A 143,561-nucleotide genomic window follows, 5' to 3' on the forward strand; every position below is an offset into this window, starting at 1 on the left:
TTTAGGAGTATGTAGTTGTATGTCTTTAGCAAAAGAATATGAAGACATGTGCAAGATATCTTGAGGGAAAGCTATGCAGTATTCAACCACCCTGGCTGTAAGAGTGGGGTCAGCATGGCTGGTAGCAGAGGCCTGTCCATCTATCAATTTTATTTTATTTTTTTCTTTTCTTCCTGAGAACACCACCACTCTATCGAAATCCTTAGATATTACTAGAAAGGTGTAACACGGGGAAAATGAGCTTGGATGAAACAAAGGCTTAATTCAGTGAAGTGTCATGAAAGAAGAGAAGTCAAAATTTTTCTGATGGAAAGAAGGGAACTTATCAAGACTGTCTCTTTAATTTCCCTACAATACTTGAAGCAGGCTTCTAGTATTTAATGAGCTGCAGAACACAATGGCAGCTATAATTTGGCTAATTAAAAATGACAGGCCAGGATTCTTCCTCAAAGACAGGAAAAACCCACTCATTTCTCTTAATTGTTGCTTGGCAAGTCTGGATTTTCTCATCAGCACAGCCTAGTGAAGTACTTCTCTGGCCAGATCAGTGCCTGGGCCCATTTCTGAGAACACATCTCGGCTGGGCGATGAAGTGTCACGCGGAGATCCGCAAGGTAGCTATGCACGGCTGACTTTGCCACCCAGAGCTGTGCGGTGGAACCCCCTCAGGTACCAAGTGGGATTAGATGTATTGGAAGGCAACAAGTCTCTGCCAATTAGTCCATTCTGTTAGTCCACACGGATGCATTTTTGTTGCTCTCATTACCTGGAGCTGCAGGATTAGAGCTAGCCCACGTACGCTTACGCTCCAGTAACACCATGTAGTTTCCTTTATGCTTTTGCTGGATGGTTTATTGTCACAGCTAGTAGAGCAACACCTCACCAGTTTAATCCCACCACCTTTCCCTAGCCTACCTTCCTTTGCTGCTTTCCCTACATGCAGACACATTCATTATCCATTTCTTCACATTCCCGTTAGCCACTCACTCAAACTTAAAACTAAGCTTAAAATTTGGTCAAAGCATCTTTCTTTTCTTGCTCCCTGTTTCAAGCTGTTATGTCAGGGATGGAGGGTTCTCATTTTGCTAAGTCCAAGTAGGGAGTTACTGGTATGAGTTGTGCATACTCTGCAGCTTGAACCAGGTACTTAACATCTCTCAGCACCTCAACTTGCTATCTGCAACATGAGATGAAAAAAAGCCTGCCTGGCTTAGATGCTCTGAGCTTTCCCATACTGCTTTTTGCAATTTGTTTTAAGATCTTATGACGGAAGGTTTCGTAGGGACATAATTATTTTTTTTCTGGGTGCTATTAGTGGATTAGCCGTGCATTTTTTGTAGCCACTTATGTTTACACCAGTCAATAATCAGTGTAAAAACCAGCAAACGTGAGTGGTGCCAACCAGTTTGTGCTCATATTGCACTGCTTAAAATGTGAGTGAAAATCAGTGATTAGGACTGAACAACTTTGTGATAGTATCCCATCCCTCTTTCCTGTGTATTTTTTCACTTTTCATCTCCATGGGTTATATCCATTACCTCCACCAATTTTTTCAACGAGTCTATGCTTTTCTCTGATGCATATCCATACCGCTTTATCCTGACTGCTTCTGCCAGCCTTCCTACATCTGTGAGCATTCCTGCTTTCAACCAATTGCTCTTGAGTCCCACTGGAGGACTACTGTGTCAGAGCTGCCTCTTCCCTGCCTGCTGGCAGATGAAAATGGTTATTCAGACAAGGATGCAATAAGTTCTACTGTGCTAGTCCAAAGGGAAAGGATGCCTTTTGGAATGGCAACGCGTTCATAACATCCAAATCAAGTAACTCTGCCTCTTGCAGCTCTTTAAGTACAGCAGGATAACTTACCCATACATTGGCACATACAAATGTGGTATATATCCATGGTCTTCCATTAATGTCTCTGAAAAGGGAGCAAAAATAAAAATATTTAAAATTCTCGGATCTTTCAGTATTATGGGTGGGCTGGGATTCAGGAAAGACTCTGGATTTGCTTAGATTTAAGCAAAGAACATTGAAAATAGAGATTGAATAGTTCAAAGTGTGTGTAATAGGGCATGAGGCCACTGCCAAATCATTTGCTAGTTTAAGTAAGCTCAAATGTGATATCTAATTACTATTATGTCTGTGATGTCTGCTTGGTGGTCTCTGCAAAAACCAAGTTTTGAACTTGAAGAGATTCCCAGTGTACAGCTACAATAGCTCTAAAGCAACTAACGCTGACCCAAGCCTGCAGATTTCACGCCTGTCTTAGAAAACTTCTTGGGTGTATTTCCATGGCAGTTTAAGCTGGTCTAAATCAGAGCTGGAACAAGCATAGATCCAGCCAGGCACTCGCTTTGTCCCAGCACAAGGTTTGTCTGATGGTGAGGCAGTTCAAAGAGCAAACCAGAAAATTAACAGATATAAAACTGAAATTACCAAGTTGAAAAAAACTTTAAAAACTTTTTGCTCACTCAGCTGCCTGAACCAGTTTGCAGTGGGATAAGGAAAATACCAGCAGCTGACACCATCGTCCTGCACCCTTACACAGTTGAGGAATGTGGATGGGTCAGACATTGGAGCAGTTCTCAGGCCCCTCTCCTGAGCACTAGAAATTTGTTGGCAGCCTTTCTGGTCCTGTGCTTTTTTCTTAACCTTGCTCTCCTTCACAGCCTTTCCAACTTGTCTCCCTCGGTGTGCCTGAAACCTGGCCATTTTGTACTTTTTTCAACTCCGTTCTCCATAATTGCCTCCTGAAAGTGCAACCTACTTTCCTGTTAGCTACTTTTCCCTCCGGTGAAGTCTGAGGTATGCAAGTTTGAAAGACTTTTCCCCTCCCTTGTGCAAAAGACAGCATGAGGCTAATAGGCAGCATTTTCCACCAAAAATATACATGCCCATTACACTTGCAGAATAAACAGTATCCAGAATTTGCTACTTCTATGGACTTCCCAGAAGGACAGGAGTTCTGATATGTAAAATGATGATCCAAAGGATGGGGCAGGGTCTATTTCTTTCATTTTATTTCTCATTTTATTATCTGTTCCTTAATGACATCTATGCTGGTCTTCTTTATAGGCTTCTTGTTATAGAAAGCCACAGCTATAAAAGCAAACAGTATACAAGACTTATACTATGGGTGTATATGCAAGCTCCATTTGAGATGATACTCCCCATGTTCTGAGTTAGTCTCATTTATGCAACAGCAATTTTGTACCCTTGTAGTCATGTAAATGGGCTTTAAAGAAGACATGACTATAATTTGTAGCTAGCCTCAGGACATGAATTCCCTCCCACTGTTTGGAAATGTGTTATCAAGCTGCATTAGGTTTCAAAACAATTTTTATGCAAGAGAAAAAAATTGTGTTGAAGCATTTATTGCAAGATTGAATGTTTTGTTTCTGTTTGTGTCCTGGTCAGCAGAAAGAAGGTAATGCTAGTTTTCAGAGACTATCAAGAATTTCATCACAACTAATGCATCCCTACAAACCATTTCAGCTTTGACAAAACAACATTTTTCAATGCAAATTCATTTAGTTGGATGTTCTCATTGGTTCCAATCACCTCACCTCCATTTTAAGCTCCTTTTTATATGGCTACAGTGCAGTAAAATGGTCAGGCAATGCGGGTTAGGAATAGTGAACTCCTAACATAATGTCCTGCTTCTGTTGCACCCCTTACAATACAATTTGACAGAGTATTTATTGTAAATAATATTGTTTATGAAAAACAATACTTTTCAGGTCTGACATCGTTCACTAATGCATACTGAATACAATGCAGGATAATTTTCAAAAGCTTTGCTTTTGTTTCCTTTTTTTTTTTTTTTTTTAAAGTCAAATGTTCTGACTGCTCTGATCATCTTTAAAAGGGCAGGTACTGCTTAGGGATAAATCAGTCTACTTGAGCACCTAAGAGCGTTGTCTCACATTATCTCATTGGCAAAGTTCCTGAAGCTGTATTTTTAATCTGCAATTAATTGCACACTGTGGAGCAATTCTGCCATGCTTCTCAGGCTAAAGCTTTGAGGTGGCCAAGGAGAGATGAGCCAGTGGGAAGCAAGCTATTAGCCCTTGCCTACCGGGTTTTATAGCCAACAAGTAAACCACTACTATTCTGATGACATTGCACAGCAGGTTAAGTGTGTATTCTTCAGATATGCTGTTAAGGTTTTCTTGACCTGCAGGCCTCTTTATGGCGAACAAATATTTTGGCATACGACAAAACAAGAGAACTGACAGTGCTAGAAGGTGTACTAAGTGTATATGTCTTTGCAGCTGCAATGGCAGATGGCGCTTGGTCAGGGTTTGGCTAACCAGAGGCAATGAGGTGCAGCTGTGTTTCTCACTTCTGTCGTTAAACGCCCTCCTTTGCTCAATGCTTTCACAGTGCTTTCATCCCCTCCCTGGGGAAATGTGCCTAAATATTAGGTCCATTTCACAGATGAGAGACAGGAAGAGAGACAGGAGAGGGTTAATCCACAGCCAACTCGCCCTTCCCTTCCTTCCCGTGCATGCTCCTCTGAGGCACCATCTTCACCTCCCCCTGCTCTGCCAGGCCTACGTATATTACTTTACCTCTTAGACATTTTATGGGGCTTCCAAATAACTGTTCCCACTCCTGAGCATCTTTCCAGCTTACATATCCTTCTCCCTCAAGCCCTGTTCTCCGTTAAAGATCCCTTCCTCTGGAAACTTTCTAATTTCCCTGTTCGTGTCCCCTCCAATTGCTGCCTCCAGCCATCAGTCCTGAAGATGGAATTGCCGAAGAGATTACACCCACTGGGAATAAATACCTAAATGCTGAGGCTTAGCCATGTTTGTTTCAATTTCTACACCTTGAAAAAAAGCACAGTGATTTCCCGTCAGTCCTCCAGAAGAGGGTTAAGATTAGGTAAACAATGTTTGAAAAGCACTTTGCAGATGGGGGAAAAAAGGCCAAGCATTTCCAGAGATCTAGTGAGAGGAAACCTTTTGTTAACTGCATGTCTCAAATCGGTTTCAACATTTTCCCCCCCCACTTCTTATAGTTGCAAGCTTATTTAAAAGGAAAAGAAGTGTTCACTTTTTTTGGCACTTGCAGTTTGAAATACATGTTTCTGTGACATTCCTTTGGCTTTTCCCGTGTTCATTTCTATGCTCTCTAAGTGCTTAAAAAACATGAGCTCCTAAGACAATAGAATTTTTAAATAGTCAGAGTCTGATGTCCATAGGAACTGAGGGAGCTGGGAACCCCTTGGATTCATTAGATACTGGATTTAAGCTACATATGCAAGCTAGATGTTTGCATTTCAAAGATTTTTTGTTTATATAAGTATTTAAATAGGGTGTTCAGGACTGAAGAAGGGTAATCCCCAGAGATCCTTTAAAATGGCAAAGGAAGAGAAAAAAAAAATCGGGCAAAATGTTGCAAGAGCGGAAGGGATGGCTCAAGCTGGAGGGACTTGCAACTGGTTTCTGACACTGACTAGTAACTAAACTGGTAAAAAGTTAAACTCTTGACATGATTTAAAATGCAGGCACAGCACATCCTTTCCCAAGGAGCAGGAGTGCCTTTTTAGGGACCCTGCAAAAGGCTGCAACAGTAATTCATTTGATTTAACTGATTTTGCTACTTTTTCTCTGGGAGGTGATAAAGCTGGTTGTCAAGATAGATAAGAATGCTGCATTGTGGACTGTGTGCTCACAATGTTTTCCAATTTAAGCCTTCTATCACCGGGGCTTTTTCATCATCTTCAGGCAAACTCAAAGTGTTACAGTTTGCTATTCTTTTAGTATCTCAAAGTACACCAGGCATATAGAAAGCAACATGTGTCCCTGACTAAAGGAGGATTTCCTAATTACTATTTTATTATGTATCTTATTACTTTCTAGATGCTTCAATCAATGCCTTGGCCACTGCACAAATACAGAGGAAGACTTTGTCATGGTAAAATGAGTTTATCACTAAAATGGATGATTCAGGTCTAGCATAGAAGAAAAGGGAGTTCTTGAATAGAGACCTGAGGGAAACATGGTAGTCCACACTGGTCCCATGCCAGCCAGCTCTGGAAGCATCTTCTCTGCCCATCTTGGTGGCACCCCAGGCTCCATCCACGTTGTCCTTGAGGCAGCCTGACTTCTACAGGTGATGTCTTCGCTTGCAGCAGGCAATATTAGGACCTCTTCAGAAAAGACACTGAGCAACCTTGTTTGGGCAACGTTGCAAAAGTGGAAAGTATGGCTCAAGGTGGAGGGACTTAGAGATTTGGCACGTGTCACAGCAAGAAAACATCATTTGGCTAAGAGCAGTTTTATTAACAGAATGACATTCAAAGGTCATCAAAAGGCATCTGAAGCTCATTGATATCCAATGGCAAGTATTTAAGGAGGAAGAGCAGTTGTGAATAAAATGGCACAGAGAGGAGAAAAAATGGGATTAAGCATTAGTCAGTAAATCTGGAGTTGCTTAATTGAGAAGAAGATGCTAAGAGGTTTTTTGACAGAAAAGTTTTTAAATGTATTAAATTAGAAACCAGCCTTTTACCGATGATTTTTCAGCCAGGCTTTTTAGTTCTTCAGAGCCTGAAATACTTTCCAGATTCCTGGGAAAGAAAGGGTATTCCTCTTTCAAATACTGATTGCTCTTTCCGTACATGCTAAAGAAAGCTAGGCATGGCTAACTATTATTTCAGGAGTTAGTAGATGATTGTGGATGGTAATTATATCTTGTTGAAAACATCCCTTGAGGTAGGGATGAAATGGAGGCAGGGTGAAATGGGGTAATTTGTGACCCTTCACTTGTCTTCAATTACTAAGGACAGCCTGTAACAGAGGACAAATAAAAAAAAGTATAATAAAATAAAAAAGGCTTTGGCTTCAGCCAGATGAAACATCTCTCTTTGCTAAACAAAGCACAAACATCATCACTTTTACATGCAAGTTCAAGCTAGGCATATGCTGGAGTGCCCTGGCTGAACTGGAGTGGGAATGAGGTGAGCACCCGCTGACATACAGAAGATGCTCTGTATCCTCCACTTAGAAATTACTCTTCTTCCTTATCGAAAAGGAAACACAGCTGCTCCTGAGACCGGGCACTACCACCAAAATAACCACAGCACCCAACCAGAGGAAGGCCTTTCATGGGAATTTACGATGCCCCAGGGGGTGAGGCTGGAGCCTGGCTGAGCTGAGGGCAGTGCTGCCCTCCCATGGGCTGCACCAGTAGCTCCAAGGATCCATACTGGTGTTCAGTGCCCGCAGATGCTTTAGCTATTTTCTGTACAACGGTCCCCTACCTCAGGTTTGCTCAGGGTTTGAGATTTTGACTTTAAACACCAAATTTGATGCCTTGGTCCTTTAAAAACCACTGAAGTGGGGCTATTAATTTCAGTAGGAAAAAGAGCTTATGTAGGTTTCTTTTTTTTTTTCTGTAGGAGGTATCCACTCAACTAATTCATTGAATTACTTCTTTTTTACAGAATAAATTTCGTGATGCTTTTTCTCATATATCCCAGTTTGTAAGCCATCCCACTTATATGCCATAAAATCCTAATAAATACATATCAGACTTAAAGAGCTTCCACAAATGTCATTATTTCAAGGCAACCTACTCATTCTTCAGAAGTGGAAAGCCAGAACTCCTCCAGTGTGAAACACCTACCCACCAACAGATTTCCAATTCCCTGTTTTATTCCTGAGAGGCTGCCAAATGGAGAACTTCTGTTTTACGAGCAGGGATTCACACCTGAACCAAACACTGGACATCCCCAAAGAGCAAATAGTGAAACTTTCAAGGATAGATAATTTGAACTATGGGCACCTCAATATAAATACATACATTGCAGGAGAAAGCATAACAAAAGTGAAGGTCACTTCTTTGGATTTATGTGGATTATCACATATATATTTATGGGTTTATATGGTTTTATGTATAGATATGGGTCCATATATTTATGGATTATCACAACCTACTTTAAAATACCTGAATGGCAGTGTGTAACACCTGCTCTGGTAAGCACTCCTGCATTGTTTTCAAGTTAATGCATGCAGTGGATGCAAACAAACAGCAAACCAAGGCGAGCTGAAGCTCAAGCATTTTTTGAACAGTGATGTCGTGTGCCCTGAGCCAAACAAGTTGTGTGGGGCAGAAGACAAAAAAGCAGTAGCAGCTGACCACCTCACACCCCCAGCAGCACTGAGCTGTGCAGCTGAGGTGTTCATTTTCCCACCAGACCCCACCTCGTCCACAGGCTCGTGACAGCAAGTCCCACCCCAATGGAAGATCTCTCCTTTTCTCCTTCAGCCCAGCTTGCTGGCAAGGACCTACAGGGTATTGGCCTTGACAAATTGGCTCTGGCAGCTGCAGCCACAGTTCCTCTTCTGAGGGCTTCGATGGGACACAAGCCACGCTTGCACAAGGGGGTTTCCCTGGCTGTAGGTGAGATGCTAAGCAAGGCTTGAGCTACAGAGAATGTCACGCTCTGAGCACTGTCAGCGACCACTTTGCACAGTGACAGCAAGAGCTGTGTGTCTAATTTGGGCAGCAGCAGATGGATCATTTAAGACAGAAAGAGACTGGCACTACCAGCAGAGCGAAGGGATAACGTGTTCCTTCTGCAGTACAAATCTCACAAGTGACTCATGACTCTTTTGCAGCTCGCACTGGCATCCTTGGGCCTCTGTGACTGTGACTGCACATTTTAAAGGTCAGGATGTAGTGTTTCTTCCCTGGTACATTTGAGTGCATACCGGTGAGAATTTTGCTCTGAAGAATGTCCAGTGCACACGATGGTTCCTTACGGTTTGATTGGCAGGTTGCTTTTCTCCTCCTCTTGGCCCAGGGATAAAGTTTATAAAATAACCTAGTCAATAAACCTCTCAGGAGAGCTTGATTCCTGGATGCTCGTTGCCTACCTAATTATCATGTACATGACTGGTATCAAGCAGGCCTGGTGCTTAGACTCTTGCGTGCCTCAGCCACACCCACATTCCTCCTGCCAGCCCTCAGTTCAGAACAGATTTTGATTAACTTTCATCAGATGTTTAAGGTGGCCTAAGCCTTTTCTTCTTTGTGTAGGTGTTTAAATTTCACCACCTTACACTTAAGGACGTACTTCATTGCTAACTAGAACAGAGACTGGTTTGGGCATGCACTTAAATGGTCTTGTCTAATGGTCTTACTTAAATAGGACTTGCCATGACAGCGAAGCCCTGGCGTTAGCTGAGCTGTGTGTGCAGATTGCCCACGTACAGGAGTTCATGTGCTGCTGCTCATTGTGAAAGCTCATGGTGATGGTTCACCTGTAACTCCCTGGCGTCAAGGCCATTTCACCACTGTCCATGCTGGAACATTAGAAAGCCCAGTGCTGCATGGTGTTGAAAATCCCGTTGCTTTCCTCCCCAAAACTGAATTGCCATCTAGATCGGGTAGTAGCTTTGTGTGTAAATTTCAGTTCTGGGTACAATGTACCCTGATACCTCACAATTTATACTGGCTTGAACTCCGCGTGATCAGAATCAGTGCAGGCTGTGCTCTGCGACAGGAAAATCCCACTGAGAATTTCTGTCACTGTAATAGTGTGGCCAGCAGGACCAGGGCAGTGATCGCCCCCCTGTACTCCGCGCTGGTGAGGCTGCACCTCGAATCTTGTGCTCAGTTTTGGCGCACTCACTTCAAGAGGGATGTAGAGGTGCTGGAGCATGTCCAGAGAAGGGCAGCAAAGCTGGAGAACGGTCTGGAGCACATGTCTTACGAGGAGCAGTTGAGGGAACTGGTGTCGTTTAGTCTGGAGGAGACTCAGGGGTGACCTTATTGATCTCTACAAATACCTGAAAGGAGACTGTGGGCGGTGGGGGTCGGTCTCTTCTCCCAAATAGCAAGCGATAGGACAAGAGGAAACCACCTCTAGTTGTGCCAGGGGAGGTTTAGATTGGATATTAGGGAAAATTTCTTCACCGAAAGGGTTGTCAAGCTCTGGGACAGGCTGCCCAGGAGGTGGTGAAATCACCATCCCTGGAGGTGTTTAAAAACTGTGTAGACGTGGTGCTTAGGGACGTGGTTTAGTGGTGGGCTTGGCAGTGATGGGTTAGTGGTTGGATTTGATGGTCTCATCAACCTAAATGATTCTATGATTCTATTCTGACTATATGAAACTGCTGGTCAGAAGAGCCAAAGGATAAGAATATCCCAGTGTGACTGTATCCTTAAGTCTCCTTAAATTCTATTGGTAATTTTTGTTTATTAGTTTATATGGAGAAAAGCAAACTGATACAGACTGCCCTGTGTACCCCAGGCTGGAACACCGTGCAGGTAAGAAACCTGCTCCATTTGCACAAAAGTTGAAATAGGCCCCGCTATCTTAGCAGCTTGGTAGTGTTTCTTTCATACATTTCTGAGATGCATCCAGGTGAAAATAGTAATAATTCACCTTTAACAGTTACGTAAAAGAAAGACTGTGGCTTCAGTTCAGCTTCCCTTCAACAGTGAGCTGAAATTTGCAACCATGTTTCATAACAGCACCTTTATGGGCAAGCTTGCCACAGAGGCCTGGGACAGGTGACCTTTGCAAATGAATAACCAACCACTTTGACTTTAGAAATAGTCTTTCATCATGAAGTTGATCCTGGGAACACACCCTCTGCCTGCATGGAACTTATTTTTCAGTAACTTAAAATCCAAAACCTTCTAATCTGTGCTTAAAATCGTTATGTGTATTTCTGCACAGCATGCTAACATAATTAGGACTATGGATCATCTTCTGCATTTTACTAGTGATATTGCATATAAAGTCCTAAAAATGCCTGTCTTCATTCCTTAAAAGCATATGGAAAAGAATGTTATTTCTTAAACATATCTTTAGTTTTCAAATATAAGCTTGTTCAACCTCTGCTGAAAAAGAGGCCAAAAGAAAGAATAAGACAGCTCAAATATTCAAACCCCATCAAACCAGTAACAATAATAATAATATTAATAATAAAAAAATAACAACCTATTGATTTGTCAGGTTTTATTTTTAGCAAACTTCAAGTTGTCATCTTCTCAAGACTTTTTCGTCTAGATGTCAGGGCCAAAAGGTAACCCTTCCTTCTGTTTCATAGAAGGTAAGATACTGAAAAAATACGCCATCATGAGATAAATGACAAATCATGAGTCGGCAAAATTGCTCCAGGGAGCTTATATTTTCTTCCAGGTTGTTTTTTTGTGTGACATTGCCTGAAGTGATTCCCTTACCTCTTGGGAGTTTGGCTGAGAGACCAGGCAATAGTCCGTATTACTGACAATAAATTAAAGACATTTGAAAACTTTGTATAAAGACACAGTTGATCTTCCTGTATTCTGGGAAAGGGGAGGAAGGGGAACAAAGGAGGAAAGGAAGCGCTTTTTTCCCTGTTTACACATCTTCTAACCTGTAGTATGGGAATCCATGCAAAGATCCACACCGTTTGTTAGAGCTTGTTGTAAAAGTGAAAACACTAATAGCAGAGATGGTAGCTGGGGAGCAGTATCAACATGAAAAAGAAAAAAAAATATGTCCTGATATATATGAATTATATATATACACTACTCTAAATAAAAAATATATACTACAGCTTTCCTATCTGATTTTTAAACGGGCCACAGATTAACCTCATTCACACCCTCACAAACCAGTTTTAGCAGATCCAGAGCAATGGTTACGGAACGAATAAACTGAGAATATGAAATTGGGTTTATATGTTGTCGAAATTAATGGAAACTCTTTGCCTCGGTCAGAAGTCAATATTGGAAAAAAGATGGGATAATTTAACAAACAAAAGAAATGTATGTGAATCGTGTTGAAGGTTATGTTGTTAGTTCCTCCTTTAGCTTCAGCATTCAGTCCAGTGTCCCAGCGCATGCTTTTTATTCTTCTTAATGGATTTCTCCCTTCTAAAAGCACTGCTGGAGAAGTTTTAGGCCTGCTGAACAAAACCCCCACAATGCCGATGACCTCTTTGTAAGAACTTGGTAAGGGAGGCTTTCTACTCAAAAGACACATTGTGGCTGCCTGTACGCAGTGCAGTGACACACAAAGTGCAGGAAACGGGTCTCCTCGGCTTGTGTGTGTCTCGGTGCTCTCCACAGCTCATTCATCCAAACTGTGATGGTCACAGCTAGGTGTAAAAGCTGAGCCAGCAGCCTGCGGCAGCCAGGTTCACAGGAGGATCTATCAATAAGGACAACATCTCTAGATCAGCAATGAAGCCTCTGTGCACTCAGAAGGCTCTGAGGCTTTGATAATTTGAACAGGGGTTATGCTATAGAGGTGAAAAAACAGCAGGTGGAGGAAGACTCAGACTGGTCCTATTACTGCAAATCCAGCTGTGGCAACGGCAACTCTCTTGGACAGGGCACCTTGCTCTGTGGGGCACATTTCTGGCCCTTGATGGGGGTGTGAGACTGGACCCCTGCTGCACTCTTATGAGTGCCACTTCCCAGAGCAGGGGTGCGGGGCTCCCAAACTGGCACTGCTGCCCTGCCTGCTCCCCTGCCTGCCCTGTGTTGCATCAGGATTCACCTGGCTTTTAACTCAAGGGATTACAGACACATTTTTCGCTCTAAGGCTCTGTACTGTGCTCACTCTTAAGTCAGTGTGACTGTGGGCCCAACAGTCATTAAAGATCTATGCAAGCTATATGTTTTTTTAGAGAAAAACAGATTAAAAAACCTCAAGGGCAGCTGCCCTGGGCAAGTAAAATTTTATAGTAGCCTCTCCTGTTGTGCGGGCTTGTCAGTGTTTGTAAGTTTCCCCACTGTGTCCTTCTTCCATTCACAGCCCTGAGTCTCACTTTCATTTCTCCTGGGCACTTTAGTTTCAGTTCTCTTTCCACATTGTCCTCTTGCTGCCAACTCCCTCAGCTACTGAAATCTTGGAATATCTTTCTCTTCTTTTTGTTTTCTTATCCTATTCCTTTTCCTTTTTTTTTTTTTTTTTTTAAATTTTCCTGACTTCATGTCTTTCACATATGTTTTTCACAAGTATCACAGTTTAAGCTATTAAGAAAGGGGAAATTAAGGGCTGAGTTAATCAGGTTCTTAAGCTTATTTGTGAAACTAAGTATTAGCTTGGGACCTACAACAAACAAGGATGGGCACAAGTAGTTTCTGGACCCATGGAATATACTTTCAACCATTACCCTTATACACGTGTCATTTATCTTACCTTTCTGGATTTATGGATGGAGCAGCGGACCTTCTCTTTCTGTCATCCCCCTCCTCCCCTTGCCCCAGAATTAAATTCCTTTTTCAGTCTCTGTGATGTTATCTGTTTGGAGCTGTGTCACATTTTATTTGAATCACATATTGTTAAAGTAGGAAACATTATTTCTAACATCAGATCATTGTAAATCTGATCCTGCAAATTCTATTCAGGCTAAATATCTTTATTCTAACTACTAAGCAGAAACCTCAAGCCTTGTTTCTGTTTCCATGATTCCAGCTTGGCACATCCCCTGAGATAGTCATGGTAATTTTTCTTTGAAAAAAAACCATAATGACAATATGACAAGAACTGCTGTAATTCTAGAATTACTACTTCATAATGACAATGTAAGACAATATTATCCTGAGGTATTATGATAGCTGCTTGGACTAATAGCTGTAGGGATCTGGAACAATTCACAGGTTCAGCCAGGCCAGCCAACAGCATACAATAAAAAAGGATAAAATGGGTTTATTAGTACCTGTTCTTCTCCCTCTTGGTGCTGGGACCAGCAAAGAACTGCTGGTGGTCCAGGATGAAAGCGTAAAACTTGACCCATTTCACACTCCTCACTATACTCCTGATTCCACACGTCCTGGAAGAAGCGGCTGACAACAGTGACAGCGCTGCTGTGATGCTAACGAATAAAGAGAGCTGTAGTGAGTCAGGTTCAAGCGCATTTCTGTTACTAGAAGAGGAACAAGTGGCAACTAGGAACGTATAAACCTAACACATTACCTGCAGGTTAGTCCTTTTAATTTTTTTAAATAAAATACATATGCTTGCTGCATATATATAAAAATGCAGGACATTGTTTATTCTAAAACCACCATTTGAGACTGCTTTGTAGCAAATCTAAGTGATGCGTGCAAGATTAAGTAAATGTCATGCAGATTATTATAGTTTAATAAGCAGGCTCTTTCTTTGTTAGCGTGATCAGCTTCTGGACAGACAGATAAGGGGGAGTTAGCATTGGCAATTTATACTTGGTTGTTGTAAGCAGTTCAAGGATGCTGCTTTGCATAACTATAATTAAAACACATTTTGTTCTTCAGTGTGTTGTCCCGCAAGCCATGGGCTCGACTCCGATTTCAAATATACTGTCTTTATGTACGTGTGGAAACCAAAGTAAGGAGCATTGCAACTTTCTGATTACTCAAGAGTACTGCTTAATCTTGTAATTGTAGGCTCTTCGTCGTCATGGATCACCACAGTTTGGAACAGAACAGGAGGAATGAGAATGAAGCAAGCCTGCTATTTCAGGCCACACTATCCCTAAGCTGTTCTGCCATACTTTTTTATGTAATACTCCCTGTATTTCCCTGCTGCAAAACAACCCGGTAGAAAGCCACATGATACTGTACAGCAGTAATTTAAAAATGGGACATCTTACAATGCCAATGGTTTCAACTGCTTTGGAAACGTAAAAGCCTGTAGCAGCCATGTTTCAGTGATGACCATTGTTCCATTGGCGTGGGTAAATCCGTGTGCCCCTGCACACCAGAGCCCAGCCTCCAGTCAGCACCTGGCCTTATGCGAGGAGAATCTTTCAGCTGCACAATAGGGAGGTTTGTTCCTCGACCGGCCTCAGGTGAGCTGTTGAGCTGCTCCCAATTGCGCGCGTCATTGCACTCGTTAGGCACACGCGAGGCCGAGCCAGGAGCCAGGCCGCGGGCACCGGCCCGCTGGGGGCGGGGGGCACGGCTCCGTGCCCGCGGCCACACCGCCCGGCACACCTACGCCTCAGGGCGCCGCGACGGGCCCGGCCCAGCCCCCGCGGTCCGGGGTCACGCACCGCCGCTCTCCGCTTACTAAGAACCGAGAATCGGCCCGGCCGAGGGAGCGAGGGCTGCCTCGCCTCCGGGACCCGGGGCACGGCGCCGGCCCAGCGCGGGCGACAGCGAGGCCGCGGCCCCGGGCCCGCCCTGCGGACGGAGCGGCGCCTGCGACGGAGGCATGCCGGAGCTGGCGCAGAGGGCACCGGCCCCGGGACCCCGGCTCGCCCGCCCCGGCTGAGGCGCGGCGGCTGCCGCATGCCCGGGCCCAGCGCGCGCAGTACCGCCCTGCCCAGGCCCCGGCGGCGGGCGCCGCGCACGCGGGCGAGCGCGCTGACGTCGGCGGCGCTGATAGGCGGAGCAGCGCGCCCCGGCCGCCCCCTCCCGGCCGCATCCCCCCGCCCTGCCCCCGCCGGCAGCTCGGGCTCACTCCGCGCCGGCCGGGGCCGCGAGCGCCAACGGCCGCCTCCGGCTCTGCGCGCGCGCGAGGGCCGCCGGGCGCGCGCACGGGCGCTGGGGAAAGGGGGGGGGAGGGGGAACCGCTGCAGGAGCCGCAGCCGCCGCGAGCGAGGCCCGCCCTTCCCCCACCCTCCCGCCCACTCCCCACGCGCGCACACGCCGGGACCGTTGCCCCTGCGCGCGCCTCTCCCGCGCCGGCGGGCCCGCGGCAGCATGAGCGGCTCCTCCTGACCGCCGGCCACGCCGCGCCGCGTCCCCCGCCGCCGGGCCGGGCCCCCTCCCGGAGCCGGGCCCTGTCGGATGCACGCGTCCCCCCCGCGCCGAGGATGCTGAAGATGAAGCTGCCCCTGAAGCAGACGAGCCACAAGGCGGCGGCGGCGGAAGAGGCGGCGGCGGCGGCGGCAGCCGCGGGGCTGGGGCTGAAGGAGCCCGGCGGCGCCCTGGACTGTCACCTCCAGCTGCAGCAGGTGCCCCGGGCGCCGGCCCGCGGGGGCGCCGCCGCGGGGAGGGGGTGCGGGCTGGAGAGGCCGAGCCAGCTGCACGGCTTGGGGCCGGGGCCTGGGCCTGGCCCGCCGCCCCCCCCCGCCGCGCTCCCCGCTCCGGGCGGCGGCGGGCCCGGCTCGGCGGCGGCCCGCACCGACAAGGAGACGGTGTACGAGTGGTTCGGGCTGGTGCTGGGCTCGGCGCAGCGGCTGGAGTTCATGGTGGGGCTGCTGGACCTGTGCAACCCGCTGGAGCTGCGGTTCCTGGGCTCCTGCCTGGAGGACCTGGCCCGCAAGGACTACCACTGCCTCCGCGACTCGGAGGCGAAGGCCAACGGGCTCAGCGACCCCGGGCAGCTCGGCGACTTCCGCGACCCGGCCGTGCGCTCCAAGCTCATCGTCTACCTGGCCCTGCTGGGCTCCGAGAACCGCGAGGCCGCCGGCCGCCTCCACCGCCTCCTACCCCAGGTGGACTCCATCCTGCAGAGCTGCCCGGCGCGGCGGCCCCCGGCGGGCGCTGCCGAGGAGGAGGGGGCCGAGGAGGAGGACGTGGTGGTGGTGATGGACGGAGCTGGAGAAAACGGGCAGGCCGGCTTCCCCGCCGCCCAGGGCCTGGGCTTCGGCGCGCAGGAAGAGCTGCTCCTGCTCTTCACCATGGCCTCGCTGCACCCGGCCTTTTCATTCCACCAGCGGGTCACCCTGCGGGAGCACCTGGAGAGGCTGCGGCGGGCCTTGTGCGGGGACCAGGAAGAGGAAGGCTTCGGTCGCCACCAAGCCCAGGTAACGCCGCGTCCTGGGCTCTTCCCGCTGCGCCATCTCATCAGGCGGTTTCCTCCTCCTTCCTTCACCCCCTCCCGACTTTCCAGGAGCTGAAGGCGGCCTCTTGCCTTTCCCCGAAGCCCCCCGTTGGGATGTGGCCCCTCCCGTCTCGCCTCCTTACTCGTCCTGCCGCCCCCCCCGCCCCCCGCGGCAGTGTAGGCCCCGGCCACCCCCACCAGCTGTGTGGAGTGTCTAGTACGAATTTCTTGTTGTGACATAACAGTGCCTGACTGTGACGTAGTAGAACTGGGGAGGCAGGGTTTCTTTTTCTAGCCTGCCATGCTTTCTGGAGCACTGTCTTTTGAACCCTGCCTTGCTGGAGCCCAGGGTGCCGTGCAATGCTGCAGCTTGACTGGCAGCCTCGCACGCTGTAGGCCACTGAAGAAGTTGTATGATGCAGGAGTACAACTGACAAGCTTGACTAAACTTGTAAAAAGAATAGTAATGCTAGATAGAAACCGTATGTTTTAAGAAGAGCGTTCTGTAGCGGCTTAAAACAGTAGAACGCGTTGAAATAGTTTTTATATGGAACCTGCACTCCTCCCTCCTCCCAAATGAGCCTTAAGCTTGGACTTGGCAAGGATCAGGCAGCAGTTAGGGGTGAGCGGCTCTAAGGCTGGTTCTCTGAAAAGCCATGTTCAGTAGGGTGGCTGATGAGGTTTGGGAAGGGGTGGTAATCATTCCACTAAAGCTGCAAATTAAAATGTCACAGCTGGAGCTTCTGTTCGGAGAAAAGCTGATTTTCTGGGTGGCTGTCAGGAAACAGCAAAGCACATCTTGAAGGCAGATGTGCCACTTGTTGCTAGAAGGTGGTTGTCACCAAGAATGAAGACTTTCAGTGAGTGGCACCGAAGCATTCTCTTGTGCAGCAGCTGTGTTTAAACTATGGTTCTCCCCCAGTGCCATTCATTGCTGCCCTCTTGGTGAGCATTGACTTTAAAATCTGCCCCATATTTATGCAACCAAGACATCATCTTGGAGCTCTGTGGTTTTTGGTCTATAGATGGCCTCTCATGTAAAGGGGAAGAAAGGGCTGGAAGACAGGTGTTTGTAATGCTGTTCAACTGAACGCATCAGGTTTTCATCGGATGCGTAACAGAAGAAGGTACAAAACAGTAAGGGTTGTTGTTTTTTTTTTGAATTTTGTTTCCAAGTTTACTTGCAGTGCTATCTAGTTCTGCCACTCCTAGAAAACCCTTTTACATTGACTGCCATAGGAAAAGAATAGCTCCTTTACCAAGCAGAGAAATGTTTGGCAGACAGGATATGTTCCTGAAGAGTACTCAGAGGAGACAGGGATGACTTTCTAAGCCTTCAAACACACAAAGTAAATGCTTGTATAATTTTTAAGGCCAAAGCGTATTTGGCAGGTGATAAACTAGTAGGTAGACATTATGGCACTGAAATCATAATGAATTCATAGCAGAAGTCCAAAAAGTGTTTATTTTGGCTCATTAACTTGCATCAAGTCTAGCTCTATCCCAAAATGAATCCTGGAAGTCTGTCTTTAGGGGAAGAGGATTGAGTTGCAGGAAGTTGTAAGACTGGACACTGTTCTTTCTGGATTTAAGGTGCTAGTAACTGGAAACATACGTCCTGCCTGAAACAGGCAGGTCAGTTGTAGCTGCTCAGTGTGTCCCACCAAATTCATTAGGAGATGAGGCTCTCGTGAACTACTGAAATTGAAGTCTGTTTTATGCAGCGTCCTGGCTTTAGTGTAAAAGCAGCTTTCCAAGCTGTGGTGGTTTTGTTTACTCAGGGAACACTGAGAGCCCCGAGTCAGCTTGGCTGAACACGCACATCACATATTCTCTAGTCCACACAGGGCTGAAACGGCATCCCTTCCGTAGGCTTTTTTTTCCTTTCTTAATGGTTAAATTGTAAATACAGCAGAGCCTCTTCTGGGAAATAATGGCTGACAGAGGGATTGGTGGGTTTCTGCTGAGTATTTTCCATTCGTGTTCACAGGGGACGGTGGGACCCTCACAGATAGGACACTGGAGGAAATGGGAGTTAGTGGCACAGTTGAAGACTTCCCTGACTAAATGCAGTGGTACTGTTAAATTAGACTTGATTTAAAAACCTGTCAGGTGTCCACAGTCTTTTCATTCGGCTTTAATCTCTGAAATTTGAGTGCCTTCAGGGCTTTGCATTTGTAAACTAATCAGTTCATAAAGACCTCTCTGAATTCGGCAGGCCCCGGGTCAGGAGGGCCGGGCTCCCCCTGTGACGATAACCTGCCCGGCGCCGTGCAGCTTTGCCTCCCGCCCTGGGGCTGCTGGCGGTGCCCGGCGCCCACCGGCCCTGCCTCCCGGTGGCACGGGAGGGGCCCGGCGCGGGCGGTTCCTGTCACGTTTGCAATGGCCACACCTGAAGAAGGGCTTGAACTTTCTCCTCCCCTGTTAAATAGAGACAGCCAGGTTCTGCGAGGGCAGAAGAACCGTTACCGGCGCAGGGACGCCCCAACCCGGAGAGCACCGTGCCGGCCCGGAGTCGGCCGGGGGGAGGGGGTGACCTCTCGGCTTTGTTTGCGGGGAGGACAGATCGATCATGGCGCCTCCCCGCCCCGTGAGGGCACGGCCGCTGTTCCCCTCCGCCCTCTCCCGCCGTGCCGGTGGGGGCGAAAGGGCCGGGCCCCGGCGAGCCGCCCTACCAGACCCTTCCCCGGGCAGGGATCCGGTGACTAATGGTCACAGCTGCTTCCCGCCCCCATTCAAGATGGCGGCGGCGGAGCCAGCGCTCTTGGTCACGTGCCCGCAGGGCGGTTTCCTCCCCGTCCCGCCGCGGGGGGGGGGGGGGCGACTTCTGTTGCGTAACGGGAACGGTCTCGCCCGTTCCGCACCGACGTAGCGGCGCGTGGGCTCAATCACGCGCCGGTCCCGCCGGTTGGAGGGACCCCGCGCTCCCGGCCGTCCAATGGGAGGGCGGTTTGCCGGCGCGTGCCGCCTGCCGCGGTGGGCCTGGAGCGCCCCCGGCCCTGCCCCGCCGGGCCCGCTCGGAGCCGCTCGGGCTTTGGGCCTCGGAGCGGGCCCTGCCCGGGGCGCGGGGAGCTCGGGGCCTTTGCGGGAAGGTTTTGCGCCGTGGTGTGCCCGCTGTATCGAGCAGATAAAGCACACGAGCAGCTCTGTGCCGAGCGGCCGCCGGCTCAGCTGTGGGCTGCCCTGCCGTGACCCCCGGGCTCTCTCAGCTCAGGCTGCTGAACAGGCTGGAGGGGGGTCATGTTGTTCGCATGACCCGTGAAATACGATGCACCTAGGGCAAGCGGCAGTGATGTGAAATCGGCCTGCAGAGGTGATGGAGTTTGGACCTGGAATTGAACCAGGTGGTTTATTTGTCAAGTTTAGATTGTGAATTCCGTATGGCAAGGGCTGCGTTACTGCATGTGGCACATCCAGCCTGGTGGCTTGGTTTGAGGTTTCAAGGAGCTGGAACATTTACCTATAATGAGCAGAAGAACTTGCGAGGTTCACCTACAAAGAATTTATGGGTGATTTACTAGAATATAAAGCAGTTTGCTTTTTCCCGTGATTAGGGTTATGTTTTCTAGCTAGGATCTGTGTGGTCTGGTAAGATTGAGCTCATGTTACAGTCGCTTCTTGACAAAGGATTAATAGGACTGCTGCTCATTTTGGTCTCCTATTTTAATGATCCTTGAAGAACCTGATGTTTCTTGGTGATACCTTTTAACAAACTGAGTTGGAAATGGCTGATGGAGTCAAAAGTTGTGAGAGATAGGACTGTTGGAGTGTGATGGACAGAGCTAGGATTGCCTTATAATTGCATAAACTTTGCTTCTTAAAGAAAGTGTTCTGAAATACTTTTTACTTAAGGTAGAAACACTTGATACTATTTGCAGACTTTTAAATGGAAGTAGTCTGTAATAGCACCTTTTGGAAAAAAGTCGTCAGTGCATTAAGCTGTGCAGAATGTGGACTTTGAATCTATAGTTGAAGTGTAAGAATAAATCGGCAGCCTTCACATCCATAGTCATAAAACAAGCATTGATGTGCAAAGAGTCTGGTGATATCACTGTATATATTGGTTTAAATAACAGAACACATAGCTTAATTCTTGCGTTGATTATATTTGTTTAGTAAGTGCATCAGTATCAAAGCTGTTTGGCATTATTGCTTATCTTGCTCCACCCCATCCAAAATCTGAGATCAGAATGCTGAAATACCGAAAGAGGCCTGAATATTTGCTAACATAATAAATGTGGCTTGCGTTAGACACTGGAACATTTGATCAGGCATACTTGTCAGTAATAGAACTAAGGTTCAGTTGAAATAAGCAATCTCCTGGAGATAATTGTTTGCTAAATAATATTATAATTAGCTGGCTAGAGGATTCTTTACAGCAAAAGTCTCTACTTACAAACAAAGGGAAAGTTTCTATTTACAGAGTGTTTTTCTTAGTAGGCTTCTATTTATAGGATGTTTTGTCTGCAAATTGGAAGAGTGCTTTTATAATTGATCTTCAGTCACTTGCAGCAGAACAAGGTAGTAGAACTTAATTTTGGAGTCTCATAGCTCTGTAAGAACGAAAATACAGGCAATCCCATTTTGAAGCTGCAGTGTATTCTTTTTATTTTTACAGAGTTGAGTCTATGGAAAAGTGTGCCATCAGAGTCTGGTTTAAATAAGAGACAGGAGGATTAGAAATGTAATTTTACTCTTGGCAAAGATCTTTCGAATGCTGGTACGCTCCAGGAAAATACGAATGTTTTGCAAGTGTTGCATACTGAGAGAAAAAGTATTCCAGCTCCCTCAGTGAACCAAACACCTTTGTCTCTGAACCAGAATTTCTCTGACTCCGAACAGAAGTTAAGGATTTCCAGAAACATTACTGGAAGTCTTCTGGAAGGGAAGTCATAACTAGATGAACGACAGTGCTTAAAATGAAAGACTTCTGTCTAAACGTGCATGCTAGTGCTCCAGGAAATTGCAGAGTAAAAACTTGCACTGCTTTTGGTTGTTTCAGTCATTTAGCTCTAAATAAGAGGTGTTAGACAAGTTTGTAGCCTTGCCTGGAGTCCCTTTATACCAGGGTTAATTAGCCTCTCACTGTTTTCTGTGCTGTTTTTTTCTCCAATGTATTAAATGAACACTAAGGGCATTGAAAATATACCCATGACTTCCTAATGCTTGCACTTAGATTACCGTTGTTAAGCTGTAGTCCGGTTTTCAGTGTTGCCAAGTGCTGACTTGTAAATAGCAGGATCTCACTGGGCTTGGAGTACCAAGGAGACTCAGCTCTTTCTAAAAAGCTGCAGAAAGGAACACAGACAGCAGCAGTAAGATGGCTGTATCTATGAAACCACTGAAGTTTGTAGGATTCTGTCTACTTAAATCTCTTGTCACTTCATTTATTTGCCAGTATCAATGTCTAGCCATAGCTGTCCTAGAAAACACTACAGCTAATTCTCCATTAACTATACTTAATATTGAATGTCTACTTTTCCTCCAAGACTTGGTAAATTTCTGCAGTATCCTCCAAGTCTAAGGGTTTATACTTGCAGAGACCAAAGCTTGCAGAGGACAAGCTCAGAGATCTGGCTGAAAACTGCATTCCTTCGTGAGCTTCTTGCCTTTCCTCAGCCTCTTAATCTTAATCTTGTCCTTTTTGGAAGAAGAAAGTAAAAATGCTTTTAATAGTGAAAGGAGATTTAATGTCTTGGGAAGTGTCTTAAGAGTGAGATAAGAACATGACAGAGAGATTTTCTGTTGTTCGGAACTGCTGCTCTACATGAAAGAATACTTTTAAACTGCTGCTTAGATCTCTTCAGTTCAAGAACTGGACAAAATGATGTATTACCCTCTGCCAGTAGTTAAAAGTAGTAATGAAGGCATCATCTTTACTCAGTACTAATTGTACTAGAGTTCACCACTCTTAAAGGACAATTGTTTTTTAAATCTTTCTGTCACGCTAGACTGTTGTGAGAATATTTCTTTTAATCAGTCTGAACATTCAAGTAATTTTCTTCTCATTCACTCGACAGACAATTGTAACAGCACTGACATTATATGAAGTTGTAGGAGGAGCAAAAATTGGCAGTGTGGGAACTTCCCAACTGGTGCATTGCTGGCTTTAGCTTCAAGTTCTCCCCTTTGTCATGGGCTAGCTAGGCTGGACTGAAACTCTGGTTTAAGTCCTGTTAAAAGCTCAGATGCAGATGAGACTCAGAGAAAGAATGTGCCGTGTTTCTAGCGAACAGGAGGTGCAGTGTTTCCTCAGCACTGTAAATCACTGCTGTAGCTGACCTATCTGGTACTTTGAGTGTAATCGCCAGAGGCCTTGATAGCTGAAGTTGTTAATGCTGTGTAAGAGGTTGGTATGCCCTTTGTCTCCAAATCGTCATGATTTCACAGTGCTACAAGTTAGTCAATATGTGATTGCTGAAACTGTCATATGTGTGCTTTTCCTCCCTGAATCAGCTGATGTTTTTTCAAAAAGTTTTTGTCTCCCTCATAGAGTTTTGTTGCTACCTCTTACAGGTGAGCTCTTAAAATAGTTTCACTGAACAAATATGCTTAAAGTACTCTTGGGCAACTGTGCATTCTCTCTATGCAGTCTGGCTTACTAGGTATGAGTTAATAGGGCAGTTGTGCATTATCCACTTAAACCGAATGTTCAGCCAGTTGGGCTTTTATTTTGCACATTATGGGATTTTATGTCTGGTCACAGAACCACAAAATGACTCGGATCAGCTGGGACCTCTAAAGGTCATCTTGTCTTCCACCTCCCACTGCTTAAGCAGGGCCACCTGTAGCTGGCTGCCCAGGACCATGTCCAGATGGCTTTTGAGTATCTCCAAGCATGGAGAATCCACAACCCCCCTGGGCCACCTGTGTCAGTGCTTGATCACCCTCACAGTAGAAAAAGTGTTTCCTGACATTCAGAGGGAGCACCCTGTGTTTCGGTTTGTGCCCATTGCCTCTGGGCCTGTCAGTGGGCGCAGCTGAGAAGAACCTGGCTCCATCCTCTTTGCACTCATCCTTCATATGTGTGTATATATGTTTTTATATCTATAAGTCTTTTCCTGCAAAACTACTTTCTAGCTGATTAGGCCCCAGCCTGTGTGGTGGTTGTAGTTGCTTCTCCCCAGGTGCAGGACTTTGTGCTTCCCCTTGTTGAGCTTCATGAGGTTCCCGTCAGCCCATTTCTCCAGCCTGTGGTTCTGTGCATTCTATAAGCATTATTGTTCTGGAGGTTGTTTCTGCATGTGAAAAGACAAGTTAACAAGGAAGCATTCAAGTAGTTTGCTGGCTGTGGCTGAAAGAGAGATCTTTTGTCTTAGATCTTTAGGCCCATTCTGTTCTTAGTCTTGTAGGACAGCTCTCTGTATCTCAAATTAATTGGACAGTGACATTGCAGAGTTCCAAGCTTGCAGAGTGAAGCGTTAACTTAGCAGCAGTGTCAACTGGGCAACTGTCTTCAGTCTTGATCTTGCATTTCACTAGCAGCTTGTCCAAAACAGTAGTGGATTTTTTGCATGGGACACGATCTGTTGATCAACAGTTGTCAACATTAAACAGATTTTGAAGCATTGCTGCACTGTATGTTTGCATTTGTGAATATTAAGTGCATGCATGGATTTCCATGTAAGTGTAAGATGACACGATGTTCTATCTCTATATCCAAGCAACAAGAAGAATTAGATGATGGGGTGTAGATACAGTTGCACAGTCTTGAGTCAGGCTTCTCGTTGCCACTTGTGACCAAGAGAGGGTTCGGTAGCACACAAGTATAGCACACACAGTTTCAGCTGATTGTTGCTCCTTAAGAGGGGATGTTTAGCCTTTGTGATAACGTAGCTACAGAGCTAGTATCCGTGTGTAGCAGTTGTGAAGCAATAAGGGTGGCAGCCTGTAAGGATTGTTTTAAGCAAATCGCAGCACCACATCTATTAATGATTATTTTGATAGTGCTCAAATTTCTTTAAGGTACAGATGCTGTAGTTGATAACTCGAGTTAGACCTTGATTCTTCCAAGATGCCTTCTTTCATCTGCTTTTGTTTGCCAGTTCCCACTTATACATGAATGAACTGTGCCAATTTACATCTGCACAGCCTGCAAGGCTAAGTAGTGCTGTCCCTAACAGCACATTTACTGAAGTCTTGCAGAAAAATAAGCTTTCATATTTGGGCATGTAGAACTAATCAAGCTGTCCAGCTGCTGTAAGCAGGTTTCCCTTGTTAGTGCTCATCATAGCTGATGCACGAATAGTTCTTTTATGAAAGTGCAGTGCAAACATCAGAAGACTTGTGTGCATCAGTCACTTGCTCATGATGATTAGTAGGCTATCCAGTAACAGATTTCATTACACGTTGCCAAACCAACACCAGCATGACATTTTTTGATTAGCCATCTATGTTAATAGGAGGCAGAGTTTGAACATCTCTCCTGTGTAGACTAGCTGAGATTTGCTTAGCTCACGTATGTTAGTTATACAAAGCAACATCCTGCTGAGCAGGATGGCTCTCCACTTCAGACATTTGGTGCTTATCTTTACAGACAAGTACCCCTAGACTTCAGGAGATTAGCACCCCTGGACTTCAGGAGAGCAGACTTTGGCCTCTTCAGGGATCAGAGTACCATGGTATAAAGCCCTGGAGGGAAGAGGGACCCAAGAAAGCTGCTTAGTATTCAAGGATCACCTCCTCCAAGCTCAGGAGCAATACATCCCAACAAAGAGGAAGTCAGGCAAAAATGCCAGCAGGCCTGCATGGATGAACAAGGAGCTCCTGGACAAATTCAAACACAGAAAGGAAGCCTGCAGAGAGTAGAAGCAAGGACAGATAGCCTGGGAGGAATGCAGAGAAATTGTCTGAGCAGCCAGGGACCAGGTTAGGAAAGCTAAAGGTGAAGCCCTGAGAATTAAATCTAGCCAGGAATGTCAAGGGCAGCAAGAAGAGCTTCCATAGATGTCAGTGGTAAAAAGACTAGGCAAAATGTGGGCCCTCTCCGGAAGGAAATGGGAGACCTGGTTGCCCAGGATGTGAAGAAGGCTGAGGTACTCAACAACAGTTTTGTCTCAGTCTTGACCAGGAAGTGCTCCAGCCATACTGCCCCAGTTGCAGAAGGCAAAGGCAGGGACTGGGAGAGTGAGAACTGCCCACTGTGGGAGATGATCAGGTCTAAGACTATCTAAGGAACCTGAAGGCGCACAAGTCCATGGGACCTGATGAAATGTCTCCGCAGGTGCCGAGGGGAGCTGGTGGATGAAGTAGCTAAGTCACTGTCCGTCATATTTGAGAAGTTGTGGCAGTCTGGTGAAGTTCCCGCTGCCTGGAAAAGGGGAAACAACCCCCATTTTTAAAAAGGGAAAAAAGGAAGAGCTGGGGAATTACAGGCCAGCCAGTCTCTTCTCTGTGCCTGGCAAGATCATGGAGCAGGTCCTTCTGGAGACTATGCTAAGGCAAATTGAAAATAAGGAGGTGATTGGTGACAGCCAACGTGGTATCACTAAGGGCAAGTTATGCCTGACAAATCTGGTGGCCTTCTATGACATGATTACGGTGTTGGTGGATAAGGGAAGAGCAACTGACATCATCTACCTGGACTTGTGCAAAGCATTTGACACAGTCCCAAACAACGTCTTTGTCTAAATTAGAGAGAGATGGATTTGACAGGTGGACTACTTGGTAGATAAGGAATTGGCTGGATGGTTGCACTCGGACTGTTGCAGTCAACTACTTGACGTCCAAGTGGAGACCAGTGACTAGTGGCTTTTCTCAGAGGTCAGTACTGGGATGGGTGCGTCTTTGTTGGCAACATGGACAGTGGGATTGAGTGTACCCTTAGCAGGTTTGCTGACGACAGTAAGCTCTCTGGTGTGGTTGACATGCTGGAGGGAAAGGATGCCATCCAAAGGGACCTTGACAGGCTTGAGAGGTAGGCCTTTGCGAACATCATGAAGTTCAACAAGGCCAAGTGCAAGGTCCTGCGCGTGGGTCAGGGCAATCCCAAGCACAAATACAGGCTGGGCAAAGAATGGATTGGGAGCAGCCCTGAGGAGAAGGACTTGGGGTGCTGGTGGATGAGAAGCTCAGCATGACCTGGCAGTGTGCATTTACAGCCCAGAAGGCCAACGGGATCCTGGGCTGCATGGAAAGAAGCATGGCCAGCAGGTCGAGGGAGGTGATTGTCCCTCTGTGCTCTGCTCTCCTGACCCCCACGTGGAGCACTGTGTGCAGCTCTGGGGCCCCCAGCGTAAGAGGGACATGGACCTTTTGGAGCAAGTGCAGAGGAGGGCCGTGAAGATGATCAGAGGGCTGGAGCACCTCTCCTCTGAAGTCAGGCTGAGAGAGTTGGGGTTGTTGAGGGTGGAGGAGAGAAGGCTCCGGGGAGACCTTGTAGCAGCCTTCTAGTACCTAAAGGGGGGGCCTGTAGGAAAGCTGGAGAGGGACTTTTTACAAGGGCTTGTTGTGATAGGACGAGGGGGAATGGCTTTAAACTGGAAGAGGGTAGATCTAAATTGGCTATTGGGAAGAAATTCTTTACTGTGAGGGTGGTGAGGCCCTGGAACAGGTTGCCCGGAGAAGTTGTGGATGCCCCATCCCTGGCAATGTTGAAGGCCAGGTTGGATGGGGCTTGGAGCAACCTGGTCTAGTGAAGGGTGTCCATGCCCATGTCAGAGGGTTTTGGAACTAGATGATTGTTAAGAAGATCCCTTCCAACCCAAACCATTCTATGATTCTGTGATACAGTCTGTGATACAGTCCCAGGAGACATCTCAAGCAATAGGTGGGTTTAATGTGGTTCTTGCTTTCAGCCATATGAGGAAAGATGTCTTGGATACAAAACTCTGGTCTAGATTGTGAGAGCAGACAAATTTTAGAGTGCTCTCTTAGCCTGATTCACTTTCAAGGAGAGATGTAGTTGATCCTCCAGCCTGTCACAAAGATTGATGCGATTATCTAATTACCTGGCAACTGGTTTGGGGCCACCCACATTTCTTGCTTCACTGTATTTTAGTCATCAGCAGCACTGCAAGCTGCGATAAATCTTTGTATGGGAAAGCCTTACAGTGGCAAAGGCTTATGCAAGAATTAACCTTACATTTGCATGTGTTGTGGAAATACATTTTATTCATTGACACGCAATGACTAGCACAGTTAGCACTATACAGCCTGACCATCAACAGGAACTCCTCGGCAGCCTACCCAGTTATAAAGGACTTGGGTCTGTAGTGTGACTGACACCAGGCAGCAACCCACAATGTCACATTTAACATTCGTTGCCCTTCCAGACTGCCTAGACTTTCCAGTCCCTTGTATGCTGGATTTGTCCGCTCTGACAATGCCACTTGTATTGTAGTTCCTTGTGAGTGTTTGTTGTAGGAATGTCACAGTAGCTAACACCAAATGTGAAGACTTGTGATGCAGCTTAAGATAGTGTGGTGGTTTGACCCTGGCTGAATGCCAGATGCCCACCAAAGCCACTCTTATCACCCAACCGGACAGAGGAGAAGAAATAAAATGTAAGGCTTGTGGGCCAAGATAAGGACAGGGAGATCACTCAGCAATTACCATCACAGGCAAAATAGACTCGACTTGGGGAAATTAGTTTAATCTATTTCCATTCAAATCAGAAAAAAACCCCTTCCCCCTGCCTCTGCCTTCTTCCCGGGCTTAACTTAATTCCCAGTTTCCTCTCCCCCTGAGTGGTGCAGGGGAACAGGGAATGGGTTTCAGTCAGTTTGTCAGACATTATTTCTGCCGCTTCTTCCTCCTTGCACTCTTTCCCTGCTCCAGAGTGGGATCCCTCCCATGGGAGATATTTCTTCATGAATTTCTCCAATGTGAGTCCTTCCCACAGGCCTCAGTCCTTCACAATCTGCTCTGGAGTGGGTCCCGTCCACAGGGTGCAGTCCTTCAGGAACAGATTGCTCCAGGGTGGGTCCCCAGCAGGTCACAAGTCCAGCCAGCAAACTGCTCCACCTGGGCTTCTCACGGATCACAGCCTCCTTTGGGCATCCACATGCTTTGGTGTGGGGCCCTCCCTGGGCTGCAGGTTGAGATCTGCTGCACCTCCACCGTTAATCTCCATGGGCTGCAGGGGACAGCCTGCCTCACCATGGTCTCCACCACAGGCTGCAGGGGAATCTGCTCCGCTGCCTGGAGCATCTCCTCCCCCTCCTTCCTCAGTGACCTTGGTGTCTGCAGAGTTGTCCTCCCATAGTCTCACTCCTCTCTTCTGCTGGTGCAGATTTTTTTTTTTCTTCCCCTTCTTAACATGCTGTCACAGAGGCACTACCACTGTCACTGATGGGCTCGGCCTTGGCCAGCAGCAGTTCTGTCTCGGGGCTGGCTGGCATTGGCTCTACTGGACATGGGGGAAGCTTCTGGCATCCTCTCACAGAAGCCGTCCCTGTAGCCCTGCCACTACCAAGACCTTGCCATGCAAACGACCCTTGCAGGCTGCAAGCTGTAAGGCAGAGCTATGACTGACTTGGATTACCCAACTGTCTACCTGCTGGGTCCCACAAGGTATTGTGAAACCTGCCGTTTACAAAATACATGCAGTATGTATTACTGGTTTAACTTTCTAGGTGAAGAATTTTTCAAGTGAATAAGTTATGGATTTTTTTTTTTGCAGTTATGATGATTTATAAAATCACTGATATCAGGACTTGTTTAAATACAGGCTTGAACCATGTTAATATTTTGCAATTTAGAGGGAGCCTTCAAATGTGGATGTAGTTTGCCTGGTACAGAATGCTGCCATGGATAGAAAAGTAATCATTCTACAGTAATACTCTGTAGAAATATTTGAACACTGTTATAAAGATAATGTGTATGCTACGTGAGAAGCACTTAGGAGGTGTAGCAGCAATATTTAATGGTTCTTTGACATGAACTGAGCAGACTACCTCTTTGAAGTAAATCTTATTTTCATACCTCTCTTCTAAAAACTGCTTACAATTTCTTTGACTTCTTAACTAGCAATTATTTATTAGAATAGATTGTAATTTATTTTTTCATTTATCAAAACAAGTAGCCTGACTTTGATTGCAAAAGGTCTGACTTTAAATTAAACTGGGTTTAGATCCATTTGTGATTTTCTTAAAGAAGTAATTGATTAGGTGGAAGTCTCAGCCTGTTCCTTAAAATGAATGAAGCACTGCCTTCAAGCTCTTAGGCTGATGATTTCAGAGGTGGAAAAGGACATCTTAGAAAAGTAAACCAAACTGAATGGTTTGAGAGCCTCTGTCAGAGTTAATCCAAATGTCTGTCATCTTCTACATGCAGTGTGGAAGATACCAAAGCTGCTTTTAGCAAAGCCTGTGGCTGTATTTTAAGGAAGACCTTACCTCTGCCAGAGAATTGACGCTGCACCTTGGTAGAAATCTTGGTTCAGTTGTTTGATTTCATGTCAGGAAGACATTCAGTCTCGTACCAAAATATGTGCTAAATTTATTAGCTCACATAGTTTGGACACAGCTAGTTAATCATAGTAGTTCTTTTTATGGACAGTCTTAAATGAATCACAGTGTAAACAGGGTAACTTTAATGCTCAAATGCCAATTTTGATTCAGTTTTCTGAATAGTGTGTCACAAGGAGTTAAGTGAAGTACTTGAGTTTGGTTATATCCAGAGTTGCTAAATGTCTGACAAAACAGTATCAATGGGAGTTTCGAGGCGATCTGAAAGCAGCTTTCTCCAGAGCATGCTTGTGGGTTGGGTTTTTTTTTATTATTAAACTAAACTTGGAAATTGCTAAAGCTGTTAAAACGTAATCTCATTGATACACAGCTCTTTCCCTTTCTTATTGCATGTCTGACATTGCGCTCATAATTTATTTGGTGTTTGAAGCATGAAATACAGTTTTGATCAGTGAAGTTTGCTGAGATTGTTTACTGGCTGACTAGGGACTGATGCGAGTTTTATCTTGAGGAAACAAAGCATGATTTGTATTTTAAATCTGATTGCTTTGAAACGTGAAATTACTGACACTCCATGTAGAACACAAACTGTACACTGATATAGATGAAACAGCTAAAATGTCATTCAGTTCCTCAGACCATCTGTAGTGCAGTCTAAAGGCACATGAATGTTCGCTTGCTAATTGTGTACTGCTGTTGATGTGACTGATGAAAGTCAGATTAACAGTATGCCCAGGGCAGGCTTGATGCATGTGTACTTACTGGGTCCTAAATGAGTTGGATGTATTGTTAGGAGTTGCCAGAGTTTGTGCTCACGCTACAGATGATGTGAAGCTGGTCTAGTAAGATGGAGCCAGCTTTGGTTGGTATATCTGTCAAATCTGAGGAAGTTCATTGAAGAATTCACAAACTGCGAGGGGATTGTGGTGTCTTTTGACATCTCTGTGCTTCCTCATTCTGGTCTGCCTGTTGTGACAGTCTTGGGGTCCTCTGTACCAAAGGAGTCTTGGCTGCTGGTTTGTCTCATCGTATTGCACAAGTCCTTCAGGAAAAAAAGAATCTCATATGTTTTGGCATTTATTTCCAGAATCTTATGCTTCCTGTATTTAAAAATAAGAGTACTGTCTGAAAATCTGTATTTTTCCTCTACCTGTCTTTTATGAAGGTTTTTCAGTGGACCAGTTCCACTCTCATCCTGAATGAGAGGAACAGACTTTGAACTATCAATATACATCTGCTCCCCAAAGTATCCACTTCTCCCAGGAATTTTATTTGTTTTGTATAAATACTAATAAGATAGGTATTTGTTTACCTTCTACTTATTATGCAGACCAGTTGCTAAATATTTGTGATGCATTGGATGTCCTCTATTTAACTTGCTTCTTTTGAAAGCTTTTCCAAGAAACCTACCCTCTGTTTTAGCTTCCAGTGCTTTGACAGTATTTGATTGATTTGTGGTGCTAAACAGAGAACCACCTCTCCCCCTCTGCAGGGCTGCTGCTATCATCAACATGTTATTTGCATGTTGATGGCATTTAGGTACTTGCTAAGCTCATATGTTATGCTGCTTGTTCCAGATAAATAGCCGTGCCTCACTTAAAATAGGTGAATCCAGAAACACTCTGTTGTGGTTTAACTCTATCTGGTAGCGAAGTACCACGCAGCCACTCACCCACACAGCCCTGTACCCCTCAGAGGGATGCAGAGGAGGATTGGAAAGGAGTACAAAACTTGAGGACTGAGATAAGAACAATTTCATAATTTAAATAAACAATAATAACAACAATTATAGTGAAAAGGAGGGAGAAGGGGAGGGGAGAGGAATGAAATCCAAAGGGAAGGGAGAAAAGAAAGAAACAAGTGATGCACAATACAGTTGCTCACCACCTGCTGACCGATGCCCAGCCAGTCCCTGGGCAGTGATCAGCAGGCTCAGCTAACTCTCTCCAGTTCATATACTGAGCATGACATCCTATGGTATGGAATACCCCTTTGGCCAGTTCGGGTCAGCTGTCCTGGCTATGTCCCCTCCCGGTTTATGGTGCCCCTCCAGCCCTCTCGCTGGCAGAGCCTGAGAAATTGAAAGTGCTTGACTTAGGATGGACATCACCCAGCAACAACTAAAACCATCAGTGTGTTATCAACGTTGTTCTTATGCCAAATCCAAAACCACAGCACTGTACTGGCTACTAAGAGGAAAATTAACTCTATCCCAGACTGAAACCAGGACACTTGCTAGAAAGTTCCAGTAATTCCTGGCTCTTTGTGGATATATCTTTTTAAGGCAACATGTAATTTCCTTGAAGCATGCAATTACACAGGTCAACAGGCCAAAACAGTTGCATCTAAAGTCATTGGACATTTAAAAACATTTCTGAATTTTAGCTTGCTTGGTCAGTTTGCATTTTAACAAGACCTGGTCATTGAAGAACATGTAGATTGATACATTAATGTTTTGTCTTAATTTGGGAAAAAATATATAGGCTTTTGTTACCCTAGAGAAACCACTTGAAGTCCATGCGCATCTAATGCTTTTCTCTAATTTATCATTGCTAGCCTAGTTTGTTCTTTCTTATGTTACCTGTCTTGTGTGATTTCCTGTTCTGTCCCATTATGTGTTAAAACAGTAGTAATTCTTGGCATATAACTTTGAAGTCTGCATGTAAATTGGGGAGATGAGCTTTCAGTCTGTGCTTTTGTCTATGGAAGAGAGGGTGTTGGTGGCTACTGGTTGTGTTCTGAATGTTTAGTTAGTAAGAGGTGCATGGGTTTAGTTATTAGGACCATATGTTCTGGTAGACTGTCTGAACAGTAGTTATTCATAATTACCTATGTAGAAGAGGTGGGAGGCTGAAGATACAGGGTATGGATATAATTGAGGAGAATATGTTTAGAGTATACTGAGTAGGTAATGTCACAGGTTAGTAATTGAAAGAGTTTACACTAACAGAAAATTAGCATTGAAATTGTGAGCTAATGATCTTGATTCATCCAGCTTGAGATATGCTAAAGGCACACGTGTCCCTCACCCTGTTCTGTTCTTAAAATAAGGTCAGTGAAACATGGGAGGTTATAGCTGGCTATAGTTCAGTTCAGGAAGAACTGAAATAGCCAATGACTTTTTGCCACTGTGAAGAACTTCAGGTTTTTCTCCTGTAGACTACTAAATAAGGAACTTTTTTTTTTCTTTTTTTTCTTTCTTTTTTTTTAATTTCTGCTGTTTAGGGCAAGCTTTTATAATATACATTCTATTAAGACGCTTCCTTTTTTCCCTTCTCAATTTAGAATGACTTTTCCCGTAGTGACTGCATGTCAAGTAATGAGGCCAGTTTGCTAGAACGAACCACAGCACCTCATGATGGACTACCAGTGGCTTCCCATAGACCTCAGCGAGAAGGTAGGTTGTCTGAGGTTTCTTCTGACGAACACTTTAAGTTTTTTTTTGAACACTAAACTCTGCCTGAAGTTGCAGAAATCTTACATCTGTCTTGCTCTTCATTTGAATGAGAAGCTGCAGTGATTGGTAAGTATAATAGCTTCTCTGCTGCCTACTTGGGTCTTTTCTTTATTATAACAATTTGTCATTCTTGTTAGTTGCTAAATACTAGTGACTGCATGCATGAAAATTGATTGCAAATGGAATTCCTCCTGGAAAAAAAAGGTGGGATTTTGAAGAAAACAAGGAAATTTAATGCGGTTGTATTAATGGTGTGTAGATTTGTTTTAAACAAAACTAATCATGAAGATACTGTGAAACAGTCAATAGCTTTTGCTGCTTGATTCAGTTGTATTTGATTAGTCCTAAAAACAAGGAAAAAATTAGGAGGTTTTATAGAAGTGGTCGTTTGGAGAAGTGAGAGGGTTTCCGTAGGAGTCAGTCGTCTTTTGGCTTTGTTGGGGAGAATGAGAACAAGGCTTCAGAGCGTAAAGAGAAGTCTTCTGTGCAATTGCCAGCACAGTTTCCTTTCTTTGAAGAAATGAACATTATTGAAAACAGATTTATTCCTACCCTTTTTTCTCCCAATAAGATTAGCAAATCACTTGTCTACTCAAAATTTGTCTACACTATCCTGCAGATAGTGAAGAGCTGGCAATCTGGGAAAACTATTGCTATTCCTTTTGTCCTCATAAATGTTCTTTTTGTCTCTACTGTGGAGATTTAATTACACTTTGAAGGCATGCAATTTGAGAGGTTTAATTCCTTGCAAAAAAACCACAGAGAAACAATATGGCAGATTATAGACAACAAACCTGTTTCAAATCCTTTTAGAGTTCAAAGTGTTCATATTCACAAATTAGAAACACAAAAGGGAGACTGTCTTTAGCAACGCTCTTGAATTAAGTAACAAGCACAGAAAAGTTGAATAATTGAATCTAGGGAAGAGCTTAAATATTTCTCAGCATTTGTATTATCATAGTTAGAAACTACAGTGAAGGATCAGAATAATTTTGTTGTATTTGCTGTATTGGTATGTGATAGAGAATCCCTGCTACAGGAATCTTCTTACTGGGTTAGAAATAGCACTGGTAATAGAACATGGGTTTTATTCTCAGCTGTAACAAATATGATTTTTAGGAATCTTGACTTATGCTTACAGTAGAAGCAGTGTCATGTGTGCATGCCTGACTTAATCATCCTGAATGCATGTGTTGTGTCCAAAATAGATGTAGAGATGTAACACACCTCCTTGGGTTGTATATTCAAACATTTCTTCTCGGTCTAGCCATTTAGAATGTTTAAAAAGTAATTGTGGAAACTGAATTTTAAAGTGATCTGTTGAAACTGTGGAACTGAAGCTATGCAGCAAGCAACAACACTGTAATTACCTAGTGTATCACTTACTACACTGAAGCATGCAACATTAACAAAAAGAAGTTAAGGGAGCTGAAGTTAGTACATTGTGTAATAAAATTTCTTTATACTTGAGGGCAAATATATTTAGCATTGAGAACATTCAATAGTTTAAAACAAACATAATCCCATTAGAAAAGAAGTTTGTCTGTGAATGTTAATAGTGTTAGTTTCTGTAATTATGTATGCTAAATATATGCATGTAGTGAAATGCAATTTAAACCACTATTCTCAGTTCCAGTCATGGGAATCAACTTTTTAATTATCTTGAGAGTATTAACTCAGCTGATGGTATAAATTTTAACATTGGCTGTTAAGAAACTTTACTGCACCAAAACTTATGCCATAGTACTTTTTCTAACAGTGTTTTTATCTATACCGGACCAGCAAAAATTAAGGACACTGAACATTTGGCTTTTCATGGTATATTGATAGATTTTATTGTCTGGTCCTTAGCTCGTCTCAGATTTCTTTGCTTTGTAATAATCCTTGTTAACTGGTAAAAATTAATTTATTTTAATTAATTGATTGTCTAGTGCTCCAACTCCCAGGTAAAGGGTCACAACCAGTGTACACCAACACACTTAGTGTCTGTCAGTCTTTCTACTAAGAAAGAACTGGAAGCAGTATCACTAGGTTTATATGCTGGTTTATTATTTCTTTAAGGAAATTGCCAATACTTTAATTGTCTAAGAGAACTGAAAGTTCTCTTAGAAATGGCATATGTGAGGGGGATGATACTTTAGTTGTAACTTTAACAAAATTCATTGAAGACTTTTAAGTTAGATGAAATGATAATGAGCTAATCTCCAACGTTGTGGTCAGGCCAGGGAAATACTTTTTAGAGAACAAGGATCCCCCTGCCCCCTGCAGTTTCTTACAGCAAAGTAGCATCTGAGAAAGAGGGGTTTAGTGAGTCAGTAAATGGCATACAGTGATTCTCAGAATGGCTAGGTAAATAGATACATTTTCAAACTGCAATTTTGGCATGGACAATAAGGTGTTTTTCTTTCAGCTGTACACATTGAGAAGATAACCCTGAAAGGAGTACCAAGAAAAAGGGCTGACAAACATTTGGAGTACACATTCAAAGTAAGCAAATAACCTCCAGAATATTAAAGCATTTGTCTTCATGATATCTGTGTATTGTAGATACATGCAGTTTGTTTCAAGTACCTGCTCAGAAGGCAGTTTTGAATTACATTAAGGTCTTCAGAGATATTCTTGGAATTATCCTACAATTCTTTTGGATTCTGTGTGCAGATCAAGTTTTTTATGTAATTGTGGGCATAAAGTGGGAAGTTGTAAAACACCAGCCATAGCTGGGTCTGTGACATCACTTCAGGAAACTTGGCTTTTGCTAGTTTGGGGAAAGCATTACAAAGAATTCTAAAACTAATTGATATTTGCTCAAATGGCATAGGAGTGCGGTTCTTGTGTCTACAGCCATATATATGGCGTGGATTCATATGGTTATCTTGGAACTCTTTCACCAACTTTTACCATTAAGAGGATGGCTCCTGTGGTATTTGACAAAACTGGGCATTTGTTTGTTTGGGGGTTTGTTTGTTAAGGTAAAACCAAACAGGCTAAAAATGTCAACAGTCTTGAAGGCCTACCTAGTATAGTTCTTATGTATTATAATAGCCAGAGGCAACATACAAAACAATTATGTGAGTGAATTTTAAACAGCTTCTTACTACTTCGGAAAAGAAGCTTTCATTATTGAGCTCTGGTATTAAAGGCTGTAGGTGTTAAATAACAGCTGCTAAGGCCATTGGTGGTGATGTTCTAATTGAATCACAGGAGTGATTTCCTTAGCAAGGACTGACTAACATTATGAGTCATTTGGCTAGTAGATGTAAGTCTGGTAGTATACCAGGTTTGAACGTAGAGTTAAATTTTATCTTTTTTTCCCCAAACAAAAGAAACTTTTAGATCAAACGTTATAATTGGCCATTTGATATGGGTCATGGGAGCTCTTTGAAGAGGCATTAAAAAAAATGGTATTTTGAGACATGGAAAATTGATGTGTTGATCCCAGAGTTCAATATCGTATATTTAAATGGATATGAATTACAGAGTTATTTATTTTCTGGTATTACTAGAAGTTTAAAATTAGAGTTAAATTGACATGTATACTATTTCTGTTTTTGAAGTAAAGTAGTGGCAACAGATACCTTGTTGTTGTTCATGTCTGAAGGTGAAATTTGCAAATTTCTGCACTCTTCTTATGCTGAGGACAGTAGTGTGCAATGTAGCCTTCGAAGTCTTCAAGGTTAACTTGCCCAAGTATTTCAACCTTGTCATAGATCTTTTGTCTGAGTAGTCTGTGAACCAAGTACTAGGAAAAATAAAAAAGTTTATACAGAATGTCCATATGGATTATTAATATTTAAAGTCACAAAACTATTTTGAAAATTCATCGTGTAGACAGATTTGACAGTGGTTTTGAATTTCTTTGTTAAAGGGGGAATGTGGAGATATTCTGGGAAGTATTTGAGTAAGCTTGAAACTCCTCCACCTCAGTTCTTTTAGGAAAGAGTTTCCTCATCTGTGCAGGTATATACTGTGATCCTCACTGCAGATCATTTTGTGCTTGCTCAGACACTGCTTTTTTTAAGGTTTAAACAGCAGTTACAGTCATGGCTTCCCAACTGAGAGCACTAAGAGTAGCTGGCATTTCTGGGGACTAAGCTGAAGGCAGTTGGTGTTTGATGTTATTCTGTCAGCCCTTGGGAGTAAATGAATGTTTATAATTACCATGTCCACTCCCATTACACAGAATCTTCCCATGCATGCAATGGGAACCTTAAGCTCAGAAGTGGTCTTGGAGCCAGGCAGCACTCATCTAACCAAGCTTACTTATTTTCTTCTCAAAATATGCATGTGAAGGTGCTGGTTTACTACTTGCATGTTGTGTCAGAAAAATAAACTACTGAAATTTTATACAAGCATATACCAAGATGCTGTCTGATTCTTCTTTAGTACTTGCAGTACTTTTTATGAATTGTGTTGTGCAACAGCAACTATATGACCATGTAAGATTCAAGCCTGAGGCAGATAATTTTTTTTATAGGTAATGTAAACAGATACTTCTCTTCTTTCTTTTGACTCCAAATAATGTCAGTGAATGCTCAGTCCAGTATATCTGACCTACATCGTTTTCTCTGGTACCTGGGGTTTGCAGTTAATGATGTCTGATGCAATTCCTGTAATTACAAAGCCTTCTGCTTGGCTTCTTTCTGAGTCAGGAAGCCAGTAACCTTCAGGAACTTCACTGCATTCACCTGAATTTCTTCATACTTCTTTTAGCCACAAGTAACATGAAGGTGGTCTTAAAATATACACTCAACATTAGTGTATGTCTTTGAAAAAGTACACCATTGTCTCTGTTTTGCCTGGTATTTAGTTGTCTGCAAGTGTTAACTCTTATACTGAGATGGTCAGATTCATGGAAATGTTAAGGTCAGCTAACTGGTGTGAAATCTGGAAAAAAGAATCCTTCCTCATTCTCTTTTCCTTTCTTACTAGGTAAACTGGTCCGATCTTTCAGTAACATGTGTAACAAAAACACACCAGGAGCTTCAGGAATTCCTGCTAAAAGTATGTATTGAAATAGAAGAGTAGTGTTTACACATCAGGTTTATAACGCCAAAAGTAGTCTAGGACAGTTGTGATATCTGGGATTTAATTACAGAAGCAAAAGCATGCTACCAGATTTGTGTACTTCACAATTGTATTAATCTTTTAAATCACGTATATTGTGATGGAGCAGCTTGACAGATGAAGAAGCTCAACAGAATATTTGGGGATTTTCCCAGGAGGAATCATTTTGTCTCATCTGAAATTGCTGTTATAATTTTAATTGAACTACCATAAAACTACCAGATGAGTTTTTAGTATTCCTCATAGAGTTAATGTAGGTACAAGCACTGATCATTTAGAATGACCTTAGAGTATCGTTTGTTGTTTTTAATTAATGAGGCAGAGCCATGAGCATAACAGTTCTCAATTTTACTGTTGTATTCTTCAGTAGAACAAAGGCAGGCATATTCACTATCACAAGGAGTTAAAATTGAGGAAAATCTAGCAACTACCTGTGCGTGTTTAAAAAAAGTGAATGTTCTCTAAGTTGTTCTTCCCTCTGCCCCAAGCAGGGAATGCATTTGTGTGCGTAGGCCACACATAGGCCCCATGAGTGTGATGACCTCGAATTGTGTGTTTCATTGCCAGTGTCTTAATATTTTGGGTTCCACCTATTCTGGGAAATTCTGTATTTAAACTCCTCACTGTTCAGGGGATTAATGAAAAAGCTGTTTTGAGCATAATTTGATGGCATCTGGTGTTCTTAACCACAGTGTTAATTGCAAGTGGAAAGCCAGTTACTGTACAAAGGTCTTGTTCACTCTTTCAATGCTCAGCATTATATGCTTTCCAGCATTGTAGAAATGAAGCAGTGAGTATTCACTGTTGCTTTAATCTAGTTGGAATATCTAGTCCCAAGAGTTCCCAGACCTTGGTTTGTGAGGATTTGAATTATGGATGGCATGTGTGGTTGCAGATGGGGTGTCCCACAACATAGGGTACGTGCATCTGCTCCTGAGGAGAACCTTAAAAGCAGGGCTGTCTTACAGGATCCCGTGCAGCTCTGGTATGAGTGACCAGCTGCATGCCTCCTGTTCTCCTGCCTGTAAAGCAAAGACAAACACCAGATTCTGAAGTGGACTCTCTAATACCTACTTGCTGCCAGCAAGAGGAGAAGCCAGGAAAACAGGATCCAAAATACAGAGCCGTCCAGTTTGACTGATGGCAGCTTTTCAGATGTGGAATGTTCCATGTCCTGGCTTGACTGCTCCAGCAAAGTCTAGATATATAGAAGATGGGAAGGACAGCCACAGGCTGTTCTGTCAAGAACGTGCACAGCTGAGTTTGTTTTGGTTCAGTAGCCTTAAGTAGAAAAGAGAGAATTGTTGAATCAAGCAGGATAAAACTTATGCAAAACACTGTAGAAGTAAGAATGCTGTTCAGTTCATATGCACTTGCAATTTAGCCAGTCTGCATGGCATTGTTAACTAGTACGCTCTATTTCCTAGCAACAGAAAGACAGGAAAGAAGGCTCGAAATATTTGTTAGGGTTGATAGGAGTAAGATAACTGTAAAAATTGTTTCAGAATAGAAGCATCAATGGGAAAAACTAAGGTAGTAAATGGAATAACTTTGATAATTCATATTTAAAGAGCACCTTCTCTTGGGTCATAAGCATAAAAAGTTCCTTGCGTGTAGGAAATTACCCCTAATAAGCTTGTAAGTAACAAGGCTGTCTCATTACCTGAAGTTAAGAACTTAAAAAAGTTCTGGTTGTTTCCAGAGACAAATCTAAATACAAAACACCACGACAGGAGGTTTGCTTATCACCATGCTTCTGCAGTAGCTTTTTGGTACCTTTTGGTTAATACTATTTCTTAAGTCAGAGTTCCTCAACACCGTATATAAAAGCCAAAAAGGTCAGTTAAGAGCAGCTGCCTTAAGCACTTCTTTCTGTTTTTTAGAACTAATACAGTTTAGGTGCTATAACACTGTACTAATCTGATACTAACAGCACCTGCCTGTCTGGATTCCAGAAGTTCCCTTTATGTATGTTACCAAGCAATTATCTACGTTAGATATAGTGTCTCTTTATTAGTAGCACTTCATTCAGTGAAAGGATTACTTAATGCTTTGCTGTTATGCTGCTAGCAGGATGAAATATCCAGCTGGCACTCTGGATTGTGTGTATTCCAGATATGCAAGAGGAAGATGCTGTTCTAGTGTAAATTACTTAGTGCCGTTGATTTTAACTGATGGCAGGTGTTAACCAGATTAGCAACACAGGAAAAAAAAAACAGTTTGCTATGGCAGTTTACCTTGAATTGCCCCAGAATTGAAAACTTTGTTGTTGTTTATTAATATAAATTAACAAATTTAATCAACTTTAATGTACTTTGGAAGGTTTAAATGTGAAAAATCTTTGTTCTAGGGAATATTTTTCATTTAAAATAGACATGTTCTTCAGTAGCAAGAATTTTGCCTTCTGAACTATGACATCAGAAGACCTCACTTCGTAATACTGGCACTGGAAGCAGTTACAATGACTTCCATAAGAGGTTTCAGTGTTGATGGCAGCTGGAGAGTGGCTTGCTGCTATTGATTAATCTCAGTATTGCCCACGGAAGTGTAGTGTATTATATAATTGAAACAGTCTCCTTTCTACCCGTTTCTTTAAAATAATTTAATGTAGCTAAGTTATGATAGTAAGTACAGTGCATTCAGTCCTCCCTGGTAATTTTCTAATGTTATTTTCCAACCTACTTTCTGTGTGTGAAAGATTTAAAGAAACAAATCAAAAGAGGCAGTAAATTACTATGGAAGGGAAGATGGTATTGGTAATTTCTGAATGTAGTTCTCTCAAATAGAGCTTTAAATTGTCTTAGACGTGGATTTGATGTCAGGATTTACAGCAAAGTGTTTCTCCAGCAAAACTAAATTATGATGATTTGTTGTACCTTTGGTCTGTAAATTACCTTACTCAAACTGGAACAATAGACTTTCTTGTTGATACCAAAAGGTATAAAGACTAATGGTGAACGAATACAGTCTTTAAAGTGTCAGCTACTCATTTTTCACATTAATCTTTTTCTCAGCTCCCGAAGGAACTGTCTTCTGAAGCATTTGACAAGACTATTTTAAGAGCACTAAATCAGGGTTTTCAGAAGAGGGAAGAACGAAGGCATGCTGATCTTGAGCCCATAATCAGGTAAATATTGTAGCAAATCCATCACCTGAAAAGTGATTTAAATCAAACTAGCTGGCTTTTAGGGACAGTGGAAATTCTGCTGCCTAAAAGCAATTTGTGAATGGGCAGGCAGTGAAAACAGATACTCTTGACACTTTTTTTCCTTTAAATTGAGACTTTTATTAAACTGTAATGAGTTACTTCTTCAGAAGTAATCTGAAAATATTTGTCCTGAGCAGCAGTATATAGCAATGATTGGCACTTCTGCAAGGGTCTTGCCTCCATTATACAAGATTACATTTAGAAATACTAGAAACAGTAACTCAGAGCACACATGCTCTAATTTTATGACAGGATAGAGTGAGATAACAAATTTGGAAAGAATAAACAGTGATAGTGAAACGTATATAAAATTAAATGTATCTCACACATTTGTAAGAAAATGGCCCTTACCTCATAACCTACTATTTAGTGATGAGAGTGCTTGCTGGTATGTGGGATGTGTTGGTTAAATTCTGTAACTCAGAACAGCAATATGAATTTGTATGTGCCTCTTTCTTCCCCCCCCCCCCCCCTACAGATTCCTTGTTACATTTGTTCTTTTCTGTCAGGGTTGTTCAACCTTGTTCAAAACAAATTATTCGTCAGATTAGGCAGTATCTCAAGTTAGGGTACTTGTTGAAGAATCAGGCACCACTTTTTGAGCTCCTGCTCAGAACGTACTATGGGTCCAAGCATATCAGGTCTTTGGGTTTTGTCTTAATAGCTTAGTTAAAGAAGATACAGAGCTGCTGGTGCCTCAGCCTTTTCCTTCCCAATTCCCTTTTCTTCTGATCTGTAATATTGTCTGTCTTTATTGGCTTGATTGTCAAGCCAAAACCTAAATCTGTGCAAACAATTTTGGCTAACAAACATTCTGGTTTCAAATTAACAAACTTGTTAAATAGAGGTTGACTGAAGAGAATGTACTACGGTAATACAGAAAGGTTGTGAAGCCTCACTGCACAATAATTAGAAACCCAAGAGACTGAGGATAACCTTTGAACATATCCAACCGTGTCATAGTATGGCTCTATAACTACAATTTGCAAGTTATGTTTTGATTATATTAGAGTGCTACATGAATAATCTCATGAAAATAGCATTACTGTGTACAAATTTAATTTTCTTAAGAGTGTTGGTTTAGCATAAATATATACTTATTTGGGGGTCCTAAGTATGTGCCCAGTTCCCAAAAATTGCTCTCCCTTGCCCCACCTCCAAAAAAATAGAGCTGGATAGTGTTTCCTGGCAAGCAATAACTGAAAACTTGTTCTGGCATGTAAAAGCCATTCATTCTTGACCTGTTTTCTTACCTGAAGCTAGTAGAATTTGTCACAGACCCCTTAAGAACAGACTTAGACCAGTGCAGAGCAATGTGGAGAATCCCACTCTTTGTGCTCTTAGAGATAATTATGAAACTCAAATGCTGACATTATAGGTGAATTAAACTTTGTATTTAACCAAGTAAGTGTGTTTGAGGAAGAGGTGCATTGTATCGGAAAACTAAATGTGTTCTCAAAAAAACCCCAACTTTTTATGAAGTCCAGTGCTTTTTGACTCAGTCCAAACTCTGATAAATTGTTGCAGGTGGCTAAAATGTTTGAATTGGGATGGCTTAAAAGCACATGTCTTTTACATTAAAAAAAATTCATCATACCAATTTCCTGTACAGGCTGTTACACTGGCACTGAACAGCAAAGCTCAGAGTTTGGACTTCTTAAGAACTGACCGCTTTGCTTTTGAATGTACTGTAGTAGATTTTTGTCTTCTTTCTATGGAATATTACTTACAGTTTTACGAATTCTCACTTAAATTTCAGGCAGCTATTTTCAAATACATCACAAGCTTTTCTGCAGAATCAGAGAGTATACAACTTCTTCCAATCAATTTCATCAGAATCTTTGCACACTCACAGTAAGAAATATTCTGTTTTATGTAACAGTCTATAAAAAGCTATTCTTTCTGTTGTGTCTAATTACAGTTTTGTAATTATGTATTCATGTTACATTGTATTCTACTGGTCATGTTTGAACTTCCTGCCAATGAATAGTTGCTTCAGCAGATATTCTGAGATGCAGATGCTTTTGACAGTGGGAATGGGCGATGTAGCATCAGCTTGTGTTTGGTTTTTTTCTTTCTTTACCTCTGCACCATCATACTATTAAAATAGGTAATTATGAATTGAGTAGGTGCAACAGTTTGGGACTTTTTCCTTTTAAAAAGATCTTAAACTTTTGAACAAGAAGCTTGAGCTGACCCAAAAAATCACATCTGTTTTTGATTTGGTTTCTTTTATAGATGAACCATTTGTCTCGATACTTAAACTAAGATTCATTTTGGATACATAGTACATAAATGATGGGATAGCCCTAATTTCACAACATACAGAATCTTGTTCAGAGCATTTGAATTGCAGAGATTCCTTGGTGGTCCTCTTACCTACTTGTGCATTAGAAATTGTTTGTGCGACCGAAGCTTAACTTCTCTCTATGGATGCCTTAGGATGTGATCTTCGTTTCTGTTGAATCTTTTCTTCTTTCAGTACATGTTATAGTTAAGGCACTGACTGTGAGGCCGCTGCCTTCAGAAGTTGCAGAAGATCTTTGTAAGGAGTTGAATAAGTTAAGAGTTTTCGAACAGACTACTCATAGGACCTTGGAAGAAAACAGAGTAATGATGGCTGACTTTAATTTGAGATGATATATGTGATCTGTGACAAATGTATTCTTTGCATGATGAGATAGGGCATTGTGATTAGGATAGAAGTTGTAGGTAATTTTGTGACTTTTTTTTTTTTTTTAAGTAACACTTGGGACATTCTTACATGGCAGTTTCATGAAAATGTTTAGTTAATGGTGTCCTGGATGGTTGTGAAACTGGCTGGAATTTACTGCTGTGAAAATTCTGACAACTCTGTTGTATTGAAAGGTTGCATGTGTCTGTATATTACATCTAGGTGGGAAAGACTTGCAAGTGCATTGTTGTACATGATGATAATTTGAAATGGTCTGAAAAAGAACCAGTGCCGGGTTCCATCACAACAGACTTGACTGGGTTAGTGCAGGGCAGAAATTACCTGCAGGGTAGGTAGATCAGAATGGTAAAATGGACAAATGTCAGTTCTGCAGGAAGTCTTACAGATTATAATGTGATCATAAATGGGAGATAACTTTAATAATAGTAAGTAAATAATTGGGTACATGAAAGTTCAACAGGATTTGTCAGATATGATAGATAGGATAAGGAGCTTGAATTGTTTGGCAGAGAGGAGGAAAGACTCCAATGGAAGATGACTTAAGTCTTCAAATACCAGAGGGTCATGATGTAAAGAGGGTGATCTGATGGACGAGATAAAAAGGACTGGGCTTAACTTACGAGGATGACTAGGACCAGGGGCAGGCAAGAATCTGGTGATTACCAGACAAGTCCAAAGCAGTGAGGCAGGTCTGAGGTCAAGGCAGAAAAACAAGTCAGTTGGTTAGGGTTAAGAACAACATCAACAAGGGACATGGTCAGTCACAAGCATAGCTGCAGTGCACCCGGGCGAGGGCCTGAGCTCTCAACCCAAAGGATGGGGACACCCTGGATGAGGCCACTGCCAGTTCTTTTCCCAGGAGTCTCACCCAAAATTACAGAATGGCACTGTATCGAATTGAATCTTGAGCACAGGCAGGTGAAGCCCTTGGGAGGACAGGGGAAGAGGTTGCAAAGCCCATTGGCGTGGTTCAGGACCCTGACACTGAGTTAGATATTAGACGTTTCGTGAAGACAGTGCAATAAATTTAAGCATAGTTGATTTTCTTTTGAGAAGGGGGACTGGGTGGCTTGTCCGGGGTAGCTCACAATCACATTTCCTATGATGCAGGGTAACAGAAGCTGTACTAAGACAGAAGTACTCACCCTGCTTATGGCCAAAGTCACCACAATTAAGTGGCTCATGATTTTTTGGGTTTTTTTATTGATGGCCTCTGTGTTTTTCTAGGTTTCCTGTTTGTGATTCCTGGAATCCTGCTAATACTTGCAATTGCAAGTTAGCCCATGGTGGTGTATTTCAAATGTGGTGATAGTGTTGGGGGAGGGGGAGGAAGTGTATCTTTAAGGAAAAAAATCTCATCGTAGTTCTCAAATCAGATGTGCAGAATTAATTGGCAGACAAAGCATTTGTGGCTTAAATTGGTCTTCAGTTGCTATTTAGATTTGGGGATAAAGGTAATATCTCTTCACAGAAATAGAAAAATACTCTTTCCAAAGAATATGGTTTTAGTAAAACTTGTGTGGAAATAAATTCTGTGTTCAGTGAAGGGTCTTTATACCTTAAATAATACTTGGGATCTCACACTGAATAATATATTCAGTGAGCATAATTATGCCACCATGGTTCCATTAAGGAGGAAATCAATGACACTTCTCCAGGTTGGAGTAGACTTCTGATTCCAGCAGACTGTATTACAGCATGGTCTCTGGGGATTTAGTATCTTCAAAACAGACAACATTCGGAAGGATCTTCCTATCAAAGTTTCAAGCTCCTAAGCAGCAGCTCTCATGCTTTTACCTGCACTAACTTGGAACTTTTTGAGAGGGAAAGAGTAGACTCATAGAGTTAGATTCATTTCCAAACTAAGTCTTTTTTCAGAGCAGGGCAGTGCTATTTTTGCAACAAAACTGTAAATATTATTGCCACTTCTTTTTACATCCTGTCTGGCATAAAGAAGCAAAAATTGTGCATGGAGACTATGTTAGATGCACTAGAAGACTTCAGCCCAAATTAGGTCTCTTTCAGCAGGTGAATGAATTGATAATGGGAGGAGTGTAACTTGTTGCAGAAGAATTCTAGTAACAGTTGTTGATCTCCTTGCGTTTCCTGCTGTAACACAAAAAGATTATTAAAAAAAAAATCTGAAAGGCAGGATAATAGGAGTATTTCTAATACTATCATCACAATCCAAACCTTTTAAAATGGCACCATAGCTTTAAAATTGTTTTGCACACTCCTTTCTTCAAAATAAAAGTATCTCCATAGAGCCTTTGCTCTTAGAGATGGCCTGCTTTGAAGGAGATGATGATCAAATTACTGCCACGTGCAAACCAGTAAGTTCAGTCTTCCATTTCCCCAGCTTCCAGTTTAGTGCAAGCATTCAGGAACTGTCTAGTTGTTCAAGATCTATAAAGTTACTACGTGAACTTTATTCTCTGCAGGTAACTTACAACCCTCTTTGAAGACGGTTAAGGCACCAGAACACTTCAAGGAGGACAGTTCAGAAGCTTCAAGTCAGGAGGAAGGTAGTTGTGTACTCAAAGGTGGTTCTTCTCTGAGAAATTTTACCACACTCAGTTCTGGAAATCATACAGTTGGCTGATTTCTGCATTGGTACAAAGTTGAGAGATGTGGATGAAATCTGCTATGTAAATGAAGATTTTTTGGTATACTTCCAGCAGTTTCCTTAGGAGGTTGCTATATAATTCAAGGAGTGGGAGTGTTTGTAGACAGCTCGGAGGCAGAAGTTCACAGCTGTGTTGAGCAACCAGGAAGATATATTCTACAGTTTACTTAAGCCAAGATTGTTTGTACCTTTTCATGTCTTTACATATTCTTCAGTTACCAGGGTTCAAAGTTGAGTACACTATTTCAAGAGTGGCAGACAGTTTTGCATTTAATGTGCCGAATTTGTCTAGCTTTTAGTTTTACACAGAAAGGATGTTCAGGTTTCCCTCTTATTCTTAACCTAGGCTGCTTTTGTACTCTGGACTGTTTGTAAGGACTGTTTGGGACTGTAGTGAGTATTGATTACAGTCTGAAAGCTGGTGTTTTCCAAATACCTCAAAAACAGTTCATATGAGGAAGCAGCGGCCTAGTGGCTGGTCAGTAATTTCATTCTGAAAGGAGTGGCAAGCTAGTTTTGCGTTCTTTTCAGTAGCGAGCAAGTATAAGGTAGGTGGAAAGGATGAGAAATGGGACTAATAGGTGAACATGGACCACTGAACACTTACACTGACACCACTGTTAACCCCGTTACACATCAATAACTAATAAGAAGCTTGCAGTTGATCTTATATGCAATCAGTTATCCACATATGCAGTTCAGACAGCTTTTCATTTTTTAAAAAAATCATTACTATATTCTTCTTTAGAGTTCAGAACACACAAGTAAATTTACAGTATATTTGGAAATTGCCCAAATAGCATTTTGTATACTGTCCTCAAAAAAAAAAAAAGGCATTCTGAATGCATTTGTATTATTTTAGTGAAATGCTATCAGAAGTTTAAAAATTGTGATTTTTTTTTAAGTTTGTTTTTTCAAATCATAATTTGGACTTATGTGTAGCATTGAGGAGTTCAGGCAAAAAGGTAGCTCCAGGAAGGCTACCTGTTCATCAACAGGTAGAATTAAGAAAAGTTGCTGCTGTTAAAATTTAATGGGTGCCTCAAAGAAGAGTTGGCTGTGTCTCTGAAGTTCTTGTTTCTTGTTTGAGGCAGTGTCTCTTTTTGTCATGTGTAATTTGTAAAGCTTTACTTGCGTAGTGAATTTTGAGGTTCAGAATATAATACTTCTGTCTAAGACTTGTCTTCATTCACGATTTGGAATGTGTGATGTAGTTCTGAGATGGATTTTAGCAGTTCAGAAAAAATTACAAAAGTCTGTACTTCTCTGACTGAACGCTTTCTTCTCTCCATCCTTTCACACTGGGTGATACTCAGTCACGCATTTAGTCCTTAGGATTAAATACAGAGGTGAGCAAACATAAACAGTTGTTATAGTTGCTATTTTTCTGTTTCATTCTTTTATGAAATGGAAGGTAAAGAGTCTTGATTACACTGTGTACAAACTGATCTGTCTTCTATGCAACAGTTAATTTCAGCACTGTAAATTAACCCTAGCGTATTTAACAGACATGTCTTCTACTAAGTGTTGGGTAGTGATGGGAAGATGAATTTGTTGAACTGACCTAAAAGAGGAAATAGGAATTGCTGTTGAAATTATGCTTTAATTTTTTTCCAGATGTAATGCAACACACAGCAGTTCACAAGAAACATAATGGAAAAAGTCCTGTTGCCAAGTAGGTACTAGAATGTAATGTGTCCACACTGCATTTCTGAACTTCATTTTTCTAGTGCTTTGAGAGTATGAGTTTCCTTCCAGATTAAAGGTTGTTAGTAGGGGTTTTGTTTGATTGTGGTGGGGTGTTCTTGTTTTATTTTGTGTTGTTTCAGAGGCATTATTAACTTAATCCGTATTAAGAAAATATTTCAAATGATCATATTTATAAGTCTTTTTTCCTGAATTTTGTAAGTCTTCTCTGCTTGGGTAGATATTTTGATTTGTGTTTATAAGCCAAGTAACATAAATTTGTATTACATGTATTTTTCCCATGTGCATGCATACACTAAAAATTTGCAGTGCTGTTGATTTTAAGATTTTCTTCAGTGGCTTCAAAGATGACCTCGTAGGAGAAGGTAGTCCATTCTTCCCCTTGCTTAGTAGCAAAAGCATGTAAACCTTGCTGGTTTATGTCCATTGTACATTAAGGTAGTTTATTGAAGTTGAGAGGTTGGCCCCTGTGAACTTCAGAAAGTTCAACAAGGCCAAGTGCAAGGTCCTGCACGTGGGTCAGGGCAATCCCAAGCACAAATACAGGCTGGGCAAAGAATGGATTGGGAGCAGCCCTGAGGAGAAGGACTTGGGGTGCTGGTGGATGAGAAGCTCAGCATGACCTGGCAGTGTGCATTTACAGCCCAGAAGGCCAACGGGATCCTGGGCTGCATGGAAAGAAGCATGGCCAGCAGGTCGAGGGAGGTGATTGTCCCTCTGTGCTCTGCTCTCCTGACCCCCACGTGGAGCACTGTGTGCAGCTCTGGGGCCCCCAGCGTAAGAGGGACATGGACCTTTTGGAGCAAGTGCAGAGGAGGGCCGTGAAGATGATCAGAGGGCTGGAGCACCTCTCCTCTGAAGTCAGGCTGAGAGAGTTGGGGTTGTTGAGGGTGGAGGAGAGAAGGCTCCGGGGAGACCTTGTAGCAGCCTTCTAGTACCTAAAGGGGGGGCCTGTAGGAAAGCTGGAGAGGGACTTTTTACAAGGGCTTGTTGTGATAGGACGAGGGGGAATGGCTTTAAACTGGAAGAGGGTAGATCTAAATTGGCTATTGGGAAGAAATTCTTTACTGTGAGGGTGGTGAGGCCCTGGAACAGGTTGCCCGGAGAAGTTGTGGATGCCCCATCCCTGGCAATGTTGAAGGCCAGGTTGGATGGGGCTTGGAGCAACCTGGTCTAGTGAAGGGTGTCCATGCCCATGTCAGAGGGTTTTGGAACTATGTAATAGTTAAGAAGGTCCCTTCCAACCCAGACCATTCTATGATTCTATATATGCTTTCAGATATGAAGTAGATAATGTGAATTTACCTATTAACATATTTTGACCAGAAACTTTAGATATGTTTGCACATAGTTGTGCAACTGTATTAAGAGAAAAAATGGATACAAAATTTATTGTGGTTTACAGTTTTGTTCTCTGTTGTTTTATCTGTAGAATGTATTTATCTTTGGGGGGGGGGGGGGGAATTACCTGGAATTACAATAATTAGAATATAAACATAGCACAAAAGTGTTGATGATGGTTCACAGATCTTTTACGGAAAAGATTCCTGTGAAATTACCGGTTGGACAACTTAGTGATTTGTTTTATAACCCGCCTACTTACTTTCAGCTTGCATTTCTTCAAGAGGAGAATGTCATCTTGACAAAATCTCCGATTATACTAGTGTATATATAACCTACTATGAATTCATAAGAGTGGCAACCAAACTTACTAGCGTATAGTTACATCATTTTCTTATTCGAAGTATAATAAAGTACACTAAAACTGACAGTAGGAGGGCATGGGTTTGTACAGTATATGAAAAGTGTATAGGTCTGTGTGCCCTGCTGACTCTGTCAGAACTCTGACTGTTTTTCCAGCAGTCTTTGTTGATCAGTGCCCTCAGACCTAGTTAAATATTGCTTCTGACCAGCTGCTAAGAGAAGCTTCAGTGGAAAGAATTATAAAGTCCAAAGTAAATGCCAAGTGCAACTCCCCTTTCCCAGCACTACTCAAAACTAGCAATCCTGAAGGTAAAAATATAAAGCAAGACACCTATTTTGAAATTCAAACAAACACAACTGCAGTATGATCTGTAAGTAGCCATGCTTTCCTTTTCTTAAATATGGTGAATTCTGAAATAAGGATTACAAAGTAATTCCAGGTTTGATTTTCATGATGAGGAAGAAGAAAGGTGAATTCGGAATACATTTCTATCTGGAAAATTTCCCCATGTCTAGTGTGAAAAAAGCAAACAAAAAGACTGTTTGAAATATCGATGGAACCTCTTCTCTCAAGTACTGTTTCCTACAAATTCTGTTCTGAGTTTTGCCTCAAATTAAAGTAGGCGAATGAGAAAGGAACTTCAGTTATGTTCAGATCATTAGTATAACTTTAGAGCACAATAACTCCTGTAATTACATTTTTTAAATCTCTTGAGAATTTGTAGAGTTTTCTGAAAGCAAAATACTGCAGTTTCCCAACGTGATGCAAAAAATGTGTGTGTTGGTGAGAAAGCCTGCAAGTTTGTTCGCAGTGGCATAACTTTTGTTTTTTCCTTTCAGCAGCACTAGCAGTGCAAAATGTTCTTCACTGGATAGCCTTAACATACAGCACTCTGAGCAAAATGGGGTAATGGACTGGAGAAGAAAAAGCTGTATTGTCCAGCAGCTCCCAGAGCACTGTACAAACCTACTTGACCAGGTGCGTTGCTGGATTTTCTTTACAGTAGTATTCCGAGGCACTTCAGAAGGCTGTCCACTACACATGATTAAATTTAGGTTTAAAAGATGAAGAGCCCTGCTAAAATTGTACAAATAAGTGTCAAAGTTCAAGTTGCTACTGACTTACCTGGATTAGAAAAAACTCGTAATTACTCACCACTGTCTTAAAGTTGCATATTTTGTTTATGAATTTGTAAATAAAATTTCCCAGGAGGTTATAAGTAATCAGAAAAGTCTGATGTTTGATTTCTAATCAGACACTTTCCTATTACTGTAACATATTGTCATCAGGGAGAATTTCAGAACACCTGGGGAATTTCTGTGTTATTCCAAGGAAGAAACTAGAAGCTCTATTAATAACTAAACCATATTCATGCTACAGTAGGGACAACAGGTTAATATTCTTTCTATTTTATCTGCATTATCTAAGTAACTTAAGTATTAGTCTTTGAAAAAGTTAATAGCAAGATGCATATAAACTTTGTGAGATTTGTGTCTCTTCAGTAGTCAATTCTGGTGTGAGTATAGTTGAGAAGAATATTTATAAATAAAATCATCTATTGAAATTGGGAGAAGGAAGGTTGCTCAGTGCTTATATCTGAAAAGCCTTGAACGTTAGAATTACCTGATATTAGTCTTACTCTAGAGAATTTGGCTATTGATTATTATGTGGGGAATAGCAAGCCAAACAAAAACAGTTTCTTCATTTCACAAAGCAGGATAATGAATTGAGATTTGCTTCTAAAAAGCAAATGGGTAGACTGCATCAAAGCTTGAAATATGGCAAGCTTGATGCAAGAAAAAAATTAATACGCTAAAAAAAAAAAAAGCTGCTTCCTATTTAAAGGATGTCCAAATACAGTATGTTTAGCCAGAGATTATTTCTGAGTTTTCACAAATTTTACTCCTTTGCCAAATATGAGATATTACTAGCAGCTAGTAATAGTATACTTAAATAATTATGCACGTTATGTTTTTTCTTACATGCTTCTAGGCTGTATTCCAGAGTTTAGTTTAGCAGCAGGCTCAAGTTTAAGGCTGTGTACCTGCTTTGTCACTATGTAAAAATAATTTTCCACATGTATTTCTCATCCCCCAATCATCAAAGAATTCCACTTAAATCAGTTTTAAATTCTGTAGCCCCTTAAGCCTTGCGAGTAGCCTTTTTAGCCGGTATGTGATGAAACACATTTGGGTTTATTCTCAAGAGGAAAGACAGCATGCAAAACAATAATATTCTGACATCTTCAGAATATTTGCAAGTAGTAATTTGCTGAGTATTTTGCTCATAATGGCATAAACACAAAACCAGATGCATTATTCTAAAGGCCAGGATGCACTGTACAAGTAGTTGTTTGTATGGTTGTAACACCTGTGAGCGCCCTAGTCTTGGACTCACGGACCTTGTCAGTCTGTAAAGGGGGGGGGGGGGGGGGTGTTGGCTTTTGTGATACAAATTCTGTTGTTTGACTTGCATCTTTGTATTTTCTGTCTAGCATACAGCGGAAAAACGTCTGTCTACAGTAAGCAAGAAGAAAGGAAAGCCACAGCTGGAAAAGTAGGTTTCCAATGTAACCAGTAATCCAGAAACAAAGTGTAATGCATTCACTTTGATAAACAGAGTCTACATCAATTAGGTGCTTTGTTTTGCTGTTGTGAAACAAGAAATAACATAGTGTGAAGCCAGTCTACATAAAAATCCTTATTTTCTGAAAAGAAGTAATTTGAAAAATAGAATGTAATTGTACACATTCATTTCTTGAAATGTCAGTTGTAATTTAGCAAAAAGATAAAGGAGCAGAACTAGGTTCTTAACCGATATGGAATTGCTTTTTTTCCCCGTATATATTTATTTGAAAGTTAAAAGACGTAAGGCTGTCCAGAAAACACTCAAAATCAAATAAGGATTGACGGCAACCTTTAATATTACCCAGTGGGTGGTAACTTGCTGAAATACTTTATCGAAGATAATCTGCACATCAGAGAGCTTCAGAAATTCCTGTGGCCTACACAATACTGCATTGTGAGGAAGTGAAAATATTTCCACCCTTTCCTACTTCCAATTTGACTTTGCCATTTTGTTACTCTCTAGCCAGATGCTTTTATGCTGGTCTGGTTTGTAGCTGCGTTGTACATGTCATCGTTCAAAGATGATTTCAGTATCAGCTGCACCATTTCTTTTTTTGTGTTTTCTTTTTTAGATCTATATTTATAGTGTTTAGTAACACTGCTTGCAGTTTAGTTCCTCGTATCCTGCACTAAGAGCCTTTACGTATTTATTACCTACATTTGTTGTTACACCTCCTAAATATAACATGTCTGGCCTGGAGTCACTGCCTTTGTTTACAGTGGCATTATATGTTCATTCATGGTTGGTTATTTGTGCTCATACATTTGAAAAAAAACCCATGAAAATTATTTACACAGGGAGAAAGCAAAGAAAACTGACTGCCGGTTGAATAACAGGACTAATGGAGTTAGAGTTGCAGCGTCACAGCACATCCGTACAGGGACAGCAAAAGGTAAGATGGTTTTTGGCAGGTTGTTTTTAGGAAACAGAATTTCCATCTTTGCTGGTTTATTCATTGTTCTGCTGTAAAGGGGAAATTGCAAGTCCAAAATCTGTTTTGTTGCAAGTCAGCATGTTGGCTGTCCAGTCTGTTCTTTGACTTGCTGTATAGAACGTGCTAGACTCAGCCTTCTATATGCAGTTGCGTAGGGTGTGTTTCTTTTTGTGCGTAACTGGAAGAATACTAGTGAAGTCTCCATAAGTTGCCTTACATGGAGGAGTAGTTGCAGAAACAGTTACCGTTGAACTACTTCTATATAAAATTTAGCTGTCCGAGTGTGTGGAGGTCCAGCAGTTCTCTTTGCAGCTTACTAGTTTCTTCAGCTGTTCTGGAATGGTCCATGAGGAACCTGTATAAAAGCCCTCTGGTGCGAACCATTGCTGAACTGTAGTGTGTAAACCAAGTCACTACTGAGCTACAACACAGAACTGTGTGTGCTACCCTGACAGGGTTTTCAAGTTTGGGTAATCCAACAAAATCCAGTGTCTACGCCAAGGCTTGTGTATATCAGTCAGTTAGAAGACAAAATGGTGTTTGTGTTCTTTCAGTAAATTGAGTCTCCAAGCTTTATCGCAAATTTCTGAAGGGCTGCTTTACCCATTGACCTTGCCACCTTGATATTTTCTAAGCTCCCAGTAGCAGTTGAGCCTCTCTGATACTTCGCTCTCATGAAGAAAGCCAACAAAGAACTTGCCTTGTTCTACACCACCTAACTGGCATAAGTGTTGAAAAGACTCTTTCAGAGTGCCTTGTCTGGCTCTTGCTTCCACTTGGGGTACAGTCTTGATTAAGCTTTCATTCTTTCTTCTCATTGCTTCTCACCTTTGGGAGTTGCAGGTGGATTCCATTCTGAATTATTGTCATGTGTTTTGTGTGCAGTTTTTGTTACCTTCTACAAACAGTATTTGAGTAAAACTTTTAAGGATTTATGGTTCACAAACTTAGGAAAACCAGGACAATTTTAGAAAGCTATAGCTGAGGTCTGTACAAGCAGAAAACATGCTCTACAGAACAGCTTTGCTGCGTACTTTTTTGATTGATTGCTGTTCTTGCTGGGCAAAATGCGCTGAGCTTACTGAGCTTTTACGAACGATGATAACTGTAAGAGGTGCAATTTTGTGTGACATAGTGCAAAGTTAAATAGGGAATGCTTCGCCATAGGAGTTCTGTCTGCTTACTAGCCACTACTCTGCAGATGTGAAATTGCCTGCCTGACGATGCTGTTGGGCAGTTAAGGCCACTTCAAGAAGAAACTGCAAGCCACAGAGGCTGGAGGCAACCAAGTCCTGTCAGAGATGAGCTTTCTGCCTGTGTGTTTGTGTACAAACATCAAAATGTCTTTTGAGAAAAACTATTGGAGACATAGTCTAAAGAAAAAAATCCAAGTTGCAGTCTGAATCTCTGCCTGGTTTTATATAGCCAGTCTTGGTTTGAAATGTTCTATTTTGAGGCAGTAACTCTTCAACTGCATCGTGTTTCCTTCTGTTTTTTTCTCCCTATTTTTAGCTTTTCTGAGGCATTGGTTAGTTACACTTGTAACTTTGAAGACTTGATACTTAGCAATTAGCACTTTAGACTCTCGCTTTCAGTGATGTGAGGTTGACACTGCTGCTCGAGGTTATATTAGATATTTAAAATACTTGTTAAAATAATTTGACCAATGACGGGTTTAATCCAGGAAATTATTTCAAGAATTAAAGCATTTTTGATTATTTCCTCCAGCCTGTTCAATTTGCAGTAGCAACAATAAATTGTTTAATAAAGTATAAATAAAATATTAATTTATTAGAATCAATAAAGTAAATAGTGTTCTAATTTTTGTCCTGGAGTTTAGCCAACCAAGGTTTTGGGGTTGGGGTTTCCTTGAAGCTAGTGTCTGGCGTACATTCTGAGAGGGGGTGGATCTGTCTTATTCCTTCACCTGTGAGGCTGAACTTGTAAACCAGAACATACTAGCTACCCACCCTGAAAGCTGGTTTCTAGGAAATGAATTTCCCATGATCCCGTTCAGAATTTTGAAAACAACTTTACACTTTTTTTTAGTTCATCTCTTTTTTAAAAAAACAGGGTTTTTTGGTAGTTTGCTTAAAGCGCTTTCTGGAAGAGTTAATCATAAAAGGTGTATTATTTTGATGTGGCTTCCTGAGTTACCTTTCTGCCTTTGCTGGTATGACCAAGGAGTATTACATCTCTTTGAATGGAAGTGTTTGGCTGCTACTATTCAGAGGAAATGGCTGCTCAGAGAGGCTGTGGGGTCTCCTTCCCTGGAGACATTCAGAGCCCACCGGGATGTGACTGCAACCTGCTCTGAGTGAACCTGCTAAACGCAATGGCCTCCAGAGGTCCCTTCCAACCCTGACCATTCTGTGAAATAATTATTATTGTAGTGCAATTTGGTATGAGCGTCACAAAATTTATGAAGGGTGATCATTCTTTTCCCAACTCTGCATTAAATATCATTTTTCAATGTTACCAAGGATTCAGTCATTGCAAATTTAAGGTCAAAGACCAGTCCTGAATGCTGGCAGTGGGAATGCTAGGAGTACAGGGCACAGATGCAATTAAGTAGGAACAAACAATGATGTAAACTAGTGTGAGATGTGAGCAAACCAAAATAACCTCACTTGCGTATACTGAGATTAAAAATAAAAATGCCAATTTTTATTTTTAGATCTGAATTTGGATGCTGGATCTGGTCATGATACATGTGGAGAAACATCATCTGAAAGTTACAGTTCTCCTTCTAGTCCACGACATGATGGGAGAGAAAGCTTTGATAGTGAAGAAGAAAAAGACAGAGGTTGTATTTATGGAGAGTGTGCATGAATTTTTATATTCCTAGACCAGTCTCTTCCTTGTATTGATTTTAGTTAGTGTCCCAGTTTTATTGGCTGCTTTTATTTCTGAACCAGCCACAGAATACATTTTGCTTTGTAGGTTTCACGACTGGATGGTTTGAAAGCTTCTAGCAAATAGTAGAACTGTTTAAATACTGCTGAGTTTTAGACAGCTACATACATGTAGTAATTTTCTGACCTCTGGCGTAGCACTGTCAAGAAATTTCAGCAGTACAATAATGGGAAAATCTTTGGCATGAAAGGGACTGGGTTTATACTGAATTATGTGTGGCAGGTCTGAGAGGTCCTTCTTTTTGTGTTGACAGTTTAATTTGCTACTCCTTCCGAATATGTGTAAGCTGCGTTAATGTCTTTCTAGGTAGATGCAAATTCCTAATTCGGTCTGTGTCCCGCTCTTCATATTTGCAGATACACACAAGTCAGAGACACCTTGATATAGGCAAGCGAGGGGGATTGACCTAGCTTGATTTGGATGAATGAAAATATCCCCAAGTTACTGTAGTTCAGGAAGGCGTAGCTGTCATTTGTGTCGTCAGACTTGGGAAGTTTTGTATGGGTAAATGAGCCCTGGGCATCGCTCTGTATTGTTTTAGATTCATTCGTGTGACTGATAAATGCTTTTGTCTCCACAGATACAGACAGCAATTCTGAGGACTCTGGGAATCAAAATACAACCAGGTTTACAGGTTACAGTGCTGTCAGTTCATCAAATATGAACAAATCATCTGCTCGGATCTCTTCAGTGAATAATGAAAACGGAAGCCTTTCAGAAGATCCCTTGAATGCAAAGTTTCAACATATTTCCTTCATGCCTGCCTTACACTGTGTGATGCACAGCGCTGCCCAAAAGCCTGAAGCGGTTGTCCCACCACCCATATCTGCAGATGGTAAAACAATGGGGATGCTCGTTACCACGCCTGTTGCTGTCTCGCCAGTGAGAGAGTCTGCAAATTCACCTCCTGGTGGAATGGGCCCAGTGACCTCTGGTGAACCTGAGAAACGCCTTGAGCTGATGGCTTCCCCTTTGCCAGTCCCATCCACTTTCCTTCCACATTCTGTCCAGCCTGGTAGCCCTGCTTTGCATTTGGCAATACATAGATTGAAAATGCCCTCTCCACAGGGGTCATCGGAAAGTTGCACAGTTAATGGACCACAGCAGCCAACAGGAAACTTAAATATCGGATCACCAAATACTGCCTTTATCCCAGTCCACAATCCAGGTAGTTTCCCAGGATCCCCAGTTCCTACTACAGATCCCATCACAAAACCTGCATCCCAGGTGGTAGGACTGAATCAAATGGTGCCTCACATTGAGGGAAACCCAGGAGCAATCCCTCAGCCTACCAATCTAAAGGTAGTTCTTCCAGCAGCTGGTCTCTCCACAGCAGCACCGCCACCTCCACCAGCCTCATACGCTTTGCCAGGCAGTCCTCATGCTAGCAGTGTGTTGCCTAACCAGAATACAAACGTGCTAAACACTGTAGCAACTTCCTCGCCGCCTCAGTCAGCTGCTTTAGGTGTTGGTCAGGTCCAGTCCACTGTTCCTCCTGCAATACCTACACACACGCCAGGCCCTGCCCCTAGCCCGAGCCCTGCTTTAACACACAGCACTGCACAGAGTGACAGCACATCCTACATAAACGCTGTTGGAAATAACAACACTAACGGGACAATGTTACCTCCGCAGCAGTTGGGATCTGGGCCTTGTGGTTCTTGTGGACGTAGGTGTAGCTGTGGGACCAATGGAAGCCTTCAGATTAATAGCTATTTTTATCCTAACCCACTTCATGGACAAGTCTACAGAGTTCCATCTTTCTTCACTCTGCCATCACTTTGCAATGGCAGCTACCTCAATCAAGCACATCAAAGCAATGGAACACAACTTCCTTTCTTCCTGCCTCAGTCTCCATATGCAAACGGGCTTATGCATGACCCAGTGATGGGGAGCCAAGCCAACTATGGTATGCAGCAGATGGCAGGATTTGGGAGGTACTATCCTGTATATCCAGCACCTAACGTAGTTGCCAACACAAATGGGTCGGGACCCAAGAAGAATGGGAACGTTTCATGTTACAATTGTGGTGTAAGTGGACACTATGCGCAGGACTGTAAGCAGTCATCCATGGAGGCCAGTCAACAAGGTAATCATGATAACTCCCAGCGGACTTGCTTTTGAGTTTAACAGTTTCTCTTTACCCTTTTGAATGTGCTGTTTCTGGTCTTGCCGAAAGGTGTGCGTGTGTGCGTATGTTTTGTGTAAATGGTTGTGCACTAGTGACCTGCTCTAAAACTGCAAAGTATGTTATCTCTGCCTGAAAATTTTGTAGAACAGTGCAAGGGAATGGAGTTCGCAGAGTGAAGTTGCAAATGAGCATGGTTTGGAGCTGGGAAGTCACACTGTATCAGTCCTAAATTGTCGTTCTTTTTTCACTGGCTGGTTTTTGGCATTATGTTGAGACTTGCATGTTGTTTCAATTTTTTCATTCCTGTTTAGTGTTTTTTTGGAGAGAAGTCATTGGCAAAAAGCGAAAGATATCAATTGCTGTCTATGATACAAACCTGGATTCTTAAAACTTGTGAGAATTTAAAAAAAAACCAACTGACTGGCCATTTGATAACTTTTCTAAAGCTTACCTTTGTACCATCAGCCATCCTTGTGTGCCCTATCATGCAATACATAAATGAAACATGTTTTAACTTTTCAGACATGTTGCAGCACAAAGGCAGAAACAATTGGAACTAAAAATCAAAGGAACGGCTTCAGTCTTGTACGCCATTTCTCTCTCCATCCAGAAGAATGGGGGAAGAGTGCAGTGTTTGCATGGAGCATAAACCATTTTTGATTCTTGGCCTGTGCCCATTCTGACTTTACTTGTTTGATTGGACAGGGACAGGAGAGACGAACCTTGTTAGGGGTTGTCTTTTCTTTGCATTTTTCCAGTCAAGGTAAAGTCCCACATCTACGGTCGATACCTTTTTTTAAACATACAGGTTTAGCAAGCAGATGAAAGAAAATAGCATAAAATCTTAGGACCTACTTTAAAAGGACGGGAGGATGATAGTGCCTTTTGACGAGCATGTCCATTTTGATACCTTGTAGTGGTTTTGTAATCCATTTTAATTGTGAGCAGTGACTTAGTAGTTCTCTTTCCTGTTTTAGGCACTTACAGACTGAGATACGCACCTCCCCCTCCCCCTTCCAATGATACCTTGGATTCTGCAGACTGAAACAAGTAAACATTGCCTACTTAAACTGAAGCTTGGGAAATTGAGGGAAGGTGTGTGCGGGGGGAGGTGGGGGGGTTGGTCTTGTGTTTTGGGACATTCCCGGTTTTATATTCTTTTGGTATTTTTCATTGCTTTTGCACCTCTGTTCCATACAAAAGAAGAAAGCTGAGTCCCTGGTCTCCTCCTGGTTCTACAAAAGGCTTGCGTAATGCATGTAATTCAAACACACAGCCAAACAATCAAAAAGAGCATTCGAACCATGCTTTTGCACTGAAGACTTGAGACATGTGCAATGTTTACTGCATTTTTTAAAAAAAAAGTCCTCTGACCTCTGACATCACTGGTGGAGCAGCCATATGGTGAAAGAAGAAACTTGGTCATGTTCCCCACCACAATCTTCTTCCCTCCCTCCCTGTTCTCCTTATGCTGCTGTTTTATTTTCTTTCCCAGTTTGTCCACATGGATTTGTTGGACTTGCATGAGTGTTTAGCAGTTCATACAGACCCTGCCCGTACTCTAAATTAATGCTCATGAATTGAGGGGAGATGTTCAAACGTCCTATTAGGAGAGTCCAAAGGAACACGCAATCCTGTATGTGTACTATATGTGACAATAATATATATACACAGCTCTTGAGAGTCCCAAATAAGTGAAAATACATAGAGCAGGAAGGGGATGAAACTGTATGGACTGGAACAGATTTAGAAAAACAAATGAGCTTAAATTGACAAATTTTTCTTCCATTGTAGCTTTTTAGCCTGTATGTTCAGCAACAAAGGTGACAAAAATGGTATGAATGTTGTACTCAGTGTGTTTGCATTTGTAATGAACATTGACAGCATTTTTTCCTTTTTTAAAGCTATTCTACATCGTGTCAACACAGAATGAACATTACTTGATTGAATATTTTTTCCTAAACTATTACAGTGTTGCATTGTACTTAGAATGTAAATGTTTTATTTCAAACTGAACAAAAGCTATGGTTTTCTACAAAATAGTCAGGTATTAGTATTAGAACCTGTCTACCAAATAGCAAAGTCACTATTTTATAACAATTTACCACTATGCGTAATTACGGTATAATGTGAAAGACTGAAATGAGTGTTAAGATGGTATTAATCATGTCAGTATCATGAGTAAGTAAGTTTAATGCTGCTGTATTTTTTATTTTATTTTTAAAAGCCAATATATGTACTAAATTGCTTCCAGGTAATATTTGATTTCCTAAAGTGCACTGAGGTTATCTGGAAGATGAGTGTATTTTTTGACTGCTGCATCCAACACCGATGAAAAACTACCACTGTATATCCATAGGGTTTGGCATTCCTCACAGTTCATGGCAGAAGTGTTTTTTCTTAAAATCAGACCTGGTGTCCAGTAGAGGGATGAAATAAAATCGATCTTTGGTTCAGCTGTCTAATAAATTGCTAAACAAACAAAAAACTTGAAGAAAAAAAAAAAGCTTGATTACTACATTTCTTCATAGGTAGCATTTATATTTATAGCACCAGTGTACATTTTGAAACCTTTTTCTTGGAGGGGAGGGGGGAAATGGGGAGGGAGGTAGATGAAAGCTTTAATTTAAAAAAAAAAAAGTTTAAGTAGTAAATGAAAATTATTTTGATTAAAATTTTTATTTGATCTGGGTATTTTTGGACCACTTGAAATGAATGAACTGCGTTTGAGTTGAAGTGAGGGTGTTAAACCACCAATGGACTTGTATTGTGAATTACCTGCCAGTTGTACTTTATGGAACTTATTTTATGATTTAAAATACTGTACTGTAAATAGGAGGTATGTTACCTTCTCTTTATTTGTATGTTTACCATATACTTTGATATTTGAAATGTACTGGAAAGGTCACTTATATTTCTAGAAGAGATTGGATTTTATGCAACCTTTTTCCTTGAATTAACAGCAATAAAAAAAAGAAAAAAAAGTACCTGTGTGTAAGTGCCGTGCTTTGTCACTGAGAGCAATGAAATAAGTGCGATGCTCTGCCTCTGGGTATAGGTGTGGGATTGCAGAAGGTTTTGGCAAGCCACTATTTTGCTTGGAATCTGTTAGACAAAGCTGAGAGTATTTAACTTGAGGTAAAGTCAGTCTTGTATCTGAAGTCAGGATAATGTATCTTGATTAAAACTTCATTAAGATAGATGGATCTCTTGGAAGAAAGAGGACAACCTTGTGGATAGACACAGGACTTTAACCTGGGCTCTTTGAGAACAGTTAAGCCTGTCTTGTATTCTGATGGCTCCTGGGTTTGGGGCTAAAACCCAGTTTAAACACGCTGGGTTTGACTGCAGTGCAACTAATGTGTGTGCTGGTCGTGGAGTAACTGGAAAGCGAGATCTGTCTGCTAAAATAATGGAAGGACAACAGGAGTTGCCAGGACGATGGGCTTAGGAATGTGCAGATCACAGCTGAAGAGTCTGATGCACATGTAGTACCCAGATGTGCTCGGCTAGTGCCGAGAAAGAGAAAGGTCATCTGGGTATTACTCCACCATCTCACTTGACGGTATAGGCAGTGCTTCTGATTCCTACTGCTTAGCAGCGACTTGCAGAGCTGAGGACCGCAAGACTCTCTTAGATCTTTATCCCAGCTTACTCCCCGGAACACCCTGCTGCCTGAGAACCCAACTAATACGATGAGAAGGCTCAAAGCTGCCCATCAACCCAACCACTTTTGTTCAGGCAATTCCCGTAATAATTGGGGGGGTGAGGGGGTGGTATTGACCCCAGGTGTCCTGCAGGCATCATCATACAGCTTCCATTTCTAGAAATGTTCTGTGTCCCCTCCCTGGACACAGGGGGAGTGCATACACCCATCCAAGGAATTTGTGAATTATTCTGTTACTCTGGAAATGCAATCCGCGATTTAGCGTGCCATCTGAGTTGCTGACGTTCTTGTTTGCCTCCATGCTACGAGCAACCCCGACCTTACCAGATCCTGGTTGGATCTAGCAATTAAAAAATTTTACAATGTGTACCTTCTGGCGCAGCAAACAGTGTAAGATGCCTCATTCTTCTGGTGCGTGTTTTGCTGGAGGCCCAACAGCCCTCACACCTAGCTGTCCCCTTTGGCTGTGCCACAACTATCTGGATGGTTGGGTTCAGCTACAGCTCAGTTCTAGAGAGGGATTCTCTTTCCCACTGAGTGGCTTGGAAACAGTTTTACGCCCTAAAGATAAATGAGATGCCCCCAGCAGCTGGTTGGCCCAAGCAGCTGCCCAAGCTGTCCATCAATGGTGCCTGAGTGCTGCCCGGCTCCGGGGTTGTGGTGTCTGCTGCAGTGCTGCTGCGGGTGGAAACGTCATTTGTACAAACCACATGGTTCCTAAAAACGAACGATGAGGTGGTGATGTGCACTGCTTGCTTACAAGCGAACACACGGCCTCATCTTCCCAGCTAAGCGACCTCAGGGTGGCAGCGATGGCCTCATGCCTAGGGCTTGACTTGGCTGATGCTGCTGGAGAGGTGAAGGAACAGAAGGCGGGTGCGTTGTGCCAAGGTGGACAGAAAGTAAAAGGTGCAGAAAGGTACGCTGAGAACTGCAAACCCAACCGGTGCCAAGCGACCCGTGCCACGCTACTTCAGTGGTAGAGGGATGGAAGGACCATCATCACTGGGGTTGGTTCTGCTCGTGGCTGCGCCGGGCGGTGTGCTGGGCTGAGCGGGGCCTCCTGCAGCGGCTCTCCTGAAGCGAGGTGGTGTAAGCTCTGTGCAGGCCGGAGAGCGGCTTGGGGAGACAGTGCTCAGGGCTGGTAACTATGGCCGCTAGAATCAGGTGCAATATATATAAAGGGCCTGTGGACTGCACTTGTGCTTGGGAGGAGGAAGAGGTGTCCTGAAGGTGTGTCTGAGTTTCTGCTAGAGCTGAAGCGCTCCCTCGGCGAGGTGGGCAGGCTCCAGGCACTGCCCTGCGGACCTGTGCTCCCGTAGCAGGGGAGGGGAGGGGGGCAGGGCACATCCCGGCATTATCGTTATCGCAGGGAGAGCGTGTGGCCCCGCTGCCCTGGCCCTGGTGGACCTCAGCTGCTAATCAGGGCAGGGAAACGGGGTTCTAGTTCTGATCCAGCCTTTGAGCTAACGGCAGCAGACACTCCTGTTCCCGAGCCCAATTAAGCTGTGCATTGGAGTGGGTTAGAGATCAGAATGTATGTGGTCAGGCCCAAAGGCCACCTATGCCTCCATCCGGTCTCCAGCAATGACCAGTAGCAGGTATTCCAGAAGGTACTTTTAACACAAAAAAGAGAAAGGTGGGCGGTAATTACTGCAAACGTTGCCTAGCGAAATGGAATGAGTCTCCTAAGTTTATCTTCACAATAGGTGGCAGCACGACTCTGCCAGTGGAACAGACAGGGAGGCACCATGTAAGCTTCAGTTTAATTTGGTTTTAGCATCTTCATGCCCTGAAGTATGAGGGGGGATTTTTTGACCTGTGATGATGTAACGTTGCTTTCTGTAGGGTTTTCTCATGTTCATATATTTTCTCACATGAAGAGCATACTAATTGTTGTCTTTCAAAAAAAAAAAAAAAAAAAGCACGCTAAATGCATGTCTGAAGCATTCACTACCTAGAGCTAAAACACCCAGCTCTCACCGTGAACGTCAAAGACCCAGAGAACTGCAGCCAAACGTGAAAGCTGTGTCTTAAGAACTACTGAGCATTAAAACGGTTCTAGATTCTTGTGTTCATACGATGAGGAATGCCTTCCGAGGACCATAAAGCCTTTTTTGCAAACTAGAATAATTCCAGAGGGAGTCTGGTTACCTTTCAGGGTAATGTCTCTTTTTTATCTCTCTCTCTACTTAGTCTGAAGGTCCACAGATTAGATATTTGTCTGGAATATCTCATGCTCAGGAACATGCAGTCCAAGAGATGGAACATAATAAAGTCATTATTTTTAACATTGATACTTGCTCCTTGACTAGTGTAAAGGGTCACTGTTGTATCAATGGGTCAATAAAACAATGTACAAAAGTACAGGCTGAAAAAAATGTGCTGAATTTGGTAAAAGGGTAGGATAGCTGTATCTTAACCATTAGTGCATTCGGTTTAGAACCCTCCTCTTTGATCTAAAATCGCCGTTTTTATTGACTTCTAAAGTATGGGGTTTTTCCTGAGACACAGGATGTTGGTGACTGATACAAAGTTAACAATTAACTCCTACTGATGCTTATTGGTGCGACTAAGGAAAAACGGGGATCATGGCTTAAAAAAACTTATTTGCCATTTAAGTTTGGTGTTAAAGTACTGGTTAGGGACTTCTTAGGGAAAAAAAGTATTATACATAATAAAATATAATTTACATAATAAAATAGTACATTAAAATGGTCTTATTTTACATAATTTGTAGTTTGAAAGTTTAAACCACAGCAATTTCAACAGCTTCAGATCTTTTTCTTGGTTTGACTGAAACTAAGTTTTGAAACTGATGGCATATCTAGGTAGAGTACTCAATATAAAACATAAAAGTAATTGTGTTGCTATTAAAATGCTCTTTTCCTTTTTTTAAAGTTATTTTTTTACAGGATATGCACATGTCCCAGCAAAAAAGCAGACAGCTTAGCAGTGGCAAGACTCTGGATGAAAAAACATCATGGAACATTAATTGCTCCTTCAAGACCAGACTGACTCTGAGGTGCACATTGACAAAGACATCTGGGTATTTCAAACTGAGCATGTACATCCTGGCCTCTGTCAACATACAAAAAACCATTGCAATTTAAAGATCAATAATGTGTGAGGAGGGGAGGGGAAAGCAACAGCAACACCAGAACAATACCAACCAGGCGTTGGGGTGTGCTAGAGGTGAGGCAATTTTTACGCATCGCTCGATTTCTTACCACAGCTCAGATCCATTTCATTGCAAAGAACTTCAAAAAGCCGCTGCATCTATTTGGTACAAAACCAGCCGAATTCTGCACTTCACCACAGCACAGTTGACCATACCAGAGATGTAACAGAGGAGACGGGCACTGCCAGCAACCTACATATGGCTAAGTTGAGTGGGCTTGGAACAGATTATAATAATACATTTAAAATCTTACAGTGTTCATATATCTTATGGCTACAGAGTTGTCAGCTAGCTAACGTGCCCTTCAAAGCGTTGTCTCCCTTTGATTTGTTTTCCACTTTTATGTGTTTGACTTTTTTTTTTTTTTTTTTAATTCGTCTTGCTTTTGCCCTGATTACCCTTTAAAAGTCTCTTTTTACAAGCAAGCTAGAACCATGCACATGATGGAGGGCCACTTGAAATGCTCTAATCCATGGAATGCAAACTCCCAAACAATAATATTGGAGCCTTGCTGATCCAAAATAGAATAACCTGTGCAAGGGGGTGGCTACTTCAGTGTGAGTGTGTACCAATACTTGCCGTTGCAAAGGTGGTTGGGGTCTGCTGGGAGCTGGGACTTCACATGGCACTTGGAAACCATCACATTTTTCTTCCTTTCTAAGGAAGGGTATCTCATTTCTAGCATGTTCTCAGGTGGAAGAGGCAAAGAATGGGATGTTAATTTGGAGTTAGACAGGAAAACCAATATGCTTGGCTACTCTACAACTACAGCCGGCTGCCCAAAGGTTGTCTCACCTCCAGTATCACTGGAGAGAGCAGCCACCCTGAGACGTGATTGTCCAAGTCAGAGCAGTCTAGCCAAGCGGCTAGAGACTTGTGGCAGTGCGTTCCTGAATTTTGTTCTTGTCCGTGGAAGACAATACTGTAATGCTTTTATTGCCATCTATCGCCAGCAGGTTCCTAATGCCGGTGCCTGTATGGGACAACCAGAGGGACAGTGCCCTGCATCACTGCCTAGCACAGACCTGGCAGGTTCACAGCAGCAGGGCAGTGATCTCCTGATCAGCCCTCTGCCCTCTGGCTAAGGACAAGGGGATGGTTGCCCAAAACGTGCCACAGGATTTTAAAAAGGATGCTGACGTTCAGTTTCTGAAGTGTTTTCCAGGCATCTGGGTGAACTGGGTTTCCATTTGCACCGACAGAACATTTGCATCATTTCTGACAAAGACATGGAAGCAGGAGGCGTTCAGCAGCTGGAAGATCAGTTCACTTCAGCAGTGACCATCCTATGGCGTATGGGTTACATCTCAACCCACATTTAGGTGGTGACCTGCCCTGGCCTGCCTGCTCTTCCCAGAGCACCCCAGACCCCTCTGGGCAGGGCAGTGCCACCTCCTGACCAGACCAGAGGCTGGTGTGCCCTGCAGCCAGATACTTGTCAAGCAGTTTTTGATTTGCGCGTGGAGGGGTGTGTAACGTGCCGCACACAATGGCAGAGGAGGGGGTGCTGGGATCAGGAGCCACAGGGGGGACCAGGACTGCTCGGTGGTGCTCTGCGCTGCAGAAGCTTAATCTCCCAACTTCAATCTTTTCTGCGTTTTGTTTGGTTCTTAAAAGAAAAACCTTCCTAGCCAGCACCTTCCTGCAAACAAGCACAGTAAGGTCAAGCAGCCCGACAGTACCAATGCTGTATGTACCAATATATATACCATATATACCGAAGCGTATAGCCAGCGTGGGCACCCAGAAAGTTTAATCACTTATGTGGGCCCTTACTTTGCGCGCACACACCCCACAAGCCTTCATGATTATTGCCTTAAAGTTTCATCTTTCAGCTCCTCAGTGCACATCTTTAACCAGTTTTAGACCACTTCCATATTCAAAAGCCTTCAAGCCTTCAGGCTCTCTGAGGCAGAGGGAAGGCTATGGGAGCTTCTCCCCTCCCCATCACGCATTGTCACTCACCCCCTATTTTTCAGCCTTTCTTTGTTTGGAAATGTATCTAATTTCCGTCTGAACTCTTTAAAGCTCCTAACTTCCATGACAGACGTGGGTAACATATTCCATATGCTTGCTTCCCTTTGGTCGGCAAGCTTTTCCCGTCTCTGCCTCTGACGGAGGGACATGCCAGGCTCCTCCTGTTGCCACTTGAAAGCTGGGAAGCGCCCTTGGTCCTTTAATAAAATTGAATCAAATTAATTTCACTTCAAACACTCTTTCTCTTGAGCTGCACACAGCGTTGCTTCGCTCTGCTTAGGTGTTTGCATATCGCGCCGTAATTGTTTCATCCGTGCCAGGGTATTATTTTTACAGCTGGCTGTGCCTTTGATACGAGGAAACGTGAGAGTTTAAAGGCAGGAGAGGGAGCGATGGTGGGGGAGCCGCCGCAGCTGGCTGCACCATCCTCGAGCGGGGAGCCGTGCCTTGCCAACCCGCTGCGCAGAGCACCAGCGGGGTGTTTTTTCAATAAAGGACGAGGGGAAAACAAGCCAAAGCTAAGGCAGAAATGAACAGCTGGCATCGTCAGGGCCTTGGGAGCACTAATAGGCCCTAACGAGCCTGCCCAGCCCCCCGTGGGGCCTCTACCCATCCTGCTCATGGCCCAGCAGCCCCAGTTCAGCTCAGCTGGGGGCTTTGGTGCTTGCTGGAGCGATGCTGTCCGTGTGCCTCACCCCGGCTAAGTGACAGAGAGGTCTTCCCAGGTGGGTCTCAGACCCATGTTGGAGGTATCCCCCTCTCCTACTGCTCCTGCCTGGGCCCCAGACCTGCGCCATCGCTGCACCTGATCTGGGGCTCTGGCTAGACCCGCGCCCAGCCTCTGGCCCTGCTGGGGGGCTGCAGGGTGGCTGGGGTCACTGTCCCTTGCGGGGCAGCCTTGCTCTCCTGCAGCTCCCTGGCAAGCATTGTCTGGTGTCCTGCAAAGCTCATCTCTTCATCTCGCCTGAGGTCCCTTCCACGTCGTACTGTCTGAGAACCCCTTCCAGGTGGGAAACGTTTTCCTTCTTACTGGTTCTGTGCCAGCTGTGGGGCAAAGGACAGTGGGTGGCAAATGAAGAGAGCTGGAGGTCATCCCGTTTGCAGGATACTATTTCGTGTGCTTCATAATTGCAGCAAAACCGAAGAGCAAAACACAGCTGGGGAGACGGAAGAAGAGATGGAAAGAACAAGACTAAAATGTAGCTATCAGAATCACTAGGTGTTGTTTATTTAAGGCTGGTTCAGGTTCAAATTCAGTCCCGGGTACTCTTGAACTAATTTCTATCATGCAACAAACGAAAAGCCAAAGCAACGTGGTGCTGATTGAGCCGGCTGTGTCTGTCCAGTGAAGCAAACAGGGTTTAGCAGCTACACTTCTATGCAAGTATTTTTTCAGCAGTACAGAAGCCATTAAACTGTGTGGTTATGGATTTCACTGCTCATTTGAGACCTATTAAAATAAGTCTAACATAGTGTGCCTGAGGCAGCAGGCACAGGTGAAAGAGGGCAGATTTTGCACCGGACTGCCATTGCCTTATCAAAGGAAGCAAAATACATTTCTCTAATTTACAGATACCACAGTCCCAGCTAAAAACTCATTTGCCAGCACTTTGTCGGCACTCAGGGCCTAAAATGTTATTCTTCCCTCCTTGAGACAAAGAGCAGCACTAATGTGAAGGCAAACATGTTTTGAGTGAGGGCTGGTTTACTGCCAGAGATGTTTCAAGTCTACAGACTGCTTGTTCCCAGTCTAGAGCTTCGCCTGCTGTGTGTTGTATCTGCGAGGAGCAGAGCAGGTCCTGGTGGGCTCTCCCAGGTGGGGTGTGTGGAGAGCACCTGGAGTAGCAACATGGGCTCAGCTGGGCACAATTCTCCGAATGAAAGACAAGGTCATTTGTCCCTTCATCCCTCTTTCCGTTTGTGCTGCCTGTTGGGTCGTCTCTCATCTAATTTTTGGCCTCAAACCCTACTGTGCGACCATCTCCCATGATCTTCCTTGTACCTGTTCACTTCCAGTGAGGCAACGAGCCCAGCTGCAAAGTCCCCACCTCCAGCTCTGCCGCTGGGCGTGTTGGGCAGTAATTTCTCTTCTCCAGTTGTGCTGTTTTCCTGTGTTTTCCATCAGTTTCATCCCTTTGCAAATGCTGTACTATGCTGTTTGTCTGCCTCAGTGCGTCCACAAAGACCTTGCTCTGTCCTGTTTTGGTTTGTTTGGGTTTTTTTATTCCACTGGCTGTAAGTTATTTCTCAGCTATCTTCTAACTAATTTAAGTATTCTTATTCTGCACTGTTTATTTTAGCATTGTGTTATGTTAGGATGATATCATGTTTTGGCTCAAAGAGCTTTAAAGTTCAGAAAACGTAACTGGGGACAAGCTCGCTCTCTGGATTCATTTTCTTCTGGGCATCAAGCAGATTGGCCTTGTCTTCTCAAGCATGGTGAGCATCAGCTACAGTGGGGAGACAAGGCTGGCCCATTGTCCAGGGCATGGGATGTTGGACAGGAATGTAGGTGTGGTTTCTGTTCCATGTGGGATTCAAGTGGAAACTGGGGTGCGGGTGAAGTGGTCACTTCAGTGATCACTGGAGCTAAGTGTGTGGCAGGAGGATGGCTGGCCTCTGCCCTAGCATGGCACGAGGTGGAAGTGCACATGTATTCAGGATCCTTCTACTGCCCAAGAGACCAAACCAGCGCTGAACCTGGCTGTGTTACAGCCCAAGGGAAACGCGAGGCTCAGACGCGAGCGGTGGTGGAGGTCTCACCCAGCACAACAGGCAGATCTCGGTGGCTCTGCAGTGCCCTTGTCCTGCTTCCTCTGCCCATAACGGGCTGATTCTCCTCCCCGAGGTATTCGGGCATTTACTTGGGGCAAAGGACCTCTGAAGCCACCATCAGTGTTGGGGGTTGATGCTTTCCTCCCTTGATAAGCTTCTCTCTTCTATTAAAACCAAACACAACAACGTGCTTTTTGACATGCTTCTCCTTTCCTCTAAAATTTAATGTCCTCACACTGAAGTGCCAGCTGGAAACAGGACAGCAATAAAAAGCTTCCACGTGAACATACACAGACAAATCATGAGCTAAGAAATGCTGTTCACTCCTTCCCTGCCCTGCCCTCAAGGTGCTGAACAGCTTTTGCTCATGTACCTCTGCAGTTCCCACTGCCCGGGATCAGCAGCTTCCAGGGAACACCTGTGAGGTGGGATCGTGTCTCTGTCTCCTGCCCCGACCCAGCCAGTCCTGTGAGTTCCACAAGTCCCAGATGTCCCCCAGGACTATGTTTCAGGTGGTGACCTCTCGTATCCCACCACTGATACATCCAAGTGCCCTCCATAAGCATGCAAACCAAGATCTGTGGAACATCCCCTTCCTAGATTCATCGTGACAAATCCTTAATGAGCCACTGTCTTCTCCTGTCCTACTTAATGCTGTATCTGTTATTGTATAGACGGGGGGTCGGATTCAGTAGCCCACGCATAGATGTCTAGCATCGTTTCAGAAACCTTGGCACACGCCAGCAGGCCTCCAGCTGCCTCTCCAGGCATGTGCGTGTCTCCTGTACGGCTTGAGCCTTATTTTCTCTCTGTGTTGCTGCCACAAGTAGCTGGGGGTGACTGTGGTGGCAGTGAGACACCCAGGTGCTGGCAGCTGAAGGAGGCCCTTGCTGCATGTCATTTACAGTGGGTGTAATGGGCATAATTAACAATTACCAATTGATTACCAGTTTTTATCAGTTCCCCCCCTCTGTTGTACTGGCTACAAGTGGAACTGTGTCTGAATGGAGGCACATCTGCTGGAGTCTGATAGCTGAGCTTGGCACTAGTGCTTCTGATGGGACTCCTTTCTCCCGCTGGTGTTGTGTGCTTTCCCCTTCTCTTTCTCTTGCTTTTTCCTTCTCTCTGAACATGTCCCTTGTGAGAGTGTGCTCACAGCCACATGCCTTACTCTTTGTCCTGCTCAGAAGGAAAGGTATCCTGCTCTGCAAGTATCCAGCTGTGGTGTGGGGTTTTTTTCCTTGTCTTTCTAAGCTTACAGACAGGGCCTCAAGGATGTAGCTACAGTATATAGAAGGGTCCTAAAAATCAAGTTATCTGAGCACTTGAGAAGTCTCTATAATTACTTCCATCCCTCCATGAGACACAGAGATGGTTTTGTCCCCTGTTGCACTGATTGTAAACAGCGGTACGAAGCTGAAGGCATAAATCATGTTGTCTGCAGCAGGCATTTGCTCCGGGAGAAATGCAGGCAACTGGTGTCAGGAGCCCAGGGCCACATCCATGCTCCTAAACCAGCCCTGTTGCCTGACTCTGGGATGGGGTGCACAGACACCCCACAAAGCTGACCCCTCTGCCCCAAAATGCATGGTGCCCCCCCCATGCTGCCTCTTGGGCACCTGCCCACGCCGACCCTGGGACCACTGCCCAGGCGGGTGCCGCTGGGCTCCGTCAGGGCAATGCTGTGGCAGGTGCTGCTGGTGGACCCCGGTCCTCTGTGCGCCTCCTTGACCCATGTAGGTACATCCCTGCATCCTCAGCGTAGCTGGGGTGGTGGTGGGAAAGTTAGGGAAGGAAAGGGTGGGATGAGAGCACCCAAGTTAGATGCCAAATGCAAGTTCAAGAAAGAGCATGAATCCTCTCTTTCAGAGGGAAAAAAAAAAAAAAAAAAGACTGATGAATTATTCTACAGGCAATTATGAGAAATTTCTTGATCAGTAGCCCTTGTCCTTATGGTAGATTTCAACTCCCTAGACATCAGCTGGGAATATCGTACTGCTGTGACAAACAGGTCTTGGAAATTTTGGAAGTTCGTAGGAGAGAACTTCTTGTCACAGGTACTCAGTGAGCCACTAGGATAGATGCCCTCCTGGACTTGCTGTTTGTGAACAGAGAAGAATTCATGGGGGGGTGACGGTAGGTGGCTGTCTTGGCCACGGTGATCATGAAATGGTTGAGTTCAAATTTTTCAGTGTAATAAGGAAAAAGGACAGCAGAGCTGCTACCCTGGACTTCAGGACAGAAAACATTAAGCTATTCAGGGAGATATTTAAGTACAGTAGCCTGGGAATCTGCTTCTGAGGGTGTAGGAGTCCATGAGCGCTGGTCAGTCTTTAAGAACCACCTTTGAGAAGCACAGGAGCAGGCAATCCATCCTGTTGTAAGTCACCATGGCAGAAAGCAGCTGGAGAACAGAGGGAGGGAGTGAGGATGGAAGGCTACCTGTGCTGAAGCCTGCAGGTAGTTTGACACAGTGTGAGCTGCTCTTGCTCATCTCGGTGAGGTTTCTGCTCAGAAATCTGAGACAGGTGACACCAAAATGAATTAATTCCCTGCCTTAGACCCATCACACTAACTTTCTCCATTGTTGCTGTATGTGTCGACACAGCTGCTGCGAAAGGGTAGGTGCACGCACTTCAGCTGCACCGTGGGTAATGAATTCGGTACCTTCTCTCCCAAACCTAGTCCACTCTTCCCCTCTCTGAAACCTAAAATAAGAAAAGCTCCTTTAAGTGACAAAACAAAAAAATGAGAGAATAGCTGCTTTGTAGACAAAACTGGCTACAGTTTTGTAACTTAGTGTAAGTTGGTGGCTGGCTTCAGCAAGGGCTTCCAAAATCTCTTCCTAAGAGCTGAAGGGTTGTGCCTACAGGATGCACAGGCAGCTCTGCGGTGCGTGTAGCCCAGGGTGCAGCGCAGGCTGTGTGAGCTTGGCTGGCCAGAAACAGAAGGCAGAGTTATCCCTCCCCGCGTGCAGCCCTTCTGAACAGGGAAATGAGTATGAGAGTAACTGGCTTATTTTCCGTACTGCCCCCAGTCTGTCTCCCAGAGGGGTTTTAACGCTTTTACTCATGACAATTGCTCCCGCAAGTCCTGGGTTGGAGCTTTGGTGAGCAGGAGCCTCAGCTTTCGTTTCCTTCCCATTCAGGGTCCCTCCACCAGCATAACCCTGCCCCTGCCAGGGCTGCTTCCTTGGCTGCGTGTGGTCCTTGTGCTGAAGTTTTTTATTTTTGGTTAACATCAGAATGGAGCTGTGGAATAATTGCTCTTTCACTCTTCTCTTAAATAGGCCATGCTGCTCATCTGCATAAATGTTCTCTTCATGCTTCTTGTCACTCTGCCTCGCAGGCTTCCTTGGAGGGGAAAAAAACCCAACACACTTAATTTTTTAAAAAAGATGCCTTTTCTTCCTCATGAATTGCACTTGCTCTGTATGATAGCCAGCAACTGGCCCCAAAGGATGAATACTAAGCAGCCTGGCCAAGGGGCAATTCAGCTATAAGACATCCTGTGTATCCGGGGCTGTCCTGGAAGACCTTGAGGGCAGGGGGTGGAAGCCGGGGAGGAAGGCCACCTTGGTGGTTCCACCCTGCTCAAGCACTGGACCTAAAGCCAAAGCCAGGTTTTAGCCACCGGTGTACAAATCCCGGTGGCACGGGAGGACGAGCCGCAGATGCAAGTCAGTCTTCTCCAGGATGAACGCTTTTGCTGTCAAGCTGTTCAAAGGGAAACATCTCAAGGCTGAAGTGCGCTGGTGTGCACCAGCTCCTGCTCCAGAGGCTGGCTGCATGCCTCGGCTCGCCTCAGACCCGCAGGGAGGGTGGAAAGGATGGAGGGAGCCATGGGGGAAGGGTAGAGAGGAGCAAGACAGGCTTCGCAAAGCTGCCCACCTTGCCTGCCTGCCCAGAGGGAAATGCGACCCTCTCAAATGAGTTAAGATTTGGCCATGGACTGTGCAAAGCTCTGGTCCTACCACAAAGCGTAGCACCAAGGGTTTTCTCCTTCCTGCTGAAGTACTTGCCTGCAGAGCTCACACAAGCGATCATATCTAATAGCATTTATGTGACCTGATTATCTATCAGAATAAAAGCCAGCACAGCTTTCAGTGCTGGTTAGCTTTTATTGCAATGTTTTCCCAATGCACAGAGGCCACCCTGAAGGAAATGCGTAGGGAAGACTGGACCGTGCTCCGTGCTGGGCTGAAGCCCACGTTATTCTCACAGAGCCAAGGTGCAGCTTGTTACAGGAAAAAAAAATAAAAAAATAAAAAAAGGTATAACTTGGACCACTGGGAAAAAGGAAGCATGTGGAAGAGGGAGGATACGTGTGGAAGCAGCACCCATGCCTGGAGGGGTGAGGAAAGCAGGGTGCAGGAAGTTGCTTGGCTTGCCCATTACTGCATATTTGGAGGAAAAAAAGGAGTGGCACGAAAGAATGACCTGAGATCTCTGCCACAGGCTGCGCCTTGCTTACAGGCATTGAGGTAAGGGCAAGCATGGGGTTTACATTTTAAAATGGTGAAGAGGAATGTAGGGGCTGTAGACATTCTGAAACCCCAGTCCAAGACTGCAGCCTCTACCATCACCTGCAGCTCACTGCAGACTTCTGTTCCAGGCTGCCCTAGTTCCATTATAGAGGTAATTAGGCTGATTTTGTCCTGCTTCTCTCAGTAAAAGGTTGTTGTGGAGCCTCCTTGGTCTGACGATTAGAAAGTAAGAAGGTGAGACGAGCCATGTGGGGTCAGCTGAAGGATCCTTCTGAGCATCATATGTCCAGCGTCAGTCAGTAGTGTATTTAAACAGGAAAAGAAAAGCTCTTAAATGCAGTGAAGCCACAATATAGTATACAAACCATACAAATTATTGGCCTCTCTGGAAGAAAACGTGTAGTATTTGTGAGGCCACATCTAAGTGTACCATGTCCAGTTGTAGGGTCCTTGGTACAAGAGGAGCATTGACACGCTGGAGCAAGTCCAGCAGAAGAACGTGGCATAGCAGGAGAGGCTGAGAGAGCTGGGTTTGTCCAGCCTGAAGAAAAGGCTGAAAGGAGACCTTACTGCTGTCTGCAGCTGCCTTAAAGGAAATACAGAGCCAGGGTCACCTTGGCTGAAAGTGAAAGGATGAGGGGCACCAAACAGAAGTTATATACAAAGAAATCCCGGTTAAACATTAGGAAACCATTTTCACAGGGACGGTAGCCAAACTCTCTCCCACAGAGATGTGCAAGACTCTCCCAAAGGCTTGCTCTGACTTTAAAGCTGGCTGTGCTTTGGGTAGGGATTGGGCCAGATGGTTCCTTCCAACTGTAGTTACCGTGTGATTCTATTTTGTTTACAGGTACACCTGATTTTTTTTTCATTTATATGTATACCTCTAGTGCAGGCAACTACAAGTGTAATCACCATTGTCCATCACCTCCCATAATAAGGCCCCATTTTCACTTTCTTGTAGTGTTACCAGATGACATTAATTTCGGTTGAAATTGTCAAAGAAACTCTTCGTGCAGCAATTTTTCTTTTAGTATGTTCATCTCTTTCCCTTTGCTTGTTTCAGTTTATGTGCTCTAACCATTTCAAAGAACAACATTTCTGAAGAAGTCACTACCAAGAGCCAGGCGGTAGCTGGAAAACCAGACAGCATCTCCAGCAGATGTCTTACAAGGTTATCAAGAGACTGATGCTCCAGCTCTGTGGATGATCGAGGTCCATGCTTGAGCTCATCTGGTTTTCCTTTCTGTAGCAGTCCTCTTTTCCAGAGGATGGCACCGACAGCTGTGTGGATGTTCCTGAGTACCAGCTGGTGTTGGTGGGAGCCCTGCCCCACCACCACCAAAATCTGGTTCTGGTCCCCAGGATTTGGTGCCCAGAGGGTGCCTGTGGCTTGCACTGTGGCTCTGTACCTGCAATGCTGTGGGCAGAGTCCAACCTCTTGGTGTCAAGATCAGTTGGGCAATTACAAACTGAGATGGGACAGTAGGTCCAAAAGGAAGTAGGTCCTTCCCCTCTGCCACCTGCAGAAGGGCAGTTGCTCTGACTTCACTGCTTTTGGAACTCAGCTGCACCATGCTTGGTTAAAATGGCTACGACTTCCTCACAGCCCTCTCCGTGCTGCCTTAACTACATCAGGTGAAAACCGTATTTCAAATGAAGCTAGTGGGGCTCCAAGGCATGAGCGAGCCCTCTGGCACAACTGTCCATACTGTTCTTTTTGCAGCCCGTCCTCTAATGCTTTAATGCAGAAGGCAGCACTTAAAACAGACAGCTATCCCTGAAGGACCATCATTTGTGAACCCTTCACGAACCCACAAAAAAATCAATAAGGAGTTTTTAAAAAAAACCAACAAAATCATATTTCATCTCTTCTGTGTCAGCAGATCTGCAGAGCAGGTTTAAGGTTGTTTTGCATCTGGGATAAAAAATAAATAAATAAAAATAGCAGTGTAGGATTCCCTGTAGAGGATTAGGTTTCATTTTAAAACTTTAAACAAACAGGGAAATCTTAGCATAAGCTTCTCGGAGATTAAGCATGCTGGCATTACCTTAGGAAGAAAGAGCCTAAGACTGGGACTCAGGAGACTTTAGGATTACCGTCTTCTCTACCACCATACAACCTGCGGTGTGACCATCTTCTGCTTCATTCAAGCCAGACCTTCCAGGCTAACTCCCGCCTTCTGGTTTCAGCAGAGCTGAGGACTTAAATACCATTAGAAGATCTGTTTTCTCTGTTTTCTCTCTTTTATTGTTGCCTGTTCATCTCTGAGGTGTTGCAAGAGCTCTGGGATGAGGACTGGTCCCTATGCATTTGTAAAATGATGTGCTTTGATCTCTATGGTTCTTCTCTGAGGGACATTATAAGCAGTCGAGTCGCCACGTGCTGGTGTCCCCACTTTGGCTGTGTCCGGATTACTGACCACAGTTTGAGATCTGTGGCTGTAAAGGGTGATGTCGGCGTTAATGACCCTGGGTGGGCTACAGTGAGGTGCAACCAAGGGCTGCAGTGAGGCTGAATCGCTTCGTCACGATGTGTGACCAGTATCCAAGTCCTGAGCCTGCTGGGAGCTGCTGGCAGCAGTGCCCATCCCAGCACACACAGCCCTGCTCCATGTGCGACTCCACAGCCTCACCTGCACGTCCACAAGTCCACAGCACACGTGGGAGGAGGTACATAAATTAGGTGTGTCTTCCTTTTTTTTTTTTTTAAAGGGAAAAAAAAAAAAAAAGAAAGCATTTTGCTAAGCTTGACTAGAATGAAAAACCCAACCCGTGATATCAGACCGTGTGTTCCCACTGCTGCTGAAGGCCACAGCAAAGCTGCCACTCCCTCGGTCCCACAGCCTGGGGCAGTGCTGGGGACAGTGGGGCACCACTGTACAAGAGCACGTGGAGGTCACTTTTCCAGGTGGAGCGAAATGTCTTGCGTGGCTGTACCTCTGCTGACCCCGGGCACAAAGGTTGGCCGGTGCATGTGTGTGGGCGGCAGGAGCGGGTTTCTCTTCCTCTTTGATGTGACGTAAATGAGAATGACCCAGGGTTTATCAATCCCAGGTGGAAAATGTTGGTAGTGGAAAGCAGAGCCAGCCCGGAAGAGGCAGACCTGACAGGTGATTTGTATTTTCTTTTGCAGGATTCATTTTGGGCACGGGACGTGTGGGGTTTTGGTACTTTAGGGAAGGGCTGGTCATCTTTCCTGTGTGTAAAATGGCATCCATCCATCCAGTTCAAATACAAAATCGAGGTGGTCACGGACCTGCTTCAGCTTCTGACCTCATTTTCCTCATGCTTTGTAGGAAAAAGAGGATTGTTCCCTGTTTGCTCAAAGAAGCAAGCAGCGTTTGGTGTGCGTACCCGCACACGGCCAGGCAGGGAGGGCAGCGCGTGCCGTACGAACACGCTTGTGCTCACAACGCAGCTTTGATTGCACAGTTGTGTCCCAGATGGAGGTGACCAAATAATATTGTGTAACCACAGAAGGTTTTTCCAGAGTTACACAATGGTTGGATCCTGTATTGGAGATCAAGGAACTGCGACTAACTGATTTCAGGTAACGAAACACGCCCTAGACACTGGAAACTTTGCACATTACGTACGCACACCCCTCCCCCAGAAACTGTCCCCACAGAGATGACTCTATTTGAATTTGGTTTGCATCAAGATTAATGTGCTTGGCATAATAATAATTGACGGAACAAAGGTAACACTTCTGAACTAATAATGTGGTGTCTGCTACAGCGGAAAACACAAGGTGTCTAACAGCCTTTCACAGAGGCCCCATCTGTGAGCAACAGGGGAAAAATGTCGAAACAGCAGCAAAATCACAGCCAAGTGCATCAGGTGATGGTGACACCTCGACAAAGCACACTTTTACATATGGTCACAGTGAAGCCTTGATTTCCTACTTTGACTAGCCAGGGGAAGCAATCCCTGTCAAACCTGGCTTTTCCCCAAGATATATCAGACATATCCAGGGCCATGCGTGCTGCCACAGGAGCACATCCTAGGGGGAAAAAAAAAGAGGGGGGGGGGGCACCCTAAAAAATGTTAGCTGCTCCTATTTCTCTGGATTACAGAAAGACAGGCATATTTTAGAAGAAGCATCCTGGTGAGTTTTGGCTTTTCCCATTGCCTCTAGAAAAATCCTGCTGCAAATCCCTCGCAGTCATACCATCTTTGTTATTTCTGGGAGACAGATGAATTTGCCATCTTCTGATGTGTCCCCAGTAAACTCTCTTCCAGGGGACAACCATCCCTGGTCAGAGACACCTAGATTTAGCGGGGAGACCCACAAGACAAGGAGAGCTGAAGACTTCTCTCTTCATAACGCATGTTGCAAGGCTTTTAGCAAATGCACCGTAGCTGCCACAGTCAGTGCTGGCAGCCTCTCCCCTTACTGCAGAAACACCCCTGCAAGGTAGTATGGGTGGCAAATATAAATGTAGCAACACAGCAAAACCCCAACCCCAAAATATAGCAAAAATATAGCAAAAAACCACACCCCTAAAAAACAAAGGTAACATTACATTACTACAGAGACCCAAGCTACTGGTCTGGGGAAATCAGAAAATGGTTTCCGCTGTACATGGCAAGCCGGGGAGAGCTTGGCACCAGAGTCGGTTGGGAAAAATGACGAAGAAAGAGGCTATGCTCCCAAGCGAAGCCTTCAACTGATGCACGCCCTGCCTAAGGAGGTGAGGCTCATAAAGACGGGGAAGTCCACTGTTGTGATACGAGGCTTATTTGCTCCTGGAGTATGAAACTCGAGCAGATATTAATTGAAAGTGTGTTTCAGGACTTATGCATTACTGCAGTAAAAACTGAAGTCAGGGGTTGTCCTCTATCACCAGAGAGGGTTCACATGAAGTCACGAGATTTCACCTCGTTTGCAGCCTGTGCATTTTGTATCAGCTCTCTGTAATTAAATTAAGTATACAGCATGGTTTTATAGGACAGCCTAAGCTTTTCATATAATGTCTTGGCAAGAAAGAATTTTTCTCAAGATACACACTGAAAACAGCAAGGATTTTTGCATAACTGTGAAATAATCGTTCTAGATATATTACTGTACCAAACACGACCTGCTCTCTTTATATCTTTTTTTTCTTGGTAAACACAGTGCTCACTGCAATGAGGAACATTTGAAAGGCAAAATCTTGCGATAGAAGATGTTATCAGAGATATTTTTGTGTTCACAGGGCATATTACTGACAGTTGCTCTGTGCTTCATGACAAGCTCAGAGAATAATAAATTACCCGGAAAAAATGTTTCTATTCCAAAAAACAGTCTTTATGCCCCTCGGTCACAAGCCGGCTGTACTTGCTAAAGCCAGGCAAAAGAAGTAGTTTTCTGCATATTTTCTAAAAGCTTTAAATCATTTTTACTTCCCTGCATTTTTTTAAATTTTTCTTAAAAAACTGCAAAAACCTTTTCCAAACCCTGAGATCTGAATTTTATTTTAGAAGCACCACCAAATGCCAGAGGAGGACATTAGCAGCATTTACAACGTACTAGTCCAAATCTGCGCTCTGCCTCAGGCAGGCCAAATTCCCATTAGCACTTGAGGTTCAGCCAGTGATACGATTCTTGTTTCCCTTTTTGTCCTTTTCTTTTTTGAGCTGATTCACTGCTTTTGTCATCCCTGCGCACCAGGTCAGCTTAAGGATTGTGGCCAAATGAAAACAGTAACTCTCTTGAGCTGATACCCAGAGGAACGGCTTAGGCTGTTCTGGGAGCAGGAAGCATCACTCCTGCTACAAAAGAAATCGTATGATTGCATGTGTTACAACTGGGATAGAGAGGCTAGAAAACCACCTTCAGACAGTCCTTGTTGCATGGGTACAGTGTATGTGGAAGAAGGTAAAAGCCCTTGTATTATAATTTCTTGCCTCCCTCATTTTCTTCTTTTCAAACTCTGAATGACCTAGATGGAAAGAAAAGCACTTGTGCTTTGCTCACCTGCAATTAGGAAGGAAACAAGTTTAAACCGTGTGTGTTTGTGTGTGGCAAAGGGAGGACTCGTGCTCCCTAGTCTGCCCCCAGAATTACTCCTAATAGGACTAAACAGTGTTTTGCAACCGGGCTGTCGGCAAGCAATAAACTGCAGTCAGAAGGTGTGCCTGCATACTACCACCAAAACGCCAGCATGCTTTTGCATGTATCATGCTATTGTTATTATAATGGAAAATAACTAGATGTAAACAAATTATATGACTCGATACAGCCCTTTAATGGGTTTAGCTGCATACCTAGTGGTAGGTAAAAGGTAAAACAACAGCACTAGACAAGTCATTTCTGGACCCATTACAAGTAATTTGCAAGCACAGGCATACCAGTTTTGCAATCTCACTCATCTTCGTTTCCTTCGAACCCTGCGTCTTGCCAGCATCACTGCGCTCCAGCTTCTTTTTTTGTAAAGCTTTGCCTTTACTCAGCTCTCTTGCTCTGGCTGTGCTTGCACAAGCATCGATAAATGTTTAACTACACCGATAGTTATACCCTGGAGTAAAAGACAAAAGCGAGTCTTCTATGGACAGGGATTAATATTTTCCTCTAGATTTGCCCTTTTAATTACTAACTGAAGAAATTAGGGTTATGTTTGCCTAAAGGTGCTACTTCTGTTACGTGCTCCACAAATGCCTGAAGTCATTGCTTTAAGCGTCACCAGGCAATTTTAGCAAATTGAAGCATGTTTCTGAGCCTGTGCCTCACTGCTTATCCTGCTGCCTTGTATTCTGCTGTTCTGCCCTACATGTAGGGAACTGCCTGGCAGCCAGCTGCAGTGCACAGGAGTCCCGATGAACAAAAATAAAGGCTAAGGAAGGGGTGCACTCAGCAGGTACCTGTTGTGCAAGACCCCGCGAGTTTGGGCTGTGGGAACCAAAAGGGGTGCAGCCTCCTGGCAGGCAGTTTGATGTGGGGGGAACAGGGGCACAAAGACAAACTGTGGGAGCCATCAGGAGATCCAGCCTCATTGTAAAGAAAGAGGAATCCGTGTGCCAGCAAGCAGTCATGGAGTAAAGCAGCACACCTATACCTAGGATGCTGGGGGAAAACAGCCTGGCAGTGGAAAGGGTATGTTGCGCCGTTTAAGGGATGAGGCAAGGCAGTTGGTTTGTCCCAGGTCCTGTATCTACAGGTTCAGGACAAGAACAGGTCTTTGCATTATAACACAGCCCAGCATCGCGAGCGACCTGGCCCCGTCTGTTGCGGGCACTGCAGGGACCCCGGTGCAGAGGCATGACAAGCCCTGAGCACGCTGCGGCTTGCGGAGGTGTCATGACAAAGCCTGGCGTGATGCAGCACTTGCTGCCTTCATCTCCCTGGCTTCAGTCTTAAAGCCTTTTTGGATTGATAGCCCATTCCCTGGCCTTTATAGGATATTGCATTAGCATGTTTCCTGGTGCTCTGGGGGGAAAAAACCCCAACACAAAAAACCCAACTAAAGCCAACCCTCCAGCACTGCAGCTTAGAAAAATCACGCTGGCTCAGCTGATCATACCACTGGGAAACACTAGCTTCTCCCAGAGCAGTGTCTGCTATAAGAGGAAAAAATAGAATAAGGAAAGGGTGGAATGAGAAAAGAGGAAACACAAACTGTTTTACAGTAAGAGCTTATGAACGTTTACCTACAACAGCAGCACATGCACCAGCCCACAGCGCAGCCAAGGCGAGCGGGGGCTGGCTGCTGGGTTTCTGCTTGCACACGGCTGCGGGTGCCTTGAAACAGGAGTGAAACCCTCCTCAAAACCTGGCTTTGCCATTTGGGGAAAGACAGACACGCATGCTATGCCAAATGTAGGTCAGGGCCATGGGTAAGTCCTGGGGTGCTCTGCAGGGACTTGCACAATGGACTAGACAAATTGCACAAAGCAAAAACATACCAAGATCCCTTATAGCTGGCCTCTGTTTGTATTGCTTATTAAATATTTGATGAATGCTAACTGCCTAACCTACTTGCCCCTCGCCTGCCATGGTATTGACTGGCTTCTCTGTATTTCCCTACTATTGATGCATTTTGAGGAAGACAGCGTCTCCTCATGGTCTCACTGTTGCGTACCAAGAAGTCTTCAAGTTGGAAGGATGATATTTCTGTACAAAAACAAAGCAATGATCTTAGACATGAGGAATGAAAAAAAGAGTAGGTACAAAAACAGAACATGAAACAGAGACCACCCTAGGATGAGGAAAGTGATAGATGGGTAGAGGAAAATATCAATTGAGTAGCAGAACACTATCACCAGTTTACAGTAGAGGGGAAACTAGAAGTGTCTGGGGATGAAAGCGTATGGAGAATCATATTAATTTTCTAACCGCTCCTAAAAAATCTTCCGATTTCACCCTGGGAACAGCACATGCATTAATTTTATTGATACAAATATACAGAGGAATTGCAAATAAACTTCATTTTATGTGAAATTGCTCACTGCAAGATTTTTAAATTCCATACTGATTCAGAGGATACCTGGTTTTGCTGCCATAAATATTGATGAAGGAGAGAGAAAAAGAGGTGCAGGCAGGATTCGAGGTGGCAGGCGGGTTTTTATGTGACAGGCACCTCAGTAAGGTCAGTGGATACACGGTTCTTCTTGTACTGCTTTGTTGAGATTGTTGAGCCGAGGTGCTCTCTGGCTTTGTCAAAATCAGGGAAAACAGATGAGGAATGCTAAAAAATAACCCATGGCTATGTTGGATGAAGCCCCACAACAGCCCTTGCTCCAGTATTTCAGAAATCAGGGTTCAGTTTATTCAAGCATATGTCTCCAGAGCACAGCTGCTCACGGCACATCTGGGGGTGGGTAGCAGCGGCGCCACCAGCAAAGCACCGTTTTTCTTCATTATGAACAAAATGTGGTGGTTTGGGGTTTTCCTGTCAGCCATAGAGAAGAAAGAAATGGTGGGTAAATAGCAAAAAGCAGCCACTGTCCTTTTCCAAAAATGATGTCAAATACCTGTACGCTGGCATTTCTGTTACCCGCTGCCCACCCCTCCCTGCGCCGCCTCGGGGGTGTCCCTGCTCCCCGGGTCAGAGTGGAGCAGGCTGGGCGAGTGGGCAGGCAGCGCCTGCAAAGCCAGGGCGAGAAAGGGATGAGGCATAAGCCGAGATGGGATTAGCAAGGGACATCAGGAAGGCCACGTATCCTTTTGGGGGTGCAGATCTCTACTGACTGAAATAAGAAAGCTTTCATTTCTATAGAAGCGTTTAGTGCCTTTTCGTTTCTACTTGTCCTCCCCAAAACACCAGTTGCACATGGGTGGAGAATGCAAAAACCAGCACTGCCAAAGGGTAAGATGGGTGCCTCTAAGGAAGGGACAGAGGAAAGAGTTCATGCTGAGGTTAATTATTTGCAAATTGGCAACTATACTTCGACCTCAGAGACCTTACAGCAGCCTTCTAGTACCTAAAGGGTAGCCTACAGGAAAGCTGGAGAGGGACTTTCTACGAGGGCTTGTAGTGATAGGACAAAGGGGAATGGCTTTAAACTGAAAGAAGGAAGATTTAGATTACATATTAGGAAGAAATTCTTTACTGTGAGGGCGGTGAGGCACTGGAGCAGGCTGCCCAGAGAAGCTGTGGCTGCCCCATCCCTGGAAGTGCTCAAGGCCAGGCTGGATGGGGCTTGGAGCCACCTGGTCTAGTGGAAGGTGTCCCTGCCCATGGCAGGGGGTTGAACTAGGTGGTCTTTAAGGCGCCTTCCAACCCAAACCATTCTGTGATTCTATACTTGAAGACCTGGCTAATGACACCTCTGGGCCATGAATAGTTAGTTGTCTGTAAGACTTCAAGGAGTCAAACTGTGACAGCTGAGAAGGACAGACAAGGTGGCTGCCTTTGAAACTGGGGGGAAAAGAGAAAACTGGCCAACTTCATTTCAATGAAGTCATTTCAAATGGACTAGTTCACTCTTGGTGATAAAAGGAATGAGCACTAAATGAGTGAAAGCAAATTTATTTCCTTTTCCAGCCAGTCACCAGTCTTGCAGAGAGAGGCAGCACATGTCATGTATCTTGGCTACAGAGTACTTTTGACAGCGTCTCTGATGTCATTCTTATCATAAGCTCAAAAGAGAGATTTTCCAGGGGGTGGCACAAAGCTTCTCAGAAAACTGTAGCAAGAGGGTGAGCAGCGGTAGGCGCAGGTGCGAGATGTACCAGGAACAACAGGGCAGGCTGGTGCCAGGGCTGGCACTGCTCAGCATCGTCACTGGTGCTGCCGAGGGCAGCAGGAATGCCCTGCTGGTCTGCATCCCCACCCCAGGGGGTGGGATGGGGAGAAACAGAGGGTGGAATTCAGGGCAGGGACAAGTTCATACTAGATGGTGCTATCAGGCAGGAATGATGGACATATCCAGCTGGGCAGTAGCCCGGATGGCGGATGGCTGGGCAGGATCCTGGCCTGGGAGCTAAAGCCTGGGAGAACTGTGTTTCTGAGACAAAGGCAAATGCCATGCTGGGATGGATGCACGAAGAAAGATACAGCTTGCAAGGCCCGGGCAGAAGCCCTTTTCCTCTACCCTGCAGGGGCAGGGCAGAGCTGCAGCCGGAGGTCAGGCAGTTTTGGGGTACAGCACCCTGTGAAGGAGCACAGCCTGGCTGGACATGCTGTGTGGGGCAGCCACAAGGCTGACAGGGGGCCTGGAGAACATCACCTGCCAGGAAAGACCAAATGCCCTGCAGCTGTTCTGCCTGAAGAAACAAAGAGTATTCCAACATGTGGGGGTGCAAAGTGGAAGGGAATTACTCTACCCTGTCTGTGGGCATCAAAGAAGTTTCTGGTTAGTCACCAAGAAATGATTATAGCTGGTAAGGGCAGCGAGGCAGAGGACAGATGACACTGATGGAGGCAGTGGAACCTCCATCACCGCATATCTTCAAAGACAGTATGTTGAAACAATGTGGGTGCAGTCTATGTGTTATTTACATTAAGCAATATTTTGTATGATATATAATACCTTAAGTCAGTAAGAGACAGAAAATATCCCAATGTGTTTCCTTCTAGTCTACGTTCTTCACCGAGCACAGCTCAGGCTGAAATTCTGTGCGTTAGATGTAGTTTGTAGGAGAAAAATCACCCACACGGAGCGCAGGATGAATGCCAAGTGGGAAGTATCCCCCACTGCAGTGCACTAGCCCGTGCCCTACAGGCCACAGGGCACATCCATCTGCGGGGTGTCCATCAGACCTGCCAGCAGATCAGGATCTGCAGAGAGTGAACTGCAGCAGGGCAAAATCTGAACCACCCCTAAGTACCAAAGCAGCACAGGCCAGGGACCCTGCAGAAAGATTTGCCTACGGATCAGGAAGGCAGCAAAACTGGTACCTTTTTGCGTTTGGAGCTTTTAGGGCAAGCTTGCACACACTTTCAAAGGCATCCCCCCTTCTGAGCAAGCAAACACAAAATTTAAGTCCTTACCTAATCACAGGACTCCAAGAGCTGGAGCTTTAAGAGAGACAAAGTAATTTGTGACTCATGCCATAGCTGTGGCTGCTGGATGTGTCTGTGCTTGTCTCTTCCCCTGCTCGTGTCCCAGGGCAGCCCAAATTTGAAACCTGATGTCAAGGGTGGCCTCAGATGCTCCAGTTTGCTTCTAAGGGGCTGCTGGCAAGAAGAAATAAATCGAAAATCTTGTTAGCTGTGGGTGCATAGCTGGTCTGTGCCACTCTGATTTGCATGCCACTACAAACATTGAACTACATTCTAGGAATTATGCTTTGAGCCTTAACGTTTTCACCAGCAAATGAAAGGCATTTTGATAATTGCATCAAGCATAAGGGAAACATCTCTATAGTTACTGAGTAACTAAGATACTTTGTCAACACAGAAGTGACAGGGTTCTTATTGCCTAGTTAGTTACTCAGAAAAATTGAACTATTTACAACAGGGGCATTCAATATATTGTATTTGCTAATGCCGCATTTCAGTGTTACAGCCATGGAAATCAAGACGCCTTAATAGCCTAGAGTTTGTCATATTTGAATCATGGTGAAGCCCCTTTAGAAAGGTAATAATGCTTGCAGGGATTATTTTGTATGTGTAAAGTGTGTTTTATTGGATGGAGAATTAAATTGACATAGTGAATCAGAGAACACCGATATTGTAAAGTTACTGATCTTCACCTCCCAATTTATTTCTAAAGACCTGCATCGCTGTGCAGGATTCTACACCACCAGGGGCATTTGAAGGCCCCTGGGTTTATTCAAGTTGTGGGGGGTAAAAATATTCTGGTAAATAGGGCAGAAGAAAGAGTAAAGGTTATTCACAGAGGCCACATTCTGTCTGTGGGTTGGTGAAGTCGCCTCCTCCTAAGCACTGAGAAGATGAAAGCTGAGCTGTGAAAAACCAGCTACTTAGGAGGAGGATCCCTTTAAACATGGATGCTGGCATACTGCTGGGAGGTTGCCTCCTTTTAACGTCTCGATACTGCCTTTTGATTTGCTACACGTACCATTCTCTCTCCCAGCTCTGTTTCAAAACGAATGAAAGAGATTAGCTGTGACAGGCGGTATGGAGAAAGCATGCATAAAAGAGGTGAACCTTTAAAGTATGGAACAAACCACAGTATTCAATATCCTGCAGTTGGATTTAATCAGGATAATGAATTGTTGCTCTTTTGCGAGCGGAATGAAGTGTGCAAAGCCACAGACCAAAGACAAGTGGCTTGCCGGGGCTGGAGGGGGGGAGGCAGCCACCAGCCCCACCGCAGGCCAGCATGGAGAGCTCCTCTGGCCACAGAGGCTGGCATCAGTGGTGGCTGCCTTCGCCCACCGCGCCATAACCACAGAGTCCCCAGGCCAACGCGCTGTGCCGGGCCTAGCTCACTGCCTCCCAGGCTCACAGACACCCAGCAGCTCCCCAGTTGCGGGCGCTGCCTCCAGCTGCCAGTCCTGGCAGCAGCTCGCCCCTTCAGAGGGACGAGGGGGGCTCCCTTCATTAAAACTCCCTTTAATTGGCAGCGAGCGTGGAGTATTATGCAAACAGATTTCACTGAAAACAAGGAAAAGAGGAAAGCATAGGAAAAGAAATGACAAGATCCCCTGCTGCTCTGAAGCAGCTCCCTTGCTCTTTCTGAAGTAGGCTGCATAAATATTGATCTAGCTGGGATATGCCCTACATTCATTTGCACAGACATTATAAATGTGCTTAAGAATGAGAAATCAATCTTGTTTTCCTGCACAGTAAACATGTACAGCCAAGAACTCGCACAGACAATGCAAATCACAGCTCTCGGGCTTGCCGCTTAAACGTTGAGTCGGAAAAGGTGTTCTTGGGGAATATATGAGAAAAAGATTGTCTTACCTGTTTATTTTCAGGTATTGCCATTAATCCCTACACAGACCATTTAAAACACACCCCCACTCCAATTCTACTTATAATCTATCAAACTAGTTTTCTGTATTTTGCCTGCTGCATTTCTTTCGGTTACTTTTTTATAACCTTCTCCAAGCCAGGTGAGATATAACCTTTAGGCATCCCTATAACTTTATTGCTCCCTCTGCCATTAGCCTTCTGTCTGGTTGAGCATTGCAACACCGCAACTGGGAAAATCACATCATTAAGTTGCAAAAGCAGTAGAGTTCCTGCTCTAGAGAGCCACAGGGTAGCTTCTGAATCACTGAGTGATTAATAATTAATATCTAATTCTTGGATAATCTGTTTAGACAGTCACAGTGTAGAAAATGTATTAGTATTTTCTCTGGAGAACACTGCTACTAAAATAATAAAATTTTAACAAGTCCCCTCTTGTTATAATCCTACTGAATTACCAAAATAGTGCAGAGCTGCCTTTTCTAACTATATATTGTAGTGAAAGATTCTGCCTTTTTACCAAGCCAAGTGTATTTGTGTTCATAAAGCAGAAGATGTGGCAGACGTCAGGTGACAGAGATAAGAATTTGCATGTTCAGCTGGATTTTAAAAGAAAATGATTCAGCTCTTTTTGTAGTATCTGATTTAGCTGTTTGAGCTACCATTTGGCCAGTTCCTTTGCCAGTTTTATTGGCTTGACTCATTATTTTAAGTTATTTTCAACTTCATTTATGCATTCTAAATTACATATCCTCTTCAGAAAGCATTTAAAATGTTTATGTTGTTGCAAAGGGAAAAAAACAACTTTAAATTAAAAATGCACAAACCCTTTTCATAAACATAACTCCAGCACAAGGTGATGCAGTAGAAGAATGGAGCAGGCTTTAGATGGTGAAAACACTATGTTTAAAGACTTGGCAAAGGCACGAATTAAAAATGAGTCAAGTGATCCCTATTTCTTATAATTACTTGCCACACTGACAGAGCTCATCACCGTTGGCCTCAAAATGAAATAATTGTCATGCTGCATTTCAAAGCTGTGATTCAGGAGCTGCGGGATTTGTCTTTCTGTTTCACAATGTTGTTATATATGGAGATACTCATCTACACTGTGAGGATGCTGAACCTAGAATATTCCTGAGTTACAGAAGTGTTTATTTGAACACTGACTGAAATATGTAGAACTTGATAGTTTATCACTTTGCTTTTGGTGACCAATGATCCCGTGTTAAAATGCTGGATACTCTTACAACAGGCAGATACTCCATATTGTAAAACAGGCTTTTTTCCGCTGTATGTTCAATGTGATTTATAGCTACAGTGCAGAAGCAATCCAAAGAGATAAATTTGCTTATTGAAGGTAGCTGCCAGGCTCTACTACATGGAGGAGGAGCAGAAGCATCAGCTTACAGAAGGCAGTGTCTTCAAACAAAATGGTTTCAGCCAAAGAAACGGAGCTTAGAGAATAATGCAATGTTACAGCTGAAGTACTGGGATAATTGAGCCTGTAACATCTGTTCAGTCGTAGTGACACCAAAACCAAGCACTTCTGTCTGTGTTGTTATTCCTTGTTAAAGCAGAGTGTAAACATGTGACATGACCCCAGCACATCAGGGAATTTGGGAATATAAAAGCAGCTTGCTATCACAATTACCCTTCCCCTGCCAAAGAAGGAACTTTCCCAGCAAAACTTTAATAAAGACATTGTTTGGGTTGCTTTCCAATAACTTTTACAAGAACAAAAATGGGACCATGTACTTAATCAGTCCCTCTAACAAGGGATATTCTTGTGTCTGCTTTACAGCTGGAACAAAGGGTTAGGGTGTTTGCTTGACTTTTGCCTTATAGTAAGAAATCATACTGAATCATTCCTGGAAGGAAAATAAGGTGAGGGATTGTGTAGGAAAAAAAATCTTGGGTGTGTTATAAAGACTAAATTTCCTAAGAAATTATTCAAGATTCTCTTTTTGTTGCAAATTACTAATGAGTTTGATTAACCAGAACTCTTAATTTGCTTATTCTACTCTGTTGTGATTTCTCCTGCTTTGAATCAGTGGGAAGCCAATCCTAGTCCCTGTCCAGAAAATCCTCTCATAAACACGTTGATAGTTTCCCTTCCACAGTATAAACACAAAGGAATATTCAATTAAGTTGAAAAGGGAAACATTTAAAACTGATAAAAAGGAAATAATTTTTTTGCACAACATACAATTACTCAGCTGAATCCCTTCCTTCCTAGTATCATCACAACCAAAATCTTAGCAGGAGTCAAAAGAGGACTGGTAATACATGCATAAATATAAACAAGAGCTTTGGAAGGGATTTACACTCTCGTGCTTCTGGACAGAAGCCAGCATCCAGCCACTGCAGCTTTGGGAAAAGGCTTCTGAGGCTGGTAAACCCACACCATCTACCATCACGCTCCTTGCATCTTTCCTTGACGTGTGTTGTAACCACTTTGCAGCAGGACGCTATCTAGAAGGACCAGTAGTCTAATCCCCTGGCACTCCTGAAAAAATGTAGGTAGGAAATCTTACAAATTATTTACAAATCATTTCTGTCTCTCAGCTCCTGCAAAAAAAGAGCCAGTGATTAGGTATTTGATAGTCTGTCATGGTACTCGTTCAACGGTGACCACATCGACAACCGATTTCTTGCTGCATGACTCAGACTGCTAATTGCAGCCTGTCAAGTCTTGCCTCACTTAAGTTTTGTGCACGATGAGGCCCTGGGCGATGTGATCTCAGAATGACATTTGCCCTGCTTCGAGAAGGATGACCTCCCGAGGAGGTCCAGAGGTTACCCACCATAACGCACCTTACTTGGCAATACTTCATCTCTGCAATGAGATGTGTTCATTGTGAGTCTCATATAGAGGCTTTCCAAATTCCTTGGCTTCCTTCAGCCCGTGCATCCCTTCAGGGCTACATATTGGTCACGGAGCAGCCTGCCTTTGTACCTGCCTGGCCTCCATCACTCCGCAGTGACTCCAGAGCAGTATGACTGCTTCCTCTGACAGCTGATGACACCGGTGACAGGAGGGGAGTCAGCAGAGCTTTTCTAGCAGCTAGATTCTGCATGTTCCTGCACAGCTCCCCTGAGAGCTCCTGGGTCTGGCTGCTGGTTTTGGAGAGCTACACGGTCCGTCTGATTTGGAAAAGCATTCATTCTCAGAGTAAGCGATGAAGAACAGGCATGCCTGAAGGTAAATGCTCCCTCAAGGTAGCAGAGCTCTGTCTAAAGCACCTGAAAACAAAGGGTCACACACAGGGAATGAGCAAATACTTTTTGCAAGCAATGCCACCATGTGGGGGAATGATGTGGTAAATGGTTTTCCGCCAGTCACCTAAGAATCCACTGCAGGTTCCTTGTACACTGTGACATCTGATACGGAGAAAGTATAAAAGGGCAGCCAAGAATGGTAGGACACAAAATATTTGGCTATCACGCAGAAACGCGTGGAGCTCCGCTGTGCTAAGTCACGAGGGATGTGAGCCCTGCCAGCAGCCCGTCCGCAGATGCTGTGGAGGAGAGCTCCACGGCTATGTCTTATTTGCTATATCATAGACCAACCGCATGGAGAAAACATCACTGCTGAGGCAGTCTTTTTAAAAGCCTGATTGCTCCTGGTCACAGGTACTAAGCTAGCTCCCTCCCTCTGCCTCTCCAGCTCTGCAAGGAAAACCTTCACCATGTGCTCCAGGTGACACCTTTGTCAGAAAACACATGCTTGAAATCTTCGGCTCCTGGCAGTGTTGAACCCCAGACCCACAACCGGTGCAGGACTGAACTGTGTGGTGTGGCAAAGAAATGTGGCAGCTGAAATTTGTGATACTATTATGAAAACAGCTTATTGGTATCTGTTGGCAGAAGTGATGTTCCTAAAAATCCAACTGACTTTCAAAGCACAGCATTTCCCAACTGCGCGGGGGCCACCGATGGGTTTTCACATGTTCATCGCCTGTCTTCTCAAGAGGCTGATGAATATTTTAACCACAAGGCATGTCCTGATCTGTGGAATAGGTAGGTCACAGGCAATGAATATCCTGGAGAGCGTGCTGCCAGTGACAGTGCCTGGGCACTTATGTGCTTGGGAAAACTAAGACCTTATTCTGCTCTATCAATGAGAATTCACATCAGTTTGGAGAACCCAGTTTACCCTTGCTCTGACCAGAGTAGGTGGAGTCTCACAGAGCATTCAGCTGTGTTCTCGGCACTGACAGAACAGCAGAGGACACCTTTGGAAAGCCAAAAGCAGAATGATGCCGCCTCTGAAACAGTTTGGATGCCAAATAAATACACGCGACTGTAGTTTGCTGTGCCCTGGCCAACACCTGCCAAACTAAAGATGCAGGCTTTCACCTCGGCGAGATCTGGATGTTAAAATATTAACTGTTCCCCTTTCCCTATGACTACCCTTCCCCCTAGTCCCAGGCCAGATCCTGCACAGACTGCCCAAGAGAACGGAGCAGGGCCTTACAGTGACCTGGGTTACTGCCTGAGGAGCCATACGATCTAGCGGTGACATGGTGGACTCATTTTCCTCAAGTTTTGTTTAACCTCACTCATGAATACTGGGCTCATTCCCATCATTCTAGCTTATTACTAAGAGCTCTTTTAATCTCATGTAACAGCATGGCACAGCCCTATGACTCTGCAGTCATAGCTGAAATGGCTGAGTGAGTAAGCAAGGGAGGGGTGGAGATTTTATGCCGAGGCATCTCTTTGGTAGGCACACTCACGTGCCGCAGACATGGCAGAGGAGGGCGATTCTGCACACGCGTGCAGGCTGCCTGCCTAGAAGTCAATGGGCATTTTGTCACTGTAGTAGCTGATGAAAAAAAAAATCCCTGCTCTCCTAGATTTAACTCCTTCTGGTCCTTTTCATCAAAGACAGCTCAGATAAGTTCCCTACTGATTTCCTGAAAGCCCTTCTGAGCAGGCTGCTTGGGGAGCTGCAGATGTGACTGAGCTGTTTTAGTATTAACTTCTTGGTTGATCCTGCCAATATTTTAATTGTATGAGGCTTTATTTTATTAATCTCCTTGGAGGATTTCTATGTTTACCCTTAACAAGATACACCTTTGGTGTTGAAGTAATAAAGTTAAAAAGGCTCCTTCAAAGGGCATAATGTGCATCTTTGTTTATACTTCCAGTAAATGACTGCAGATGCAGCTGTTGATAGCACTCTGTACTAGGATAAATCATCACTAACACACATTTTGAGAGTTTAGCTTCCACTGTGCTATTCTTACTTCAGTGCTTACACCATTCACAAATAAATAACATGTATTTATGTGATAGATTCTTACAGTATTAAAGAAATACCTGAGATTCTTAAGTCATGATTCATTTTAATCCAAAGTATTTCCATTACCCAGCTGACAGTGCAGCTCCAGTCATACTGGCACGCTGGAGTGGCCAACACACTGCGCTGAAGCGGCAAATACAGGTGAGTAGGGACATGAACTTTCTAAGCCAACTTTGTTGCCAAACCTGCTGTATGGCAAAAACATATCTTCAGTCTTGCATGAAAGGCTTTTATGTACAGCCTTTTAACAACAGACACTACCCTCTGAGATATTTATGAGGGAATTAATGGGAGATGACTAACCTCATGAAAAGCTGATACCAAAAATGTCTGCATCTCTTGGGTCACTTCAAATACACCAGTCATGCTACTTCGGGCTATATATTATGTAAAACCATTGCATGTAAGTCACTGTGTTGGCTGCAGCTTAATGAATCCACATTAATCCATCCCTATCAGTAGTGATGAATACTGTACCTTGAGGAGTTGTAGGGCTCTAAAACAAAAAAGGCTTAAGACACCATATGAGTATAAAAGATAAAAAGAAATAATTACAAGGAAGGATTTATAAAGTTCTGGAAGACAATCTTTTAGTGCATTGATATCTAACAGGCAATGAAACTTTTCCTTAAAAAAAACAACCGACAAACAAAGCACGTAGCTTAAAATGGAAGAGCTGAAGACACAGTAAGAGGATTAGTGTAGAGGGGTTACTGAGTCTACTGGCAATTATAAGGTCTGGCTTTGCAATTAGTATCAACACAAATTAAAAACAAAGTCTGTAAAATACGGCTTTGATTTTAATACAGTATTAATATAACGCTAGAATATATAACATAGAACTGTAATCAATCTGGGTCACAAAGCTGGTGTTTCTTTTTCTCAGATTTGTTTCCTCTGCACGCAGCTTTCAGCTGTACAGTTAATTCAGTGTCAGCTGCTCATTACCTTGAACATCAATGGAGATGCTGCTATTTGCTTCTATAAATTGCCTTCTTCATATGTGATGGGAACAAGAAGTTTGTGTGGGAGAAGAAACTCCCAAATTTTCTAAGGAAGCTGCACCTTCCAGCTGTTCAACTGCAACACATGTGCATGTCACAATGGGAAACACTTGTGTAATTGAAGGAGCTCCACATCACGCTGCTGACGATGGCTTAGGAAAACCTTACCTCACTGAAAATAATACAGGTTAGCTCTTCAAGAAATTGAAACCCAAGCGGCCACATACTGCTAGTGAATAACACTGCATGTCAGTCAAAGAACCTAACAGCAGGATTCTGTGCTCGGCTCCAGCCCCTTTGCCCACGAGAAGCCGGGACAGGGCTTTCGTTCAGCAAGAAGGAGCTTCACAGCCTGGTGCTCCGCTGTCAAGACACAGGGGCCTGACTTCTGCCCATCGCCTTGAGAGGGGATTAATGTGCAACCAGGAAGGTACTTGCCTCTTTTCTCCTTTCTCTGTGTTATGGCAACAATTACATTTGTAAAGTGCTTTGAGGTGCATTGATGAAGAACACATATTAGTGTCATTATTACTTGTATGGGCGTGGTTTTGGAATCAGAAATATGGACCAACCCTTGCTGGAAATTATTTAGCAGTCTGTAGGTACAAATAACCTTCTGAGTAATGCAAGTCCAGTGTTCCTGAATACATAAACACAAGGGCAACTGTAAGGTAACGTGCAGCCTAATTCTATTTCAGGCATCAATTAACAGAAACTTCCCAGTTAAAGCATAGTTCTTACTTGTATGCTCAACCTAAGAACACATTTAAACTTAAGAGTTTCCTTAAATAAGCACCATCTTAAATGTTTTACTACACTGAAGGCCTTACACACCAAGATAAGCGCAACTAGCATGGAACATATACACACTTGTGCTCAAGCTCACAGCTGGAGCAGTGATCAATATACATTATCAGTTCCTTGTTATCTGCATATCCAATTTGCTCCTACAGCTGTGACAACCGCATGTGGATGAGAGATACAGGTGCATACCTAGCATTTTAAAAACTGAAATTAATTCCTACTGATAAAATTATTATTTTAAGAACAGCTTCCATATGATAACATTCAATTTCTCCTTAAAAAGGATAATATTATATTGTTCAATTCAAAATGGTCCCTTTGCTCACCCATCTCCTGGTCTTTGAATTACTTGTACAGTGGCAAATGTTTTGTCTTTTGCTTCAGCATTTTGGCATTGAAACACATCTCTTGCTTCCTTATCTGTAGTGAAATTCTCCCTTTCTAGAAAAACAGACTACTAAAGAAGAGAGCTGAGTAATATCCCTAACAATTTGCAGGGTTGAAGGACATTAAATTCCTTCTTTCTAAGCTCCCTCCCCACCTTCATATGTTAACTGGAATCACTGAAGTGATTCATACCTTCTTAAAGCACAGAGGAACATTTAGCAGCACCATTGATGATGACTTATAGCAGAGAAAGTATAAATATAATCTTTCTCACACTAGTATTTCCGAGCGCTCATCTCAACTTTTGGTCCAGAACTGACCCGTCAGTCAATTTTTCTGTAGTCAAGGACTGGGGATTAAGCAGTTCCTGTCTCATGATGGCATACTATTCTGAAATGGTATCTCTGAAAACAAAACCCAAACCATACTTTGAGTATAGTTCATGGTAAAACTGAGTCTACAAAGGCTATTTGCTGTTTTTAATATCCCATGGCAGCAGACATTTCAGAACCCAAAACCCATTTCTGTACCCATAAACTGTCATTGAATTACCCAGCAAAATATTAATTGTAGCTAAACCAAGGGATTACACAAAAAGAAGTGGTGTAATGTTAAGAAAAGAACAGAACAGAACCGGCAGTAATATGAATCAAAGCCGGACCCATACCTGGTACTCCCTTCCACATTCGCGATGAAAGAGTAAGGAAAACCACAAACATCAGCTGATGCCCATAATCTATCCCTTCCCTTGTAGAAACATTTAACAACAGCACAGTGTATCCCTGAGGGCTTTACAGGAATTTGTGAGAACTGGGGAAGGCAGATTTCAGAAGCAGCTGAACAGGAGTTAGCATACTCCAAGCACCACTGCAGTTACTCCGCCAGCTCCATGGTTGCGTACAGCAGCCTGATGCCTCCTGCCATAGCTGTAGTAGCTGCTGGCAGAGATGTAGGCGGTAAAGATTACCACAGCTCCAGCCTCTGTGAGGATTTCAGCTAAGCTTTCATCTGTTTCTCTTGCTCAGGGGATCCTTTGGCTCTGTTAACTCTGGATGTGGTCCACAAAAGTCATCTTGTGGCTTCAAGACCTTCTGGCGTTTGCCTGCCACTGTGGGAGCATATAATTTGTTCATTCAGTATAAAGAGTTTTGGTATGGAGTCATTTATAGTAATCTGCAATAAATTACTTTTTATTCCCTTACGTTTTGTTGACAACTCTATAATCAGAAACTTCTTCAAGATTGCCGGATTCTGATTGGAAAACTGCAGATGGAAAACCATCCTGTTTCATTTTACCTGTCTTCCGAACAGCCATCATCAATCAAACTTCAGAAAAGGGAAATGTGTATTTCACCCTTCCACTTCCTCCTGACAAACATCAATTTCATAAGCTCTGTTCCCATGTCTTACAACAGCAGTTCATCCCTATCAAAATGCGCAATTCCAGGAGAGTTTAAGAGTATCTATCAGTTACTGGGAAACGGAGAATAGCATAGTTTTCTCATAAGCCTGAGAGTTCAATTTAAATATGCATATACTTACAGATATCAAATGCACTTCCCTGCATGAAGCAAAAATAACCAGGCTTGGTACCACTAACATTTGGAGATGTTGGGTCACTACAGAAACCACTGCCTTTGTATTCAGGAAACTATCAAAAGCAGCAGTGTGGCCCCTTTTTCCCTCATGGCGTAACTTGGGGCTTACAGCATGTAGGGAGCCTCACTGCAGCCTTCTGCTCCTGAACAAATTACACAGGGCAGTGATAAATCCAACAAATTTTTCCACCCTCAGGATTTCAGTACCGCTACTTTGTTTTTTAATTGCATAAAGCCCTTCATTAGTAAGGCTGCTGGCAGTTGGTGAGTTACCCTGGCAAGAGGGAGAGCGAGGTCAGCTCAGTCCCCGGCCACTTCTCTGAGCTGTATCGCAGGTGGCAGCTGCTCTGTGTGGACTCAGAAAGCTGAGGCATAAATCCAGAGCTGGAGCTATACCAGTCCACCCCATGGAGAAGCTGACCCAAGGCTATTTAAATGACCTTAACTTCATGTTCCTACATTATGTGGACTATCTCACCAGAGGAGACAAAGAAGCGTGTTTAGTCTGTCAAAGAAAGAACACAAAGTCAGCCAGGGGATACTCTTGTGGCCTCCAAGTACCTTGGGGGAAACGCTCTGGAGTTATACAAATAAAAAAGCTATTTGAGTCAAAGGGCAATGCCATGATGGCACGTGAGCAAATGGGTATAGACTACCTGTGTGTAAAATTCAGACTGAAAACTGGAAGTTCCCAACAGTGAGGGCAGGGTGGCCCTGGGACAGGACTCCAGTTAGAGCAGAGAACAAATCAGCTCAGCTCATTTCAAAATGATGTTCGACTGGGGGGACCTCACTAACATGTACGATGTGGTACCTCTAGTCATAAAGGAGAAAACTGGGTGCCCCAGGAGACCTCTCTTCAGTTCCAATGTTCTTATGTAACATTGGAGAATCTCTGTGTTCTGGATTTTTTTCTGTGTATGTATCAACATTCAAGTATTTGGACAATTTGAGAAAAGTAGAGCTTCTTTTTTCCTGCTCCCTCAAAAAAAAAAAAAAAAAAAAAAAAAAAAAGAGAGAGAAGGGCTGGAAATCGGTTTCTAGAAACTCTTTTATTTCAAGTACTACTGTTAACAATAATGTCCCCAGAGCTCGCTGTCTCCTTCTTCTGAGTGTGCCTGTGTGTGTGTTTTTGCACATAGAATATTTTCCTCATACATTTACATCAGAAGACCTGGAGTGACCTTCAGGAAGTAGGTGGTATGGGGGTGGTGCAAAGCAGTAGAAATAAACCAGAACATGCCAAGCAGTCAGAACCAGAGCTCAATATACTCAGTGTTGCAGTTCTGCTGCGTGCTGCTACTGTCAGAGAAGGTTTTGGCCACCAGTTTAAGCCTTTAATGGCCAAGTGCTGCCGTCACCTTCTGTCAGTCCATGCTCTGGACAGGGTCCTGGCTCTCCCATGCCGCAGGAATTCCAAAGATGCTCTTGCTGGTGACTGCAACTCCAGATACAGGTCAGCGCACTGCACGCTGGCCGGACTGTAATTACAGATTGTTCTATGCAGAAAGTGGGTGGTTTCCATATAAAGGCAAAACATTAGCTTCATTGTTACAAAAACTTTTAAAAGGTAGTCACATAGCTCCATTGCAAGTTCCTTAGGAAATACCTCTGTTGTCACCTGCTTGTACAGGGTATGAACATAGTAACCCAAAGGTGTGGAGGAAAGTTTTATCAGGAGAGGTAAACTTTAGTTTTATTATGGTTCTGGTTTATTTATGGTTCATATATTATATGTATGCACTAAAACCCCCACCAACTAAAAATAGTGTTTCACTAAGAGTTTATCTTAGGGTTCTCAACGGTGATTTATCTCCTCTGACATTGACGTAACTGGTTAATTGCCCAGAACTCCCACTTTATTGCAGTCTATAGCATTTTTGATGAATATCTGGCAAGATGTTTCACTGTCATTTTACAAAATGCATTAAGAAGGAAAGATCTCAGGCAGTTACAGCCCTATCCAACTGGCATTACTCAGCTAAAACATTCCCAAGAGCGTAAGAGATTTCTCTGAATAAATACTGTAGTATGGTACCCTTACAGTATGAAAACTCACACTTTCACACTGCTAATTGAACTTATCCGATTGTAATTTCCCTTTTTAATAATTCATTTAAAATCACACTGGGGGGGGGGGGGGGGGGGGAAGTTGGGGACAAAGTTGCTATTTAATGGTTGCTTCCAAGCAATTTTCAGCGAGTATTTTCAGTAATTTTAGTCCCTGAAGTACAGTGATGGACCAGTAGCACTGAAACTCTGTGAGTCTACTCACAAAGCAGCTCTTTCGTGCTGTGTGTATATCTGTCTATTTCCCACTTACATTTCCATGTCTCTCTCAATCTTCTATCTGGATCATCTCTCTCCTCAGATGAGATGATTGCCAGGCTCAGTGCTTGGGTTCTGCGCTGAGACAGCCAACAGGGAGAACATGTCAGATCGGAAAGAATGGAACGGTTACGGTCACTGAACCTGTAAAATCGTTTTCCATATGCTGCCAGGTGGCTATTAACCAGCAATTACTGCTAAGCACTGACGTTCCTATTGAGGTGCAGCACAAGGGTGACTGTACACAGATCTTATTATCAGTACTCCAGGCCATACAGGTTCCCTTCACAGGTTAGTTCTGTTGAAACCTTCTGGTAAGGCTTAAGGAAGACAGCCATCGAAATAGGGACAAAGACTCTGAATAATTTTAACACGGGCTCAGCCCCGTGCCGTAAGGAGCGGTGGCACGTTACGCCTCTGCGGGGTCAGCGCGGGGAAGCGGAGTGATTTCCAGCACGTTCTGGGCTCCTGCCCTCACGCTTGGCCAGGAAGCAGGCTCTCGCCGACGGCTGCCCGGCCCCGGAGGCGGCGCGGAGAGGCGGGGAAGCCGGCCGGTGGATGGCGGGCAGGGCGGTAACGCACCGCGGGGCGCAGGCCGCGCCGAGCTGCCCGCGGGGCCTCCGCACCAGCGCGGGCGGGGGCCGCTACGGCGGGACCGCACCGTGAGGGGCGAGGGCGGGCCACAGAGCGACCACCCCCCGCCCGCCTGCTGGGGGAAAAGGCTGGGAGGCGGCCGCGCTGGGGGCGCCCGCCTGAGGGAAGGGAGCCCAGCCGCCCCCGCGGCCAACGGCAGCAGCGCCCGCCCGGCGCGGCGGGAAGCCGAACGGCGGGAGCAGGCGCTGCCGGGACTTGCAGGCGGGCGGCGCGGAACTGCACATCCCAGCGGCCCCCACGCACCGCGCCCCCCCTCCCCTCCTCAGCGCGGTCACGTTGTGTTTATTGGCGAGGCCCCGCCCCGCCGCGCGAGCGGTGGCGTCACCCTCGCGAGCCTCCCGCGCTCGGCGGCCCTTGTCAGCAGCGAGGCGGGGGCTGTTTAATATTCATGAGGCGCGGGGAGCCGGCGGGAGCGCGGGGAGCGGCGGCCGGCGCACTCGCCCTCTGCCTGCCTAATGGCGCTCGCGACAGCTGGGGAGCGGGGCTGAGCCGGGCGCGCGGCGCGAGGGCACCGGCGGAATGCGCCCCGCTGCTACGTAATCCCCCCCGGGACGCGACGCCGCGCTCCGCTCGGCCCCCCCCGCGCCGCGCCGGGCCGCCGAGCGGCGCTCCCAGCAGGGCGGCGGCGGCATCCCTGGCCCCGCGGGCGATGGAGCCCGCGCAGCAACGAGCGAGAGAAGCCCCGGCGGCGGGCGGCGGGCGGGGGGAGCTGGAGAGCGGCTCCCCGGGCAGGAGGAGTCAGGCGGCGCCCGGCGCGGAGAGCGGCGTGGAGCCGTCGGGCGGCGGCGGAGGGCAGCTGGACGGTAAAGGAGCCGGCGGCCCGCGGAGGAGGCGAGGGGGAGCTGGCGGCTTCGCTCCCCCCGCGGCGCTGGCGGCCAGCGGGACCCCGGCGGCCCCCGGCGGGGCCGGCAACGCCAACTCCCTGCTCCTGCGGCGGGGGAGGCTGAAGAGGAACCTCTCCGCTGCCGCCTCCTCGCCCGCCGCTGCCCCCGGCGCCGCGCTGGGCACCCGCAGCTTGGACAGGAAAGCGCTGCTGCTGAAGCCGCCTCGGCAGCTGCAGCCCCTGCAGCCCCCGGAGCGGGACTGGGTGCGGCGGGACCTGCAGCGGGGCTGCGTCCACGTCTACGAGCGCCACATGAACTGCTACCTGCGCCCGGTGCTCTGCACCCTGGAGACCACAGCGGCCGAGGTGGCCGCCCGCCTGCAGCAGCTCGGCCACCGGGGCGGCAGCAGCGTGGTGCGGGTGCTGGGCAAAGCGGGCGCACCGCCGCAGCCCCCGCCCGAGCCCGAGCCGGCGGCGGCGGCCCCCGCCGAGGCGCCGCCCGAGCCGGCGGCGGAGGGGCAGCGGCCGCCGCCGGAGGAGAGGCCGAGGAGCCGGCGAGGGACGCGGAGCGGGCTGGCCGGAGGAGACCGCGGGGAGGCGGCGAGGCCAGGGCGCTTGCCGCTGGGCGGCAGCGCCGAGGAGGGCGACTCGGCCGGCGGCCGGCCGAGCCCGGCGCCCTCTGACTTGAGCCCCGGGGCGCCGCCGGCCGAGCTGTACCTGGCGGGGCCGCCGCTCTCCTGCCCCTCCCTCCTGGGGGAGCTGGGGCCGGCCGGCTCCGACACAGAGAGCTTCAGCCCCAGCGCCGAGAGCGTCTCCGACCGGCTGGATCCCTACAGCAGCGGCGGTTCGTCCTCCTCGGAGGAGCTGGAGGCGGAGCCGGTGCCCCCCGACGGAGTGGAAGCAGGTGCGGGGCCGGGCCGGGCCCCCCGCTGCCCAGGGGAGCTGCCCCCGGGGCGGGCAGGGGGGGCGCCGGCGGGCGCGGCCGGCGGGCGGGAGCTGCTGGCGGGGGCCGCGCCGCCGGGGCCGCCCGCCCTGTACGTGCAGCTCCACGGGGAGACCAGCCGGCGGCTGGAGGCCCACGAGAAGCCGCTGCAGATCCAGAACGACTACCTCTCCCAGCTGGGCTTCCGGGACCTGTGGCGGGTGCAGGAGGAGGGCATGGACTCGGAGACCGGCTGCCTCATCCGCTTCTACGCCGGTGAGCGGGGCGGAGGCGGGCGACCCTTGGGAGGGGGCGACCTTCGGGGCGGGCGGGCGCGGCCCCGGCCGGCGGGGTCGGGGTGAGGAGAGGGCGGGCGGGCGGCTGGGCGCTGCCCCTCCACCGGGGCGGCCGCGGGGCTGCCCCTCTCGCGGGGAAGGTGCCCGCGGGCGTCGCCGCGCAGGGGAGGGGCCGTGCGGGGAGGTCCCCGGCGGCGGGCAGGGCTGCCCCAAGCCGGCGGCCGGGGGAAGTCGGGGTGCCGGCGGAGCTCCAGGCTGCCCCGAGGCTGTGCCAGGGCAGTCTCCCCTCCGCTCGGCGCCTGGGTAATGGAGGTCGCTCTCCCGCTGTGTGCCGTTTCCAGCAGCGGCGCTGGGCGTTCGAGGTTAACTCGGCCTTAATCTACCGCTTTCCCCAGCGACGGGAAACGCGCCGGTGCCGCTGCCGGGGACCGGAGGGCGAAGGGCGCTCCCCGGTGTCCGCAGGGCGCTGGCGGCGCGGCGGCTGCGGGGCGCTCCGGGACCGCCTGGCGGCGGCGCGGGGGGCGCGGCGGCGGGCTCGGCCGGGGGAGCTGCGCGCCGGGCTGCTCCTGAAATAGGTCGCAACTGTGCGGGGCGCGCACGTTGCCCAGCTGAGAACGGTGCATTCCCGCAGACAAAACCCTGTGCTGCCGTGGTGTTGGCGGTTGGGATCAGTTTTCCCGTTGATTAGCGTAGCGGGACTTCGCTGAAAGCCTGGGGCAGTAGGCGAGGAAAGTACACGAGTACAGGACGTTCTCTTTGAAAGCAGGGTAGTCAAAACCTCCGTAATGAAAAGGCAGAAGCTTTTAATGTAGCTTTGCTGTTACGGCTTACAGTACAGAATTTTGGGAGCATTGGGTGGAAAAGTTAGCTCCCACGTTGTAATTATGCAACCTTCTGCAGTTTGGGAGAGGTTTAAAAATACCTTGTGTGTCAGTTGAATTGGTTTGTATGAAATACTGTGATCTTGGAACTCCCTGGGTTTTAACTGTCCTGTCCGTCTCTCCGACAAGGAGAAATTGTTTAATGTCCAAGTAAGCATTCCAACACCTGGTAAGTTTGCCTGTGAAATGGGTAAATGTGGTATCCAAAGCTAAGGTCATGCTAGTGGAGTAGCAAATGCCATCCATCCCCTTGCCGGCTTGGCTGAGCGGGGTGATCCTTCACTGAACCGTGAGAATTCCGTGCTTTTAACTGTGAAAAATAACGAGATTCTTCTTCCCTCGAGTGAATGCCACTGAATGTCAAATAGAGGCGGTAATGGCGGGGTGGGAAGGAGAGCAGTACGATAGATAAGTGCCCTTCTTTATTCAGGAGAGAATGTGGGAGTGGTGGTGAGTGGTCAGTTCAGCCTTTCTTCAGATTTCTTGGTCTGTTGTATAATGACCCCAGCGTAATGAGTGCAGAAGTAGTGTTTGTACAAGGGGTTGGGTTGACAGAAATACGTTAGATTATGCTTGGGTTAGAAAGGAGCTAAAATACTTTTTTTTCCCCAGATGATGATGGTGGTCTGCATGTTTCTCCACTGAGCTGTTTGAGGGTGGAAGTCAGCAGGTGATGCTGGAAGGGATGTTGGCTTCCTGTATTTCCAGTTATCCCAGTGTTAAATGAGGATGCACAGATATGTTTTAAAATGGGACAGCTGTGTGCATCCTTTCCCTAACAGGATGTGTTCTAAAGAAAACACAATCAGAAAACATAACTGAGTCTTACACACAGTTAACCGTTTGCATGTAGCTTTTATGCATTAAATAATTCTTTATGCTAAATGTGGAGGTTCCAACTCTGTTTTATTTCAGTGGCTCAACTTGATTGCTAATGTAACTTGTACATTTGGGACTACTTTGTACAAAACTACTAAATAGGAATGTATTTTTATATGCATACATAGGATTAAATTAATGCAAATTTATTTCGCAAGTTCACATGCTAAGAAGTATGCTTCTGTACTTCCGAAGTGCAGTGTTTTTTGAAATCCTTCTCTCTTTGAAGGGATCTGTAATTAACATTTAAACCACCTGTGATCAGGTGCTTGTAGCAGAATGGTTGCAGCATCTAATATACCAGACCAGCCAAAACCAGCTAAGAAAATATTACTGTCGTGTAATCATACTGATTTTATGTAACTGTCTTGGCAGGTTGTCTCTGCTTCCTTATTTTATACACACCCACCCCCACCCCACCCCCAAAGATGAAAGGGAGGGAAGGAGAGGCACTTAAAAAGAATACTCATCAAATTAAACTGGAAAAGGGAGCGGTTTTTGGCCCCGAAGTTAGGGTGTTTTGCTTAGGAGAAGTACCTTTTTTTTTTTTTTTTTTTTTTTTAATAAATGATCCTCTAGGATCATACCCTAAGGAAAGCTTTAGAACAGTGATTTCCTGTTTGCCTGGGACTTCATTGGTTTAAGCAGCCTGGCTTGTCCCAGTAGATAAGAGAACCACTAGCATCTCTATCCCTGTAATTTCCTGCATGCTGTCTCAGTAGGATTTGGGGATCCTGGTCTTGTACCGATGTAAAATGGCATAAACCTAGGCTGGATTTATTGCATTGCTCCTAAAAAGAATTCTTTCACCTAATCCCCTTGGAGTTGGGAGAGAAGAGGGCACAGTGGTGACTTTCGGGTTTTTTTTATTCCTGGGGAGAGACAGTTTTAAGGCTGGAAGACTGCTATACTGAAGCTTGACGTTAACAGACTCCAAATAAGATGGTACAGCCAATGGTTGTACTGATTACTGTAGGTTGGTAATACGTCTAGTTGTGAAATCTGGAAAATACAGATTTAAAAAAAAAAATTGCAAGGAGAATTGCGGAGAATCAGCATTTTTTTACTTTGACAAAACAGCTTTCTTAATAAGCAGCAGTCCACAAACATTCTGCAAATGAAATATCTGTTCTTTTAATGCAGAATTCCAAATTTAAAAGCCCCCAAACGTGATACTGGGATGGTAAAAGTACTTTCTGTACTTTGCCTTGGTTTGTTTCAGAATGTGGTTAATGCATCTTTATTTTGGTATCTCCTCTTCTTTTCTTACTTTAGAGTGTGGCTTATTTCTTCAGTCTCTTGACTCTGAGCATTAAACAGATAATGCTGTTGCCAAAACAGAACAAAATCCCCTACAGCTTCAAGGATCTGATCCTACTCCCTGTAATAACAATTTGAGCAGAACTGGGTGTTATCGACTGGTCATACTTGTCAACTATGTCAGCTTTTCTTTGTTGAAATCTATCTCAACAAAAGATGCTGTCCTCAAAGTTTGAAATACTTAATCTCTATTTAAAAGGATATGGTTAAATAGCTTTTCACTGACATATTACGTTACAGTTATGGAACTGTGTAAGAATCTGTGGTGCAATTACAGTCATGGTATTGTCACTGGGAGACCGATCAGATCAGACTTACTAAACTGTTCCTAAAACCATAAGAAGGCTCTAATCCAGAGGGCTTCTTGCAAACAAGTTACGGTATCCCTTATTGCTCTCTAAAAATAATTTTTCTAAAACATGAGTTGTCCAAGTGGCCTTGACTTCTCTGTAATTTGTCTGTAGGAGGAAAAATAGAGTAATGCACCAATCTCATAATTTAAAAACTGCAAACCCCCCTTATTTGTCTTGAGACTTTAGATCAAGAGTAAGTGTAGAATCATATGCAGTGCTGTGTTCGGGAGCATGGCAAGGAGCATGAGTAACATGATCTTGGTCTTGAAGACTGGTTCGGTACAATGGATGTTTGAGGCTTTTTTGTTTTACTACTGAAAGGTGATGTTGTTTGTGATTCTGGCACTTGGCCATCATTAAATTCTCCGCTCTTTGATGTGACATAGGGCTTCAGCACCTGCTGGCGTCATCAAATATATCACTTTTGAGTAGATGATTGCCTATAGGCAGAATATTAAGAAATGCCAGATGTAATTAGGGGTGTTAATTTTACAACTGGCTGTCACATTTTATTTGTGAAGAGATGCTTTTTGCTCATGTGACCTTTTAGAAAGCTGCAAGGAGAAACAAATCCAGTTTTGTCTTAAAATTCATTACAAGGAATGTTTGTATGAAGATAAGGGTGGGAAGATATTTTCAGGATCAGTTGCAGTAATCTAAGCAATTGTTTGGTTGATTTATTTTTAATTAAGAAGTACACTTAGTAGTTGGGGTCACATTAAGACTTGAAGCTACAAGGATGGAAACATGGTTTTAGATGCCTACTCTTACATGGAAACACTGTAGGCCTGGCAATGCTGAATGTTGTGGAATGTGACATGTATCGAATCGATAGCTGCTTGGTGCAGTTCAGCTATTTAGCTCATTGGTAAACTCGATTTAAGATGACTAAGTGCCATTTGAGGGGGTGGAAACGTGCCAAGGACAGACCTGCTTCTTCACTGAGGGTAGGAGAACAGCTGTGCCCTGAAGAGCTGCCTTTGGAGCACTGACTTAGTTCTGAAATCCATTTATCTTAGTTAACATGAAATAAATTAATTCACATTAGTGCGAATGGATGTTTTTTTTACAGATGTGATTGGATAGGAGAGGTCTCTGTGAACTTGTCTGAAACTGAAAGGGAAAAAAATCTCTGCCTAGGGCTGCAATGTTCTTGATTTTGATTTTTATTTTTTTTCCTTCCTAACATGACTTGGATGTACATTCTTTTACCTTGTAATCATTTATGTTTTGGCATCTCCTGCAGAGAGAAGTTATACCTAAAACTTGCCACTTTGGGAAATTACCTCATTTCAAATATATAACGTGTTTAAAGCCAAGCTTTGTCCTTGGTGGGACCAAAGCAGTGAAATTTCTAGTCTGGTTCTGCAGGAAAGTTTAAAATGGCTGCAGTGCCTTTGGCTTGCTCCACCTGTTCATGTGCATAGCCATTTGCTTATCTCCTTGCAGTTGGAATGGGGTCTTTCTAAGGTAGGCAGTTTTGGGGGCTCTGAGGGCACAGTGGCCTTTCCTGCGCAGGAGGAGCCCTGCAGATAATGCTGGAATGCTGCTGAGGCCGCAGCTGAGCTTGGTATGTGACAGCTGTTAAGTACAATGGTTTTTGCAACTTTAAAATTCCGTTGTACTCCTGGCTAGCATCCATAATTTAAGTATGTGTGAAGTACCAACACGGGAAATTTCAGTGTGATGTACAGAAGAGTTACTATATATACTAAATATGTAGTACCTAAACTGATATGTCCAGGAGCAGAATTTCCTCACTGCTGTGCAGAATACACAGAATACAGCATTCTTTTTTTTTCTTTTTCTTCTCTTTCTTTTCTCTGTATGTATCTTGATACTACCCCTCTTCCCAGATCTCACCAGTTATTTCCCTTTTTCCTTTTTTTTTTTTTTTTTTTTTTTTCCTTGAAACTGTGCATAAACATCCTCTTGATGATGGAACTGCTGGTATACCTAAAAGCCCTTGTGCAATTAAAACATCCATCTGTTCTGTTAGGGCACTGACAGACTGCTATGCATCTAAAGCACTACATGGCTCTTGGGAAGATACTACTTAATAGTACTTAAAAAAGAAACATTCATTTGAAACAGTGTTAGCAACTGGTAGGTGCTTCTTAATTACCAAAAATTACTTGGTAGTTTTATAAAACCATATAAAGAGAAATTTCTTTGGTCTCTAAATGATCCCCTAGAAAAGAGCAATATCAAGCACCATGTCTGAGAAGGTCAGTTCGAAAACTATGCATACAGAATTCCATAGAATAGAATCTTGAGAGAGAAATCCTGAAGAGTGCTGCTTGTTACACTCAGCTTTTTAGTTTGGAGGGGACCTGTACCTTGCACACTTATAGCTATATTTCCCTCTACCTTTAAGAGGTGGTCATTTTAAATTGTTTCAGCTATTAGTGTCTTGATTTAGGAGGGGAAAGAAAAAAAAAAAAAAAAGAAAATGAAACCAAAGACTGACTTTCTGTTTGCCTTGGATAGTAGAAGCAAAGGCTTAGTCTTCAGTATTTCATGATGTCACTGCTTGTGGAATGGAGCACACTGGCATTTTAGATCAGATAAATCTGCGCATGGACTTGTTCTCAGCTTCCCTTGACTCAATTTTATTGCTCTATTTTAGAACTTTTGCTCAAATGAGGATTTGCACTCTGGGAAGCTGTATGTCTGAAATAGCCCTGTATTAACTTTATTCTGTGACCCAGCGAACTGAATATTGTGTTTACCTTTGAGCGGTTTTTTTTTTTTTTTTTTTGGTAAGGTCTCTTGGTGTGGATTCAAATGGAATAGGCTGATGCTTGGAGTCAGTTGCAGTTGTGTGAGGAAACTGACTCAAGTAAAAAGGATGGAGTGGGGTGTACTAATGTCTCTTCTGTTTTGTAAGCTTTTCTATCTTGGCCATGCAATTCCAGCTTACTTTTTCCTTCTCAAAGCTGCTTAAGAGAAATGCAATGAACCTTTGTAAACAACTAAAAAGTTTTAAACTTGGTGAAAAATGAATGTGTCGTAACTTTTTCTAGATTTGGCTCTAAGACGGGAATCCTGAAATACTAAGCTTCTCACAAGATATTTAAGAAACTTCAGAGGAAGACAATGTCCTCATTTTTAAGATGGTCGATACAGTCTAGATTATGGTAATCAATTGTCAGATTGGAAACCTAAGTTAAAATTCCAACTGTGTGCTAATGACAGAGTTGTGTATAGATTTGAGGTAGTTAAGCTCTACAGATTTTATGTTGGAAAGTTTCTGTGAAAATTCTAGATTTTCAGCTTCATGCTTCACTTAAAAGTGCCTAATTTTATTCTTTGTGTAATTTCTGTCCTTAACATAAATATAATTTTCAAAAAATAACCAGTGACAAATTCTAATTAAATGTTTTCCCACTGATTGGTGTTAAATACCAAAACAGTCTTAGGTATTGGAGAATTTTAAACTTAAAATATATCATAAATAAAAAGACTTAATTGCCTTTTAATTTACTTTTTGTCATATGTGTGCTATCTAATAAAATGTTACACGCAAAGAATAAGCATCACCTGCCTGTTGGAATGCAGCAGCTGTCGTAACAGCATGGAAGGACCTATGTGGGTTGTAACTGAATAACACTATTGTGTCCCACTGAAATTTTGTTCAGGATTTCGGGTAGGCAAAATTAATAGTATAACCAGGTTTTTTGTGGTGTCCGGGCTGGGACAGCCGCTTATGGGTGTGTGTGTGTGTTTTTAAAAAAAACCAAAGCACTGGCAGGAATTGCCATTTGGATTCCTGTCTGTAAGTTACCACAGCTGTGGTCACCCCCTCCATGCACTCTGCCACTGTCACATAAAATCATTTAGTTATGTAAGTTGATAATCCAAATTCTTTTTGCCAGTTGCCACAATCAGGATTCCTTTTGCTCCCCTGTTCAGCTAACTAGCTCGTCCTGGCCCTTTGGGACTGATGTCTGAGACTTTCTGCTCCTGTGGTTGTGGTTAAAATATAAGGAAGAATGGGAATTTTGCCAAATCTCGTGGGTTTTTTTGCACACCAACACTCCCCCCCCCCCCCCCCCCCCCAAGTTATTTAGGGGGCAAAAATTGTTCTTTGAAGAATATTGCATTTAAAAATGACAACTGTTAAATTGGGAAGAAAGGCCTCCTGGAGTGAAGAGTCATTTAATTTCACAACATAGCATACTATTCTTTGAAGCTTTTTCTGTCGATGGGGAAGTAAAATTTCTTCCAGCTGGCTTTGACTTATTTGGAGGGATGCTGAAAATACTCGTTGCCCAACTAACTGTGTTCCTCGATTTGAATAAGCTAAGAATAACTATTTACATATTGATGTAAAATACTGAGTTTCAGTGGATTTTTTTCTCTGGTTTTATCTAGCTTAGTTCTCGGTGTATAAGGAAAGTGGAATTCTGTAAGTGGAGAAGATTTTTGAAGTTTAACTCAACATTTTTTGTGGGTCAGAGGTAAATTTGGCCCTCTACAGGCTATTAATTGTTCCTGGTCTTGTCCAATGGCAACGAGAATCTTCAAACCAACTTCACTAGGATCTGAATTGTATTCATAATTCTCAAAACCCCATAATAGCCACTTGAACCGGTTCCTCTCATCTGCAAGCACTCCAAGTGCCATGCCAACTTATTTAAATAAAGACAAAACAAATGGGCCTTGCTCCAAGGGGTAACGAGATGCTGGAATGCCTTTGAAGTTCAGGACCCTAGGCTGTAGGTGCGATTTACATAAACCTCGTTAGGTAATCTGAATGCAGTTTCTTTTCCTGTTTGTTCGATTTATGAAGCTTTGTGTCCAAAGAGAAAGAGATAGTAAGACCTGTAATTAAGATAAGTAGCAAGCCACTCCTTGTCTGAATGCTGCTCTGGCGAGGAGAGAGTTTCAGATGCAGCATTAAGGGTAGAACAAAACCTGTGATTCAGGCACCTTCAGTTGATAGGGATAATACCAACTCTTTCCCTTTGAAAAAGCTGCATGCCTCTTTAAACAATAACTGTGCCTAGTTCAACCGAGTATTTGCTTTAAAATAAATGGTACAGAAAAGCTTAAAGTTCTTACTAGCAACGATTTTTGATTTTATGTACACCATAGATGGTCTGTCTAAGCAGCTCTCATGAGTTTTAAAGCTACCTTGAAAGTAGGACGTTTCTAAGTGGACAGTGAGTTTTTCCGATCAGAACTGCATACAATGATGTTTTGTTGTTCTCAATCAACCACTTGCTTTTTCTTCCTGTCTGATCCTCTTTAACCTTTTTTTAAAGCAGATAAGAAGCAGTAGCAATGAGTTTGTGGTAAGAGCACTGCAAGCAGCAAAGCTAACTTGATATGCAATCTGCTTGCTCATATGATTGGTCAGATCTACCAGTGACAACTTATAACCAGTTATTTTATGATTGCTGACTCAAATTCTAAGTGCTGGGGGAATGTATTTTTCCTTCTACTGTGTGTTACTTAGTGGGACAGATGGACCTCTGGGGGACAACACAGAAGTAGTTTTATTTATTAAACATAATTACGTCTGAGACAACCTAATATTGTATGTCACAATTGGCTTTCGCATCTATGTATATTTGCTTTCATGCTATGAAGCTTGCCTGTTGGAATAAAAAAATTAATGACAAAAACTGTTATGAATGAAGTGGTGGAAGAAGGCTAGCGTGTACAATGTACTGAAGTTAACAGGTTGGGAGCTTTTGGTTTCTGGTACCAGTATTGCATGGCTACAAACACAAAGGCAAGATAGTTTGCAGGTTGTCAATGGGAATATTTCTCAAAGTGAAGTTAAATCACATATGTGTGGGAGATGCAATTTAACATTTCAGAAATACCAACAGGAGCTTGTTGAAAGCTGTGTAATACGTAATTATACGAAAGGGCTCCCCCTGCCCCCCATTTCAGTCCTGGAGTTGAGGATTTTTAATGTACTGTCTTGATAAAAGCGTGGAGCTCATAGTGTGGTTGTATGGATTGAAATTTCAATGGTTAGAAGTAGACCTGAGTTTGTATCCTTTCAGAGCAAGCAGTTAACATTTCTGTCCAGGGTGTCCGAGCTAATAAAAGGGAGGATTGGCTGAAAATGAGAATCTGGACTCTTTGAAGTGTCCAAGCTCTCTGAAGTAGCTGTGGATGTGAGGCTTTTTTGTTTTCTTTTTTGTTTTGTGTGGCATGAAAATTATGGTCCCTTGTTTGTATCAACCAAAATAGAATCTGTAGTCTGTATATTCCCTGTGAATAAACTGAAGATTAGTGATACATTTCAGACTATTAAATGCAGAAAGTGTTTCCATTTCATAAGTTCCAGAACAATGGTATCAACTGTATAAGTACATTCATTCCCCTTAAGATTAGACTATAGCACTGAGTGTGTCTCTTTAATCTTCTTAATGAAATGACAACTTTAATTCCTGCTAATACGAGAAGAGTAATTACGTTATTTTACTTTATTCTACTTTACAGATTCCATCTTGGAAGTGTCCCTTGTAAGAAAAACAATTTTGGAATGTTTCTTTTCTGAATTCATGTGATAAAAAAATCCTAGTTTATTTTGTAACTTCCGTTTTTTTCATCATTGAAACCTAGAATGAAAATATCTTCATCAGTATCGTTAGATATCATAGTACAGAGATTAAGATGCTTTATAGCCTGCAGTGGACTAAGCCATATTTCTTCTGTCAGTGTCAGAATAAGCGTTTATCTGGAGAAAATGGTCTACTACAGCCTGGGGTACAATAATGTATTTAATTTGCAACACCAGGTGGGGTGTGATCCTTTACATAGTGCTCCACTGGAGTGTGGGCAGATTCAGCACCTCTCGCTGCTTCGGTTTTGTGTTAATATGAGCGTATTTTGAGTTCCTGGCAAATAACTGATATTACTTACACTCTGGAGATGAGGGAATGCAGATTTGTCACCTTAGTTGTGAACAGTGCTGTCTTGAGGCTGTCAGGAGATTGCAAAGCACAGATCAGCTGTAGATACTTTTAGCCTACAATATGCAGCTAAACTATTTTTTTTCTTTTTCCTTTTGTTTTTTTTCCCTCCCTCCTTTTTCCCTCCCTCCTTTTTCCCTCCCTCCTTTTTCTTTGTGGAGAAGAGCTTTAATTGTAGCATGGTTAACACAGGGCTGAAAAAATAAATAAGCAAAATCCTCTCCAGAAAGTCCCAGCGCACAGCTACAACAAATTGCTTTGCCTGTTTATGTTAACAATGTAGGATCAGGCAACAGTGTAGTCAAAAGAGATTCAAAAAGCACAGCCTTAAAGGGGTTTAAGGTATATTGTACTTTTGTATTGTAGAAACGAGCACGTGAAAAATTTGGTTTGTTTTTTGTTTAAATAAAAAAAATCCTTTTTCACATGTATGTTTTTCACCCATCAGTACATCTCTTGTAAATGTAGGGTTTTAAGAGGCAAAGGTTGTGGCCTACATAATGTCCTCGAAGTGCTTGTCTCTAAGAAAAATTTGTGAACTAGTTATGAAACTACAAAGCAAGGCTAATCTTGCATAGTAATAATTGGATGTACTGAATCTTTAATGTTAAACTGACTTGTAAACAGTGGTATTACATGGGGAATATCTGTAAAGCTTATGCTTTTCAGCAATGTGTGCAGCAAATGTAGAGGAAATTCAGCACTTGGCAGTGCTTTCTTGCTAGCTGTCACCAGGTAAGCTGGGCATGATCAACTGGTCAAGTTAAAAAAATAAGCAGTTAGCAATCATTGTCCTTTCTGAATTGTGGACAAAGGTTCTGCTAAGGTATGTGGTGTAGTCCAAGTCTAGTCTTGTCTTGTAGCCCTGAAAAAGGATCGATTCCTGGTAAGCAGGTTGTGGGGACTCGGTGTCCAGGAGAGGACTGCGCATGTGTACTTGCCATGGGGAAATGCAAGAGTAACTGCAATTTTCATAGGGGTGCACTGGTCTTGCACCTATATGTTGTCTTCATTCTGTGAGGTTCTTGACAATGTCGCACTTAAAGAATTGATGAATTGCCTTTCTGGATGTGGTATTGTTACTTCAAGTTTGCCTAGATGCTGTGCCTGTTGGCAAGCCTTGGTCAGACATGTTATTTGACACTGTCTTCAATAGGTCCTTTGGCCATTGCGCCTTAGCACTCTGCGGGTTTTTGGGTTGCACTGGCTTTTTGCATTCAGGTTTCACTTGTGCTCAGCTCTTTATTGCTCATATCCACTAATTTTTCTAAACAGATAGGGTATGTACTCAGTTAAAAATCCTTTGAGCCTTTTTCCATAGACATGGTTATACTGCTTTGCAGCAAAATGTGTAGTTGTTCAAAGACAGCTGGAGACTAATGTCTGACCTTCATACCTCATGTAGATGCTGTCCATACCAAAACAAATGCTGTGGCATAGAGTTAATACCCACTAACCTTTTCATAGCAGAAATGTCTGAATATAGCAGTGTTTCCATCCACAGTAGCAGAGAAACAGCACAATATCCTTATTTCCCTAACAAAAAAATTAGGCAAACATTGTCTTATCATCTATACATAAACATCCTGTTTTGTCTTTTCGGATTCTCTTGGGCATTTGCTTCTCTGCACTGGAGTTACTGCTGTTCTTTTGGCAACTCATGCTTAGAAGAGTATACCCTCGTGGGACTGTCTGCAGGCAGGCATGCCTGGCTTCTTTGCTTTGAATGTGAGTATTTGTTTGCGTCCCTTCTTGTTAGTGAAAAGCGTGGCCGTAGCTAGTTGCAGGTCTCATTAAGCCATGTTGGCATGGCCACTAATCTGAGCATTTCACTGTGACTTGAATTGATGGAAGGCTGTCACCTTTCTGGAGGTGCTGGTATTGGTAGAGGTGTCACGTGTAACAGGCCGAGTTCCCGAATAGTAATCGGGGTTAGCTGAACTGATGAGTACACTGATTTGTGCATCACTTTAATCGTTCCTGCTATGTGCTGTTCTCACCCTATCCATTTTGTTGCATGTATGTGAGACTGTTGAGAGATTTGGTGGAAGGTAAGAGGAAGTTGCACAATTTTGTTTCCTAATGACTTCTAAGGCCATTATGAGTGCATTCATTCCTTGCTAGTTGTAAAGAGAGGGAAGGTAGGACATGGTTGGAAAAAAATGTAGAGGTTTTGCCTTTTCACTGTTTGCTGTTGTAGTTACTCTTATTCATGTGTGTGCTTTAGTTTTTACTGAAGGCAGTTGAAATGAAAAGAGGATTTAAATGCTGACATATGAGTGCATCTGGTCAGGGATTGAAGGTAGAGAGGTAAATACTATTGTAGCTTGCTTGAAAGTGCCGTGAGCTTTATAGAGTCATGGAATGGTCAGTGTTGGAAGGGACCTGTGAAGATCATCTGGTCCAGCCCCCTGCTAAAGCAGGCTCACCCAGAGCAGGTTGCACAGAGTCATGTCCAGGTGAGTTTTGAATGTCTGCAGAGAAGGAGACTCCGCAGCCTCTCTGGGCAGCCTGTGCCAGTGCTGTCACTCTCAAGGTACAGAAGTTTTTCCTTACATTCAGAAGGAACTTCTTGTGTTTCCGTTTGCGCCCACTGCCCCTTGCCCTGTCGCTGGGCACCACTGAAAGGAGCCTGGCCCCGGCCTCTGGGCACTCGCCCTTGAGGTATTTGCAGACCTTGATAAGGTCCCCTCTCAGGCTTCTCTTCTCCAGGCTGAACAGGCCCAGCTCTCCCAGCCTTTCCTCACCAGGGAGGTGCTCCAGCCCCCTCACCATCGCCATGGCCCTCCGCTGGCCCCTCCCCAGCAGTTCCCAGTCTCCCCTGAACTGGGGAGCCCAGCACTGGACCCAGCACTCCAGGTGCGGCCTCAGCAGGGCCGAGCAGAGGGGCAGGATCACCTCCCTCGACCTGCTGGCCACGCTCCTCCTCACGCACCCCAGGGTCCCGTGGGCCTTCTTGGCCACCAGGGCACACTGCTGGCCCACGGGCAACTGGCTGCCCACCAGCACTGCCAGGTCCTTCCCCGCAGAGCTGCCTCCCAGCCCTCAGCCCCAGCCCGTGCTGGTGCGCGGGGCTGTCCCTCCCCAGGGCAGGACCCTGCACGGGCCTTTGCTGAACCCCATGAGGTCCCTCTCCGCCAGCTCTCCGGCCTGCCCAGGCCTCGCTGAATGGCAGCGCAGCCTTCGGGTGGATCAGCCGCTCCTCCCAGCTCTGTATCGTCAGCGACTTGCTGAGGGCGCTTCTGCCCCTTCGTCCAGGTCACTGATGAGTCAGTTGGACAGGACTGGACCCAGCAGTGACCCCTGTGGAACACCGCAAGCTGCAGGCCTCCAGTTAGCCACTGCCCCACTGATCACAACCCTGTGAGCTCTGCTGTTCAGCCAATTCTCAATCTGCCTCACTGTCCACCCATCTAGTCCACGCTTCCTAAGTTTACATACGAGGATGTTATGGGAGACAGTGTCAAAAGTCTTGCTGAGGTCAATGTAGACAACATCCCCTGTTCCCCCCCTCATCTACCCAGCCACTCATTCCATCATAGAAGGCTATCAGGTTGGTCAGGCATGATTTCCCCTTGTTGAATCCATGTTGACTGCTCCTGATAAGCTTCTTTTCCTCCACATGCCTAGAGATGACCTCCTGGATGACTTGTGCCATCACCTTTCCAGGGATGGAGGTGAGGCTGACTGGCCTGTAGTTTCCTGGGTCCTCCTTCTTGCCCTTTTTGAAGGCTCAAGTTGACACTGGCTTTCCTCCAGTCCTCAGGCACCTCTCCTGTCCTCCATGACCTTTCAAAGATGATGGTGAGTGGTGTGTAGCCTTAACATCCCAGCTCCCTCAGCACTCGGGGGTGCATCCCATAGGGGCCCATGGGTCTCTGGGTGTCAGGGTGTTAGGTTTGCTTAAGTGGTCTCTAAAGTGATCCTCTTCAACCAAGGGAAAGTCTTCTTTCTCCAGACTTCTTCTCTTGCCTCCAGGGTCTGAGAAACTGGACTGATGGCCTTGGCAGTGAAGACTGAAGGAAAGAAGGCATTCAGTAACTCCGCCTTCTCTGTATTCTTAGTCACCAGGGAGCCCACCTCATTCAGCAGTGGGCCCGTGCTTTCCCTAGTCATTCTTTCTTGCTGATGTACTTGAAGAAACCCTTTTTCTTGTCCTTGACCTCCCTCACCAGATTTAATTCCATCCAGACCTTAGCTTTCCTCATTGCTTCCCTGCACGTGCTGACCACATTCCTATATTCCTCCCAAGTGGCTTGTCTTTTTCCACATTCCATAAATTTCCTTCTTCTGTTTGAGGTTTGCCAGAAGCTCCTTGTTCATCCAAGCAGGTCTCCTGCTGTCTTTGCTTGATTTCTTACTTATAAGGATGCAGCTGTCTTGAGCTTGGAGGAAGCGATGCTTGACGATTAGCCAGCTCTCTTGGCCCCCTACCATCTAGAACCCTAACCCATGGGATTTCTCCAAGTAGGTGCTTTGCAGGTGAATGAAGAGCAAAGGTAAAAAAAAATAATTATGGATGTGGTAAAGAATCATGGTTTGTCTCTAGCTGGTGAAGACTCTTGCCTGCAGGTAGAGAGAGCAGTGCTCTGCCACCATCGCCAGCTCTGCTGGACGCTGGCAGAAGTGTGGTGGTGACATCACCCCAAGGAGAAGGTTAGGCAGAGTCACTGGGGCTGCTTGTTCTGCACAGGCACTCGGGAAGGGGTTTCTTTCGTATGCTGTCTAATAGATTCAGCCTTTTATTTTATAATATAATTAAATAACCAAGCCTTTGTGAGGCTCCTGAATTCCTTTAATTTAGCGGCAGCACAGAAGCTGAATTCAGAGCATTCATGGGCCTGTACTATCTCCCTGACTACTTGCCAGGTCTATTCATGCTGTTCTGAGTGCAGGAAGTTCTCACATTCATTCAGGGTTGGGGGGGGGGGTGGGGGTGGAAGGCGTTGTGTAGTTGGCTTTTTTTTTTTTTAAAGCAAGGGAAATGGTTATAAGGAAAATTCTTCAGTGATTCCATGGGACCAATTTACCAACTGTTAATCTGTGAGTAAATAATGGGAACAGTTTATACACTTGGCAGCTCTTGAGAAAGAGCAAAGAATCATGAGAAGTTCACAGTCCACAGCCCCAAGATAGCTGAATACTTTGGTATGTTAGGATTTGTCTGAACAGGGATAGACCAGCACTTTTTTGTTAGCTCATGTAATCTTATATATTCTGAAGTACTAAGTTTGACGCGGAAAACTTTACTCTGGCATGTGGTAGCTGACTGCTTATACTTAACTTGCTCAAGTTAAATAATTCTTTCTCTACTCGAATTCTAATGCTCTAGCCAATATGTTCATCTTCTACAGACTGACTTGCTAATGCTATCAAGGAGGGGTTGAGGACGTGTATTTGCTGCCTGGTGAAGCAAAGGGGGAAGGTGGTGACAGTGGCTTTCCTTTGGCTCAAGAGAAGGGTAGAGGTTGAGAGGACAAGAAGGTGAGACAAAACTGAGAAAGCAATGACTAAAAGAGAGTAGACAGGAATTACAAAATTCTTTGCAAACTTCAACATTTGTTTCACTTCCCAGGAGCTGTCCCACATCTCTAAGCTGTGGTATCTAATCTTTATAACTAGATACCACAGTGACAGACGTAATTGACATGTGTGAAGTGCATAGGCAAAAGGAAAGTGACTTCTCAGTGTGGGTTTCCTGCTGGTGCAACTGATGCGTTGTGGGAAGTGTGCAGCTATCTAGGGTGAGCATAGCAGGTATTCAACAGGTTGCATTTTCACCAAAACAAACAGAATTGAGGTAGTACACACTCTCATGCAGGGTTGATGTTCACTTGTAAACTTCTGTGTCTGGATCCTCTGTTGCAGAATGGAAAGAGAAGTGCTTGACAGAGCAGTGGATATACACCATTTGGTAACTGTGAATGAGCAGTAAAGTCCATAGCTGAAAACCTTTTAATGTAGACAGGGTGAGCTATATCTAACGTGTTCCATCTGGAAACTGAATTGGAGGTGAGGAATCCAAAGTTTGTCGCTCTGGCTCATAGGATGTACTTTACATCCTATACTACATAGGATGTACAGAAGCGTTTTTATGCTGGGGTATAAAACTTGCAAGGCAATGTACCCTTTCAAATAATGTTTTAAACTTAGATTACCTTAAGTCTAAGTAATCATCTTTATAAGCCTCCACCTTTATTGGGATCGTGGCGTGCACAGGACTTAATGTTTCCCCTACTCTGAGACTTAATTTGCTACGGTGATGTTGTCCTACAACTTCCTGGTGTCCTGAAAACCAAAATGCATTTTTGAGTTGCATTCCTTTCCTTTGCAATTTCTGTAAGGAAAAGCACTGTTCTTCTACTCTGATAGTGAGTATTTGGGCTCCTTTTGCCCTTTTTTCTTTCCATCCTCTAGCTTGCCAGTTTTAGAGATCAGTCTGAATTTCTCTTCATGAGATTTGAAGTGTTGTGAATGAAATAATTTTCTTAAGGTGCTGTAGTTTCTGGAATCACAGTCTGTTAAGAACATTTATGTATGGATTATGGCACGTGTTACCACAAGTGCAACTGTGTGAAAGTAATGCCAAATGTCTGGATTGTTCTAGCAAAAACAAGGAGTGTAAAATTACTGCCGTTGGATGGCCTCTTCATATTGCTCATTTTTTTCTTTACTTTAGAACTGTGAGTTTTGATTTCTGTTTTGTATTACAAGTAATGGTGCTGAATATCTATGGCAGCTTTTTCCTTTTAAAACAGCTTACCATTTTAAGTTATGAAAGTACTGTGACAGCTTTGCTTTTTACAGATTTATATTAAAAACCTTCTGCTTGCCTACATGTATAAAAATATATATAATATAAAGGTTTTTAATCTCTTCAGCATTTGGAAGGTCATTACTTAAACTTACTTTGTGGACCCAATTTTATAACAAGACTAAAAAAGTGTATGGAAGCACACATTTGCTTCATGGTTGGTTTTCTGGTATTTTTTTTAACAGCTTGTGAAAGTCTTTAGCAAAATGATGATAAATAGCATCAACTATTCCACACGTTCTTGAGTAGTGGAGGAAGGGGAGTATGTCAGTTGAGAGAAGGTTTACAAGTTAAAACGCCTGTTGCCAGGCAGCCCAAGAAGTGAGTTTGCATCACTTGGAAATGAGAGCAAATTATAGGTTGATGTTGGAGCAGAGTGGACAATGGAAAAATAGAGAAAATGAAGATAAACTTGACTGTTTAAAATTAGCTTGTTTCTGCCTCCAGACTACAAAATATGAAAGAGAAGGTAACTATCTTCAAAAGTCTTAACTCTCTTGTGAGTAAGAAGAGAGCTGGGCCACACTCAAGGTGTAATTCCCTGCCCTTTTTTGTTACTATAGCATGTTATGGTGAGTTAATGACTGCTGATACAAAATGGGGTGTTTGAACATGTGTAATTATACTATTTCTCCTCCTAGCTGTAAGAGTTGTGAGTAGACAAATGCTCAAGAGTCACCCTTTCTCCTGTAATGCCAAGTCTTTTTTTATAGTTTCTGGATTATGTAAGCAAGTCGAGCATTTGCCACAAAATGCTTCATGCAAGATAATACCACCTCTATGTACCAGTCTCTATAGGATTGTGTAGTTCCCTCTGCCTTTCTAATATGGTATTAGGGACCCACTGCACAGGTAAACTAGCAGTCAAAGACTTACTGTGTGGATGAGGTTTATACATAAAAACGTGTTTTTCGATGAAAGCCACTTACATGTCTCCTTTCCCCACCATCAGGGGCATAGGATTTGTCCTGTTGAAACATAAGCCTTTAAGATGGAACTTCTCAGAGTGCGTGTTTAGCAGAAAGAGTAATTAATGCTGTAGCCATCATGTGAATGGAAAATATTTCACTAAACATGTCTATATATCTAGATACTAAAGAGGATAAAATTAGACTTTGGAATTTCCCTTTGGTCCCATTTAACTTAATCAGCTCTTAGACATACTTTTATTAGGGTGATAGGTGGTTATCTGCCACTCTTACTTGCAATGTCAGCGTTGCACTGTCCTTCACAAGAGTGTAATGTGCAAACCAGTAGCATTTGGTGCAAATCAGGACAGTCAGATGGAGGTCATGTTATTATGTTCTGTCATCTGGCACATTTCTATCATTTCTTCAGTTTCCTTCTGAGTTTCAAGGCTGTTGTGGTCGTTGTATAGCACCTTTCTTGAAAATGTTTTAATTTTTCTACTTCAAACTTTGAAAGTTGGAAAGTACATTATTACAGGCATATATTAGTTCACTGGTCTTCAGTGTTTGCATTTTATAATGAGTATAAAAGACACTGGGACTGTAATTTCTAGGATTCTTGCATCCATACAGGATAAAACTTGACTGTATAATGTTACTGATACAATAGTGCTGTCTTCTTCTTTTGGTCTGCATATTTTTGTGGCGGGAAAAAACCCCAACTGTGTAAGCAACTGTAGTAGATGCACAGTGTTGTCGTGGTTTGGTGGTTTTTTGTTTTTGTTTTTGTTTTTTTTTTAAGTGATGTTTAACTTGCTGAACTATTTTGAGATGAGAAGTTATTTAGGAAAGCTTTCGGCTAGATGGAAAAATTTGTGGTGCCTGTTCCTTTTCATATTGCTGAAAATTGTGAGCAATGTTGAGTTGTGGGTTATTTGTTGTTTTTTGGTATTTTTTTCAAGGCCAGGTTGGATGGAGCTTTGAGCAACCTGATTTAGTGCAAGGTGGCCCTGCCCATGGCAGGGGGGTTGAAACTAGATGATTTTTAAGGTCCCTTCCAACCCAAACCATTCTGTGATTGTTTTAGCACATCCATTCATTTCATAGTTTTGATTTTAAAACTATGGGGGGAAAATGGTGAATTGCTTTTTTTCCTCTTCCCTTTAGTGTTGTTATTTCATCTCTAGCAGTGAGCATTCCTTAAAATAAAAAAAAAAAGAGGTAATGCTGTCTTCTTGAGCAATCGAATAGTAGAAAAAATGAGGTGACAAGGTAGTGTTTTTTGATGGCTGCCTACAAAAAAGAAAACATGATGGTTTGACAGAGCAGTGGCAGCTACAAGCAAGGTAGATTCCAAATGGCATTGGTAAAGTGAGTGCGGTGAGAGAATAGTCTGTCTAGGCTATAAACGCTGTTCAACTTTGCTGCAATACAAAGCACTGAAATCCTTTATCCCAAGAGTGGTCAAGTGCAGAGTTCATTCTGTACTGAAGCTTTTCACCCAGTGGATCTGTGGTCTGTCTTTCTGCATCTAGTACAAGGATTCCTGCAAGTCATGGGAACACTAACGGAAAGCTAACTTCATTGCTGCACATAAGAAGAAGGAAGACATATAGTAGAAGCATGTTAGTCCTCACCTGACTTGTCCTTCGCAAGCAGTATTTGCACCAGGGGGTCCTTGCGTCACTCAGTGTAGATGCATGTTGCATCACTACTCCTGCTGCCTCCAGGCTTCTCCTGGCTGGGGATTTCTGTAGCACATTCAGAAACAGTTATGCTTGTGTTCTTCTGTTGGGAGTTCTGTCTTTAAAGTTGGTAGAGCAAATGCTTGTGAGGGGGAGATTTTTATCTCCCCCTGCTGCATATGATTGACATGATGGAAAGTCACAAGAGCCACAGCCTTTGTTTCTGCAGTGTACAAGTGGACAGTGCTGCAAGCAACAGCATTCACCTATCTTGCAAGCAAACCTTCCAACAAATTGGCTGGGCACTATGCTGTGCTGCTGCATGGATGTCTAAAGCAGTCAGGCATTCTTCTGTTTTAACTGACGTCTGTCCAGAGCTGCATTTGGGTTGTGAGTATTAACACAGATGTTTGATGTGGCTCTGATGTTGGATTTTGTAATAATTTGCATTAGCAAGTTGCTGGGCTAAATCATCTAAAACTTCAGTGGCCTCAAATCTCTTGTTTTAATAAAACCTCCTGTTAGTTTCTAATCCAGTGTGCAATTAGTTGAAAGAAATCATTGGAGTGCTTTTCCAGAGTCTTAATTTGCTGAGGAATCAAGTTGTTGCTTGAAGGACTCGGCTTTCCCTTTCCCTTCACTTCTGCCTGAAAAAAAAAAAAAATCAGATTTGTGGACTTAAAAATTCTAAATGTAAAATTTAGGGAAAAAAACCCCCCAAAACAGAGGAGCTGAGAGGGGTTTGAAAGGCAGAAATTGCATCAGGTCTGTAATAAACCAGAAAGCAAGCAAGTAGTCTTTTTAACAGCTTTTAAGCTTTATTTCTGCCTAGCTTCATAACAGGCTAGGTAAACACTACTGATTAAGTGTGTTGCTCTAATTTTTGTGCACTTTAAACCTTAATCAGACTTCAGAGCGTTGCTTTCAAGCTCAGAGGCAATTATCCAGATTACTGAGATTAAATATTTGTGATTGTTGGACTTTTACTGCAGCTTTTTTGAATGCATGTGTATTCCACTGCAGAGGAAGAAAAATGCAGTCATATGCAAGGGCATTGCTGTTGTAGTTTCAGGGGCAAACAAGGGGGAATGCAGGGAGCAAATACAGTTTACCTGGGTGGGGAGATGCTGAGGGCTGCCCTGCCATCTCCGTTGCCCTATTGCCTGTTAAAGATTACTTGTCTTTAATTAAATAAGAGAACAGATCATCCTTTTTTTTTTTAGTGATGTTGCTTGGTGTTTACAGCAAGGAAAGGGTTCTTGATCCCCCCTACCCCCAGGTTTCTGAAGAAATCTCGCGTGCTGCCCCGAACCACTGCTCTTGGAGATTCTGGGGAGTCTTGTCTCTGTTTGCACAGCTTGGGGGAGATCTGATCCTTCAGTGCCAAAGGGCTGGGCTGGGCTGAAATGAGAATGAAATCTGTTTCCTTTCAAGGGATTGCTGTACCGAAGATAGTGCTCTGTTACATTTCATCTAGAAAACTTTTTGAAGCAGCTGCTTTCCTGAGGCATGGGTTTAGGTGGGGCTTTTTGCGCAACTCTTCTGGATATCCATTAAAACAAGAAGGTGCTGGTGTGTGCTTGCTAGGCTGCTAGTCATGGTTAAGTAAAATGTATGTGATCTGTGACTTGAAGAACCTTGTTATTGTTTATTTCTTTCAGCCCACAGAAATGCATGGGAATGGGATAAGCCTTCTGCAAGAGGAATCTTGCTTTGAGTGGATGTATGGGGCAATGCTGGCTTGGCTTTTACGGTGGTGGTGTATGTACAATTCTGTGCTTTGTTAGCATAGTCTTTTTTGCCCTCACTGCTGTGCACTAATATGCAGTATTTTTTTCTGAGGTTGACCATCTTTTTAATGGATGATAGCAGAATTTTGTATCAAGGAATCTTTTCTCCCACCCCACCCCCTTTTTTTTTTTTCTTTTTTTCTTTTTCTCTCTTCTTTACTGCAACTGAAGATAAGGAATAACAAGACTTTTTTTTTCAGAATCACCTAGAAGTGATGCCTGTTGTTGAGCTCGATGCAGTTGATCTTAACATGTTTGCATGGGACTGCTGCTGCTCACTAGGGCATGCCACTTGTAGGGTTGCCTTCATAGGCAAGTTCTTCCATCATAATGTCTGTGAGACACAGAGTCTGAAAAGCATGTTTTGGAGGGTCAGATAAATACCATTCAGCAACGAGTGCTTCTCATCATCTCCTTTTTGCAGTATTGGTACCTGTGGGCTACAGAGAAGTCTTGAAATAGAAGTAAGTTTTGGTACCATTACCTATGCCTATGGACATCTTCCGTGTAGGTGAACAAGGAGTAGTGGTGTCTAACTGTGCCCTCTTGTGCATGTACATTTTGTTATTAAAAAAGTTTTGTATAATGGGAACTGCAAAATCATATGATACTGATATGACTTTTTTTTAAAACATCTTAACAATCTTATTTTTCAAGTATTTTAAGTGAGGAGTTTGCCCTCTATCTCTAGCAGTTGTTGAATTCTCACAGGCTTCTAACTTAAGCCTTCTTAAAAATAAATGTGTAAATATTTACATGATACCTTTTCTCAGTGAGTGTCTTCCCACGTCTCCTGCTACATACCATCCAATCCACATATTACAGACTATAGTTAGTAATATATTGAACTGGTGCAGTTATTCTATATTAAGTGTGATAATAATGTGATTTTAACACTAATAAATCAAAAACTTTAAACTTCAGGCTCTTTCACCTTTGTTAATTTTAATGTCTGGGTGCTGAAAACTGAGTTGCATACAGTTCAGTGACTAGCTTTTGTAGGGATGTGAAGGGACAAAGCTACAACACAAAATTCATAGTGTCTTTGCTTCTTGATGGCTTGAGACCCTTCTGTCAGCTAGGCATTTTTTTTAAACAGGAATTATAAATTGCTTATTAAGGCTGCACATTCAACACTTCCTTTCTGAAACAGAGTGAACTGCATCAGTGTAATGGGCAAAAGGAACTTGTCTTCCTATTTTTAAGAAACTCATCAAGGGGAAAGTTGAGCTTCTCTTTTCTTCTCTTTCCAGGTGCTGGGTAGTCACCTTGCAGAGAAGGTTTGTTAGTTGTGTAGTGTTTTCAAATATGTTTAACTCTGCAGAAGGCTTTCTTACTATAGAGTATTGCATGAAGTGTTACAGCTAAAGGAAACATTTTCAAAATTTTTAAATGACAATTAAAAATGAACTAGTGACATGGAGGAATTTGAAATAAAGAAGACTGCACTTCTAAACACAAAAATTGAAGGTTAAGCTTGGATGCCCTAACTTGCATAACTTTTAAAGACTGAAGCTCCAGGCATAAACAAAATAACCCATCCTGCTCTTCTCCAAAGTAGCACTTGGTGCAGATTAGAGAATTGCTTTAGGGTAACTTGCACAGTAGTGGAGTATCATGTTGACATATCTACTGGCATCCTCTGGATCCAGGGGTTAGTAGAAAAGACTCAAAGGAGAGATTGGTATGGTATTAGGAGGTTGGTTAAAACTAAGCGTTTTGCACTGCTACTGGTACTTGGGGGTTTTTCCACTTGTGCAGATGGCCAAAATGTTTGGAGGAAGTCCTTTTGCTTTGTGATGTGTGTTTGTTTTTCCCAGGAGGCCATTTGAGAAAAAGGTTCTTCTGGCCTGCCATGCCGAAAAAGAAAGCAGAGCACTAGATAGAAAATTGTTCTGCAGGAAGAAGTCATCTCTGTTAAATCTTCTGGAGTTTCATATTTCAGCTAGGTATCTGGGTGGTATTCATGGCATGGGTATTTTTTGGGGAGGGATTAAAAGGGCCTTAGTTTTGTCAGTATTACCTTGCTGAGGTTTATCTAAAATTCACCAGCTTGTGTAAGCTGACTGGTTACCAAGTAGTGTTGCTGTATAAAATAACTGTGTAACCCCTTTTGTAGCAGTTTTGTTGACACAGGGAGTTGATTTCCAGAATAGAAAGTGTTGGCTGTCAAACGCAGATTTTAAAACACAAATTAAAAATGGGTGGTTGTTATACTTATCAGATGTGCTTGCTTAAATTTAAAGCAGGTGTATCGGAGAGATTTAAAGGTTTCTTTCTCTGTCTGCACTGTTGTATATATTCTGTGCTGTGTGTTCTCCCAGAAGCATGGTTAGATAGAGAACAGCCTACTTGGCTAACAGGGCCACAGAGTAGCTTGGGCAGCTGTTCTAACAGGAGGATTGTATGTATTTAGACACTGTTTTGAAAGGGTTGGTTTGTTTAAAGCATTGCTCCAGAACTTCATTGCCTTCCCTGGAAACTCACCTTCAGACTATAGCCAAAATGAATTGGTGGCTGTTGCCTGTTTGTTCTTATGCTAAGAAGGAAAAATGTTTAAGCATAAAAACTCATTTGGGGGGCGGGGGGGAAAGGGAGAAAAGAAAAAGGGATGTGTGTTACATTGTCTTTTTATCCTCAGTCATCTCCATGATGAGCTCCATTGCAAAGACTGGAAGGAAACTGTCTCTTAAGATGGTATTGGTTGAGGTGTTCATGTGTAACAGGGGGAAAAGAAACATGTTGCACTGATCGCCTCAGAAGTACTGCATATAATGCTAGTTCCAGGTCCTTCTCCTAGAATGTGGGTGACTATGACAGAAAAGGAACACTTCAGGTAATTGAGAAAGGAATTTACAAAGTTGGTGGGGAATTACTTTAGATGCTCTCAAAATGGAAGCTGGAAAGGATTTGATCTAAACCTAAATGCTTGGGATTGAATAAAATCCAAAACTCAAAGTGCTTTCATCTCATCTCACACAATGTTGTTTCAGCCATCTCTGAACTGTGAACTGAATTGAAATGTAAGCAAAAATAAATGTGATTTGTCTCTGATGTAAGCAAACATTTGTTAGGAGTATGTCTGTCTCAAAGTTTCTGAGCTACCTCTTGTAATGAGATTTTCAGAATTAGCCTGCCTTAGAGACAAATGAGCTGTGCAGGAGCTAAATAGACATTAGTTTGAACATGTTATACCCTCTCATAGATGCCAATGTCCTCGCTGTGCTGCACTACTACTTACGTAGGAAAATCACCTTTGGGGGGGAATTAGAGAAAAATTGGGTCCTAATAGAAGCGTAGTATGACAGAAAGCTTTATAGGGTAAAATACAGCTATCGCCTTTTAAGATCTTTCCCATTTAAAAACATGGGTTTCAAGTTTTTTTCTGCTAGAGAAGTGAATCCGATATTATTCTGCTGTCAGTGGGATGAGTTTTACCCCATTAAATGTTGCTTGATTATCAGGTAGAGATTAGCAAATTCTTTCTTGAAGAAAAGACTTTCTTCAGAGGAGAACATACGTTCTTTGCCAAGCACAGGAGTCAAATATCTCCACACTGAAGACTGAAGCAAAGGCATTGGGGCATAGGCTACCTCAGCCTGATGTTTGTAATCACACTGAATCACCTGCTCTGTTCAGCCACAGTCCCACGTTTTCTTTGGTCATTCTTTTGTGAGTTACATAGCACTAGAACTGCATTATTATTTACCCTTGATGTCCTTTGCAACTGCAATTCCAGCGGAGCTTTGGCTTCCCTAGCACTATCCCTACAAGCCTGGGAAGTGTTTCTCGATTCCTCCTTTGGAACATTCTTCAGGACTTCCTTGCTTAAGCAACTCTCCCCCCACACCTTTTGTTCTTGTGTTGGTTTTTGGTTTTGGGGGTCTTTTTGGTACATCTGCTTGTTTTCCTGAGCATGGGGGTGGACTGTGCTTGTGCTTGGAGGGTGCTGCTGTTAAGGCCCTGCCAACTGTCCTGAGCTCTGCCCTTCAGAGGTGTCTGCCAGGGGATTCTACCTACCAGCTTCTTGCATAAGCCTGAGCCTGATTTTGTGAAGTCTAGGGACTGTGCCCTGCTGCTTTCCTTCTTCACTCTTTTCAGGGTCTTGAACGCCAGTGTTTCATGGTCACCACAACTGCAGTTGCTGTTGATTGCTGTAAGCCCAGCCAGCTTGTAAGCCCAGATGGTCAAGCCGGTAAATAAAAATGTGTGTATCGAAACTTCCCTGAAGTGACTGGACCTGGGAAGTCAGGTTCTATATCTCAGTTCTTTTATGGATGTTTCCAATGTCTCTTTTGAAGAAACAGCACTGAAATTGTTTCAATATGTTTTGTTTGTAGAGCATTTCTCTTTAACTTGTAGCTACAGTCATAATTTACTACATGCACTTAGTAGTTCACTTCTGCTGTGCTTCTTTTTGCCATTATCTACAGGGAGTAATTGGTGACTAATTTCATGTTTTGCTTACTCTACTCTCCTCTATCCCCCAGTATAGTGTGCTTCTTGCATAATAGTGTTTTTTGGGGTTTGAGGGTTGGGGTTTTGGTGTCTTGGTTGGTTATGGTTTAGTTTGGTCTTTTTGTGTGGTATGCTTTTTTGTGTGTGTGTGTGTGTGTGTATTTTTTACTTTTTTTTTTATTTTTAACATTGGTCTTGATTAGCTTGCAGCCTTGGTTCAGCTTTTTCATTTTCAGTGCTTAGGGGAGGAGGAAGGCAGGGTACAAAATGTCTTAACAGGTGAGTGTTGTGGAGGCAAAAAACTCAGGGCTGTCTGCTGCATTGGTATCGGTAGCAGGGTTTTGGTTTCTTGTACAATGTCGAAGGTCATTCAAATATACCAGAACTGTGCTGGGAGGGAGACTTGGGTGACTTCCTGAAATTTAGTAATATAGGGAGGGAATGTGTAGCACCCTGCCACTGTATTTAAAAATAGATAAATGAAAATTATTTGTGTATGTATATGTTTATGGAGGAGCAAAAATACAGGTATGAAACCATGGTGTTAAAATCTGTAAGTTTGGTTGCCTTACTAATGCTTAGGTCTCTGACCTTTTTGAGGTACCCAGGAACACATGATTCTTTTGTTGCTGTAAGAATGGCCTTTTGTGAGGAGTACTTTATACAGATAAAGAGGAACTTGGGATACCTTGGACACTAGACTTACAGGGAGGGTCCCTAAAGCCTTCTTCTTTAGAAAAAGGGGGGAAGGGTTCATTTTCATAAATACTTCTGTAGGTGTTAATGCTTTACGTGGTTTCTGGCTTTTATACCATGATTGTCTAGTTTTTTACTTTTTTAATCTAGGTGTCTGCTATCTGAAGAGGGTAATAGGTTTGGTGACATAGATGAATATGTTGTCTACAGATACAGAGTGTTATTTCCCTTATGAACGAAGCTGAAGGTTCAGCTGTCTGAGGCCAATGCAGAAGAGAATGGGCTTAACTTGGGGAATAAAGCAATGCCAGGCCAGAGTCTTCTGGTGATGTGTGGCATCAAACTGGGCTGGCAAAGCTGAAAGTGCTTTCTACATTCAGTTTCACTTTCCCTTCTCTCCTTTTTCTGTCCTGTGTTTTCTGGTGAGTCAAGCACTTAACAGCATCAAGATTTATGTGTCATCATGCAGAATGTTCTCTACCTTTTTCCTTTCATGCCAGTCAAGGACCAAGTGCTTCCTTCTTCTGGAAGCTTGTTTCTTTTTAACCTGGATGTTCCAGATACTTGATGGAGAAATATACCCTTGCAAAGGCTGTTGGTAAATATAGAAAATGATGTGCTGCAAGAAGGTGAGACTGTGGAAACCCGAAAGAAGTCTTGACATAGCAGTGGGTTGTCCTTGTTCTGGTGAGACAGGTCTGCTTTGTTTCTTGGGCTAACTGTGTCTTCCTCGTTGTTTCTGAACAGAGGTTACATAGGTGCTTTATCACTGTTAGCATTAAACCTGTGTGTTTCTTCTCCTTCTGCTCTTTTTCTTTTCTTTTCTTTTTTTTTCTCTTTCTCCTGATCTTAAAGGCTTCATGCAGTATGACTCTATACCTCTGTAGTGCTGTAAACATAGTGCCTGAACTGTTTGTAGCTTAGCTGGGGAAGCTGGACAGGCTTTGAGATTTGGGAACTTCCGAGTAAGGGTCATCTCTTGCCTTAAAAACGTGATTGCAGGAAAGATGTCTAGGGCTGTTTCAATCCTCTTGTTTGTCCTCAGATATGGGGATGGGGGTGGTGCCTGGATATTCTTCTAGAAATATAAAATAATCTAAAGGGCTTCTAAGGGTCTCTGGATAGTTATGGGCATGTTGCAGATAGCAGGTGTCTTGCAGTAAACCTCTCTCTAATGAGGCTTTTGAATTTTTGTTAAAGATGGAATAAAATGAAATATATTTTACTCTTGTTTCTTCTGGATTCATTTGGTGCTTAAAATGTTATCCTTTGTAATCAGTGTGGCACAGCATATGCATCCTTGAGGCTGTCAGTTCAGGCATGGACTCTAAAATGTTTCTAACTGGATTCTAAATTTCTGTTACTTTTATAAAAATATTATTTTAAGAGGGAGGAAACTAATTGGTGGATGAGTGATGATTTTGGCCAGCTGAAGGTATGAGTTTACTGTGTGGAGGCTGCATGGAAAGCTCAGGCTCAGAAGTTGAAAGGAAGTAAATTATTGTAATCAAAGGTTATATGGAAGGGGTATTGCATAGCAAAAGCAAATGGGTATTATACTTGGGTTCTTGAAAGTACTTCTCAATGGACTCCTCACAAATGAGCTCTATGAGTGTATGGATGTTGGCTGAATATAGTGCAGAAAGAATTGGAGACAGAATTGGACAGACTGTTTTGAGGCTCTTCCAGGAATAGAAAGCAAGAGGAATACCATTTGTATCTGTGGAGCTGAGGGAAAATAGGATGCTGGATTAAACAGATCTGGCTATGAGGTGTCCTTAGGAGTTCTAAGAAAGTAATAGCTGGTGGTGGGTCTTCTACCCTGGTTTATAAATGTAAGTGCTATCTAATAATGAAAACAGTTAACTTAGATTATGAAAGCTGCATTTTAGACAGAAAGATCTCTTTCCATGTTACTGATGTTTGTATTGCTGAATTGGAAATGAAGTCTCTTGTGATTTAAAAGTTAAGATTCATTAGCATTTCTGCAGAGAAATATATTTTTTCGTCCAAGTTAGTACATATGTGTTTGTGCAAAATTTCTTTCAAGCTGTTTTAAGCAAGACTTTCTATGTTACTGGATTCGTTTCTTGATATTTTTAGAAAATGGTGTTCTGCCTTTAAAAGAAATTAACTATTTCAGAGTTGAAGAACAAGTATCCCAAAGAGATTTGAAATAACTTTGTGGAACATTGGCAAACCTTTCAAAAGCATTCTGCTGCTTTTGCAGCAATAACTTGAACTGCAGGGCTCATTCTCCAGCATACAACTGTTGTAGCTCTTCTTATTCTGCAGCTGTTTTATTGAAGTAAGGGAGTTGAGAGGTATGTGGTGAGTCATTTGTATTATTGAAGTTCACCATGGCTTTATCCATAGCAGCATCTCCTGTAGAGCTCTTGTTCTCCATTTTTACTACTCAAAAATGTAGACATGAGATGAGTTTTAATAGCAGAAGCTTCAGCTGGAGAATCTGGACAAGTAACTGCATTCTTACAGAAAGCACTACATCTGACATGACTGGTCTAGGTGACCCTGTTCAGGTACTTCTTAACACATAAGATTAGTAGGGAATTGCCATTGATTCTGGTGACTTTCAATTCTGTGAATAGTATCCTTGTCAGATATACGGAGGTTAAATCAGTATGGACTGAGATTATAGTATCTATCTGCCTCTAAGTTGTTACCCTTTTTTTTTCACTTAAAATGTTTTGTATATTCTTTAAAACAGCTTACGCAACTCTTTAAAGGTTTATTTAATCTTTATAAGGACCTGTCCAGGATTTATGTTACCTTGGATAGCATGAGTAAGCAGACTGTCCTCAGTGAGCTGTGGTAATAACATTTTAGATAAACCAGTTGCGTTTTCATCAGTTTACAAAATTGGGTATTAACTACAGTAGAAATGGTACTGGCTTTACTTTGATAGTTTTGGTAGTGATGATGTTTATTCTAATTACAGGTGAATTCAGTCTTTATTTACAACAAAACCCTAGAACTCAGCACCTGAAAATGCGTAACTCTAAGGGCTTACGTGCCTGCTTTCTCTAGCTAAAGAGCTGGCCCAAAAATACGCCTATCTGTATCTGTTGTCTTGCAGTGCACATGACTGACTTCACATCTGGGGCTGTGTCAGGAAGCACTCCAAGACTGGTGCTCACTGACTTCTGTGGCTAAACAAAAATTTATTGTAAGTGTGAAGTATGACTAAGTACAGAAGTCTATCATTTTATTTGTTTTCTGAGTAAGGCAACCTGTGTATCCCATTTGAAGAAGTACAGAAGAGTAGTACCTAATGAAAGCCATCTAAAGTCCTGCTGCAGTGGTTTGGTTAAATTTGTAGCTATAGTCCGAAGTAATGAAACAATGCTACAACAAACATGGTGGATTGACCTCTAAAATACTATAAATCCATTGAGTGTACAGTATTAATACTTTGTGATTAAAATCTTCCTCTTAAATGGAACTCTGATGTCAGAGATGATTGTTTGCTGCTTCAATTTCCTTACTGTCTTAGCAAAGGCTTAGATGTCAGTTTTATGTGATACTGCCTTTAACCTAAGTTCCTCCACCAGAAACTTAGTGTAAAATTAAAACAGGGAGTCTCAGCTGTGTGCCCTAATGGGTTAAAACTTGAATGCACTTCACTAGTTTGTGAACTGGGGAATTTCCACGAAGAGAAGAGATTGAATCAAAATGTTGTTCTTTAAAAAAAAGAAGAGCAAACAGTATTTTGAAGGTGTCATTGAACAAATTTTAAGCTCTTGAGAGAATACTTAAGCTTGTCTGTTTAGTGGTGAACATAATTGATTCACCTTCTCATTGCGCAGAACATAACTCAATTATGGTAGGAACAGTGTCTCCAGAGATACAAGCTTGAGTGGATATATGAGATCTTGGCCTCCATCCAGCAAATGATGCCATGACTTCTCTTACTTCTGGTGCTTAAAATCTTACACTAGACTCCTTCTGTGGGAATTAATGCAAACAGAGGGGAGGGGGAACTGAAGGGGTATCTGTTCAGTTTTAGCTGCCCTGATAAGGCATTGCTGTCAGTTTAAAATGTAACATGGAAACTTGTTTTTATCTGTGCCCTTTTAGGATGCTTACTTATCTCTGTTGGGTATGCAGACAGTCAAGGGTGGGGGTTTTTGTGGTGGCTTTTTTTGTGTTTGGTTTTGGTGTTGGTTTTTATGCATGAGCTCTGTTTTGGGACCTTTCTGCTCTAGGATCTTGCTGCAAACCAGACACTTTCTTTTTTATTTTTATTTTTTATTTTATTCTTCATAGTCTAAATTATTTAACAGAATGGGTTTGTTGCAAGAGTCCAGTAATGAACTCAGTGTTATCTCTCAGCACTTCATCTGCAGATATGGGGATGAGATGTTTGGGGTTGTTTTGTTGTTAATCCCTACTAAGAACCAAGTTGAGAGATTCTTGATTTGAGAATACAGTACTGAGGCTTTTTTCAGAATGATTTGTGAATACTTTAAGCAGGGCAATTACTGTCCTTTTCCACAGTATTACTACTTCTGTAGTGGTTCTTAGTCCATTTTTTATCTGCTAAAACCGGAAGGGTGGCAGAAGCATGACCTAAAGCAAACCCAGACTGCAATAGACCTTTTCTTTTGTTTTTATTTATTAAAAAAACAAAAGAAGATATGGAATCATGGAGTAACTTAGGTCAGAAGGGACCTCTGGGCCTCAGCTGGTCCCTCTTCCCACTCAGAGCATGTTGGATCTGATTAGATCAGGTTGTTCAAGATTTTGCCTAGTGAAATTTGGAATTATTTCTATGGAAATGGGGCAACTTGCAGTTGAACATTGTACCACTGATCACAAGCCTTGACCCTGGTGGTATTTTCTGTTTATTCAATCCATATCTCAACAAACTGAGGATGCCACGGAAGACCAGGTGAAAGGCTTTGCTAGTACAGCAATAAACATCATCCACTGCTCTCCCTTGGCCTGTACAGACCCTCCTCATGCCCCAGAGTATGGTCAGATTGGTTGGGTGCAGTCTAACCTCATGCTGGCGGTTCCCAGTCACGTCCTTGTCCTTCAGGTACCCAGAAATGGCTTCTAGGAGGATTGGCTCTGTAGTGATTTGGGTTGTGCTGACTGACCCCGGATCTTGCTTCTTGCAGATGGGCATGATACTTGCTGTGCAAGGAAGATGGTGGGGCTTGTGACCTCCAGACCTCTGCTCCAGTCAACACATCTGTGATCTTACACCAGCGGGGTTGCCTGTTGCAGTTTGTGCCACTGGCACGTAGAACTTCTGAAGAAGTGGCCTTTCAACTGACCTTTCTAGCCTCTAGATCTGAGCATTGTTTCACGTGTGTGGTGCCTTACTCGGACACTTTTTAGGCTTAGTTTTTTCTCTGAGAACTGACTCCAGAGTAGCAGAAGTCTTGTCTTGGGCATCTAATTTTAACGGCATTTCGGTTCGCTGTGGGAATAAACCTTGCACAGATTTAGTACAGAGCCATAGTTTTCCCATAAAACTTCTGGAGCAGAATTATTGCTAAGAACAGAAGTAGTTTGTTTTGAACCTACAAAAAAACCCATTTAGACAGTGGACTTGATTAAAAATCTTTTATGTTTATATACCGCTGCAAATGCTAGCTTGTCCTAGATAAAAGTACAGTATAGAAGTTGTAGCTGTTTTGCAGAAGGTCTTAGTAAGAGCTCTAGCTGCAGGTGCTTTGGCTCTAAGTGTATTTCTTTATAGGAAGAACCAAAATACAGACAGTTGTCTCCTGAAGCTATGAGTGTTCCTGGCAGAAAGCTGAGAGAAGAGAGGGATTTCTGGAGGAAGAGAACTCACTGGGGATGTCTGACTTCTATTTAAAAATAAAATATATTTTTATTGATGCAGATAAGATTGGATAATTGTCTGTTAGTGGTGCAGTTGTTACAGTAATCTGTTGAGAAGTATAAGAGCTGGAAAGGGAAATACAACTTTTTTTTTTCAGTGCCTGAGCTGAGACTTTTGAGATGGAGTAACTAGCCTTGATTGAGGGTACTCTGATTATTCAGGATTTGCAAGCTTGCTTAAACTTGTGTTTGTATTTGTGTTTGGAAAAATTGGTTCTCCTTTGTGAATGTAATTCTGGCTTCAGGGGTCAAACTTTAGAAGCTGAGCATGAGTAACTTGAACAGTGCTTGTTTAGTCTATTTGTGCTGTTATGGTTGAGCTGTAATTACATGTTCAATCCAGTGTGCTCTTCTGGAAAAGTATGTGTTGCTGTTCTGCAAGAGTCTAAACAAGTATTTGTATTCAGCTGATTGCATTCCTTCAGCCAATGTGCAGTCTTTTAAAAATAAAAATTAGAGACTTTATATATACTTACCATGGTAAATTAAGTAGAACAGTTAGTCTCCTCATTTGGAACAGAATATGTTTAGAAAAAATGCTTATGAATGTTATACATGTTTCTGTAACAGAGGAAAGGGTGAAGTATTTGTTGATGTTATTTATGTTTCTTACTGTCTCTGGGTGGGAGGTTACCCAGGAATGTATAGAGTAGATAGTTCTGAAATCCTGTTGCTTCTGTTGTCCTCTGAAGATGGGACAGGAATCTCTGTAGCATGGGATAGATGCCACTTTTTCATATTTCCCATGCAGTATCTCAGTGCTGTTAGACTGCTGTTAGACAGAAGCCTAGGCATGCAAGTAATGAGGGCACTGGCAGCTCATACCAGGTGTAACAAGCACTTTTTAATCTTGTTCTTCATGAAAACAAGGTAGCTTTTAAAAGGCTACATGCTGTATTAGAACATTGAGTCTGATGCTTTCTAAAATCCTGTCTGCTAGCGTCAGATAAGTTTTCTCAATTTGAACTCCACTGTGAGTGAATCTGGTGGTGTTTTTAGAATAAAGTGGATGTTGGAACAAGATTTGTGTGAGCGCATGAAGTCTGATTTAGGAAAGTCTGAATTGGCACTGCTGGAGGATGCATAGGGAGTAAAGGAATCTGAACTTCTCACCTAGGAAGGATGTGGGAAGGTAACACTTAATGGTCTTTTAAATTTGAGATTAGGCTTCAATGTGGAGGAATTTGTGAGGTACCTGAGCAGAAAAAAAGATTCTTGTGTAAATACAGATTTTCCAAGTTCATAACAAAACCTTGTTTCTAACAATAAACATGTATGGGTACTCTCTACCAAGCCTGTGGCTCTGCTGTGTAAGATGCAACTTTTGTTACTAGCAGTAGATTACAATGATTTAAATATTTTCATGCTGCTTATTCTCTGACCTAACGCTTCTTAGATGAAGCTCGGCTAAATATGTGCTCAATAGATAGATTCCTGGGTGGTTAAATTGTGTGAAGTTGTGGGCAGAGCCTCAGTCCTGATGCTTGGGGGGTTTTTGCCTGTAATTTTTTATGGGTAGTACTTTGAGTTCTGTCTTGAGCATTTTTGTGCTGTGTCTTCTGTGTGTGATAGGCTTAGATAAATGCTAGATTGTAACACTGATAGTAACAAACAGCTATTGTACTGTGCTCTCCCCAATGAATGTCTGCTGTGTTCTGTAATTATCTGGGGTGAAAGAGGACACTTGAGTTCTTAAAGTAAGCCATTTTCTGCTGCTTTCAGGGACAACAGTCATCCAGGCTGTAGAGAGAGCTTGTGTTGTCATTTCATGCAGAATAGTGTCATACATGTTTATTCCAGTCTACTCTTCTCAACTTGTCTAGCAGAGACCTTCATGTAATTGGACCTCATGCAAGTGTGTGTTTTGTTGTTGGTTTTGAGGAGGTGTGTGGGGATGAAAGGAGCATGTAACATGCCTGTAAGAAAGCTGTATTTTAACTCCTACAGTGGCCTGGGACTGACTTTGTTTTCCTGTCTGAATGATTCTGTTCTATGTGTTCCTTATTATTCTGTTCCTGTGTCTTCCTTATTGATGTGCGCTGTCATCTGGAAGAGTTCTGCATCAGGATAGTTGAGCATCAAGACTTTGGGCTCCTGATCTTCAATGAGTGCTGCTAGTGACTATTTTCTCAGTAATTTTGTGCAACAATATGATGGATCTGTCTTCCCAGAAGCACTCAAGGTGTTCAGTACATACATGCCTTTGTTACCTTAAGTCTTGGGCATTTGTTTGTGTAGAACTTTGAGTTGAAAGATGGGGGGGGGGGGAGGAGGCAGGGGGGAGAAGTGGTTCTTGATAGCATTCACAACAGCTATGTAATAGCTGGGAATTTGGGTTTCTTCATTCCAGTGCTGTTTTTTTCCGTAGCTGTTACTCTGCGTGAGAACTAACGAGCGTCCATATGGCATGACGGATGCCTTGCACAGACCAGAAATGAATATTTCATCATGCCTCCCAAAAGATTATGTGTAGTCTACTAAGCAACGTTTTTACAGCAAGTAGCCCAGCTTCCTGAGACTGTCACAGCTTCCAAGTGTTTGTCTGTTTGAGGGAGAGAGGGCTTGGGCTTCAGACTCTGCAGCTGACAACCTGGATCTTGCTCACCAATCTGGGATGGTCAAGTTAAGCTGTGGATCCAATTCTAAAATGATGCTTGGTTGCTGGGAGTATCTAACCTTACTGCTTAGGTTTTTGGTGTTGATTGTTTGCAAGCTTTGGCAATCTAGCAGCTAATTTAGAGGTAAAAGCAGTTTGTTGTGGTGGGATGTTGAGTAGGCTTCTTTTTTTTTTTTTTTTTTTTTTTTTTTTTGTTAGTTTGGTTGGCTGGTTGTTGGTTTGGTGGGTTTTCTTGGTTTGTTTGGGGTTTTTTTTCCATCCTGAAATGTTTCTGAAAGTAAATAACATCTTCCTTGTCAGACTGCTTTGTGACAGGGTGAAAACACTGCAAGTGCAGTCCCTGGCTGTGGTCTCTAATCACAGCAGTACTGAAGTGCTGATTAGTTATCCTGAGAAAAAGTTATTGACCATAGGGTTGGAAACTCTATTTGCTGAGGAATGGATGCAATTGTAGCAAAGAAAGGTCTCCACTAGTAGGGGATTTGAAAGCTTACAAAACCAGACTGTTTTGATGGGTGATCATAGACCCTCAAGCCAGTCCTCTGCTTTGTCGGAATATTTTGTTCTGCCTTCCTTCTCAGACAGGGGAAATGCAAGGATTGACAGGGACAGTGGCTCATTTTTCATACATGGGTCCCTACTTTCTCTGGACATCCAAATGCAGGGAAGCATCATTGTTGTCATATGAGGGTGCTGACAGGAACAGGCACTGCAGTGTTCTCCTTGTCACTGAGCACTGTGATGGAGAGCACTGGGACACGGTGCTGGACAAGGTCTTTTCCCTTCCCATGGGCTGGCACTGTTGAGTTGTTTGAAGTCCCTTCCAAGAGGAGCCAAGGGTGTCACATTAGGGCAGTTTCTGTTCTGATCTCTCCTGTAGGAGGCAGCTGAGATATCCATAGTGGTACTGGTGTATATGAGCTGCAGTTGCTGTCTCTAAAGATGCTTCTGCTTTTATTTTAGGTAATTAAAGGCTGACCCTCTCTTTAGGGTGTGTGATTCATAAGTACTTTTTTCTGTTTTGATTGATTTCATCCTGTAAATTAAAAAAAAAGAAATGGAGAAGGCTTTTTTAATAGAACACAGACCACAGTGCCTGGATTTACATACTCTGCAGCAAATAGCTAAGGCAGCGGGAAAAAAAAAAAGGGACGTCTTTGAAGCAGTTAAAAGACTAAAACTTTTCCATTTTATGGCTTGTACAATACAGTCAAAACCGGTGCTGATCCTGCATTTGTTTGTCAGACAGCTTTCCACTATAAGAGAATGGTGTAGTTGCTGGTAAGGTAGCCAAACTGTTTGGGCTTTTGTTTTCCATACAGTGTGTCTGTTTTATTCTGAATTATTTTTAGGAAACCTCAAGAAAAATATTTAAACTACTTTTTGGAATGATTAAGGGAACTAAATTTTGTTCCTGTGGAAGAGGTAGGGCTGTATGTGTGTATGGTGAGGGGAGGAGTGTTAACAGCTTTAGCACTTCTGTATTCTTGGGAAATAAAAATTTGCCAGATGGTGTGTATTTTACTCTTTCAGCAAAAAAGCTTCAAACTCCTGTACCACTTTTCAAGCAAATGAAAATCTTACTGTACACATACTTGAGGAAATGTAGTTTGGAAACTGCATCCTTGGAAGATAGCAGCTGTGTGAAACGTTGAGCTTCTGGCCCCCCTGAATTACTAAGAGGATTTTTCCAACTACGTATAGGATTTGAAAAGTGCTGCTTTTGTATAGGATGCGAGTGAAAACAAGGATATAATCTTCCTTTAAAAAAAACAAACCAAGTCAACTTTTCAAAGGCAATATTGGGGGTTACAAGTTTGACTTGCTTGCAGAAGGGAATGAGAAACCCATCTTGGTGTTGCCTGTAAATCAGAGGCTTTTTAGACATATATTTCTGTGGCTGGGTTCCATTGCTGGACTGTTTGGCAGCTTGTAGATCTTAATTTCCCAAATGTATATGGTCCTATTCCTTTATTTTCATCTTTACTTGTGTGTTCAGCAAAGTCTTTGAGGTGTAACCAGTTTCCTGTAATGAAATGTCTTCAGTGGTGTGTTTTGCCCAGATTGGAATCTCATTAACTCTCATGCATATTTTAGGTTTAGGAAATTACTTATGCTTCATGCAGGCTTCAAATGGTGTGCCACTGATAAACTCTTCTCATGCCACAGCTGTTGGGCTTCGTGGAGTAACGGATGTTTCATCCTAAAACAAGAGGAGGAGTTGCTGCGTGATTTCTGGCCAAATACTTAATGCAGCCTTACAGAATGAGTGAGCTTGATGTGTTTATTGTGGGAGAGGCTCCCCTGGTATTTATTATTAAAGGCTGGAATTTAAGTGTAGTTTTCTTTACATAAAAAAATAAAAAGTAAGTCAGATTCAGGCTTCAGATGCATGAACTTCTAAGAATATTTTTTTCGTAATTCAGGCTGTTTCAGCTAGGGTATTCTTGGGTTTTTATTGCTGCTGAAGTTTCAAATTGAGACCTTCATTTATATCTAAAGAATCTCCTGTAGTGGTTTTTAGACTGTGAAAGTGTCTTGAGATTTGGAGGGAAGAAAAGGAATTGTCTTGCTGTCTCAAATCTTTCAAACAAATTTAACAGCTCAGACACAGAGCAGCTGATTCTAGCCCTCTGAGTGGTGGGCCTGATGAACGTACAGTGTGATTTTTCTGTGTTGTTTACAGTGTAGTACTCGGCCAAACTTCCAGAAATAATTTTCTTTGTACACAAACTTGGAAAAATACTAGTGCCTTAACCACAGAGTGGATTACACTTCAGAACATAATTTCACTCTCCATGGCACGCAAAACGAACAGATTATATGGCTCTGTTTTGGTTAAATAATTGTGTGGTTTTGCTTCAGATGTAGCTGCTATAATTTAAAAAAATGGAGTAGAATTGCTTTGAGAAATTGAGTCGTGACACCATGGAAAAGAGAAGGAATGCAGGGAAAAACCACTCCTTTCAGCTTCTCTGCAGCTCTTGTGAGAAAAGAATGGTATTCGATGTCCCTGGGAATTCCTACTATTGCGTGCTCTTGCTAAGTTAGCAGTATACAGAATAATGGGGAATTCTAATAATTGGTACCTTTCCTATTTAGGCTTGCGAAGCCTGATGACAGGTTTTTAAATTTAATTGTAAACCCACATCTGAATGTTCTTAAAGAACTCATTAGTACCATGAGCTGCTGGGATAGTGGTTTCTTTCGTACAAGATGAAGCTTTGCCAGCAATTGATGTCTTGACTGTTAAGCAGTATCCTCAAGATTGTGTTTTATGAGGAGGGTGAGAGAAACTTGGATGGGTCTCAGCAAAATCTTTAGCAGGAAGTAGAGAAAGTCTGAGAGAATTCCTCCTCATTTGCTCCCTGTTGTTAGTTTTAAGATGAATTTTCATTCCGTATCGAAGTTACTTCAGCTTTTGTTATGACACAATATGAAGACCAGATTTTACTGAACTTGACAATGTAACTAAGCCAACATTGGGCAAATTCTTAAGCTGTTTCTTGGTTTGGTTTCTGTTACATACTGGGTAGACTGCTGATACTCAGAAGGAAAAAAAAAATTATAATGATCTGACCAGGCTTGAAAAGTTGAAAGAATAACCCTGAAAATGTTGTGACTTAAATAGATTCTTATAATCATAAAAGTGAAAGGAATATCAAGTCTATTTTATTTATAGACAGAAGGGATGGTGCAGATATGCCAGAGCTTGCTTCCTTGTTCTAAGCAAATTCTGCTTTTGTCCAAAAAAATACATTAACTTATCATTTCTAAAACTTTGAATGTCTTTGCTAAGGCGGAGGAACACTGTGAAGGTAGATGATTGTGCTGTTTGCTAGTCCTCTTCCATTTGTACATGGAGTTTTTCAGATATGGTAGCTAAAGATCATTTCCTCTTGATCAAGCCGTAGAGTTCATAGGTCTTGTGCAGCTAAGATTCTCTCCCCTTTTTTTCCACACCCCCAACCCCCCCCCTTTTTTTTTTTTTTTTTTTTTTTTTAAATTTATTTTCTATATGACTCTTCGTTCTGTGTTCAGCCTAGCCATCTCTTGCTGGAACTGATTGTTACATCTTGCCAAAGGATTGCTCAAAGCAGGTGATGAGGTGACAGAGACCTTTTCTTGCTTTGAATTATTTAATAGTGGGTCTCTAGTTGACATTTCTAATATTAACTTTTAATAGAGGTTTCTGTCCTCTGGTAATCCATCTGGATTGCTTGATTGGGTGACAGATCTTACCCCCCCCCCCCCAGTAATGAAATCGGTTAGCAGGAAACCTTTTTCAGCCTTCTGTAAAAGGCTTCAGTCTGAATATCACCTACTTGCTTTTAAAGTAATATAGCACATAGATTTTCGTAATTATAAAACTGGGCACTAGCATGTGGCAGGCACACTTGGAATGGTCACCAGCCTTTTTAAGGGGACAGTGTGAGGTAACTAGGAGTGGTATTTGTGAATCTGTGGAGTTTCCTCTTCATTGGCCCACATCCCTCTTAGAGTAGTTTTTATCTGGAATCCTGAAGTAGCAAAGCTTCAATGCCTTCTACAGAAATCCCTCTTGGTGAGGAGCGGGCTGATTACCATTACCCCACTGGCTTTCTGTGCAGGGCTGGGTTGGCTTTTTGGCAAGTAGGAGGAGATGTGCTTCTCTGCACGTATGTGCTTGCAGTCTCAAGTTGTGAGTGATACATCATCAGGGGCAAAGATGAGGGGAAGAAACAAATTCCTTAATGCCGTCAGCCCTCTGGGAAAACGTGGCAGGTATGTCTGCTGTATCTTGTAGGATAGCTTTTAATGAAGGAAAACCTTAATAGATTGTATATAAAGGCCAGTCAGTACTGGAGCAATGCAGCTGACTTTTTGTGTAGCTTACTTGCTTACAGACACATGACTTCGTTGTTGCAAATAACAAACTTCTATGTTAGAGAAGTAGCAGGAGTCTCAAGTCAAACTCGGTTCTCTAAGACTATCAACGTTCTTTCGTGTGCAGGGTGGTGTACTGCTAGCAGATGGGGAAAACAAAGGTTGATAGTCATAGCTGGAAGACTAGGGTAACTTCTGCTGTTTCTCTCATAGCAGCTGGGACTCTAGAAAGCTGGCAAAGTGCAGTGAAGGGTATGGAAGAGAACAGACAGGAAGGATGAAAGGAAAAATATGCCTAAGCGTACAAATTGCTGAGAGTTGCCACCTCTCGTTTTGTTTGGGTTTTTTTTCTTTTCCTCTGCTTGCACTAAATGTACACAATTCCCATAGCCCAGGAGCTGCACAGACTATGAAAGCATCCGTTAAGTATTTGAGGAGGCAGTATTGAATGCTCTTTTAATTTAGCTTGTCATTTGTCTCATCTAAGTTGCAGTATTTTTGCTTGATGAGGAAAATAGATAAAACCTTTCCTCTTATTCTGGAGACAATAAAAGCAATTTTTACTTATTTTCAACCTGTCATTTCAAGAGGGAAGCAGTCCAGTGTGCACTGGTTTAAATACTGTGTATGATAGCCCCTTTAAGCACTCCTTCGATTGCTGCCAGCAGAACAGTCTGATGCTGATGAGGAAATCCTACCATGGAGATTGCAGCTTAAAGCGGACCAGCCGAAGTTTTCAGCTGAAGGGACTCTTGCTATTTC

The 143,561-nt window shown here is 43.5% G+C and overlaps 2 protein-coding genes and 1 long non-coding RNA gene across 7 annotated transcripts in view; 2 read left to right on the forward strand and 1 right to left on the reverse strand.

Moving 5' to 3' along the window:
* Window positions 1-10,972: 10,972 nt before the first annotated feature.
* Window positions 10,973-14,844, reverse strand: LOC114014698 (uncharacterized). The gene is made up of 2 exons (XR_003558300.2): window positions 14,595-14,844; window positions 10,973-13,838 (listed from the first exon to the last, which is right to left on the reverse strand). It is a non-coding gene; the product is annotated as an uncharacterized LOC114014698 (long non-coding RNA).
* ZCCHC2 (zinc finger CCHC-type containing 2) lies at window positions 14,844-62,181 on the forward strand. 4 transcript variants are annotated; one of them, XM_005434854.3, is made up of 14 exons: window positions 15,601-16,697; window positions 33,409-33,520; window positions 35,991-36,067; window positions 38,510-38,581; window positions 41,659-41,771; window positions 43,612-43,706; window positions 46,989-47,072; window positions 48,791-48,848; window positions 51,428-51,563; window positions 53,080-53,141; window positions 54,011-54,105; window positions 56,825-56,953; window positions 57,644-59,152; window positions 60,172-62,181. In XM_005434854.3, exons 1-14 carry the CDS (start codon window positions 15,762-15,764, stop codon window positions 60,237-60,239), a joined length of 3,546 nt encoding a protein of 1,181 aa, XP_005434911.2. In that variant the 5' UTR covers window positions 15,601-15,761; the 3' UTR covers window positions 60,240-62,181. The 4 variants fall into 4 exon arrangements, with proteins under 4 accessions (XP_014132029.2, XP_027655034.2, XP_005434911.2 ...); XM_055704234.1 differs by having other exon boundaries at window positions 15,602-16,697; window positions 51,425-51,563; XM_014276554.3 differs by lacking the exon at window positions 46,989-47,072 and having other exon boundaries at window positions 14,844-16,697; window positions 51,425-51,563.
* A 38,827-nt stretch (window positions 62,182-101,008) lies between these two features.
* Window positions 101,009-143,561, forward strand: part of PHLPP1 (PH domain and leucine rich repeat protein phosphatase 1) — a 143,304-nt gene continuing 100,751 nt past the window's right edge. Inside the window, exon 1 of one of the 2 annotated variants that reach the window (XM_055704900.1) lies at window positions 101,009-102,697. In XM_055704900.1, coding sequence (XP_055560875.1) covers window positions 101,065-102,697 — 1,633 coding nt within the window. In that variant the 5' untranslated portion in view covers window positions 101,009-101,064. Of the gene's footprint in view, window positions 102,698-142,649; window positions 142,698-143,561 lie in introns of those variants that run through there. The other variant, XM_027799234.2, reaches the window with a different exon arrangement.

The sequence above is a fragment of the Falco cherrug genome, chromosome 3, assembly GCF_023634085.1.
Source record: "Falco cherrug isolate bFalChe1 chromosome 3, bFalChe1.pri, whole genome shotgun sequence".
Taxonomy (NCBI): Eukaryota; Metazoa; Chordata; class Aves; order Falconiformes; family Falconidae; genus Falco; species Falco cherrug.

What these genes read in the sequence shown, in the direction of transcription:
- ZCCHC2 (XM_055704234.1), top strand. Translation starts at nt 15,762, where the DNA reads ATGCTGAAGATGAAGCTGCCCCTGAAGCAGACGAGCCACAAGGCGGCG. An exon ending in GTACAAACCTACTTGACCAG is followed by an intron (nt 51,564 to 53,079) that starts GTGCGTTGCTGG and finishes TTTTCTGTCTAG; the next exon opens with CATACAGCGGAAAAACGTCT. An exon ending in GGAAAGCCACAGCTGGAAAA is followed by an intron (nt 53,142 to 54,010) that starts GTAGGTTTCCAA and finishes TTATTTACACAG; the next exon opens with GGAGAAAGCAAAGAAAACTG.